This window comes from Orcinus orca, chromosome 6 (genome assembly GCF_937001465.1).
Source record: "Orcinus orca chromosome 6, mOrcOrc1.1, whole genome shotgun sequence".
Lineage (NCBI taxonomy): Eukaryota > Metazoa > Chordata > Mammalia > Artiodactyla > Delphinidae > Orcinus > Orcinus orca.
Window position 1 is genome coordinate 43,153,161 of NC_064564.1, and position 144,179 is coordinate 43,297,339.

Consider the following 144,179-nt stretch of genomic DNA (forward strand, 5'->3'; position numbering starts at 1 on the left):
ATGTAGGACATACACCTACTTAGATCTCATAATCTACATCAGAGATTCAGTTGCCCTTTTCTACTTTTTTGTGTTGTTAGTATATCTCATTGTCCACCATTGTACCATCCCTTATTGACACTTCATGAGCTCTGTAGGAAAGACATATAATGTAAGTTTCAATTTGCCACATGTACGTTTCCACTGTAAAATAACAAGTGCATTCTGATTCATTTCTTAGCATATGACTGTGGTTTTAGAAGTTTGAGGGGATGCAATACTCAATTCACATCAAGCCTTTAATTTGTCATTATTACTCATCAGTTGTGATACCATTTGACGTGTAATGTTTTTATTCAATTGAGTTTCTGCTGCAACATGTTATTTTTTGACTGCTGGAAATTCATTTTCTGAATGAATATTCCCTGATACAGAGAAATACAAAGAATTTTCACTAAACTATGCTGAAATCACACAGTTCTCTGGACATACAGCCTAGTATATTTATCATAGAGGATATACTTAGGTAAATAAACTAGGATGTTTATCCAGAATTCTCCAGTTATTTCAGTTGCCTTAATCCAGTCCTTTTTTTCTCCTCATCTAATTAACAAATCAAAACATAAAATGCTGATAATAAAGTCACACAATATAATTAAACTATTGATAGGTCCAAGGTCCCAGAAAGTCAGAATAGCAAGGCATGTAAAAATATGATTAATATAGTACTGGCATTACCAAAATAGAAAAAAAATTTGAACAAGTCCTTTCATCATTTAAAAATATGAAATATAAGGGAAACGTTTTATATTGTAGTCTGAGACCTGAGACCATATGCTCAGAGCTATTACAGTCAGTCACCTCTAATTATTTCCAGATATATTCTGACAGTGATAAACTTTCTTTGTTCCCCATGTTGGCATTTCATAGACTGGGAAGCAGTGGCCAAATAAAATTGATCCCAGTGGTTATGCAAATGAAAATAAAAATTACAAGAAAATAAATTATTTTTATAGAACACAAACATAGTTTTTGCTGGTTTGCCTAATTTCTATGTTTTCTAAAACAAAAATACTATAATAGTATTTTCAATTAATTTTAAATTACATTTTTCAAAGTTTAAGAAGATTAGACATCTGAAGGATCGCATGTAGTCATCTCAAATCAATTAAAATTAATTTAACATGCAGTATGACCAGTTTCTCCATTTTCTTGTATTCATTATAAATGTAACTGTAATTTTTGTTAGAATAAGAGTTTAAGAGCACAAATTTATGATAGATCTAGAAATGTCAACTTGAAAAATTTGAAATTAATGAAAAATAGGTAGAGGGAAATTTAAAAGATATAAGAGATATATAAAAATAATGAGAAAATATCAGAGAAAGTTAAGGGGAAAATAAATATTTTCTATTAAAATTTCAAAGAGAATATTCTGACGTAACTCAGAAAACACACATTTGGAGATAAAGAGTATATTAAAATACTAATAATCATCATAATCAACATCTATTTAACACTTACTAAGTGCCAGAAACTGCTCTGTCCTTTCCATTATCTCATTTACTCTTCAAATAACCCTATGAGTTATTTTGATGACGATTCTTTTTTCATATGATTGCAGATGAAATAACTGAACACTAGAAAAGTTAATTAATACCCTTAGAATCTATGACAGAATTGACATTTAAAATCACATCTGATTAGGTTGAAGAATGAGTAGGGATGGGAGAGTCAATCAAAATGGCAACATAGGCTCCTGAACTTTGCTCCTCTCAGGACTGCACCAAAAGTACAGCTACACTTGGAGCAATTTCCTCATGGAAATCCAGAAACTAGATCAACTACTACAGATGGGGCAAATAAAAAATATACTCACATTGAAATGGTATGAAAGGCTGAGATACACTCTCACCTTAAACCCCACCCCATAACAGTGCCATACAATAAAAAGGGAACCCGCAATATCCAGCTTCTCCCTGAAGAGCAAAGGGTTTGGACCACGATCTAGTGCTCCAGCTTTTTAGACTCCAACCCAGGAGATGGAGATATAAAACATATAACTCTGAAAGCCACCAACTGTAAAAAGAAGAAACTCCTAACAGCCTGATAGCACTCACCATGGTTATTTTCCACGAGCTCAGCACAGAGGGAGCAGGCAAAAATGCCCATTTCTCATTCTTTCCTTGAAAGTGGCCTAACTGCATACATTACAAGCTGCTGCCTGAAGGTCCAGCTTCTAATTTCAGCACACAGCTAGAGCCTGCCTGTGATACTCCCCAGAGATCAAGAAAGCTGGTGGGTACTTCCACCACCTTCTCTTTCTGACCCATTTCAGCAAGTCACCATTATTTCCCAGGAAGGAGCTTTTCACATGTCTGGCACCCCAGCTTTTGCTGTTGTCCACCCCTCTGCCCCTGAGGAACAGGTCCTCTGATAACCAATGGGGCAAACATTCACAAGTCCCCCAGGATTTCAGCAAACAAAAAAGTTTCTAATCAGGTGCCCCATATATGCAGGATCAGTGCAGGGGAAGCAGACAAAAACACCATCTTCCAGCATCTCCCTGGAAGTATATAACTATATACTTTATCAGTTGCTATCAAAATTCCAACAGCATTTTTCAAGGTTAAAAAAAAAAATTTATATGGAACCACAAAAAAACCTTGAAAAGCCAAAACAATCTTGAGAAGGAACAAAGCTGGAGGCTTTTTCCTGATTTCAAACTATATTACAAAGCTACAGTAATCAAAACAGTATGTTATTGGCATAAAAATAGATCGGTGGAACAGAATAGAGAAGCCAGAAATAAACCCATGCATATATGGTCAATTAATTTTTGACAAAGGAGCCAGGAATATATAATGGAGAAAGGACAGTCTCTTCAGTAAATGGCACATGCAAAAGAATGAAACTGGACCACTATCTTACATCGTATACAAAGATCAACTCAAAATGGAATAAAGAGTTGAAGGTAAGACCTGAAATCATACAACCCCTAGAAGAAAACATAAAGGGCAAGCTCCTTGACATCAGCCTTGGCAATGACTTTTTCAAAAAAATTTCACACCAAAAGCAAAGGCAACAAGAGCAAAAATGAATAAGTGGGGCAACATCAAACTTAAAGCTTTTACACAGTAAAGGAAATGATTAGCAAAGTGAAAAGGCAATCTAGAGAATGGGAGAAAATATTTGCATAAGGGGTTAATATTTAAAATATACAAGAAGCTCATACAACTCAAAAGCAAAAAAAGTAAATAACCCAATTAAAAAATGGGCATGAAATCTGAATAGACATTTTTCCAAAGAACACATAAAGAGGACCAAAAGGCACATGAAAAGATGCTCAACATATCAGGTAAATGCAAATCAAAACCACAATGTGATATCACCTTATACCTGTTAGAATGGCTATTTTCAAAAAAGACAATAGGTATCAAATGCTTGCAAGGATATGGGTAAAGGGACTCTTTGTACACTGTTGGTGGGAATGTAACCACATACAGCCACTATGGAAAACAGTACGGAGGTCCCTCAAGAAATTAAAAAAAAAAATGCAACAACCATATTATCCAACAATCCCTCTTCTGGGTATATACCCAAAGGAAACAAAACCATTCTCTTAAAGAGATATATGTCTTCCCATGTTCACTGCAGCATTATTCACAGCAGCTAAGGTGTGAAGACAACCTAAGTGTCTGTCGGCAGATGAGTGATAATAAAATGTGATATATATATATACAATGGAATATTGTTCAGCCTTGAGAAAGAAGGAAATCCTACCGTTTAAGACAGCATGGTTGAATCTGGAGAGCATTATGCTAAACAAAATAAGCCAGAGAAAAATAAATACTGCATGATATCACTTATACGTGGAATATTTTTTTAAAAGTCAAACTTGTTTCCAGGGTCTGGGAAGTGGAGAAATAGGGAGAGAGTGGTAAAACAGTACAAACTGTCAGTTATAAGATGAATAAGGTCTTAGGATCTAATGTATAACATGGTGACTATAGTTGGTAACAGTTGAAAATTTCTAAGAAAGTAGAACTTATATGATCTCACCAAAGAGGGGATAAAATGTAGATATGTGAGATGATTAATGTGTCAATGAATTAACTGAGGGGAATGCTTTCATGATGTGTGTGTGTGTGTATATATATATATATATATATATATATATCAAATTATATAGTATGCCTTAAATATCTTAGATTTTGTTAATTAAACTGTATAACGCTGAAAAAAATCATGTCTGTTTAATCCTGGGGGCTTTAACTTTCACCATGCCAATTTCCATGACTTATTTTTGTGCAATGTCTTTTAATTGTTCTGGCATCTTTGCTACATACAGATTTTAATGGGAAAATGCTATGAAATTACAAGGAAGGGAAATGTCCTATCCATGAAATGTGATACTTCACCTAACATCTTTGCTTTGCCCCAAATAGCAGTGTTCTTAGTCAAGTCACATCTTATTCTATCATGCATACTCTTAATTCTTCTTGAAATCCTCAGGTCTAGGACTCTTGCCTTTTCCTATCTTGCTTTATTGATTAATAAATATCAAGTTTATATATTAATGCTATGACTGGGTTTGGATACTTGACAAGAAAATTGATTTGAAGCTTTGATAATAACAAAGTAATATGATCGTATTTCTCCCAGTCAATGAGAAAATGAGTTGAGGAAAAATGCAAGGGATAAAGGAAGAATCATGACTGCTAACATTTGACACAAGGACCTACCTGTGCCCTAATCTTGGATGAAGGGGCTGGATATCTAGGATTTTGCTTTTCAGACCTGTAATTTTGGACCAGATTCTATAATTTGGAGGCCATTACTTATTCTCCATGAGTCTCATTTCCAGCTCTTACTGCACATGAATATTGCAATTCATTGGTAACCATGTAATCTCATGTTTCTTTACTTGCTTCCTTCTTGGAATGTTTTATATGGTGTATTTTTTTTTTTTTTCCTTCAACTTTTTTTTTTTTTTTTTTTTTTTTTTCCTGGTACGCGGGCCTCTCACTGCTGTGGCCTCTTCCGTTGTGGAGCACAGGCTCCAGACGCGCAGGCTCAGCGGCCATGGCTCACGGGCCCAGCCGCTCCGCGTCATGTGGGATCTTCCCGGACCAGGGCATGAACCCATGTCCCCTGCATCGGCAGGCGGACTCTCAACCATTGCGCCACCAGGGAAGCCCTATCGTCAGCTTTTGATTCAAGTCAGGCATCAACCCCTATGATCCCAAGACTTAGTAAAAACACTTTTTGTCTGTGCACACACAATTTATCAGTACAAATCAGCATCTTATTTTATTGGTATTATTAATTTAATTTTGCTTTCACTCGCTTGTCAGAATGAAATCCTTGAAAGTATATGGCCTGTTAAAATCACATCTGTAGCTTTTCTGCCTTGTTCAGGTCCTGGATCCAAATACACCTCCCATCAATGTGAATTGAATTGTTGCGAAGCAGCAATATTTACTAAATCATAATTTTAGAGATATTCATTGAACCAATAAGTATATAGTCATGATATTCAAGCTGTCATCGTAGATGTGATATCCTCAGTTTCAATCTGTAAGGAACCTGTAAGGAATTTACAACATAGTCTCTATCCTGAAGGAATTTATGACACAGGGAGAAAAGATATAAACTCAAATAACTATAAGAAAAGAAGTGTGTAGTAGATGTTATGTCAATAGTTGTAAGAGTTCAGAGATTAAAGAAGGGAAAGAAATCATTTTCACCTAGAGTGATAATAAGAGGCTTCATAGAGAAGGTGCCAGTCTTTTAATATGACCCAGCCTATAAAAAAAAAAAATGTACAGAATTTGAAGGTGGAACTTGGGATAACAGGGCTATAAAAGCAAGATAGGGATTGGCAAGGGCAAATGTATGGAGGTATAAATGTATAAAAGTTAATGACACAGCAGTGTGACTGGTGGTTTTGCTAGATTGGTCTACAACAAGGAGAGTTAGAGCAGTTAATGTCACAACAGAGAACTGAAAATCTTCATTCTAAAGGCAATAGATTTTGAAAGTGGAAGTGATGAAATTAAAGAGGTGTTATAAAACAAGTAATGTTTGGAATAGGTTGAAGGAAGAAGAGGCAGGCAGCTAGAATAATTTAGTTGCAAAGTGTGAACAAATAAATTCTTTACAAGAGAAGCAGCAATGGAAATGTAACCAGAGGGATAAGCACACAGTTATCAGTTTCTTCTTAGAGGTGGTGGTAATTCACAGTAAACCTATACAAATTCTCAGTTGTAACTGGGCTGAACTAAAATAAGAACAGTTTATCTCCCTTCTGAAGGAAAAACATATTTCCAAGTCAGATGTTATTTGCATTTTGAAACATTTTTATTGACTTTGTTTTTTTTCAGAGCTGTTTAAAGTTCACAGGAAGATTGAGGGGAAAGCACAGAGATTAACCAAATAATCCCAGTCCCTACACTTTCAAAACTTCCCTAATTATCAATGTCCCCCACCAGAATGAAACATTTGTTACAATCGGTAACCCTACATGGACAAATCATAATCAACCAAAGTCCATAGTTTACATTATGGTTCACTCTTGATGTTGTACATTCTGTGAGTTTTAACAAATGCATTATTACATCAGTATGGTATCATCCTGAGTATTTTTACTGCTCTAAAAATCCTCTGTGCTTTGTCTATTCATCCCTTGCCCCACCCCAACCCTGGGAAACAAACCATAGATCTTTTTTATTATTTCTGTAGTTTTGCCTTTTCTAAAATGTCGTATAATTGGAATCAAACAGTATGTAGCCTTTTCAAACAGCCTGCTTTCATTTAGTAATGTGAGTTTAAAGTTCCCCCATGTTGCTTCATGGCTTGACAGCTCATCTTATTTTCAGCATTGAATACTTTTCCAGTGTCTGAATGTACCACAGTTTATTTATTTACTTACTGGAGGGAATCTTGGTTGCTTCCAAGTTTTGGTTATTATAAATGAATGTTGAATTATTAGGACCACTCTAAACATCCTTGTGCAGGTTTCTGTGTGGACATGTTTTCAATTACTTTGGGTAAATACTAATGAGTTGGATTGCTAGATCCTATGTTAAGAGTACCTAGATTTGCAAGAAACTGCCAAACTGCCTTTCAAAGTGACTGTATCATTTTGAATTTCCACAGCAATGAGTGAGTTCCTGTTGCTCCATGTGCAGCATTGGGGTGTTGTCAGTGTTCTGGATTTTGGCCATTCTAATAGGTGAGTAGTTGTATCTCATTGATGTTTTATTTTGAAATGCCTTGATGACATATGATGTGTATCATCTTTTCATATGCTTATTTGCCATCTGTAGATCTTCTTTGGTGAGGTGTCTGTTAAGGTCTTTGGCCCATTTTTTAATTGGGTTGTTTCCTTGTTGAGTTTTAAGAGTTCTTTGTATATTTTGGATAACTGTCCTTTATCAGCTGTGTCTTTGCAATTTTATTTTACTCCAGTCTATGACTTATTTATTCTCTTTTTCTTGTTTTACACAGGGCAGTGTTTTTAATTTTAATGAAGTTTGACTTATCAGTTATTTCTTTTGTGGATTGTGCTTTGGTGCTGTATCTAAAAAATCATTGCCATACCCAAATTTATCTAGATTTTCTTCTATGTAATCTTACAGAAGTTTTATATTTTTGTGTTTTTCAATTACATCTGTGATCCATTTTTAGTTAATTTTTGTGAAGGGTGTAAGAAGGTCTCTGTCCAGATTTATTTATTTTTTTGCATGCTGATGTCCAATTAAGTTTCAAGAATATTCTTATCTAGGCTTAAGGAGGCTGAATATATAGCAGTTTTTACTATGACATAATCTCAACTAGTTTGCTCAAGTAGAATGTCTTTATAATGACAAAATTTCAGTTTTAATCAATAAAGATTCATAGAAGATTGAGCATTCCCCTCAGTCTCCCAATACAAAGAGGGCCCAAGTTATACCAGAATTCATATACCTGAACTCAAAATGTTAATTCTTGTTAAGTATGTTGTTTTCCAGGAGTGGAAAGGTTTTTAAATTCCATTTTTACATCTGGACAATCATATCACAATGGCAATGCTGCAGTCTTTTGTAGCTTTGCCCATTTTTTACTGATCATTCAGGGGTGGTTACACCAAATATAATAACTGGAAGCAGTTTGTTAATAACTAAACATAAGAGTTAGAGTTGTGTGCTATACTTAGCTATAAAATACTTTTTTCATTGAAGCTTTTATTAAGATAATTGTAGTTTTTAAAGCAGTTTTAAGAAATAGTAGAGCTATCATGGATATCCTTAACTTAGTTTCCCCCAGTGGTGATATCTTGGAAAACTATAGTACAATATCACAACCTAGATATTAACATGATACAACCCACCAATATTATTATTCAGGTTTCCCCAATTTTACTAGTACTTATGAGTGTGTGTGTGTTCTATATAATTTTATAAAGTGTATGGGTTTATATACCTTCCCCCACAGTCCATCACCACTAGGACCTCTGGTGTTGCCCTTTTATAATCACACCTACCTCTCTCCTATCCAGTCCTCCTCCCTCACCCACAGTTCTACCCTCTACCAACCATTAATCTGTTCTCCATTTCTAAAATTTTGTCATTTCAAGGATGACATTATTGGAATCATAGATTAATATTTCAGGGGTTACTCTTTTCATTTAGTTTAATTCCCTTGAGATTCATCCACATTGTTATATGTATCAGAAGTTCATTCCTTTTAATTGATGAGTAATATTAAATTGTATGGATATATCACAGTTTGTTTAAATATTTATCCCTTAAAAGACAACTGGGTTGTTTCCAGTTTTTGCCTCTTATAAATAAAGCTACTATAAACACTCACGTCCACATCTTTGTATGAACATAAGTCTTCATCTCTCTGGAATAAATGCCTAGAAGTGCAATTGCTATGTCGTATGGTACTTATATGTTGAGATTTTTAAGAAACAACTAAGTTGTTTTCCAGATTGGCTATACCATTTTACATTCCCAACACCAATTTTAAGTGATCTAGTTTCTTCACATCCTTACCAAGCATATATAACTTATATGTATAGTATCTTAAATAGGTAAATATATTTTCCAACTTAATAACTAGAAGATAACCCAATTTATAATTGGCAGAAACGTTTTTACAGATAATTTACTAAAGAAGATACGTGGATGCCAAACAAGAACACAAAATGATCAACCTTGTTAGCTATTAGGGAAATATACATTTAAACAACAATGAGATACCACTACACACCCACTAAGAATGCTGAAAAAAAACTCTCTTGTGTTGCTAGGGATTTGGTAAAACTGGAACTCTGATACCTTGCTGATGGAATGGAAAATGGTACCTATTTTGAAAAATAGGCTGATAGTTTATTAAAAAGGTAAATATACGCTACCTAGCTATTCCACTCCTAGACATTTACCCAAGAGAAAAATTACATGTCCAATCAAAGACTTGTACACAAATATTCATTGAAGCTTTTGGTAATAGTCACAAAACTTAAAACAGTCCATTGATAAGTAAATAGATAAACAAAGTATGGTGTCTGCACACAATTCAGTACTACTCAGTAAAAAAAAGAATCAAACTACTGATACATATCACAACATGGATAGGTCTCCATCTTGATGTTGAATGCAAGAAGTTCAAGTACATAACATATGATTCCAGGTATATTAATATCTCTAAAATTCACCTAATCTCTAATGAACAGAAAACAGTTTAATTGTTGCCTAGGAAACTAGGGGTAGGGAGAGGTGGGAGTAAGAAATTACAAAGGATTGTGATGAAACTGCTTGTGATGGATTTGTTAATTGTTGTGATTGTGCTGATGGTGTCATTAACATGTACATATGCCATCAAATTGTGACTTAAATGTATACAGTTTATTGTATTCTAATTAGACTTCTAATGCTGACAAAAGAAAAAAAACTAAAATGTAAAATATTTCACATGGCATTTGGTCTATAGCTATGTAACCAAAACCTGTTATTTCATCTTACTCCTCCTATCCCTCTCTCACCAACACTTTTTCAAATACCCATCCAAAATCCTATTTCTGGTTTGAGGCTGATTTTGGATCCCCTCCTCTAAACTCACTGTTGTTTAGAATTTATTTGTTGATAAAATCCAGTAATATAAATTATGAAAATATTTTGTTCTAAGAAGTGGATTTGTCTACCCCAAATCAAGGATTTACCAAGTATCATGTGTGCACAAGAAACTGCTACACAAAAAATTTGAACATTAATCTAATAAAATTGTTATCCTTTATTCAGTTGATGCCATGTATCACAGTAACAGATTTGCATATATTGAACCATCCTTGTATCCCAGGGATTAAATCTCAGTTATGGTGTATTAGCCTTTAAGTATGCGGTTTAATTTGGTTTACTCACATTTTGCTAAGGATTTTTGCATCTATATTCATCAGAGTTATTGGTCTGTAATTTTTCTTTTCTTGAATATATTTGTCTGGTTTTGATATCAGGATAATGCTGGCTTATAAAAATGAGTTTGGAGATGTCTATTCTTCAACTTTTTTTGGGAACAGTTGATAAGGATTTATGTTAATTATCCTTTAAATGCTTTGTAGTATTCACTAGTGAAGCGATCTGGTCCTGGATTTTTCTTTGTTGGTGGGGGTGTTCAGGTTCAATAAATTTGCAAGATACAAAATCAGTATATAAATGTCATTGTTTGTATACACTAACAACAAATTATCCAAAAAAGAAATTAATAAATAATCCCATTTACAATAGTATCAAAAAGAATAAAATGTCTGGGGATAAACATAGCCAAGAAAGTGAAAGGCTCCGGACACGCAGGCTCAGCGTCCATGGCTCATGGGCCCAGCCGCTCCGCGGAATGTGGGATCTTCCCGGACCGCAGCACGAACCTGTGTCCCCTGCATCGGCAGGTGGACTCTCAACCACTGCACCACCAGGGAAGCCCCTTTCTTGTTTCTTGAGGTATGCCTGTATAGCTATAAACTTCCCTCTTTGAACTGCTTTTGCTGCATCCCATAGGTTTTGGATTGTCATTTTTCCATTTTCATTTGTCTCTAGGGATTTTTTGCTTTCCTCTTTGATTCCTTCAGTGATCTCTTGGTTATTTAGTGACATATTGTTCAGCCTCCATGTGTTTGTGTTTTTTACATTTTTTCCCTGTAATTCATTTCTAATCCTCTAGCATTGTGGTCAGAAAAGATGCTTTATATGATTTCAGTTTTCTTAAATTTACTTAGGCTTGATTTGTGACCGAAGATGTGATCTATCCCAGAGAATGTTCCATGCGCACTTGCGAAGAAAGTGTAATCTGCTGTTTTTTGGATGGAATGTCCTATAAATTTCAAGTAAATCCATCTGGTCTATTGTGTCATTTAAAGCTTCTGTTTCCTTATTTATTTTCATTTTGGATGATCTGTTCATTGGTGTAAGTGAGGTGTTATAGTCCCCCACTATTTTTGTGTTACTGTCGATTTCCTGTTTTATAGCTGCTAGCAGTTGCCTTATGTATTGTGGTGCTCAATGTTGGGTGAATATATATTTATAATTGTTATATCTTCTTCTTGGATTGATCCCTTGATCATTATGTACTGTCCTTCCTTGTCTCTTGTAACATTCTTTACTTTAAAGTCTATTTTATCTGAGTATTGCTACTCCAGCTTTCTTTTGATTTCCATTTGCATGGAATATCTTTTTCCATCCCTTCACTTTCAGTCTGTATGTGTCCCTAGGTCTGAAGTAGGTCTCTTGTAGACAGCATATATATGGGTCTTGTTTTTGTATCCATTCAACCAGTCTTTGTCTTTTGGTTGGAGTATTTAATCCATTTACATTTAAGGTAATTATCGATATGTATGTTCTTATTACCATTTTATTAATTGTTTTGGGTCTGTTATTGGAGGTCTTCTCCTTTTCTTGTGTTTCCTGCCTAGAGAAGTTTCTTTAGCATTTGTTGTAAAGCTTGTGTGGTCGTGCTTAATTCTCTTAGCTTTTGCTTGTCTGTAAAGTTTTTAATTTCTTCATTGAATCTGAATGAGATCCTTGCTGGGTAGAGCAATCTTGGTTGTAGGTTTTTCCCTTTCATCACTTAAATGTGTCCTGCCACTCATTTCTGGCTTGCAGAGTTTCTGCTGAAAGATCAAATATTAAACTTATGAGGGTTCCTTTGTATGTAATTTGTTGTTTTTCCTTGCTGTTTTCAATAATCTTTCTTTGTCTTTAATTTTTAACAGTTTGATAACTGTGTGTCTTGGCGTGTTTCTCCTTGGGTTTATCCTGTATGGGACTCTCTGCACTTCCTGGACTTGTGTGGCTATTTCCTTTCCCATGTTAAGGAAGTTTTCGATTATAATCCCTTCAGATATTTTCTCTGGTCCTTTCTCTCTCTCTTCTCCTTCTGGGACCCTTACAATGCGAATGTTATTGAGTTTAATGTTGTCCCAGAGGTCTCTTAGGCTGTCTTCATTTCTTTTCATTCTTTTTTCTTTATTCTGTTCTGCAGCAGTGAATTCCACCATTCTGTCTTCCAGGTCACTTATCCGTTCTTCTGCCTCAGTTAGTCTGCTATTGATTCCTTCTAGTGTAGTTTTCATTTCAGTTATTGTATTGTTCATCTCTGTTTCTTTGTTCTTTAATTCTTCTAGGTCTTTGTTAAACATTTCTTGCCTCTTCTCAATCTTTGCCTCCATTCTTTTTCCAAGGTCCTGGATCATCTTCACTATCATTACTCTGAAATCTTTTTCTGGAAGGTTGCCTAACTCCACTTCATTTAGTTTTTTTTCTGGGGTTGTATCTTGTTCCTTCATCTGGTACATAACCCTTTGCCTTTTCATCTTGTCTATCTTTCTGTGAATGTGGTTTTTGTTCCACAGGCTGCAGGATTATAGTTCTTCTTGCTTCTGCTGTCTGCCTTCAGTTGGATGAGGCTATCTAAGAGGCTTGTGCAAGTTTCCTGATTGGAGGGACTGGTGGTGTGTAGAGCTGACTGTTGCTTTGGTGGGCAGAGCTCAGTAATACTTTAATCTGCTTGACTGCTGATGGGTGTGGCTGGGTTCCCTCCCTGTTGGTTTTTGGCCTGAGGCAACCCAACACTGGTGCCTACCTGGGTCTTTGGTGGGGCTAATTGCAGACTCTGGGAGGGCTCACGCCAAGGAGTACTTCCCAGAACTTCTACTGCCAGTGTCCTTGTCCCCACAGTGAGCCACGGCAACCTCTCCCTCTGCAGGAGACCCTCCAACACTAGCAGATAGGTCTGGTTCAGTCTCCCCTGCGGTCACTGCTCCTTCCCTTGGGTCCCGATTTACACACTACTTTGTGTGTGCCCTCCAAGAGTGGAGTCTCTGTTTCCCCCAGTCCTTCAACGTCCTGCAGTCAAATCCCACTAGCCTTCAAAATCTGATTCTCTAGGAATTCCTTCTACCATTGTCGGACCCCCAGTTTGGGAACCCTGACGTGGGGCCAGAACCTTCACTCCAGTGGATGGACTTCTCTGGTATAAGTGTTCTCCCATCTGTGATCACCCACCCAGCAGTTATGGGATTTGATTTTACTGTGATTGCACCCCTCCTACCGTCGCATTGTGGCTTCTCCTTTGTCTTTGGACGTGGGGTATCTTTTTTGGTGAGTTCCAGTGTCTTTCTGTCAATGATTGTCCAGCAGCTAGTTGTGATTTTGATGTTCTCATAAGAGGGAGTGAGAGCACGTCCTTCTACTCTGCCATCTTGGTTCAAGCTCCAATATTGAACTTTTAAGTAACAAAATGTTAACCATAGTTATAATTAACTCATACACATTTTAGTTTGAGCAGTACAGTAAAAATTAAAGTGATTACTAGAATTTATGAAGTAAGCAATTAGGATCTGACTAGTTCTCTGCTACACAAATTAATTGGCAAGCAGAGGAACTGGAGACTCATCAGAAAAGAGCTCAGAAGTAATTAATGGACTGAAAGATAACATATATCAGGGAAAGTTGAAGGATGTAAAACTGTTTTAAATAAAGTAGAAAACTATAAAATGACTAAATAGTCATCAATAAGAATGTAAATATTCAGTGATAATTAGAAACTTAAATCTCCATTATGAAAGTCATTTATTTTTTTACCTTGTGTTTTTAAGAAAAACATTTTTCCTTAAAAGAACTTTGAAATATTGAATAAGTGTATTTAAAGTGGGAAGTTATAGCAGTGCTTTCTCTGGAGAATTATAATAAGAAATAGAATACATTCTCATTTTTCTGGGGGCAGTTTATAGATAGCAAGGGAATGAATGACATCTCCAGTGATCTTTCCACTCTTGAGTTTCTGTGATGTTCAGTTTATTCAATCATGCTGAATTGGAAAGTTCATTTCACTTCTGTGTCATCTACTGGGGAAATCACTGTATTAACTGATAGATTTTTTTTCCCTTCAAACTTGTTGTTTCCCAAGTGATTCTCCAGTTTTATCTGTTATTATTCTCTGAACCATTGCAACGATTTGGCAGATATAAGATCAATTGATTACATTACATTTTGACTCTCATATGTCAGAACAATTTTTTAAGAAGAAAAATCAAAATGTACATTTCAGTCTGCTTCTCTCAAATCCCTTATTAATGTATATTTTAACATTATAATGTGCAAATTATTTTGATGATAACTTTTTATACTTGAAATTTTGCACATATATTTTTATGCTATAAAAACTTCTTCTGGATATCATTTGATTGTTAAATAATATTTGTTTGATGGATATAGCATATTTTAAACCAATTCTCTTATATAGGATATTTAAACTTTTTAACATAAACTCTTTTGCAATGCATATTTTTATACATTAATCTTTTTTCTGCCTTGCTCCACTATTTTGAATTATGTTCCTTAGCAGAATTTATAAGAGAAATTGTTGGGTCAAAATCCTTTAACACTTTTCGGATTCTTAGGGACTTTGCCAAACTGCTTTCTAGAAATTTGAGTCAATTGCCTAGCAGTATGTTTCCCATGTGTATAACCTCCTTCAAATGTATACAATATTCTCACAAAACAGTGAAAAACTTTGCTAATTTGAAAGCAAATTATTATATTGTTATGTTTTAGAGTGTTAGTGGAAGACAACCTATTGGCAATTAACTGTTTTTTTAAAATGAGATTACCACTGTGAAATACCACAGTTTCCAAACTAATCGATAAAGTATTTGTACATATATATGTTAGTATTAGATGGTACCTGGAAATCACCAAATGAATTTATAAGATTTATGAGAAAGTCTTCCTCAAAACTGTTAGGTATGTATCAAGATTCATGATGTAAGATAATGACATGAAGTAATGTGACAGTTGTCATAATCATATTGAAAAGATAAGTACTTCAATGTAAAAGGAAGGAAAGACCTAAATAAAACACAACAAAACAAAAATAGTCTTTCATTTGAAATGCAAGAGAATGGAACATCCAATAAAGAATGCCATTCTTCTACACTCTTCAGACATACGTGAACATCTCTTCATATTCACAGGTTTTCTTTTATGTTTTATCTCAAGCCTTTAATTTCTGCTAGATACCCTTCTTAGCTTCCTTTACCTTTAAAGAAATTTTGCAGAACAGATCTTATTCCCCAGATTTCTAATATGAAAATCTGGAAGTGTGTTAGCACTCAATTCAAGGGGCAGAAACCTAATTTGAATTAGATCAAGCAAAAATGGATAATATATTGAAGAAAATAGACAAACTACAGAAAGGTAAAGGTAGAGATGGGTTTAGTGATAACTAAACCTTTGACAGGTACATCAACAAAATCATTCTTCATCATTTTTCTCTGCCCTGTCTTGGTACTTTCCTGCTAAAAAAAAAGATGAGGGTGAAAAGGAGGTAGAAACCATTCAATTGATTCTTGCATTTTCACACTTTTGCAAAGAGCTAAGTAAAAGGGTTTTTTTGGTCCAATCCCTGTTTGGAAAACATGGTTAATATTATTAACCTTCTTTTGTAAGGGAAATAATACAATTTCATTCTGATTCCAGAAAATTTGAATAGCAATAGACTGACAGGCATAAAGCAATTGATCATATCAACAAATATCTTAATTTGAGTTGAGAACTCTCTAACTACTATGAATCACGTCCAAACAAATTCAGCAATTTGTATAGTATAGGAAGAAAATGCAGTTGCTTCTGTGGTGCCATCACTCTGCTCTAAAGTATCTTCTGGAGTCCACCAAAGTCCTCCTTATTACCAAATCTAATGTCCACATGCATTTTTCATCTATATTAAGTCTGTGCATCATTAATACTTGTGTCCAGTATTAAAATTGTATCCTTCCTTGATTTGATAGGTAATATTGTGAATGTCTCTCAGCTCTCTGACTATTCTTTTATTTTCTTTTTTGTTTCCTGATACAGCTGTCTGAATTGTACGGCTTTCTAAGGCTATAATATTGTGTATTCCTTTGCAGTCAGTTCTCTGGTAGCTTTCTTTCTAGCATCTTTAATCTCAGTCTATGCAAATGCCACTGCAGCAAAGACACTACTGTGTCAAATAGGTTATTTTTTTCTCCTAGGCACAGAGCTAAACTGCATTTCCCAGCCTCCTGAAGGAAGTTGAGTCAAAATCCATGGAGCTATGTTGGAAGTGATGGACACCAATTCCAATCTTATCCCCCCAAACATCCAATACACTTTTAATAGGCTCTTTCTTCCCTGACTGCTAAACTTATGTTGTTTTAAGTGGATGGTTTCATAGCCCTAGAAGAGGATGGAACTGCAAGGCGAAAATAGCCTAGGTCTCTGAAGGAGTGTTCAGAGCAGATTCTACCTTAAACCTACCCACCTCCCATCCTTCTAACATTATAGTTCAAACTCTAAAGTCATCCATGAGAAAGAAACAGATAGTTAGCATTTGAAGCCACTAAATGTGGGGCTTGTTTATTGTAACAGTTAGCCTATACTGTCTGTATCCCAGACTTTATTTTTAACTCTGACCTCTTTCTCTCTTATAGATCCATATTTCCAGTCTTTTTCTGGATATCTTTAACTTCTTGTTTTCTTGGTTCTGAACATTAAATGATAATTTTTTTTTCCTCAAAAACTAGCTCTTTTTCTTAACTCTTCTACTTATATTGGGAACATAATTATTATTATATTTTAATAACACTAAAATTATTTCTTTAAATGTGTCCCCTTTTTCACTTCAGGGCTTTTGTACTTTCATCAATGGATCTTTAATAACTGGAAAAGTGTATGATACACACTAGGTGCTTGATAAATATTTTCAAATGATTGAACACATTTTTTAAAAATTAATTCTCCAAATGATGCAACCGTAAGAAATCAAGCATCTGTAGATTTTTCTTAACTCTTGATGGAAAATTCATAAATCTGACAGATTTTATAGAATCTAAATTATTCAAATTTCTTTCATCTCCCTGTCCCTTTCCTTTTCCACTAATTCTCATTAATTCGTATAAATGGTGATTTATCTGGAGTCATGCAAAATGCTTCACTTTGTCCCTGCATACTATCAAGTATTCTAGGCTATCTATATGTCCTTGTGAGATCAAACTTTGAAAAGCCAATTGAATCAGATTATTCCTGTAGTTAGGCTTCCCATTGTTTACCAAATTTAAGGCAGATATGGCACCTCATCAAGGTGTTCCATAACACGTTCTTGATCTGCCTTCTTAGCCTAATTTCTCCTACAGGGAAACGTATTCCAGATGCTCCAGACAAACAAGTATATTTGCTGTTTCTCATAGAGAAACCAAGTTTCCCTGTCTCTGTAAATCATCCAGTGCTATTCTCTCTACTTGGAATACTTCTTACTCTGGATTATATGTCTGAATATAAATGACACCAACCTAAAGAAGTCTTTCTAATAATCTCAATGAAATGTAAATTTTTCCTTCCATTATTTTCCATAAAACTTTGTTTTAATAAAGGTACTATTCCTTAATGATTAAGGTAGCTGAATCTGAAACCAACTGCCTGGGCTTCATTCATGCACCCCTAGTTAGAAGTTATGACATATTGGGCAAATTATTTAACCAATTTGTTTTCCAGTATATTCATTAGTAAATGATGGATATTAATAATGTCTACCTCATTATATTGTTTCAAACATCAGATGAGTTAATAAAAGTAAAATACTTAGAATACCACTTTGCATATTAGTAATATGTAATATTTGAAATTATTTTTATATTATTGCATAAAACTCAAAATTTTTATTATTTGCTTTATCAACCACCAAATTTCTCTGCAATACACACATATATATGCCTGCAAACACAAATAAATATATTAAAACATGGATATTGTTTTTCCTTTTTTCCTGTCAATCCTTAATACTTAAAATGACTTGCTTTTACACACATTTTTTCATTAAATATTGTTGATATTATTGTTGTTGTATACACTATAGTTTGTTTTTTTTTTTACAGTAGGTCCTTGTTGGTTATCTATTTTAAACACAGCAGTGTGTACATGTCAGTCCCAAACTCCCAATCTATACACATAATATTCGATATATGAAGAATTATCTTGTATACATAATGTCTCTTTAGGGTATTTTGTAAGCATAAGAAGGTCTTCAAAACAAATTTATTCCAATAAGTTGTTCTTTCATTCACCAAAATCTAAGGAGCACTCACTCTATGCCAGAATTTCTTTCTAGGTCCTGAGAATACATTGCATGATAAGTGTGGTATGTTGAATCATGAACTCCAAAAGTATCCACTCCTTAACCTCTGGAATTTGTGAGTCTGTTACTTTATATGGCAAAAGGAACTTTGCAGATATGATTGCATTAAGCATCTTAAGGTAACGCAAATGTTCTGAATTATCTGGATAGGCACAAAGGGTGCTCATAAGAGAGAGGAAGGAGGGTCATAGAAGACAAGACATGATGATAGAACAAGAGGTTGGAGTGACGTGTTTTGAACATGAAGGAAGGATTCACAAGCCAATGAAAGTTAGCAGCTTCTAGAAGCTGGAAAAGACAAGAGACAGAGTCTTCCCTGGAAAGATTCTTCCTACAGAAGGAGCACAGACCTCTGATATCCTGAATTTTAGCCCTCTAAGACTCCTTTTGGATCTCTAGAACTATAGGATAATAACTTTCGTGTTGTTTTAAATCACTAAGTTTGTGGTAACATTACAGCAGAAATAGGAAACTAATGAAATAGTTACAGTAATGTCACCATTAAATTCTATATCCACACCATTATTGGGCTTGATCATGGAATTTACTTTGGTCAATGATACATTAACAAACATAATACAACCAGAAACTTGTATATAATATATTAAAAGTCATACCCCCTTGTTGCTGGAAAACTCTCTGCTACCCTGTGAAGGATGCCAAGCTAGCCTCTTTGAGGATAAAAATATAGCTGGATAGAGGTCTCAGTTATCCCAGATCTCCCAGCCCTGCCAGCCATAACAGTCATGTCCCAAATTCATGAAAAAACACAGAAATGCCAAAAGCCTTGAGATGGGATCTTGTGCAATTTGAACTATTTAGATGAAACTGAGTAAGGAAAGGACAGTAGCAGGGAATGAGGTCACAGGCATAGCAGGTCCAGGGAAGCCATGATGTGTACTTGGATTATACTTTGAAAGATAAGAGAAGCCACTAAGTGGCATCAACTGATTCATATTCAATATTTTAAATAATGACTGTTGCTGCTAAACAGAGAATAGACTGCAGCTGGCAAGGATTAAAACAGGAACCCCAATTAGAAGGCTACTGTAACTGAGTTAACATGAATTTTATGCTAACCAAAACATCCTCTTTGTGACTCATCAAACATACATTGTACACCTGCTTTAATTATTAAAGAAAAGGATGCATTGACCAGAAGTAAAGAAGGTCCATGTTAAAAATAAAGTTTAAATGCCTCCTTTCCTGGAAGCCAATGCTGGTACTTCTTTGATAAGACTGTGTTCCCAGTCTTATCAAAGCCATACTGTCTGGCTGTGTATGTGCTGGTCTTTTTCTTGAAACCTTGAAGGACTGTATCCCTGACTTGTTTCATGTTTTTTGTTCTGACAAGATATAAAACTGTGCTGAACACCATGCTTCTTCAGAGCAGTTCCTCGGAGTTATATGAGAAGGTGTCTCCTGGGATATAGTCCTCAGTTTGTCTCAAATAAACCCTTTTCTATTCTTAAAAGACTATTGTAACAATCCAGGTGAAAGATGATGGTTATTTGGACCATGATGAAAACAGTGAAGATAGTGCAACTTTGTGAGGTTCAGGGATGTTTTGAAAGTTGAGTTGACAGTATTGTTAATGGATTGAACATGAGTTGAAGAGAATAGGGTTTGTCTTATTTGCTGATGTAGCGTCAACCAGGGCAACAGTAGATTAGTGGTTTGGGGAACAGGCAAATTAGATCTCAGTTTTGAATATGTGAAGCTGGTGATGCTCATCAGATATCTAAAAGGAGTTGGTGAGAAGGCAGTGGCCGTTGTTACATAAGCAAAGCCAGAGTTCAAGGAAGAAAAAAGTCTAGGTTGGAAAAGAGCTTTTCTAGGGAGAAATTGAAGAAAGGAAGTAGGAAAGCCCTCACCTGAGTCCTGGGGCTCTCCAAAGCCAAGACTGTGGGAAGAAGGAAAGGAAACAGTACTTTTGGAGGATCCTGTAACTAAATTCTATCTACCACTATGTTCTGTGTGATTTCTGCCCAAAAATCTCATTCAATTTCCTATTTTATAGATGGGAATAATCAAAGTTTTGGGAAGTTAAACAACTTGCCCAGTATAAGCAAAGTAACTAGGATTAATCCCCTAAGTTATTAAATTCCTAAGACTCAAGTTTTAAACACGTATCCAATTATATGTAAAGAATTGAACCACATACCCATCATTTCCTGTTCTTCTTGTGTAGAATTATTCACTGCAAATTACTAAAGTTTCAGTTGTCATACACAATGTTTGAGATTGGAACTTCCTGATAGCTCCCTATTTTACTAACCACAAAACTGCTCACAGGGCTTCCCTGGTGGCACAGTGGTTAAGAATCCACCTGCCGGGCTTCCCTGGTGGTGCAGTGTTTGAGAGTCCGCCTGCCGATGCAGGGAACACGGGTTCGTGCCCCGGTCCCGGAAGATCCCACATGCCGCAGAGTGGCTGGGCCCGTGAGCCATGGCCGCTGAGCCTGCGCGTCCGGAGCCTGTGCTCCGCAATGGGAGAGGCCACAACAGTGAGAGGCCCACGTTCCACAAAAAAAAAAAAAAAAAAAAAGAATCCACCTGCCAATACAGGGGACACAGGTTCAAGACCTGGTCTGGGAAGATCCCACATGCCCTGAAGCAACTAAGCACATGCGCCACAACTACTGAGCCTGCGCTCTAGAGCCCTCGAGCCACAACTACTGAAGCCCAAGTGCCTAGAGTCTGTGCTGCGCAACAGGAGAAGCCACCGCAATGAGAAGGCCACACACCGCAAAGAAGAGTAGCTCCCGCTCGCCGCAGCTAGAGAAAGCCCGCACAGAGCAACGAAGACCCAACACTACCAAAAATAAAAATAAATAAATAAACAAAATGTATAAAAAAAGAAAACAACAGCAAGAAAAAACTGCTCACAGCTGGGATATGATCCATTATTACTTATTCACTACTATGTAAGATAGTTTATCCAGAGCATAAAAAGAAGTATAAGGCTTTTGGAAGAGAACAGTCACATTACAACAATTCAGCTTGGTTATTACTGCATCACTTCTCCCCTGTTGGTTATATCCTCTCAATTGTTGAGCATTATCCTACACTTTAAACATCCTTTATATTTGGAGGGGCTGGAGAACATTTCATTAAAATTATCATAAACCAACAACTAATGTCAGCTATAAATAAGTTCTTTGTGTAAGCCAATAGGACATAAGCGGTTCCTACTCTAATATAAAAAGGTGAATAGGATGTGAGGGGGAGTATTATTGAATCCAGAAGCTCAATTTTATTCTCTGTCTCTTTTCCTATTTCAGCTGTTGAAAGAGAGAGAGAGGGAGGGAGGGAGCACACACACACAAAATGTTGCTTCTAAAACAGCTTTGAGCACCTTTGGCTTACCTAAATTTAAGCTCCACAGAAACTAGGAGTTAGGATGTAGAGAATGCTTATATTGACAAAAAATTTTCAAATCATTTAGAAGCAATCAGTGCATCAACATCATTTAAAACCAGAGACAAAAAGTGGCTCACTATTGGGCCACTCATAAGACATGTCCAGGGCTTCTATCAGGTAGAGTTGTGTTTTAAAATGAACTAGTATACGCATATGACTATATTTGCATATAAACAATGGCACATACATGGGAGATGTGCTCAATTTTTTTTCTAATAAGAACAAACCATTGAAAAAAGTCTGGATACTATTTTGAAAAATAAAGTACAACTGGTGGGCAAGGCACAGAATCCTCTTCTCCACTTGGCGCTAAGCTGTGTTGAAGGGTATCCTCAGAACCGTGCAGTCCGCCCTCCATATCCACAGGTTCACATCTGAGAATTCAACCAATCACCATGGATGGGAGGGCCAAATGTACTCTATACCATTATTTATAAGGGACTTGAGCACCTGCGGATTTTGTTATGGAGGTCCTGGAATCATCCCCCCCCAGGGCTACCAAGGGATGACTGTATTTCCTTACCTCCTACAGCCATACAGTCCTGTAGCCTAGGGTTACAACACTAGCTGAGGGTTATCAAACTTGAGGGGCAGCAAAAGAGGAGTTGAGAATTACTTGAGGGAGAGTCCTGTGCCCTTAGTCTCAGAAACTCTAAATCATTGTTTCTGAGTTTTGTTCTAAGAATCTGCTTTTTTAACAAGTGCATTTTGAAAGTCACTGGTCTAACCACACTTATTGTTGGTCATTACTCTTCCCTTCTGAACCCTTACTTATTCCATTCCCATTGCTAAGAATATTCTTAGCAAAATTATCCTTTTAGGCAGTTAACTCCTAGTGATATTTGAAGTCCAAAATCTACATCCTTTTTCTCTGTAATAATCTTTCCTCATTTGTGTCCCATTAGCATTTTTAATTATTATTATTAGCATTTTGCATGTCTCTATTTTATTTCTTATCAGTTTCCTACTCAAAGCATAGATCACAATCTAGAAGCATCATCACCTGGGAGCTTGTTAGAAATAAAGAATCTCAGGCTCCACCCTAAATTTACTGAATCAGAATCGATTTTTAACAAGATCCCAAGTTGATTCTTATACATCTTAAAGTTTGAGAAATGCTTCTTTTCACATTTCACAGTAGCTACTTTTTTGAGGTTCTATGTTTCTCTTTCTCTTTTGGTAAAACACGAATTTCTCCTAAACTGAGATTGAGTCTTAGAGGACATTATTTCCTCAGCTTTTAGCACAAAATCAAATACATAATAAGTATCACTATGAATGTCTTAAGTTGGAGATACACTTGTAAAAGATTTCTTGCTACTGCAAAGAAAGCAGAAGAGAAATGTAAACACATAAATAAAAGAGAATAAAGATTAATACAAAACACTAACAAAGAGATGTGTTAAAAATTATAATAGAAATAAATCTATTATAAGATACTTCATTTTCAGATGAAATCAATTTCAGAGGATTTGTTGCCTTTTGTACCATAGCAACCTCATACAAGCAATACTTAATGTTACTTGGCTAACTTAAAATATTTTAGTTTATTTTACTGCAACTTTCAGTGTGAAAAATGTGTTCTAATAGCACAAACCATTACCATAGAAACATTAGTAATCTGTCTACAATAGTGATTTTAAAACAAGTTTGTAAAGTTTCTTAAAAAATCCCCAGTGTAGGTTCAACTGCCTTGAAAATGTTGATTCAGGAGTACTGGGGTGTGGCTAGGAATAGACATCATTATCTTGCTCCCCAGAAGATTCTGATTCATGTGATCGTAAGAAAGCATTTGGCTGAATATGTTATTTGTTATGGGTTGAATTATGTTCCCCCCAAAATATGTTGAATCCCCAGGACCTCAGAATGTGACCTTAATTGGAAGTAAGGTTGTTATAGATGTAAGGAGTTAAAATGAGGTGATATTGGAGTCACGTGAGCCCTCAAGCCAATATAGTTGGTCCTTATAAGACGAAGAAAGCGAGAGACACGGGGAGAATGCCAAGTGAAGATGGAGGCAGAGATTGAATGAGGCGTCAACAAAGCAAAAAACACTAAGGATTGCTGTATGTTCCAAGAAGCTAGGAGAGACGCATCGAACAGATTCTCCCTCGGAGTCCTCCAAAGGTACCCAACTCTGCTGACACCTTTGGATTTCAAGGCTCCAGAAATGTGAGAAAGTAAGTTTTCTGTTATTTTAAGCTACCAGGTTTGCAGTACTTTTTACAGCAGCCTTAAGAAACATACATTATTCGTGTTTGTCTTGAATGAGCTTGAGTACCACACTTGTTCTTACTGTCACAGAGAACAAAATTCTCAAACAGCAGCATAAGTACCATGATCTCATGAGCTTGTTTGAAATTATTGAACTCTGTATCAACAGAATCTGTAAGGCTTGTTACTGGGCCTGTGCTCCCTTCTGATCCAGCTCACCTCCTGATTACTCTTTAAGGTTTGAGTTTGCTATGCTTAATGTATTTCCGTGAAGGTTAGTGGATGATACAAAAAATAGTATAACATTAAATTGCATCTCTCCTTTAAAATACCGTAGAAGGAAATGAAGTAAGGCTTTGTATCCAGATCTTACTAATTTCAAAGTCTATGTACTTTCTTCACTGTGGTTGAACTTTACCTTGAAGGCTATTTGTGGGGGAGGGGTTGTGGGGAGGTGGGGGAATATTAGTTTCTCAGGTTTGTATGCAGAGAATCTGAACTACATGGAAACCTTTCCTGTGGAGATAATTTATTTTTGTTGTTGAAGTTTTGGAAAATGTCTGCAGGAGATAATAAGTAGAGGAGAACAGCTGAAGTAAAGGGCCTCATTTGTGAAGCCTTGCTGTGTTTGGAGGCATACGTGGCAGGGGGCAAGGGAGAAGCCTGTCTCCACTCCTGTGCACAGAACCCAGCACCACTATGGAAAGCTGTAGGGTCGGTAGCATTTAAAAATGTCTGGATGTTGTATCCCCTGGAGTATTCAAGGGCTCAAAAGTATTTGTGGAATAATTGAATAAATAACCCAGGGAGATGGATCAAAAGTGGATAAATGTGGAAGTGGTATGAAATAAATCAGTGGATAGGATGGTTGGGAATTTTTGTATGACACCCATTTTGAAGCTACCAGAAATCATTTGGAGTATTTGGGGTTCTCAGAATGTTTCATGTCTGGTAATCAAGGTGAAAAAGTCTCAAATATATAATTTAATTAGAATATATGTGACAAAATCATGTACTTACATGTGTAAACCTATATTATTTGAATCTCTCTTTCTCAGATAAACACAGAAACACACACATTTTAAATTAATGAAAGCAAAGAAAAAATAAGGAATTTTAATCCCCAAAATAATTGATACCATAAGTGGAAAATAACTTTTTCATATTTTCAACCTACTAGAATCAGCACAAATTTATTTTAAGAGCATTTAGCGTTCAGCCCATTCTGCTTTGAGGATACACTAATAGGTGAGATAAATAGTTACTGATTTCATGAGCTCCTGTTTGGGAATTCAAACCAGAATCAAAGTCCATTTGACATATGGAATAGTTCAGTGCTCTGATAGGAGAAATAGAAAATGTTGTAGGAAGTACATAGGTGTGTAACTAAACCTGATACGGAAGGAATGGGGGGAAAAATCCTTGCAAGAGATGGTGATGTTTACTCTGTCACAAGATGAGTAAAAACCGTGAGTGAAGAGTGTGTGTGTGTATGTGTGTGTGTACCTGTGTATATTTGCATGAGTGCATTTTGTGGTTACATCAAGGATGGGGAAGAGGCAAAGCTGGAGCTAATAATATGGGATGTTCTACCTCATTAGTGATCATAAAAATGAAGATTAAGTTAAAAATAATATTTTTCATCCATTTAGTTGGCAAAGATTAAAAAGTTTGACACTATCAAGTCTGGCAGAAAATGTGAATCAATAGGATTGCTTATATATTGCTGGTAGGGATATGAATTAGTACAGCCATTACTCAGAAAACTGAGATTACTTTGTAATCTAACATACTCATACACTGTAACCCAGGAATTTTAATTTTAGTTACATACCCTCGACCAGCAAAAAATTTTATAGCAACACTGTTCATATGGAAAACGAATGTGTGTTAATAAGAGGATTATTATTCATTTAATTCTGTATAATAGAGGTCCAGTGAAAGGGGAAAATTATGCAGGGACTTGCAGTCATGATAAGTAGATTGAGTCAGCTGTGCTAATAATCTTGACTAAAACTGAAGCAGTAGGAGTGGAGACAAGGGAAGGACACAGGTGTAGTTATCAGGTACCATTGATAGGATTTGTTGACTGGTTGGAAGGAGTGAGAAGGGAGGAATCTGTAGAACTTAAGGGGTTGACTCACTTCATGGTAGTGCCAATTATTCAGATACTAAATACAGGGAAGGAAGCAAATGCAGGAGATGAGAAGAGGAGAGAGAGTGATTGCAACATAAAAGTTAGCTTTTCTTGTGTATCTCACAGTCATTTGCAGAGGACTGGGTGTTGAGCAGTTTCTTTAGATGTTTAATAGTTACTTTTATTGAAAAAAACATACTGCAATGTTTGGAGGTTTTGTTTCTACATTCTGTTAAAAATGAGACGTCGATAATTATCATGATGTCCCTTGCATCATGCCTCAGTATTTTTTATACATAAAAATGGATTGTCTATGTGTTTACTTCAAAATAAGAGAAGGATGTTTTCTGTTGTTTGTACCATTGTATATTCATAGATCACTTTCTAAAGCTCTGTTATCATGCCTGACACTTCAAAGGAGGATATTATCCCAAGCTGGCACTTAGTTTAATCTGCGTATGGGGTGGTTTGTTTTCCTCTTGTTGATCCTTGAAGGCTTTCATTTGTCTCTCCCATATGGCAAAAATGGTTACATATTTTTTGAGCATCTGCAAGGCAATATTTAATACCCTCACATTCCTAAGAAATTATGTTCAAGCTGACACATGTTTTCACAACCAATGTAGTTAAAATGTATAATGTCACACTGTCTGAACAGAATAAGGATCTATTGTCAGTTTTACTGAACATTAGGAATGTTATCTGATGCTCTGCAATTTGCTTTGGACAAAACTGAATATTTAATTTATTTGACCATTCAAAGAGTTTCTTTTTTGATAACTATGTTTTTTCTATTTGATCCAAATGTTCATCAAAAAAAAAAAAGAATCAGGATGAAGATTGATACACAAAAGAGAAGGATATTGCAGATGACACCATGAACTTCATGTTTACATGCCTCGTTCATACTAGATGTGACTATAAATTCTTTGGTGTTGCAACTTAGAGATTTTTTAACCTTGGAAACAAAAATTCAATCCCCTGATGCTTCTTTTGGCGTTCTCTTCAGATTCAGATTACAGGCCACATGATGAAATAACTATCATTGCTTCAAGTTTTCAAACCAAAATTGTATTGCCAATTGTCAAGCTCATTATTCAGTCATTTTACCTCTGAAAAAACTTCAGATGCTTCCAAAATTCAAATCCAGCATTAAAGGGCAAATTTGTTTTTTCACCACTGAGAGGATATAAGTAGACATGCCACAGGAGACAGCACTCAGATGCATAACTTCTTCAGTGCTTTTTACAAAATCTGTTGCATTGCTTTAACTTCATATTTTCTATACTAAGCCAAGTATGATACACATATTTTCCCCAGGAAGTTTTCTAAATAGTTAGGAGATCACTAAACACCGCCATTAAAATCTGTATTTTGTTCCTCTAAATTAAGGGACAGCAGATCTTTTCTGTAAAGAGCCAGATAGTACTGATCAATATTTTAGGTTCTTCAGGCCATAGTGTCTCTATAGCAACTACTCAACCCTACTGTGGTACTCAGAAAACATGCCTAGACAATAAGTAAACAAATACGTATGATTGTGTTCCAATAAAACTTTATTTATAAAAAACAGGCAGCAGGGTTCATGGACCATAGTTTGCCACCCCACCCCACCCCGAATCAGTCTTATTCTTCTACTGAGTAGACAACACATGCTTTTACCCCCTTTAAGAAATAATTATTAAGTTATAGAAAGATATGTAGTGAGCATTGTGTAGCATTTGCACAAAATTGAATATCACTGGTGGAATTAAGGAAGCGTCCTCTGTGTATTGGAAAGATTTTAATTCACCTCTTTTTTCATCCCACCAATACTTAATACTAAATATCACCTTTATGTTAGGAACAGGAGAAATAATGATGGAAAAAGCAAATGCAGTCCCAGTCTAAGGAAGCCTGCATTAAATTATTTGAGGAACACACTTGTGTGCTTCTGAATAGTATCCTCTGCTTTAAGAGGTAAAAGAGTTAAATAAAAATCACTTCGATTTTTTCCCTTTCTTTTTTTCCATTTTGGATCTCCAAATCTTTCCATATCCTAAGTAGTAGAGTTGGCTATTTATGACAGGAATAAGTGAGACACAGATGAAAGAGAACAAAATACTGTTATATAGATAATGGAATTGCTGTATAGAGAGCTTATAGAATTTGATCAAAGTCATGTCTCAAGAGATGATGGAAATGGTGGAAATTCATATGGTGGCATCACTTCCCAATCTCAATTTATTTTTTCCTAGAAGAAGTCAGAAATAATATAGGCAAAATTAATAATTTGGGGACATCTATAATTAACTAAGGACGCTATATAGGTTACCTCTTCAATCCTAAATAACAACCATCTTAGGAGTCTAAAATTATTTTCCACATCTGCCACATATTAAAACTAAAACTTAGAAAAATGAAGCCAAATCACATTAGAATTCAGGTCTTCTTACCTCAAAAAATCTATGCTTCTTACTATATAACTCAATTATGCACAAGAAATAATAAGCACATTTAAATCATTATAAGTGCTATTAAAAACGTAGCAAACTTTCTCACTTATTAAAATCTTAAGATTTATTGAGTTACAATAAACAGTAAACATCATGCTTCTTCTCTCATGGTTTTGAATTTGTTTTCAGGACAATGACTCTAGGTGTGACTTATTATTGTCCTTTGCAAATAGCTTTAATAACTGCTCAATCACAGTAGTAAAATACACAATATAAAATATTAACAATATGAGCTAGTGTTTAATGATCTATTTTTCATATAAAACAAGTCAACTTCTATTCCTGGCACTCAAGACATGACAATCTGCCTTCTACCAGAGCAAAACCCAGCTATAAGGATTTGTGGAGAAATTTTGTATTAATCTCTGACATGTCACCTATAATGCATTTTGCAGAGAAACTTTGACTTTGTGCAATTTTCACCTAATTGCAAACTAATCACTGTGGAAGAAATAATTTCACTCTGTCCACTATGCCAACCTCACAGAATACTGATTAGAATTCAAAGAGAAAATGCTTTTACTATATACTCAGCACAGTGTCTAAGCTTTAGTGTGCTCTAACTCTCACTTCTGTTGCTAAGTTAAATACATTTTTTTGTTATCTATAAGAAAATTAGGATAAACTTAAGAGTCTTCATGTTGCCTTCATCTTAAAAATTTAACAGTTTGATAATTCTATTGTAGTTATATAAGCTGCAATATTTAATACTTAGTTTCAGCTCTAGCCCCATACTCATATAGCATAAGATTATTTTGAGTGAATTACGTCAATTTTTATCTTTGAGTTATCTAAGATATATTATTATATAGATGGTTATCTTATTAAAATATTATTTACTTAGAATAAATGTATTTTTATTATTTTAGTGTAGATTACATATAACATAGTTCACTTTGGATTATGAAGTGTATGGCTCTCATGTATACAAGCTGGTTATCTTGGTCTGGAGTCAAGAATAGTACATCATTCTAATATCCTTGTCTCCTTAGTGCTTATGACAACTCATTATATGTACTATTTTCATTTATTTTAATATGTGAACTACTTACAAGCTATTTTTGTTGAGTTTTCAAACACAAGTCTGAGCCTCATGTTTGCATGAGAATACTATACTTGAACTAGTATTTCAAGTTCCTATTCCAAGAATAATGAATATTTTCCCACTCCAAAGTATTTTTCAATATATAACCCAAAGAAAATGGTTTATCTCCAATGCTCCTATCAGTTTTAACTCAGTGTGTCTGTGAAAGACAATGATATATTTTCAAGGTTTGAAATATAGCTTTCAAGCACCACTATCTGGCTCTGTGTAAAATATCTATTATTCGACTATTCTCTCTAAGCGACTATTTGGTTCCTGGGAATTTGGTTCAAAAAGTGTTTAACCATCTCGATATGTAAAAATATGATAATAATATAACCAAAGGTTTAATACCCTTGTAGGAAGATTTCCAGTATAGAAAGTTCTGATATTCTTCTAGGCTAGATGTTTAAGGATGACTAAAGGAAGCAGGTCTGTCTGATTTGTCATGACTTGATGATGGATAATTGTAGACAATTTAAGTAAGGCCATCTTACAGTAATGCATTTGATAAGAGATTTTTTGATTTTGGAAAGATAGAAAAAGATTACCACATCTATCTTTTAGGGAAGTGGATTATAAACCCATTTGTAGGAGAGTTCATTCATTTTCTCTCTTGCTCTATTATTTTTTTCCGTCTCTACGTTAGCATAAGAATAACCTCAGACTTGCACGGCAAATGGGATAGGTATAATTTGTCAAGGTAAGTCAGGATCAATCTGCCTTCTGTCTTTCTGTTTTGTAGCTTACCTTATATAGAGTGTAAAGAAATCTTTAAAATTACCAGTGTACCTATAGTACTCCCAGATAGCTCTTGTTTTCTTCTTACAAGCCTTCAAGTTTATAACACCACCCTCTTCTCCCCAAAAATTCCCAGGTATTTTCTGAGCTGCATATTTTTTCCTGAAAAAACAAAGTATAGATTACAATCTAATGCACATTACTCTATGTATTTTTATATTTGTAGGTAATATACTCCATCCAAGTATGGCACAAGGTGTCCATCTGTAATGCATGCCCCTTTTCAGTGGAAGTCTGAGGCATTTTCTTATTGTATAAACTAGTGATCTAGAAAATTGCTATTATTTCAGAAAAGTGCAATTTTTTCAAATTATGTAGGGATTATGTGCTCTTAAGGGTACTTTGAAAATAACAGGTTTTCCAAAGAAAGTCTTAAAAGCATTTATGGGAGTCCAAAAAAAACAGTGCTTTCAGTAAGAGGAAAAAACACTTTGATTCTGTTAAATAGATCACCAAAATTATTTGCTATATAGCTTCTCTTGGAAAGTCATGTATTTCCTAGTTCTTTTCATTTCCATTCCCGTAATTGTCTTTCCTAAGATTATTATATGTAATGCAGTTCTGATTACATTAATGAACTAGTCTATGGGAAATATTCAAAAACAGAAAAGTAATAGAAAAAAAAGGGAGACCAACTGGAAAATTCGCCCTATTAGCAGGTTTTCAAGTAGGAGTCTAGCTCTAGAATTTGCATTTACGATTAAATCATCATTGCAGTTTACTCACCAGCAGCGTCTTGAAAATGAAGTCATAGCTCAAAGCTGACTGTTGGTCTTCATATTTTTAAAATGTTCTATAAGTTATAGAAATACTAACTAATACATTTTGTTTAGCTTTCTGTTATAATCCTGGAGACATTAAAGTAGGCCATAAAATCCACAGTTTCAGTTTTTCAAAGGTAATCAATGGGTTTCAGAAGTCCTTGGAATCAATAGTACGTTTTGTCTATGAGAGAGCATCTGAGTATCAATCCTTTGGCCTACATTCTGTGGGTTGTCTTTTCGTTTTGTTTATGATTTCCTTTGCTGTGCAAAAGGTTTTAAGTTTAATTAGGTCCCATTTGTTTATTTTTGTTTTTATGTTCATTACCCTAAGAGGTGGATCAAAAAAGATATTGTTGCAATTTATATCAAAGAGTGTTCTGCCTATGTTTTCTTCTAAGAGTTTTATAGTATCTGGCCTTACATTTAGGTCTTTAATTCATTTTGAGTTTATTTTTGTGTGTGGTATTAGGTAGTGTTCTAATTTCATTATTTTACATGTAGCTGTCCCAGTTTTCCCAGCACCACTTATTGAAGAGACTTTTTCTCCATTTTATATCCTTGCCTCCTTTGTCATTGATTAGTTGTCCATAGGTGCGTGGGTTTATCAATAGGCTTAATTTTTAATATAAAATCTAAGAAGACTAGCATGAAGCAAAGATTCATAAAGAAGACTCTTTTCCATTTTGTACAAAATAAATTCCAATTTTGTAATATATATATATATGTATATGTGTGTGTGTATATATATATATATATGTATTCCTTATTACTGCCTTATTTTTCCCCCCTTGAACCAGATCAATAAATTATTAGGATAGTGTGCTATATCTAAATATCAATACTTTATATATTAGTGAAGTTAAATTTCTTGGAAAATCTACCAATAAATCTCCTTTTAGGAAGTGATGAAATGCAATAGTGTAGAATAGCTTTGTAGTAGGTAATAGCTGGGTTCATATGCTGGCTCAACCATTCTAAATGAATATGAAATGTGTTAAAGTTGGCCCTTTAGTCAAGGCTAGCAACATACTTAAATAACCTTCTTTCCCTTCCCCCCAAAGTCCACACCCAAGTTCTTACCCTCCATACATTATACCACAGATACCAGGAAAGGCAAAAATTTAAAAAAAAAAAAAGTTGAAAAAATAAATAGTGCTTCTTCTAAATATTTAGAGAAAAGCACAATTAAATGATCTAGTCATGTTTTCATAAGATGGTAAACCTCTCAAACCTGACCAAGCAGATACTGCCAGTGTTCAAAGTAACAAACAGTATCTATTAATATATGCTGTTAGCAGTGAATGTTGTTTGAAAACTCTCTAAATAATGCTTATTAACAATTCTATTGTCTTTTAAAATTTTTAAATATTGCTATTAAAATCCATGAGTAAATGATTGTGTATTTTAATTTCCACAAATGATTATTAATTACATACTTGTATTTACATCAAGGAAATGAATGTATACCAATGCAATGTCTAATATTTTATTTAAAATAACAATAACACTTTCCATTATATAGGGCTTAAAAAAAGCCTTTCAAAGTACATTTTATCCTCTCAAAATACTGCAAAAAACTGATGCTATCCTTATAGTAAAAACAACCAAACAAACAAAGTGCTTATAGTGGTTAAGTGACATGAAAAATAGTGTATAATCAATGAGGGAGTTGGAATTTGAAGATGAGAGAAGTTTTGAGTCCAATCTAATCCCTTTTTTAGAACAGTAATTTACAAAATTTTAAATTTTCTCTGTATTCTTAAGATGTGATTATATTATATAAACATACTAAATGAGATTCTCTGAAGTAATTTCAGACCATTGTTAATAAGTGTAAAGCTGTTGATTCATTTATTTGTTTACATCAAAAACTTTTAATTGTCGCTGCCTTTCAACCACCTTCTTATTACATGCCTACTCATAACAAAGAAGTAAATGAAAACTTAGAGTGATATAATTTATCAGATTGGCTAATATTTTACTATACCCACTGCCTTTCTTTAATATTTAAGTTCTGTGCTTATTACTAAATAGTTAAATCACCTTTCCAAGCCTGAAAGTGTTTCTTTGGTCTACTTTCTTGGCTAATAATATTCAAGAAACTTTTAGATTTCTACCATTTATAAATTAATGACAAAATATATTTTTCATTTGTCAAAGTACTAGAAAGTTCTGAGGGAGGTATAATGGTCAGAAGAAAAGAACATAGACCTTAGAGTTAGCACAGATACTAAAAAGGTGGATTAAAAACCCTCAAAACCTCAGTTTCTTCCTGTAAAGTGAAAGCTATAATGCCTAACATACAATGGTAAATGTGAGGATCAAATGAGATTTACATGGTAAAAAGGGTAGATGTGTTAGAGATGTATCCTTGGACTTTCCCATTTCACACACTGAAACACTGGGATTTTCCAGCAGGCAGAAGTCAAAATGTTTTTATTCTTCTGCTCTATTTAAGCCAAAAAATGATTATCTGAAAAGGCAGAGAGCAAGTTACATGAACTTGAGATAACAGACTGCATAGGCTAAACACTAATCCTTGATCCATGATCTTAAGGGTCAATCTCAAGAGAGGTTCCTTTGCCCTTTCAAGGTAGTAAAAGACTCAGACTCATTTTTTAAAAAAAGAATTGCCATATGTGTGTGTGTGTGTGTATGTATAAATATATATACATACATACACACACACACACACACATTTCAAAAGCATAGTCACTTGGCTTTCATCCAAAACCTGGATTTTTTCAAAAGGTATCTTTGGAAACATTGATAAGGGTAATTCAATTCCATTAATAAAATCATCATAATGCTATTTGTAGCCAGGATAGCGTAGTCATTTGACCTACTCTAGAGTTTACAATAGTCATACTTGTTTGGTCACAGTTGCCAAAACTGAGACGTGTCCAAATAGTGAGACACAAGTCAACCTCTTGGAACTTAATGAAAATGGGTTACTTAGTAGCAGTTTTTTTTTTTTTTAAAGGTTAATCATAGTTGAAATAGGAACTACATATATATACATGTTTCTGAGTAGTTGGAAAAAGTGACTTCTCTTTATTAGGAATAAAATCAACTGTAATAATAATTTATTAATTTGAAGGAGTGATGTATATTCTTCCTGTATGAGATTGTGAGTTACAGCAAATTGGTGCAGAGAGAGCCATCTGAAATTGGATGGATCAAATGTGCATAGGTGTCACTCATAATAGATTTTCCAAGTGAATAGATGTCCTAAATGTGTGCTGTTTGTATATTCCTACCCAGCTTGGGTCAAGTGGTACAGCACACTGTGTCCTCCTAGGGTTTCTTGGGAAAAAATTGAACATAAGCAAATGTGAGATTTGAGTTACACTGAAAATGTTTCCTAATATGTCAGTATTGTTGGAACAAATTCATGTTTCAAAACAAACATTATAGCAGAACTGATTGTAGTTGGACTATGTAACAACATAAGAATTTTTTTCTACTTTATCACTTGCTCCCTTCTAAAACGTAGCAAAAATTGATGTCAATAGTAGTTGGAAAGATTTGGTCATGTGACTCAAAACAAAAGAACCAGTAGAAAGTCCTTTGGGATATAAATGTAGAGGGAATATGCTAAAAAGGAATCAAGATTTTTCTTGTCTTGCAAGTTCTATCCCAGCTAAGAGAATAGGAAATGCATATATGGTGGAACTTATTAAAACAATGAAGCAGTTCATCCAGCCAGAGTCTGTGGAGAAGAAATGCTTGCATCCTGAAGTTGTAAATTTAAAAAAGAGTATCCAAAGAATGCTGGATGCTTTTGTGTTCTTGAAAAAACATAAACCTGGAATTACACAAATCTGTGTGATTGTGTAATTCTTCTGTTAATTCAATGGCTATTAAACATTTATGGCCCTCTTGAGGATCTGATTAATGAAATTAAATATAGGGCATTAATGCTCATCTTGGTTCAGCCAGTTGTGAGAAATGAAGCATGTGACTGTTATGGCACAGAAAAGATTCACATTTCTAAAGGGCTTGCTTTCTAAGATGTATACAATGGATTACAGGGTCATCCTAAAATTTTTATATTCTTTGATAGGCTGAGAAACCATTGGTTGTTAAAAAGGAGCTTCTGTATTTTTAATTCAAAACCGACCCCTATGTCTATTATAATTTGAGTTATAAACAGTTTTCCCTCTTCCTCTTTTTTTCTGGGAACTTAATTTTTATGAACTTTTGACTTTCTCCATTATGATTTATTTGTTATTGAAAGTTACCAGGACTCCAAGCCAAAAAGTTGGTCCATATCACATCCTACAAAACTGCCAGTATTTTAATTTGGCTGTAGAAGGAATCTTTAATTGTCTTGTCTGTTTATGACTACCACACAGGAGATGTTGAAATATACATTTGCTTTTAACCTATGACTTAAGATACAGAATTGAAGCTGTATAATCTCTGCATATTTTTTAAAACAAGAAAGCCTTTATTCCTTCCTGAAGCAAAATAATTGCCAATCACAATTATCCGTTTTAAAATTTTTATTGGGTAGTTGATTTACACTGTGTGTTAGCTTCTGCTGTACAGCAAAGTGAATCAGTTATACTTACATCCACTGTTTTTTAGATTCTTTTCCCATATAGGTCATTTCACAGTACTAGGTAGAGTTCCCTGTGCTAGGAACTAGCAGTGGGTCCTTATTAGTTATCTATGTTATATATAGTAGTGTGTATATGTCAATCCCAAGCTCCCATTTTATCCCTCCCCCCCTTTCCCCCCTGGTAACCATAAGTTTGTTTTCTACATTTGTGACTCTATTTCTGTTTTGTAAATAAATTCATTTGTACCATTTTTTTAGATTCTACAAATAAGTGATATCATATGACATTTGCCTTTCTCTGTCTGACTTACTTATATCCAAGTTACTGCAAATGGCATTACTTTTTTATTTTTTATGGCTGAGTAATATTCCATTGTATATATGTACCACATCTTCTTTATCCACTCCTCTGTCAAAGGACATTTGCTTCCATGTCCAAAGGAAACCATAAACAAATTGAAAAGACAACCCACAGAATGGGAGATAATATTTGCAAACGAAGCAACCGACAAGGGATTAATCTCCAAAATATACAAACAACTTATGCAGCTCAATATCAAAAAAACAACCCAATCAAAAATGGGCAGACGATCTAAATAGAAATTTCTTCAAAGACATACAGATGGCCAAAAAGCAAATGAAAAGATGCTCAACGTCACTAATCATTAGAGAAATGCAAATCAAAACTACTATGAGGTATCATCTCACACGGGTCAGAATGGCCATCATCAAAAAATATACAAACAATAAATGCTGGAGAGGGTGTGGAGGAAAGGGAACCCTCCTACACTGTTGGTGGGAATATAAATTGGTACAACCATTATGCAGAACAGTAAGGAAGTTCCTTAAAAAAATAAAAATAGAGCCACCATATGATCCAGCAATCCCACTCCTGGGCATATATTTGGAGAAAACCATAATTTGAAAAGATATATGCACCCCAATGTTCATTGAAGCACTAATTATAGCTACCTTTTTATAAAGGATGGCATATTGGGGACACTCTTGGAGATTAATCTATATTTGCTTCTACACTGGGAATAGCTGAATCACACAGACAATTCTAACATCAAAGAGGGAAAACATAAGCAAATATTTAAATTGAAACTAGTTTTGCACGATGTAGAGATCAAGGCATTCTTCTGTCTCAATGTTAGCTGCTTCTGTGACATCTGTGGGAATGTACTTGAATGTGTGATTGAAATAATGGACTGTAGATGCTAGAAGAGACATGCCTATCAGTGTCTGCCTTGTCTAGTGTCTCATAACCTCACACTACTTACATCTGAGGTCATGACTTTTTAACTTTTTCTCTTGTAAGTAGCGGTAGAGTCTTATATACAAATGAGCCCACTCAAGATGTGAAGTAAAGCTTTATGTGCCAGTAACAAGGCATTGAAATTTTGATTTAAGCCTCTAGCTCAACTCACCATCTGACCACATATTCTTTGTTAGGGTTCTCTAGATTATAATTTTGCACATGCACTAAGATCTCTAATTAATCTCCTCACCAAGGAAATGGCTTGTATCATACAGAGAAGGGCAACCTCAAAATTCCCAGGTTTTTCTGGGAGTTTGATGAGATTCTTTCATCACGAGGGTGTGGAATATCTTCTAAGGAAACATGTCATAAGTGTCCCACTTCACAGCAAGGGGAGAAAGTAGGGGGTGGGGGGGTGGGATGAATTGGGACATTGGGATTGACATGTATACACTAATATGTATAAAATAGATAACTAATAAGAACCTGCTGTATAAAAAATAAATTAATTAAATTTAAAAAAAGACATCAACAAAGTATAGGATATGGGTTTTCCTAGGTCCTAATTCAAATAAATCAACAATAAAAAGACATTTTTGAGTGAATCAGGGAAGATCACATTCAGACTGGGTATTAAGATATATCAATAAATAATTTTAAATTTTGTTTGTAAAAAAAAGTGTCCCACTTCAACAAAGAATAAATTAGGTGAAATATCCTAAGTGTGAGGTGACTCTTTTTCTGATAAATAAGTGCTCAGTAGTATTTATTATTCTAAATCTCATATGGAAGTTCTGAAGTCCTGGAGGATTCTAAGAAAAGGAAGAACTTTAAATTGCAGTGCTTAAAGTTCAAAAACCATGAAGTTAGATAACAATATCTAATTGTTAGATGAAAAAGAAACTAATGCAAATGGCTATTAATCCAATAGTCATAAAAGTGTAGAAATTTCTGAAACATTTTAAATAGTCGACACATAGACAATTTTTAAGAATCTATTATTTAGTAATCCTAGTGAAAGCAAATTCTTGGACAAATTTATACTGCTTGATAGCTTGGCTTAAAAATAGCTATATATCTTCTCTCTGATCTTTTCACAGTGTGAAATATAATGGGAGTGTAACAGTCAATTTTATGTAAGATCATGGAAATGCGAACATATTTTAAACTAAAATGACTTTTTAAAAGATTTATCTCTTGTAATCCTGAGGTGATGCTGCATGCAGACTTAGTTATTCCGTATAAACTATTTCAAAATGTTTATGACACCTCTCAAATTTTTGCTGTGATTTTGTTGCTCTGTAATTATAAGCACCAAATGATTTTAGAACTTCAGACTAATAACTGAGTAAAGACAATAAATGAGTCATTTTGGTTACCTGAAGTCTTGAATTAACTATACAATTTCTTTGATAATAATCAGGAAAAAAATTTAAAAGTAACCAAATCTAGTTTTCTATGTACATATTTATGTAATGAACAGTGTTGTCTCACAACTTATTGCCCTTATTAAATTCAGGCTCCAAGTTCAGAATAGTAAAACTGTTGAGTTGGCTTTTATATGAAAACCAGGTTTAGTATTTCCCAGATGGCCACTAAGTAGCTCCAAGGATTATTCCCTCACTTATAAAAGGAGAATCAGTAGAAATAAGTATGTACAGGTATTCTTAATATATTAATTAACTTAATGCTTTTGTAAAAGTTATCCTGTTTAGCAAGCTCACAAGAAGGAAAGAGTTGACAATTAAAAAAAGTAGAAGCCAAACCTCTCCAAGCTGAGTTGTGTACAAATAAAATATTATTGATGTGAGTAGGTTTCAGAAGAATGTTTCTTTCCACCTGTTTCATTATAGAGAGAAGCATACTCATTTTAATGTGTAATGTTCTAATTTTCAATAAATTAATATTTAATAAGGTTTTCATCCTAGATTAAGCTATCCTCATCATTTTTGACAGTTAACACATACTTTGCTGGGTGAATGAAGGACCCTGGAGTTTTGACAGTGTCCTACTTACTGACCATAATGTGTTTTTTTCCTAAGGGTAATCTTGACTTAATCCTTATGAAATAGTTATATGTCATATATCAAAAAGAGGATTCCATTTGCCTCCATTCTGACACTGATTGCTGTAGTAAATTATTTACAACCACTCAATCTTATCAAACAGTAGTTTTTCTTTTTCCCTCATGCTAGCCTAAAGCCCTCTTCTAAAAGCTACAGGATAGAGGAGGAAGCAGTAAAAGAACAATAATTTCAATTAAGTATTTTTCTTCCTCTTGACTATTGGTATTGCAAGAAATAGAATTCATGAGTAGATCATTCCCAACGAAAGCTGGCCTCAATATCATAGACACCTTCAGAATATTTAACTGAACTGAGTCAGGATTTTCAGGGCTCTTTTAGTCCACAGCTGATGGTAGAGTGAAAAGAGCTGCTAGGCAAAATATTATTGAAATGAGTATAATCATATAGAATTGAATGAAACTTACAAAAGAAAATATAATTGTGACTGTTCAATTAAAATATTTTTGATATTATTTCTGACATTTTAAGTGGAGAAGTGAGCAAAAATGTTTTTTTGAAATATGGACCAAATTAATTGGGTTAAAATCTACATGTTAGAGCTTTAAGTTGATCAAAAGGTAGTTCTAAAAAAAATGAAAACTGATTTTAATTTTTAGCTTAGCCTAGTTGCTCAGTCTGAAATGGAACATGTCACATATCACATATCAAGGCCAGATCTCAAAGATAAATTACAAATGCCATTTGCTACACTTTCAAAAGCTAAGTATTGTGATTTCTAGGAGAAGCAGAGAGTCTCCCCAGATACAAACAACATAACAGGGAAGACGGAAGACTGCACATAAGCAGTAAAAGTCAAATCACCATTTAAAGACTCATAAATATAGCTCTAGGGAAAGTACAACTAATAGTGAAGAAGGACTACTGAGATATCATCTCACACCAGTCAGAATGGCCATCATCAAAAAATCTAGAAACAATAAATGCTGGAGAGGGTGTGGAGAAAATGGAACCCTCTTTCACTGTTGGTGGGAATGTAAATTGATACAGCCACTGTGGAGAACAGTATGGAGGTTCCTTAAAAAACTACAAATAGAACTACCATATGACCCAGCAATCCCACTACTGGGCATATACCCTGAGAAAACCATAATTCAAAAAGAGTCATGTACCAAAATGTTCATTGCAGCTCTATTTACAATAGCCCAGAGATGGAAACAACCTAAGTGTCCATCATCAGATGAATGGATAAAGAAGATGTGGCACATATATACAATGGAATATTACTCTGCCATAAAAAGAAACGAAATTGAGCTATTTGTAATGAGGTGGATAGACTTAGAGTCTGTCATACAGAGTGAAGTAAGTCAGAAAGAGAAAGACAAATACCGTATGCTAACACATATATATGGAATTTAAGGAAAAAAATATCATGAAGAACCTAAGACAGGAATAAGACAGGGGTAAGACAGGAATAAAGACACAGACCTACTAGAGAATGGACTTGAGGATATGGGGAGGGGGTAAGCTGTGACAAAGCAAGAGAGGGGCATTGACATATATACACTACCAAACGTAAGGTAGATAGCTAGTGGGAAGCAGCCGCGCATAGCACAGGGAGATCAGCTTGGTGCTTTGTGACAGCCTGGAGGGGTGGGATAGGGAGGGTGGGAGGGAGGGAGATGCAAGAGGGAAGAGATATGGGAACATATGTATATGTATAACTGATTCACTTTGTTATAAAGCAGAAACTAACACACCATTGTAAAGCAATTATACTACAATAAAGATGTAAAAAAAAAAGGACTACCTTTAAGGAGAAGTTACTAGAAAAGGAAACTATACTGTGTAAATAGCAGAAGTCCAGAGCATTGTACTGGGTACACTAAGCAGACCTAGATCTAGACTGTCAGAGGAATGCTGAGTTCATCAGATGCACTAGAACTGTGAGTCCTGGAGAAGGGTAACTAACAACAAATTCAGTCTGGTGACTAGTGCAATAGCATGGCAATGATACAATGTCACAAGTTATCAGGATTTTCAGGGAAGAATGTCTCAAAGATAATCATACGTACAAGCTTAAATTTCTTGGTTTCTTGGAAGATTCCCCTTACAAATATATTTTCCCTATCAAATGTTCTACTAGCTAAATTTGTAAAATCTATTTGTCTCTTTTGAAAATGCAAATGATGAAGTCATCTTACACAAAATATTGCTCATCAGTAATGAATACATGCAACCATTGAGTGGATTTTATTAAGTGCTTACTATGTACCAGACACTATGGTAGCCTAATGGATTCAAAGACAAAAACAAACATAAAAAGGAACAACTCAAAGCCTAGAGGTAATAAGTGCTAAAAATGAAAAACAGTATACTCAAGGTACTAAACATAGATACAAGCACCTCTTTGTGCTTGAATCAGGGACACAGGCCACAAAGAAGTTTGAGCTAACACAGGAAGGATGAGTTTAGTTTTTCCTGGTACATAAGACAAGGGTGAACACATTAGAAAAATAATGGAACTATGCATGCAAAGTATAGGAAAATGAAAGGTCATGATATCACCGTATATTACTGCCTATTGATATTACAGTGTGAATGAATTTACTTTCCCTCTTCCAGATCATTTCTTTTGGGGCAGGATTACAACATTAACATCTGTAAAATAAAGGAAACATAGAAGGAAGACAAGACATAAAAAGGCATATTTATTCCTCTTCCAATTGTTATTTGAGCTATCCTTGCTTACAGACTAGAAAGATTTAGTTTAGACATTGTTGGCACATAATGATACCATAAACACTTAACTCTTAGACTCAGAAATACATTTTACTTTTAAATTTCCAAAGTATTTTCTCATGAACTGAACGGATAAGAAAAAATAAGAGTTTAAGAAGCTATTAGAACAATTTAGCAACATATCTACCATCAACTGACTTTTTTCTCTTACTCTAAGTAGAGGCACTTTCTTCCTATCTTATATAATTCAACCTGGGCTCCTCTTGATTTTGTAAGGGCAAAAGAAAGAAAAGATATAGACTGCTCATTAACAGCCTCTATGGCTTTTTGATCAGGATGGATCTTGGTAATTCCATTTTCCGCTGAAGGTGTTGCATGGCAGACTAATTGCTGGCTATAAAGGTTGTACTCATTATGCTACATTTATCAACCCCTAGGGAAGAATGTTATTTTCCCAGCCACCATGCTGCCTATTATTGATTTTTTTAAGAAACTGTACCACTGATTTGTACAGGTTTTGTAATTTGTGCCTTTCCTTTTCATACTCTCCACCTCACTAGACTCTTAATGTGTGTTTTATGCCCTATTGTTTAATCAAGTCACGAGCCTGTGGACTACCAGATAAGTTCAGCATGTTTAATTATGACCTTGCTGAATCCTACTGCATGAAGCCTAGTTGTCTTACTGAAGGAAGTCACAACAGTGGAAAAGAGAGTACAGATTATATATAACTGTATTCAATTGCTTCCAGAGGAAAGACATCTGAACTCTTAGGGCCCATAACATTGATCTAGACCTTCCTCCTACAGAGGTGGTGTTGTACCCATAAAAAACAGAAGATGAGTTACATAAGTTATCAGCCCTTGAGAGGGGAAAAAGATGAATGATTTCATTGTTGAGTGAAGAGAGTGTACATTCAGTTTTCATGTTACCTGAGAAAAACTTCTTAGAATTGACTGTGTGAAAATTATAGAAAATATTAATTACAATGATGCATAGCAACATTAATTTTTATTGCACAATTAATGTTTATTAAAGAATATCAAGTGAGCATAATTTCTAATATTTAGTAGCAATATAGCACTTTTCATCCCATGTTTTTAAGCCATAGGAGAGAGCTGAGAAGCCTGGCTTAATATATGCAGGTTTTTGAAAGAAACTATGATGTAAGCTCTCTTCCTCAGAAAAAAACTTCCTCAGTATACACTCTCAGAGAGGAGAGAAAATGATAATTCTCTCCCTTCCTAAACAGTGATAAAAACCTGGGTAAATGGTGAGTCCATTCATTGGGAAGCTGGTGCTCCTCACAGCCTCCAGCTAGACAGCTTTCTGTTCTGCTCTGACATGTAGCCTAGAAAGCCAGACTTGCAGAATGCTCCACCACCACATGGAAAAAATAGCAAGCTGGGAAAACTCAATGCCGTCATTCATTCTTCTGTCCATTTAATAAATATATATGGTGCTGTGTTCCAAGAGTGAAGAAAAGAAAGTATCCTGCCTTCAAGAAACTTGGTCTACTCTGGGATAAAGCAAATACAAAATAAATACCTTAAATCGACACATGTCATAATGAAGCATGAAAGCAAAGGAAGGAGAAATGGCTTCGAGGGGGCATCTACTAAACAGGGTCCAGTCAGGAGACAGGTACCACTTCAGTTATTTAACAAGGTATTTCAAGAAAAGCAGTTGTTAATATTGTTGGAGAACTGTTGTGACAAACAGAGGAACATTAAAATATTATAGTGATAGTAACTGTAATTAACACCCCTTAGGCTGAACTAACAGAGAAGGTGTTGAAATTATTAAAGTTTAAAAGCCCAGAGGAGGGACTTTGTAGGGCTGGAACTCTGACTTATAAGGAGGAGGCACTGCATGCATGAGACAGACATCCCAGGACCTCAGAGTAAGGACCTCATGGAGAAGGGACTCGGACTTTGAAGGAGGGCTGCCAGAGGATGGTTTTGGTACCTCCAAGGGTCACAGTGAGAGTAGTTATGGGAGTGTTGAAAAACTGGACACTAAAATCAAATGCTATTGTTAGGTGAATTGCCACCACCCGAATCAAGGTGTACTGCTATGGTGATGCTGACAGGAACAAAAAGCAAGCCTGAAGCTGAAGGCAAAACAAAAAGGTCTAAAACCTCTCTCTCTCCTCTGACTTTCTAGCATCCCTCTAATGCTTTCAGTGGCAGAAGCTTATAGGGATCCAGCTAGCAAAGGAGAAATACAGCTTACAGGGTCCTTGCTGGGCATAGGAGAGTGAGTTTTAATCTGAGAAGCAATAGCCCATCAGCTGGCACAGCAGGTAAATGTAGGGAAGTGAAGGGCAGTGAAACCAGCAAAAAGTTCACGAAAGAGGGAACCCTGAGCCGAAGATGAGAGAGTGGGCAAGAGTTTTCCAGGGTCAGGTAAGAAATTTCATATGAGCCAGGATAGCAAATCATGAACAGGTGTGGTTCGCTAGAAGGGAAAACTAAGATGACTGATTTACCAGGAATAACGATGGGAATGTTTATTTGAAAGATGATGAAGATAAAACTGTTTGGATTAATAAAGAGCATCAGATGAAGAAAACCTGAGAACATGAGAAAGTAATCTGGATAGACATTCACTGTGTAGCCATTAATGCTTTAAGCGAGACTAGTACTATGAGGTAGATGATTTTGCTTAAAAAAGCCTGAAGTGGTTACAGGTTTTAGGATAACTGGATGGAAGAGGGGGAGAATGGAGTCCAGTATAGGAATTATTCTTATAGTATATAATTATGGTGATGAACGTGGCCATAAGGGAGTCAGTGTTGACAAATCTCAAACAAATTATACAAGAAAAATTAGCCTGACATTCAAATTTTTTTAATATGAGCAGAGAGAAAGAAGAACTTCTTGATACAGTGAATCATAGTGCCACTAACTCAATATTTTAAATATAAGGTGAATGAACAAATTGTTATTTGGATACTGAAAATGTAGATTATAATCTTCAATAATGAAGTGATCACTTAGATAATGAGAATTAATAAATCCCACAAATGTATATCTTGAAACAGAGAGCACATAAAATTAATCAGACCCTTGAGAGACATCATCCCAAAGTTAGGAGAAGAAGAAGGATCAGTAAAATGGTAGAAGAATAAATCAAAGACATGAGAGCATTTCAAAGAGTTGCATGATACAGAAGCAGAATGAGGACTGCATTTCAAACGAGGAAATGTTGTTCAGTCTCTACAGCTGTGAACAACACATCAAAGAACCTGAGGTTTAAGAAGATACAATCAATTTTTCTAGAAGAGAATGACACAACCTTTGAGAGGTCAGTTTCTGTAGAATGGAAGGACCAGAATCCAAAGTAGTAAGGAAGTAGAAGGGTTATTGAAAAAAATGGAAGATTTTAGCAATCAAAAGAAAATATGGCAATGCTCACTAAAGTTATTTTCAAAGTTAGAAGGCATTATAACTAATCCTGAGGTTTTAGAGTGGACTTTTCTTTTTTATACGTTGGGTATTTTAAATTTAAAGAAACATTAGTATCAACTCTTTACAGAAACCTTTTTATGGGCCATATAGAACTGTGCTAAACACTTCACATGTATTATCCCATTTAAACTTCATATTTTAAGACAGAAATTATACTTATTTAACAGACCAGGAGACTAGCTTTAAGAGAAAAAGTAACTTCATTCAAGTCACAGTGCAGTATGTATTAAAATCTCCAACTATACTCATGGATTTGCCTATTTCTCTATTTTTCACAGGTTTTTTTTTTATGACTTTGAAGCTCTTTCTTCAGGCACACACACACATTTATGATTGTTATGTATTCCTGATGAATTGACCTTTTTATGAATTGCCCTGTTTTTCTTCTGAGACTTACTATCTAGAGATCTACATTATGTTAATGTAGACAAAACAGCCTTCTTACGTTTACTTTTTGAATGGTTTATTTTTTTCATTATTTTATCAAGCCTAACATGTCTTTATATTTCTAATTAATCTCTTTCAGACTATGTAGTTGGGACTGCCTATTTTACCTAGTCTGATGTCTATTTGTAATGGGAATAGTCAATTTACATTTAGTGAAATTACAGATGCGATTGGATTTGAAGCTACCATTGTTTATTTTTATTTTCATCTGAACTGTCACTCTGGATTAATTAAAAATATTTCCTGCTTCCTTTTGGATTAATCAAAAATGTTTATTAATTTAATTACTCTATTGGTATTATTAGTTATATCTATATATTTATAGGAAATTGTAATACTCTGTCTCTCATCAGAATCTACGTATAGGTAATATCATGCTTTATGTAAAATACAAGAACCTTACACACTTCACTTCTCTTTACCACATTCTTGGTAATATTATTTTCATATATTTTACATCTCAAAATAGATAATTTTTTTGCATTTAAATTGTCAACTGACTTTTAGATTTATATAAAAAGGAAAAAATATATGTTCTTTAAAGTTACTCAAGGAGATCTTCCTTCTGGTGTTATTCTTTCTTTCCTATAGATTCATGTTTCCTATCACTTAGGCTGCTATCATTTCCCATCAGCCTGAAGAAGTTCCTCTGTATTTCTATTGGTTCAGATATGGTGGTTAAAATTCTCTCAGCCTTTGTTGATCTGAAAAAGTATTTTGCCTTTATATTTGAATGATATTTTCACTGGATATTGAATGAAAGTAGTCCTCACGTTATATGATTCTGATATGTACGAGTTTCATTTACCACAGTTAGTTAAATAATACCAATCCCCCACAACATGGTTCAAATTTCAGTTACCACTGTGTATTAGGTGTGAGTAATTGAATAAAGTACAAACTTCGCTGCTGTCTCTTCAGTCCACAAATCTTCATATAAGTAACAGATGCATATTAGGATTAGCAATCAATCACATCATTTCTTCCAAAGTCATTCAGTGATTGATCACTGCACATTTGTTACTCAGTTCAAGTACAGGGAGCAAAGCATGTCAATGTCTCACATTCTTGTGTCTTGGTGATAAACTTCTGACATTTTACAAATATGGATACTCAAGAAAGGGACTGTTTCAGCAAAGATGAAAGTGCAGCAAAGAAACAAAACGGTATAATGCTTGAAGTGAAATTTAAATTGAACATAAATGGAGTTATAGACAAAATAGGTAATTGTCAGAACGTTGACACTGCTGTCATTCAAGAGACTCTAGTTATGTATCCAGTAAACAAGCACGTTCTCAATTTACAGATACTTTACCATCAAAATTGATCCATCACTGTGAAAAGGAAAGATGACTCTAAAGGTTATTTATATTTGGGGATCAAAAACCTATTTAGTAACTTGATGAAAACTATAGAAATATTTTCAGAAATGTGACATACATATAATCTACATACAACTTTAGAAATTCACACAGTGACGCTCACTTAAAAAATAAAACATAAAACAAAAGCCCAGTTCAGAAACTGTAATTCTTTTCATTTCTCATACACACTATTTATGTTCTATTTTAAAAGTTGGACCCACTTCAAAGAAACCATGCACACAAACAGTAAAAGGTAAAGGTAATTTAAAAAATTCTGAAGCAGTGTGGAAAATTCACACTCAAATGTGTTATTAAATCTATAATTGGCATGAATGTAGTATTTAAGCTGCTAAACATAGAGCTTTCTAGAAGTACAAATTTTCAGCTGCTTCACAGAGCCCTAGGTTTACTTTGAAGGTGCTTTTCACTCAGGAATCCAGGGCAAATGTTGCTGAAAATACTGGTCCTCTAAACCTTTTAAACCAGAGTATCTCATGTGTTTTAAAGAGCTGAATTCCTAATTCCATTTTTCATTGAATAATGGCTGTCACTTACAAAAAATAAAATAAAAACTGAATTGCAAATATTGTACAGGTTCTAAGCAACCAGTTCCTACTTTTAACATGAGACACCATCACAACATGATGTGTTTGACTGTGATTTTGAAATGACCCACTTAAATTCCACCCCTACACTACCACCCACTGGCATTGTGAAGAGTACATGGATGAGGATGATTTATGCTGCTGCTTCAACTGATAAACTCTGAGAGCTCATTCATTTCCAATTAGTCTGCTTAAAGAAATCAGTGAGGTTCTCCTTAAATAACCAGCAAGTAACAAGAATGCTCAGCAATCAAGAGCCTCACGACTGCACTGTTGTGTCACTTCTTAACCTACCTGATCAAACAAAATATGCTCTGTTTCCAGGACATGCATATCATTAACCACTGACTACAATGCTGTTGAAAATGATCATGAAGCATAGTATCTGTACGCTAATATGATTTGAAAGTCTTATTTCATTACATGCCTTCCGTCATACTGACTTAGCATCATACCACAAGTAGCTGTTGTTTACCCTAATAAGAAAGGATTTGTGTAATTAGATCACTGTCTCATATTTATAAAAAATAGATGTAATTTGGAATAGATTAACCACTGTAAAATGACAAAAATGACTAAAGCAGAGGAAGGTTCACAGGGTAATTTCCCCTAATCACGTTTTTCTCTTTCTGTGTGTTTGTGTGCACGTATGTGTGTAACATATATACATTCCCTTATATTTTTATATCACATCCATACTAGATGCAAGATAGATATATAGATAGATTACAGTTATCTGTGTTGATCTATGTAAATAGATACACATACATTTATATACTTATTGCATGTGAATACAGATATTTGTATGAAAACACATATATACATATATGTTTATATATAATTTAAACCCTTCATTTATGATTTAAGTATGTAGGAATTATGCCATATTTGGGATACAATATGCATATGGAATAGACAATTATCAAATTATATATACATATATATATATATTTTTGTGTGTGTGTGTGGTACGCGGGCCTCTCACTGTTGTGGCCTCTCCCGTTGCGGAGCACAGGCTCCGGACGCGCAGGCTCAGCGGCCATGGCTCACGGGCCCAGCCGCTCCGTGGCATGTGGGATCTTCCCAGACCGGGGCACGAACCGGTGTCCCCTGCATCGGCAGGCGGACTCTCAACCACTGCGCCACCAGGGAAGCCCCAAATTATATATTTTAGGTTTTCCTTTTTATCTTAGAGAATTTCATATTTTAAAAATAATGTACCTTATTCATAAAGTGTATATATATATATATATATTTTTTACATCTTTATTGGAGTATATTACAATGGTGTGTTAGTTTCTGCTTTACAGCAAAATGAATCAGTTATACATATACATATATTGCAATATCTCTTCCCTCTTGCATCTCCCTCCCTCCCACCCTCCATATCCCACACCTCCAGGCAGTCACAAAGCACCGAGCTGATCTCCCTGTGCTATGTGGCTGCTTTCCACCAGCTATCTACCCTACGCTTGGCTAGTGTATATATGTCCATGCCTCTCTCTCGCTTTGTCACAGCTTAACTTTTCCCCTCCCCATATCCTCAAGTCCATTCCCTAGTAGGTCTGTGTCTTTATTCCTGTTTTACCCCTAGGCTTTTCATGACATTTTTTTTTTCTTAAATTCCATATATATGTGTTAGCATACAGTACTTGTCTCTCTCTCTCTGACTCACTTCACTCTGTATGACAGACTCCAGGTCTATCCACCTCACCACAAACAGCTCAATTTCGTTTCTTTTTATGGCGGAGTAATATTGCATTGTATATATGTGCCACATCTTCTTTATCCATTCATCCAATGATGGACACTTAGGTTGTTTCCATCTCCGGGCTATTGTAAATAGAGCTGCAATGAACATTTTGGTACATGACTCTTTTTGAATTATGGTTTTCTCTGGGTATATGCCCAGTAGTGGGATTCCTGGGTCATATGGTAGTTCTATTTGTAGTTTTTTAAGGAACCTCCATACTTTTCTCCACAGTGGCTGTATCAATTTACATTCCCACCAACAGTGCAAAAGGGTTCCCTTTTCTCCACACCGTCTCCAGCATTTATTGTTTCTAGATTTTTTGATGGCCATTCTGACTGGTGTGAGATGATATCTCATTGTAGTTTTGATTTGCATTTCTCTAATGATTAATGATGTTGAGCATCCTTTCATGTGTTTGTTGGCAGTCTGTATATCTTCTTTGGAGAAATGTCTATTTAGGTCTTCTGCCCATTTTTGGATTGAGTAGTTTGTTTTTTTGTTATTAAGCTGCATGAGCTGCTTATAAATTTTGGAGATTAATCCTTTGTCAGTTGTTCCATTTGAAAATATTTTCTCCCATTCCGAGAGTTGTCTTTTGGTCTTGTTTATGGTTTCCTTTGCTGTGCAAAAGCTTTGAAGTTTCATTAGGTCCCATTTATTTATTTTTGTTTTTATTTCCATTTCTCTAGAAGGTGGGTCAAAAAGGATATTGCTGTGATTTATGTCATAGAGTGTCCTGCCTATGTTTTCCTCTAAGAGTTTGATAGTGTCTGGCCTTACATTTAGGTCTTTAATCTATTCTGAGTTTATTTTTGTGAATGGTGTTAGGGAGTGTTCTAATTTCATACTTTTACATGTACCAGTCCAGTTTTCCCAGCACCAATTATTGAAGAGGCTGTCTTTTCTCCACTGTATATTCTTGCCTTCTTTATCAAAGATAAGGTGACCATATGTGCGTCGGTTTATCTCTGGGCTTTCTATCCTGTTCCATTGATCTATCTTTCTGTTTCTGTGCCAGTACCATACTGTCTTGATTACTGTAGCTTTGTAGTATAGTCTAAAGTCAGGGAGCCTGATTCCTCCAGCTCCGTTTTTCGTTCTCAAGATTGCTTCGGCTATTCGGGGTCTTTTGTGTTTTCATACAAATTGTGAAATTTTTTGTTTTAGTTCTGTGAAAACTGCCAGTGTTAGTTTGATAGGGATTGCATTGAATCTGTAGATTGCTTTGGGTAGTAGAGTCATTTTCACAATGTTGATTCTTCCAATGCAAGAACATGGTATATCTCTCCATCTATTTGTATCATCTTTAATTTCTTTCATTAGTGTCTTATAATTTTCTGCATACAGGTCTTTTGTCTCCTTAGGTAAGTTTATTCCTGGATATTTTATTCTTTTTGTTGCAATGGTAAATGGGAGTGTTTTCTTGATTTCACTTTCAGATTTTTCATCATTAGTGTATAGGAATGCCAGAGATTTCTGTGCATTAATTTTGTATCCTGCTACTTTCCCAAATTCATTGATTAGCTCTAGTAGTTTTCTGGTAGCATCTTTAGGATTCTCTATGTATAGTATCATGTCATCTGCAAATAGTGACAGCTTTACTTCTTCCTTTCTGATTTGGATTCCTTTTATTTTCTTTCCTTCTCTGATTGCTGTGGCTAAAACTTCCAAAACTATGTTGAATAAGAGTGGTGAGAGTGGGCAACCTTGTCTTTTTCCTGATCTCAGTGGAAATGCTTTCAGTTTTTCACCATTGAGGGCGATGTTGGCTGAGGGTTGGTCATATATGGCCTTTATTATGTTGAGGAAAGTTCCCTCTATGCCTACATTCTGCAGGGTTTTTATCATAAATGGGTGTTGAATTTTGTCAAAAGCTTGCTCTGCATCTATGTGGATGATCATATGGTTTTTCTCCTTCAATTTGTTAATATGGTGTATCACGTTGATTGATTTGCGTGTATTGAAGAATCCTTGCATTCCTGGAATAAACCCCACTTGATTATAGTGTATGATCTGTTTAATGTGCTGTTGGATTCTGTTTGCTAGTATTTTGTCGAGGATTTTTGCATCTATGTGCATCAGTGATATTGGCCTGTAGTTTTCTTTCTTTGTGACTTCCTTGTCTGGTTTTGGTATCAGGGTGATGGTGGCCTCATAGAATAAGTTTGGGAGTGTTCCTCCCTCTGCTATATTTTGGAAGAGTTTGAGAAGGATAGGTGTTAGCTCTTCTCTAAATGTTTGATAGAATTCACCCGTGAAGCCATCTGGTCCTGGGCTTTTGTTTGTTGGAAGATTTTTAATCACAGTTTCAATTTCAGTGCTTGTGATTGGTCTGTTCATATTTTCTATTTCTTCCTGATTCAGTCTTGGCAGGTTGTGCCTTTCTAAGAATTTTTCCATTTCTTCCAGGTTGTCCATCTTATTGGCATAGAGTTGCTTGTAGTAATCTCTCATGATCTTTTGTATTTCTGCAGTGTCAGTTGTTACTTCCCCTTTTTCATTTCTAATTGTGTTGATTTGAGTCCTCCCTTTTTTTCTTGATGAGTCTGGCTAATGGTTTATCAATTTTGTTTATCTTCTCAAAGAACCAGCTTTTAGTTTTATTGATCTTTGCTATCATTTCCTTCATTTCTTTTTCATTTATTTCTGATCTGATTTTTATGATTTCTTTCCTTCTCCTAACTTTGGGGGTTTTTTTGTTCTTCTTTCTCTAATTGCTTTAGGTACAAGGTTAGGTTGTTTATTCGAGATGTTTCCTGTTTCTTAAGGTAGGATTGTATTGCTATAAACTTCCCCCTTAGAACTGCTTTTGCTGCATCCCATAGATTTGGGTCGTCATGTCTCCATTGTCATTTGTTTCTAGGTATTTTTTTATTTCCTCTTTGATTTCTTCAGTGATCACTTCGTTATTAAGTAGTGTATTGTTTAGCCTCCATCTGTTTGTATTTTTTACAGATCTTTTCCTGTAATTGATATCCAGTCTCATAGTGTTGTGGTCGGAAAAGATACTTGATACAATTTCAATTTTCTTAAATTTACCAGGGCTTGATTTGTGACCCAGGATATGATCTATCCTGGAGAATGTTCCATGAGCACTTGAGAAGAATGTGTATTCTGTTGTTTTTGGATGGAATGTCCTATAGATATCAATGTAGTCCATCTTGTTTAATGTATCATTTAAAGCTTGTGTTTCCTTATTTATTTTCATTTTGGATGATCTGTCCATTGGTGAAAGTGGGGTGTTAAAGTCCCCTACTATGAATGTGTTACTGTCAATTTCCCCTTTTATGGCTGTTAGTATTTGCGTTATGTATTGAGGTGCTCCTATGTTGGGTGCATAAATATTTACAATTGTTATATCTTCTTCTTGGATCTATCCTTTGATCATTATGTAGTGTCCTTCTTTGTCTCTTCTAATAGTTTTTATTTTAAAATCTATTTTGTCTGATATGAGAATTGCTACTCCAGCTTTCTTTTGGTTTCCATTTGCATGAAATATCTTTTTCCATCCCCTTACTTTCAGTCTGTATGTGTCTCTAGGTCTGAAGTGGGTCTCTTGCAGACAGCGAATATATGGGTCTTGTTTTTTTATCCATTCAGCCAATCTGTGTCTTTTGGTGGGAGCATTTAGTCCATTTACATTTAAGGTAATTATCGATATGTATGTTCCTATTCCCATTTTCTTAATTGTTTTGGGTTCGTTATTGTAGGTCTTTTCCTTCTCTTGTGTTTCTTGCCTGGAGAAGTTCCTTTAGCAGTTGTTGTAAAGCTGGTTTGGTGGTGCTGAACTCTCTCAGCTTTTGCTTGTCTGTATAGATTTTAATTTGTCCATCAAATCTGAATGAGATCCTTGCTGGGTAGAGTAATCTTGGTTGCAGGTTTTTCTCCTTCATCACTTTAAATATGTCCTGCCACTCCCTTCTGGCTTGTAGGGTTTCTGCTGAGAGATCAGCTGTTAACCTTATGGGGATTCCCTTGTGTGTTATTTGTTGTTTTTCCCTTGCTGCTTTTAATATGCTTTCTTTGTATTTAATTTTTGACAGTTTGATTAATATGTGTCTTGGCATATTTCTCCTTGGATTTATCGTGTATGAGACTCTCTGTGCCTCCTGGACTTGATTAACTATTTCCTTTCCCATATTAGGGAAGTTTTCAACTATAATCTCTTCACATTTTTTCTCAGTCCCTTTCTTTTTGTCTTCTTCTTCTGGAACCCCTATAATTCGAATGTTGGTGTGTTTAATGTTGTCCCAGAGGTCTCTGAGACTGTCCTCAGTTCTTATCATTCTGTTTTCTTTATTCTGCTCTGCAGTTATTATTTCCACTATTTTATCTTCCAGGTCACTTATCCGTTCTTCTTCCTCAGTTATTCTGCTATTGATCCCATCTAGAGTATTTTTCATTTCATTTGTTGTGTTGTTCATCATTGTTTGTTTCATCTTTAGTACTTCTAGGTCCTTGTTAAATGTTTCTTGCATTTTGTCTATTCTATTAACAAGATTTTGGATCATCTTTACTATCATTATTCTGAGTTCTTTTTTAGGTAGACTGCCTATTTCCTCTTCATTTGTTAGGTCTGGTGGGTTTTTATCTTTCTCCTTCATCTGCTGTGTGTTTTCCTCTCTTCTCATGTTCTGGTGGATGAGGCTGGATCTTGTCTTTCTGGTGGGCAGGTCCACGTCTGGTGGTGTGTTTTTGGGTGTCTCTGGACTTATTATGATTTTAGGCAGCCTCTCTGCTAATGGGTGGGGTTGTGTTCCTGTCTTGCTAGTTGTTTGGCATAGGATGTCCAGCACTGTAGCTTGCTGGTCGTTGAGTGAAGCTGGGTGCTGGTTTTGAGATAGAGATCTCTAGGAGATTTTCGGCTCTTGATATTATGTGGAGCTGGGAGGTCTCTTGTGAACCAGTGTCCTGAAGTTGGCTCTCCCACCTCAGAGGCACAGCACTAACTCCTGGCTGCTGCACCAAGAGCCTTTCATCCACACGGCTCAGAAGAAAAGGGAGAAAAAGTAGAAAGAAAGAATTAGTAGAAGTAGAAAGAAAGAAAGAGAGGAGGGAGGGAAGGAGGGAGGAAGGAGGGAAGGAAGGAAAAAAGAAAGAAAAGATAAAGTAAAATAAAGTAAGATAAAATATAATAAAGTTATTAAAATAAAACAATAATTATTAAGAGAAAAAACAAAAAAACGGCCGGATAGAACCCTGGGACAAATGGTGGAAGCAAAGCTATACAGACAAAATCTCACACAGAAGCATATACATACACACTCACAAAAAGAGCAAAAGGGGAAAAAATCATAAATCTTGCTCTCAAAGTCCACCTCCTTAATTCCGGATGATTGGTCGTCTATTCATGTATTCCACAGAAGCAGGGTACATCAAGTTGAATGTGGAGCTTTAATCCGCTGCTTCTGAAGCTGCTGGTAGAGATTTCCCTTTTTCTTCTTTGTTCTCACAGCTCCCAGTGGCTCAGCTTTGGATTTGGCCCCGCCTCTGCGTGTAGGTTGCCGGAGGGCGTCTGTTCTTCGCTCAGACAGGACGGGGTTAACGGAGCCGCTGATTCGGGGGCTCTGGCTCACTCAGGCCGGGGTTAGGGAGGGGCAAGGAGTGCGGGGCGGGCCTGCGGCGGCAGAGGCCGGTGTGACGTTGCACCAGCCTGAGGCGCGCCATGCATTCTCCCGGGGTAGTTGTCCTTGGATCACAGGACCCTGGCAGTGAGGGGCTGCACAGGTTCCCCAGAAGCAGGGTGTGGATAGTGACTTGTGCTCGCACACAGGCTTCTTGGTGGCAGCAGCGGCAGCCTTAGCGTCTCATGCCTGTCTCGGGTCCGCGCTTTTAGCCGCAGCTCGCGCCTGTCTCTGGAGCTCCTTTAAGCAGTGTTCTTAATCCCCTCCAGGTACGTGGGGGGTTTCTTGCCTTTTGGGAGGTCTGAGGTCTTCTGCGTGCATTCAGTAGGTGTTCTGTAGGAGTTGTTCTATGTGTAGATGTATTTCTGGTGTATCTGTGGGGCGAAAGGTGATCCCCGCATCTTACTCTTCCGCCATCTTCCCGGAAGTCTCATAAAGTATATTTGAGACATATCTTTGTCATCTTCAAAGACCATTCCAGGTATGAGTTTTGCTTATCATTTAATCTACCACCCAGTATTATTTGAGAAGCACAACTTGATTGTTATATTGTTATGATTTTCATATTTTACTTTTTTGAATGTTTTAGACTTGAGTATCATGTAATTATATTTTCTTTTATTCTGATAATCAGAGAGTTCCTTATTGCATATAGTTAACTGAGAAACCTACATGCTTTGTAGGATATCTTAGTTTTATATGGTATTTTCTTCACCCATGTTAAGTTGTAACTTTGTCACATCTCTTAACATAAATTATTGTTTTTTGCTTGTTAAAACTGTACCCGTGGACTGTGTATGATACAAGCTAAGCACAGAGAAAAAAATAAATGTAGTAATTGGACAGAGAATGAGGAAAAAGTTGAAGGTGGTAATTACCAATCATTGCATCTATTCCCCTCAGATGAATAGGCTTCAGGAAACACATGGCATCAATGGATTAAAAAAATACGTAAGTAACAGCCAGCAAATATTAATTTGCTACTCACTGGCTAGAGAAATGTCCACATGCCCATGATATTCAAGAACTGTTTTGTGACTCATGAAATGTTGACCGTTATTTTATTTATGTCACCTGTTAACATGAGCAACACAACTAAATTCATCTCTTTAAGTAGGCTTGATGTTTCTGAACTGTCTTGAGTTCCATCTTGGCTTCTCCTGGTGCAGTTGCAGCTAGATTTAATCTCCTCTTTTTTCACTAACTTCTGAAATTGGGAGAGGATATATTTCCACTAGTCCTTTAATTTTCTAGAAAAAGATGTTAACTTCTCAGGATCACCTGTACATAGAAGTTCCATCTCATTTTGGGTAAATAAAAAGCTACATAGATTATTCATTATATCAATTATCCCAATATTCATTGCTAATGATTATACTGCAGTGAACAGAAAATCTATAGCAATGGAACCAAATAGACAAGAAGTTACAATATAAAGCATTGCCTCCTAAAAAAGAGAAAAAGGATAACACAGAATGGCAAGTGTAAGGAACACTAAGAGAAAGTGGTATTATGAATAAAAAGAATTATGCCCTACCTTCCCTGCTTGCTTATTTATTTTGTTCTTTACTGGCAAGTGGAATATTCAAGGAATATGTTCCACAAAAAAATAAGGCTTATAGTATTAAAAAACCTCTGTTTCCACATTATTCCTTCCAGTGATTGATACTTGATATTCTATGAGACTCTTTTATGTATAAATTATTGTACTAAGGTTTTCTGCCTTGTGTGTGTGTTATTATATAAATATAATAACCTTAAATATCTCTGATATACTCTCTGTTAAATATCTTATGTCTGTGTAAAAATATATTACTTTATATACTATTCTTAAAGGATTATTTTCTGTTATATATAGTTGTATTTTATACAGTTATACTTAAAAGTAGGTATACATACAGAATAATAGTTCACTAAATCCTTATAATCAATATATCTTAGTCTCATATATAGATATGAAAATTGAAGTTCAGAGAAAGTGCCTTGCCCAAAATAATGCAACACCTGACACGTGAAGATGAAATTCAAACATAGACCTACATGGCTTGGTTTTCCATGTTTTTAACCATTATTCATGTTAGCCTCTTTAAAGTGGCCTTCACTGAATGGTGTTTTTTTTTTTTTTTTCTTCTCTCCAACCTAATTCTGAATGCACTGAGATAGAAAATAAAGAATAGATGATAATGATGGTTAGCATATTACCTTTACCACAGAAAAGCAAGGTTGGAAGATGCCATTTATCATGAGAGTCACTGAAGCTGCTAGTTGAATCCCAGCATCAGGTTGACTGAAATGCCTAGTCCGGGCAAGGCAGAACCTCCCCACACAGCACTGGCAAAGCAGAGCTCTCCCCTGGAGGGACAGAGGACACACTAGTTAATGCCAAGATGAATAAAAAATTTACCTGAAATAAGCCCCTCCTCAGGGACAGAGTATGTTGGGAACAGCCCTGGGGGTGCATGCAAAAAATCTCTCTTGACTGAAATCGGCAATGAGGAAAAGCAGTCTTATCTAACATTCTACTAAGGGCATTTGACATATAAGAAATCTAGTTTTTATCAAGGAAATATTCCTAAAAACTCTGAGAGAGGATATACTCTTTGAAAGGAATATTAACCCTAAAGAGTTAAGCCTTCTTAAATGATGGTCCTCACACATCACTGAAGAAAAACAATCTTTTTTTCATTCTCTGAAAATATATAAAATAAGAGCAATAAAAAGAAGGTGAACCAAATTATTTGCTTATAGAACTGTGACAGTTTTATCAGCCATGTGTTACATTTTTATATTCGTTTAGATAAAATGAAGTTACTTTCTTTTTAAAAGTCGTAAAAACCTTAAAACTAATGAACCTCTGCCACCTTTCTCAGAGGAAATATAAATTTCTTACTTATTATAGCCTTAAAAGTTATATCAATATGAATTTATACAAATATTAAGAAATATAAAAGAATCTATGCCTAAATTTATTGGTTTCAGTATTGCTATTATCTTCCCTTCCTTACTTCAGTACCAACTATTTGACTATTTCCAAGTAACTATTTGGGTATTTGTCATGTTTAACATTTTCTTGTAGACATTTTTAAATTTTTCTCTTTGATCAAATCTTCAACTTTGGTTCTACGGTCTTCATTTCAACAACAGCAAGAGAAAAAATATAGAACATAAAGGCAAAAAGATTATAAAACAAAGCATATAGTCAGCATCATCACCCCAAAATTATGCTCAGAGCTCATCATAATTATCCTTTGGAGCCATCAAAATACTGTTTTCTGGAAAGCTATTTGCATTTTTCCTTTCATGTCTATGTATTTTGAAGAAAATCAGTTTTTTTTCCAGTAAGTTATGCATTATTGAACGTCTATCAATAATTTTAATGTAATTTTTGCTTGCTAAAAATATTTTCTTCAAGTACATATTCCAAATCAACGCAAAATGATAAATCCAGTGTTATTTTCAATTTAATTTCTTTTTAAAAATAAAAACACTCAATTTATACATTTCTTCATTCCATTTAGCTTTATATATGTATTATAGTATAATTTATTTATTACACCTAATAAAATAATGTAAAAATCATTGTACAAGACAAAAGCATATTTTGAAAACACTTTTTAAATAACTCAATTGGTAAAAAGTTTACCAATGTAAAATTATTTATTATTATTGTGGAGTATAGCGATTATGTTGACTTTTGCTTTTAGCCATGATGTAGTCGTAGCAACTGGATTTACTCACCTTAAACAGCTGGATAAATGAAAAATATATGGAACAATCATTTTCACCTATTTGACAACACAAGGAGCAGCACTAGACAGCAATCTGTAAGACAAGGGCAAGGAAGGCATAGCTTTGCTGTCTGAAGTCACATTCCAACCATAGAACAGGGGCCAGGATTCCACAGCAGTCTTGCCGAGTTGTGGAAACAGATGCACAAAAGAAGCTCAGAAAGTCTGAGGGGACTAGCTATTGTGGAGTAGAGTTGCAGGAAGGAAAGAAGTCTGTAGAAAAAAAACAAATGCCAGAAATCTGCATAGAGATCGCCTTGAATCTTTGCTGAAAGTGTGGTTCTACCAGAACCTCTAAGCAGGCAGTCTCTGGCATAGGAGATTGATTTAATCTCAACCTTATTTCCCCCTAATTAGCCTTAGTCACAAAAATTCCACCCCAGAGGTTTTGCTCATGTGGATTGACACCCAAAAGGCGGACCTTTGTCAGGTAGGTGCCTAGAAGACAGTTGGTTAAGCTGTCTTTGAGAGCCACTTTAACCATAGGAAACTTTTATATCTTAGTCATGTGAATAGTTGGAATAGATACTACCTCTATAACGTCTTCTATCTACTCAGCCATCACTCATTCCTCTATCTCTGTGTCATAATAGCAATGGGCAGTTTCATGAGTCAAAATTCAGTAAATTTAAGAAAAGAGATGGCGGCACTTCCTTACCTCTTTTGGGGGCATAAAATGCACAATCTTAGATAAATGAAGTGAGTGAGACCTAACCTGTCAAATCTAAGAGGAGAAAAGAGGAAAGGATAGTACTAACTCCTTCTCGTATTCTTATTCACCAGGTAAAATATCTGTAGATTCATCCAGACACAAATGATTTTCAAGAGAGGTGGAGTTGAAGGTCCACTATACAGGTCAATGAAATATAACTTTATGAAGGGGTGAGTGGCCAGGATTGAACCCTTGCTCTCTACTGCCAGGGCTTCCCCACCAATACAAGAATACCTCAAGAAATGCAATGACATCATTTTTCCCCATTTTCCTAGATACTCAGATTTTTACCATGTTAATAGTCACTAGACTTGAATTCTAATTTATTTGTATTGCAGGTTGATTCAACCCAACCCAAGATCTGTCTTTGTATAATTAGCATTGCCCTTCCCATAGAGACAATGAAACACTTTTGAACACAAAGATGAAGTCAGTTGCATCATGAACACACAGTCATTCTATTGTGACTAATTTGATGAATATCAGTTGACTTTGCTTAGCCAGTATGTACCTCATACCTTAATTAGAACAAAATCTTTATTTCACCTATATTTGGTAATGTGATAAATATCAGTTTTACTAGACTTCCTTATTGCTACCGTCCTCAGTATCAACAAAGATCCAGCAAGATGTGGAATAAAATAGGTTCATTGGATTTGGCAGTAAGCTCTTGATTTCTGACAAACCAATAGTTCTTTGCACAAATAAGAACATTGAAATGGTTTATTTCTTTTTTCCCCACCTACTAGCAATGCTTCTATTATATAGGCAGCAAAAGCAATTAAATATTTATTAGAAGACAATTTGAAATTTTTCCCTCATAAATTTCTTCTTCAGAATAATGATGTAGTGGGCTTCCATTTCTAGTACCAAAATGGCCAATTGATTTTAGTTAAAACGATACAATACCCAAGTCTGTCAGAAACAAAGACACAGATTCTTTCTAGATAACTGGAGGAAGAATGGTTAAGTCAATTATTTTAGTGAAGAATGAAAGTGTTTTCAGAAATTTAATGAACATTAAATACAGATACAGACATAAGAACTAGCCTGAATAGATGTCTCAAATTGATATATGATGGAAGAGTCTGATAATTGTAAATCATAGTGTAAATTCTCCTATAAATTATGGCATCTAGCTATATATTTACCTATTTATTTATGTCACATGTAGAATATTTCAAATAGATACTAAAGCAGCGGTCCCCAACCTTTTTGGCACCAGGGGCAGGTTTTCTGGAAGACAGTTTTTCCATAGACCAGGATGGGGGTGGTTCAGACGGTAATGTGAGTGATGGGGAGCAATGGGGAACATCATGTGAAGTTTCCCTCGCTTGCCCGTGTGTCACCTCCTGCTGTGCGGCCCAGTGCCTAACAGACCGGCCCGCAGCCCAGGGGTTGGGGACCCCTGTACTAAAGGATAGATAATAGGGCTTCCCTGGTGGCACAGTGGTTGAGAGTCCGCCTGCCAATGCAGGGGACACGGGTTCCTGCCCCGGTCCGGGAGAATCCTACATGCCGTGGAGCGGCTGGGCCTGTGAGCCATGGCCGCTGAGCCTGCGCGTCCGGAGCCTGTGCTCCGCAACGGGAGAGGCCACAACAGTGAGAGACCCGCGTACCGCAAAAAAAAAAAAAAAGGGATAATATAACAGACATACATACATGCACTCACACATATATATAAAACAAACATATATGTATGTTTTTATATATTGCTTAATTAGGTTATCTAATATTTTGTGAGAATTTTCACATATGTGTGTATTTCTCACAGTGTTACAAATACCATAATATTAAGCCACTACTTTTGACACTTTTGTTTAAAGGCCAGGGGATAGAATGTGTAAAGAAAAAAAGAAAAACAAAAGTCATCCTTCCCGAGTCTCATTTTTCTTTTCCCCTAGTAGCAGTTGTTTCCATGCATGTTTAACACATATTTATGTGCCTCTAAATGTTAAATGGAAATTATTTTCTGATATTTAAAATTTGGATAAGTGGCACAATTGCTTTTATGATTGCCATTATATTATGAGATGTATCCATGTTTGTAGACGGTTGCCGTAATTCATTAACTTAAAATTATGTACTTTTTATATTTTTCATTTTTATTAACAGACATAGAGATTATTCCCAGTATTTATTCTTGAAAACAATATTTTAATACGTATTTTGGAAATTTATGAACCAACCTTGCATTCTTGTGATATGCTCAACTCATTCATGATGTTTTTATATGTTGCTGAATTAGGTTTTCTAAAGTTTTGTTGAGAATTTTTGCTTCTGTGTTCATGAGTAATATTGGCCTATAATTTCCTTTTTACTGATTTTGGTATCAAATTTATGTTGGCCTCAGAAAACAAGTTGGAAAATGTTTCCTTTTTATATTTTCTCTGGAGGATTTTGTGTAAGATTGATGTTACTAGAATACTCTCATGAATATATCTAGGTCTGTTATTATGTTATCAGAATATTTATCAATGGATTTTACTTTTAAAGTAAAGATTTAGAACCATTTAGAGGTCATTTTCTTCTTGTATTTAGATAATTTACATTTTTCTAGTAATTCATCTATTTTATTTAAGTTTTCTATTTTATAAGTATAAAGTTTCTCATAATATTCTTATATCCTTTTGAATGACATTGTGGTTTGTAATGCTGTATTCCCTTTTATATTCTTGAAATTTGTTATTTGTGCTTTTTCTTCCCTTTTTCTGCCTTAAGAAGCCTCCACATATTATTGTTATTATGTTAGTCTTTTCAAAGACCTGCTTTTGGTTTGTCTGTTTTCTTTATTGTAGACTTCTCTTCTTTTTCATTGAGTTTGATTTCTCCATTTGCTATATTTGTCTGACTTAGGAGGAGTTGACATGCATTCTATTTCAAATTTTATTTAATAAAATCTTGGCTTCCTGGTTTTTAGCATTTCTTATTCTCTAGTATGTGCATTATGGCTAAAACTTTCCCTGTAAGCAATGTTTAGCTGCAACACATTTATTTTAATATTTTACTTTTATTAGAGTGTATATGTGTTTGAAATAGTTTCTAAAATCCCTTGTTATTTCACCTTGGACCTGTGTGTTATTTAGGAGTCTATTTAATTTCAAAGTACAATATTTTCTAATTATCTGACTGTTACTGCTACCTTAAATATATCGAGGGCTGTAGTTATGCATACGTGTTCTGCATGATTTTATTTTATATTTGTTGAGATTTGCTTATGGTCCAGCTTATGGTCAATTTTTATAAAAGTTGCACTTGGAAATAACGTATGTTCTCCAATCAGGGGATGTAGCAGTCTGTACATATCAGCTTGGCAAATTTGTTATTTATTATGTTCAAATCTTACGCTTAGTATTTTATTTTCCTGCTTACTTTATCTGTTACCTATAGAGGTTTATTAAAATCTTCAACTCTAATTTTAGATTTTCCTACTTCTTTTTTGAGTCCTCTGGATATTTGCTTTATGTATTTAGATGATATACAACTGCTCTTTTCAGTATAGTAACTGCTAGCCTCATGTATCTATTTACATTTAAATTAATTTAAATTTAATTAAATAAAAACTTAGTTCCCCATTCACAAAAAGCCATATTTCAAATACTCAATAGTTACATATTGGATAGTGGCTTTTATATTGGCCAGTGAAGATATAGAAAATTTCTATCATCCCAGAAAGTCCTGTTGGACAACACTGCTATGTAATTACATTTATACAAATTTAGATTTATTATATCTCCCAGGAACTTAAAGGTTTTTATGATGGTGAAAGGTCTTTCTATATCTAGAAATCCTTCTTTGTTTTTTTAATTTCCCTTAGTCTGATGTTAATTTTACAGAATTTCTTCTGGATAGTTTTGCATGTTGTATCTTTTTCCATTTATTAATTTTCATTCTTTATGTGTACATACATTTTAAATTTATCTCTTTTAGATAAAGACTACTACAGAGTAGTTAATCTTCTTAAACTCACTTTAATACTAACATATTTGAGTTCAAATCTAACATCTTATTACGTGCTTTCTACATATCGTCTCTGTTCTATTTTTTTCCTCATTTCTTTTAGTTGTATTTTTGTCAATCCCTGTTGGTCTTAATCAACTCAGAACATATACAGTTTATTATTGTTATTATTTCAATGGTTCCCTTCCAAATTACAACATGTATCCTTAAATTAGCTAAAATTAGTAAATATCTGGTCCTCTCATCAGACAACTAAAGAACCTAGAGCACATTGATTTCATTTTCAACTTCTCAATTTGTATATGATATTATTGTTAATAATTTATTTATACACATAAAAATTCCTTTTTTTCCTCTGTAATTTTCCATTAAGGAATTTTTCTTTTTGACTAAAGTACATTCTTCAGATTTTCTTTACTGTGCATCACTCAGTAGCATCTGATTGATTTTTGTTCACCTGAATTTTGCCTTCATTCTTAAAATATATTTTTGGGGCTTCCCTGGTGGCACAGTGGTTGAGAGTCTGCCTGCTGATGCAGGGGACACGGGTTCGTGCCCCGGTACGGGAAGATCCCACATGCCGCGGAACGGCTGGGCCCGTGAGCCATGGCTGCTGAGCCTGCGCGTCCGGAGTGAGAGGCCCGCGTACCACACACACACACACACACACACACACACACACACACACACACACACGCTATATATATATATATATATATATATATATATATATATATATATATATATATTTGGCTGAGATTAGACTTGTATAAAGCAGTTATTTTCTTTCATCAGACTGAAGATATACCTCCTGTTGTTTTCTGCCTTGAATCTTATATGGAGAGGTCTGTGTGATGTGATTGTCACATCTATAATGATAATTTGTGTCCCCCTCCTCTCCTGTTTGAACATTTCTTTTTATCCTTGGTTTTCTTTAGTTTATCCCTGCAATGTCTTGGTATGGTTTTTTTAAAAATCTATTCTTTTAAGAATCTGTCAGGATTCTTGAATCTGTGATTTGGGATATTTTGTTTTACAAAATTGCAGCCATTCTCTCCTCCAATATAGCTTCTGCCCTTTTTCTGTCTTCCCTCCCTCTTTCTCTTTTCCCTCTGGCAGTCTTGTATTAAGACTTTCTCACTGGGGCCTGTATGTCTCTTATCAACTATGTACTTCTGTGGTTTTTAGTCTCTAGATAATCATTTTCTTACCTACATCTCAGTACACTAATTCTCTCTTCTGATATATCTAATCCTGTGTTAAACTCATTCGCCAAGTTCTTAATTTTTGTATTTGACTTTTTTTTTTGCTTCATTTTAAAATCTGCTCTGCTACATTTCATACTTTTAGTTCCGTCTGGACATTTTCACCTATCTTTTGTCATCTCAAACATAGTTGCTATGGTTATTCAGTCTGTTTTTGAAAATTGTGGTATCAGGGTCCCTGTGAGTCTGTTTCTGTTGTCTGATTCTGGTCTTTCTCACTAACATATTTTTTTAACTTTGCATGCCTGACAATTCTTGCCTGTGTACTGGATACTGGATGTTGTTTAAATGGAGGGAATATTCAGGGCCTAAAATGATATTACCTTTCTTTTCTTCAGAGAACATTTATAAGTCAGAAACCACTTTACTCCAAGTTCAAGTCCTGAGGTACTTAGGACCACCAAGCTGATACTGACTTCAACTGCAGTCTCATACAAGAACTGTTTTACTTCTGGTTCACATTACTCTATGAGGTCAATCTATATTTCAAATTTAAAGTATTTTTATTGAGATATAATTGGCATATAAAATTGCATAAGCTTAAGGTGTACAACATATTGGTTTGATACATTTATATATTGTGATATGATTACTACAGTAACTTTAGCTAACACATTTATCATGTCACATATTTATCATTTATTTTTTGTGTTGAGAACAAATATTTAGTCTCTTAGCAAGTTTGAAGTTTATAAGACAGTATTATTGACTATAATCATTCCACTGTGCATTAGATCTCCAGGACTTTTTTATCTACTAGTTGCAAGTTTGTGTCCTTAAGCAACATCTCCCCAGTTCCTCTGTCCCCCAGCCCCTGGTAACTACCATTCTGCTCTCTGTTTTTACAAGTTCAGCATTTTTTAGATTCCACATATAAGTGATATTATACAGTGTTGGTCTTTCTCTGTCTGACTGATCTCTTTTAGCATAAGGCCTTCAGGGTCCACGCATGTTGTAGCAAATAGCAGGATTTCCTTCTTTCTCATGACTGAATAATATTCCATTGTATTTGTGTTTTTTAAAGTATCGGTTTTAAATGTTGGGGATTTATCAAACTCCATTACTCTGGGTTGGTTTTTTGCCCTGTACTTCCTCTACCTGCCATTCTACCAAAATTACAGCATATTTTAGTAGCTTTTTGTTTTGAATGGGAAAGACAGGAATGTTTGGTACTAATGAACTAGCTTATGTTGAAGCAGAACCTGTGCTATGAAGTCACTCAACTTTAATATCTAGCTGGTCATTTCATACCCTCAGGAGCTCATGGCCATCTACCTTTCTCTGGTGCTGCTGTGTATTATCACTATCAGTTACTTATTACTTAATAACCAGTCTCAAAGATCAGGCACAGATGCCTCGTCTTGTATATAGTCCTTGTCCATATTTGTACTTTTTTGGATCTGCTTCTAAGAATTATTCCTTGATTTAATGATGCAAGGAGCTTAAAGTGCAAATCTTTAAGCATCGCTGGTCTACTATGTCTATAAACATTCAGTATTTATATATTTCTCCTGATTATGACAAGGGCCTCAGTTAAATGCCCATTGAACATTTACCTACTGCACTACTATTTCATTAAAATAGCCTTTAATTCTTTTATTTTTGATACAATAATATAGTTAATATTTTTAAAACCATTGTTAATATACTTTATTTACCTGTTTAATTTTTATGGATTTACTCCTGTTTCTTTTATCTCATGTTCTCATTTTCTCATATCTCTCAGTTTATTTCTTTTTGCCAAACATTGTCCTTTAAGAGTCATTTTAGTGAGGGTCTTTTGGTCTTAAGACTTATCCACTAATAGTCCAATATTCACTAGTACTTTCTAATAGTTAGCTTAGTTTTCGTTTTCTGAATATATCTTTCTATTAAATGTGTGTTTAGCTGACTATAAACTTGTGAGTTGTTAATTGTATTTCAAGAGCATTCTGAAAATATCATAACACTGTTTTCTGACATTTACTGTTATATATAAGACATCTAAGGTCAGTTTAATAACTTTTCATTCATAAATATTTCATTTTCTAGCTTTATATAGTGTTTATTTTTCCTTGATGCTTTGCTGTTTCACCAAAATGTCAATGGATTTAGATTTTCTTTTACTTATATTATTAATTAATCTTAGTGACTTTTAGAATAAGTATGTAAAACTTACTTCAATTCCAAAAAAATTTTTCTAACAGTTATTACGGGAGATATTACTTTTCTGCTGTTACCTGTTTTCTTTTCTTCTTTAACAACTATTATTCGGAACTAGAATTTTGCACTATATTCCCAACTTTCTTAACTATTTGTTAATTTTTATGTTTAAATTGCCTGTTTTTCTCTCTGCTGCCTTCTGTGTGATTCCCTCAATACTATCTAACCATTCACTCTTCCATTCATCAAATGTATTGTCTAGATTTTTTTCTCATATTGCATTTCGGTAATTTTTCATTTTAAAATCTCTTATTTCATATTTGTTTCTCTTTCATTTTTGTGTGCTTTCCTTTAAAAATACTTCTTTTTCAAACTGGGATTTATCACCCATATTTCTGTTTAAATATTTTCATATAATTAAAGTCTTTGTAAGAATCTGCTATAAAATTCAAGTAGAAAGTTTTTATATTCCAATGAATAGGGATTTTTTGGCTATCAATGCATTAGATTATTTTCAGGTGTTTTATTATCTTGTGTGGGTAGCTAGGAATTTGGGGGATTTTGACTCTCCCTCCCCACCATTCTTGGATCACTTCTTGCTTTGTAGTGTTATTTCAGTTGCCTCCATTCAACCCTACAGGCCCACAATAAAGAACCAAATCTTTAACAGAGTTTATGATTCTCCATCCTATGGTTATGTTAGAAGTTTAGCAGATGCAGACACACACACAGCTAATGATTTGGCTCAACTCTTGGTTCAGAGATTTTTCTGTCTTCTCATCTCCCTATGTTTGAAGCATCCCAGGATTTACAGACCCAGGCAGTGATTGATAGTATTTTATTTTATTTTATTATTTTATTTTTTTGTCTCCATTTACAAAGTTTTTGATAGAAGGGACCAAATTTCATTCCCTGGCTTTATGTAGTCCATATGGTTTAGAGTCACCATTTTACATGAAGCAGTTGTGGTGCCATTTACACTAGAGAAACTTATCCCCTGCCCATACTGCCTTCTTTAGGTACCTAGAGCTCAGTAAGCCTGCAGCTTCAGCGTGGCTCATTACTGCATGTTTTTATTCTATTTCTGGCACAGAGCTTTTTATCTTGTATTTGAGCCCAGCAGTGTCTTTTAGGTTTTCTTCTTCAATATTTCATCATTCATTACTATATGTTTAGAACAGAGAGTGTGCTCAAAGCATGGACTCCATGCTCCACCCTGATGTGAATGCCAGTAGCACTGAGTTTTTACAAAACTGTGTAGCTGCTCTATGGAATATTAGACCTACCAGTCCTTTAAGCAGATCATATTGACTACAAACATAAAGGTGTAATTATAAATTATGCAGCATGCAGAGAAGATAACAGAAACAAAATGCCTCTATCAATGAAAATACTTTATGTGGTACTGAGTTTGATTTTTCCAAGATATTCGACTTAATTTCCAGATGCAACTTAGCTGTACCTACAGATTTAGAAAGGCACTGGTTTTATTTTTCATAAAGGCATATCTATGCTAACATTTCAAAGCATAACTCTTTGACTTCTGGCATACTAAAACAGATTTTTCACACTACCACTTGTTAAGTAAAAACATCTCATATTCTTTTTTTTAATCCTGGACACTGTGCCTGTATTTAATAATTGAAAGGAACGGCTCAAGGCACAAAACCTTAGGTCTATCAAAAAGGTTAGGTTTTTTTTTTTTTTTTTTACTTTCTTGTTGGGCTTTGAAGTTTTTCTTCATGTATTATTTTTTTGCCTTGCAGTATTTGTCAGGTTCACATTGATGAACATTGGTTAAAGCAGAACCACTTTGATTAAACAGAGGAATATAGTATCAATATTGGCTTTTTCCTTTAAAATGATTTTGGTCATTGATTCTCCAATAATTTTGGGGAAAAATTAATATTTTGACTCCTTAGAATTTATATTGGGCTGTCATTGAATAAAATTCCCCATACCAGTAGCCACACTTGACAGTTTATGTATCTTTTGTGCATAGATACATTAACAGAGTGCTATCATACTGTAATGTCATCATAACACTGTGTCCATTTACTAAGTCTTGGGATTGAACATACTGTTGAACACTATTCATCACAGCTTTGCAATGGACCCGAGAAGAGTGATTTAACTGTACATTTAGGTTACATTTTAAAGCTGTGATTACAGACGTAGAGCACAAGGAATCAAAGTATGAAACCTTAAGGGAAGGTTAAACTTCAGGAGATATTATATCAAGCTGCTCAAATCTCCAATGTTTAACCTGTTTTTGTAAGAGATCACTGAAATAGGACAATAAATTATATAAATTTTATGATAAAATGTATTTGTCCAGACACTGTCCACGGTAATTTAAAAAAAGTGATATTCACTTAATGTCTATACAGTGATACTCAAAATTAAACCTGTGGGTTAGAGGGCAGTTCATTCGAGGCAGCTTTCCCAAATATGAACAAAAAATAAAATAATGAAAAATAAAATCACTTAAAAGGAAATGAAAACTACATACCAAACCAACCAGCAAAAATTCAGAATGAATTTGCCTTTTTTAAAAAATGCATGCCTTTTTATCCTATTCAGGTGATAGAAGTGGCATATAATATTGTGATTAAGGCAAAAACCAAGGAGAGAAACACTATGTTATCTGTTACTTTATTTAGAGTCCACAGCTTTAAAAAAAAACAGTATTCAGATAAATACAAGTCTCCATGCTACTGATACCCAAGAAAGATTTACTCCATAAATGCTCATAAACTGGACCCTTTCTGATGAAGTGAACAGCAATTTAAACAAAATTACTCCTTGTCAGGAAATGTTTTCTGTAAATGACCAAAATAAATATTTACATTTACAGCATTCTAATCATCTGGGTTGTTACTGAATAAGCTAACTCTATCTGGATAAAAGGTTACGTGTTTTTTTTTTTTTCTTTCCCCATGAAATATACTGAAGCAATGCTTTTTAGTGAATAAGATAGCAGAGGAAATAATAATGGAATATCTGAGGTTATATTGATTCTAATCTTCCCCTTAGTGAGATATTTTTTCTCAAAGTGAAGAATCATAGGTATCTTGAGATCTGCCTGCTTGGATTCTTCTGCTTGGAAGTGGGCTGAGGAAATTACCTGTGAACATGGCCAGGATTCTCCTCATGAATGTAATCTGGATATATACTAATACATAGAAATACAGTTTTACAAGGATATAAATAATATGATGAAAATAATTTTAGCCTAAATAATTTTAATCTGGATGATACTAACCAACTAACAGTTACAGTTAGTTTTAACTTTGTAACCTAATGGTAAATTTTCTAAGCCCATTAGGTTACAATGTTAACTAAGAAATAAAAACAGTAAATTAAAATATCAACTTATGCCCTCATTTTATTAAACTAATGAGTCATTCTTAAAACAAAATAAATATTATTTCACTTGAAAATTTCATCAAATATTGACTTGGAAAAAATTCTGAAAATGTTTCAATTTACATATTTAGCTCTTCCTCTTAAATTTGTTTATATACATTATTCTAATAATAGCTGTAGTTGAATTTGTAAAAAGATAAGCTTTTTGAGAAAGTAAGTGATAAATGAAAAAGTTAAAAATTAAAGTTTAAAGTAAATTAAAATTTAATTACAGATTAAATTTAAATGTAAACATAAAAATAATAAATAATTTGAAACATTACTTTAAAAGGTCAAGTCGAACATAATCTGTTTTTAAGTCATTAATCATTCACTAAGCACCTATTATGAGCTAGGCATAGGAGTGGGTTATGTTATACTCTTTTTATTCTCTCCTCAATTTTTATTTATTTATTTTTGTGTCTTCTAATAGTATCTCTCCTCGACTTTACATTTTAGTATTACTATAATAATATGTTAAATATGTATATATATTATTTTTTAACCTCTCTCAAGATAAGCTGAGATGGTAAATATGTATTAAAATAAGAAAACAAATGATTAGAACTACAGAAACAATTTTTCTAAAGACCTCAAAACAAAACAGTATTTTCCATTGATTATATACAGTCTAATACACATCAATTATTTTGCATAATTACTTAATATAGATTATGTTAAGATAGATCAATGCCACTAATTAAATTTGTGGAAGCAAAGGGAAATGCTATCCAAAATTAGACAAAAGGATAGTCTGAAGGTAAACACAGTTATATTTTAAGAAGCAGATTTTAAAACTGGAGTCGTATTTTAAAGAATCTCCATAATTCTTTAATCCTGCACATTGATATGTCCCTTGTAATTGACCTTTATCTTTGCTATAACCTCAGGTTTTGTATAATATCTCTCTCTATTCCTATTTGTATTCCATGATACCATGAGCTCTACTAGGTCAGGGGCCATGTCCTAATTGCTTTGTTTTTCCAAAATATAACAGAGGGTTGGCACTTGAATTATTAGATATAAATCTCATGTAAAGAAGTCTGAATTAATCATTGTGGTAAATAATCAACATTTCAACATCTGAAGTAGACGAGTGAGTTTGAGAAGGTAGAACCTCAGTTTCTCTTCCTGCCCAGATACTATAATATTTACTTTCCTAACCAGTCTTTTGCCCTTCTTCTTCTCCAAGTGTCCCTCTTCCTGGCTTCCAAATTTAATACCCTAAACTTCACTAGCATTAGTTTTATTAAAATAATCCCCTGTTTGTCAATCCTGTGTTCAAAAGCTTTTGCAATAAACTGATATCTTCTTAGCATAGTGCTTTCTATATTTTCAGTAAATCTTTCTTTCTCAACTACTCCTCCAAATCCTCTAGTACACCAAGCTGCTTGCTTTTCCAGCGACTGTCCATGTTTTCATGCCTTTATATTTGCTCCTTAATGGTGGAATATTGCCATCCTTCTTTCTCCTTCCCTTCCTTCAAATGACACTGCCTTGTTAGATGATGCCTTAGCTGTATGCCTCTGGCAGTTAGCTCTACCTCTTCTTGTTCCATTTACACCTTGTACAAGTTGCTGTTATAATACTTACCTCCAATTTCAACTAAAACTACTTTTGAGTAAGGTTTTTGTCTGTCTCTTTTGTTAAGCTCAACAGTGTAGAACTGCTAGTGACTTAGAGACAAATGCACGTTGAAGGCAGAATGCCAAGGAAAAAAATGATAAAGTTTAAAGTAAAAAAAATAACAAATTTTAAATAAAGATAAAATAAGAGGAAGTACACAGCTTTATCATAATACGACAGTGAAAACCATGAAGAAAAAAAAGTCTGTGGCTTCTCATCTCTGCTGTTTTCCACATTGAATCACAGGTGCCATCCTGATTTTGTCCTTGCAGCTATAAATAGACAGGACTGTAACTTTTCAAAAATAGCCTCAGGAAACCCAGTCATTGAAGCAATAATTTTTCGATATTTACCTCCCAGTGCCCTTTAAAGTCTTTGAAATTAAGCATCTTATTCAACTTCCATTTGTGATTATTCATATAATTTACTGTTATATCAACCATCACCTCATTTCTGTTAGGGGTACTTTCATGAAGATTTGACTAATAAAATTCAAGGATAGACGATATAAAGAAGAGTGCTTAAATAACATACTAGTTTATGTTGGTTTCAAAACAGGTCAATCTTTTCATGGCTTGAATATATTGAAGTTTGGATTTTCATGATATGGAATTCAAGGGATTGTCTTTTCAGCTATGATGCTATATACAGTAAATTTTTGTGGATTTTAGATGTTTACCTCTTTTCTAATACAATATTTATAAATGTCTTCCAAATATAAAGTTGTTTTAAACATTTCAACTTTATAGAGAATCAGTTTGCCATGATCACCCTGGCCTTGAATGTGGCGCTCAAGACATACAACCATGTATGTTACTACCAAGAAAAAAATTAAATACTTAGGTATAAAATCAACAAAATATGTGTAAGATCTACATGAGGAAAACTATAAAACTCTGATGAAATAAATGAAAGAAAATCTAAATAAGTAGAAAGAGATTCCATGCTTATGGACTTAAGGGCTCAATATTGTTAAGATGTCAGTTCTTCCCAACTTGGTCTATATCAGACCCAATCTCACTCAAAATCCTGGCAAGGTTCATTATGGAGATCAACAAACTGATTCTAAGCTTAAAGGTATAGAAACATTTAAAAAATATCAGTGGTTGCCAGAGGTTTGGTGGGGGAGGGGAAAATGAATATGTGGCACACAGGGCATTTTTAGGATTGTGAAACAGTTCTGTATTGTGGTGTAATGCTGGATTGATGACATTACTCATTTGTTGAAACCCATACAACTGTACCATACAAAGTGAAACCTAATGGAAACTATGAACTTCAGTTAATAATAATGTAACAGAATCATTTGATCAACTGTAATACATGTACCACACTAATGCAGGGTCTTAATAATAGGGGAAAATGTACATGTAGGCATGTGGGTATATGGAAACTCTCTATACTTTCTGAGCAATTTTCTGCCCTAAATGCTCTTAAAAAGTCTATTGAAAAATATACCTTTATTAAACTGAATACACAAGTAGTGAATGGGATGAAATATTCATAATACATATATCCAACAAAATGTTTCATCCATATTATATAAACAACTCTTAGAAATGAATATCAAGGGGACAAATTACACAATAAAATGGGCAAAATAATTGAATAAGCATTTCACACAGAAAAATATACAAATGGCTAATAATTTCATGATTACTTATCATTACTCATCAAGGAAATTAAAACTGAAATCACAATGAGATACCACTACATACCTAATAGAGTGGTTAAAATCAAAAAGACTGACAATACCAAATATTGGCAAAGACACGAAACAATCTACATGTTGCCCCGGGGAGTATAAAGTGATAAAATAACATCCGAAATTTGTTTGACAATTTCTAATAAGAGTTAAGAACGCATCTATCCTATGCATCAGTAATTTTCCTGTTTTGCCCAAGAGATATGAAAATTTTAAGTCTATAAAAAGAAGTACTGGAAAAACCTAAAATGTCTATCAACAACAACATGGATTAAAACATTGTAACTTATTCATATATTGGAATACTATTCATTAATAAAAAGAAACCTTCTGTAGATACAAACAGTAAGGATTAACCTCAAAAACATAGCTCTAAGCAAGAGAAACTAGTCGAAAAATAGTACATACTTTTTTTTTTTTTTTTTTCCCGGTACGTGGGCCTCTCACTGTTGTGGCCTGTCCCACTGCGGAGCCCAGGCTCTGGACGCGCAGGCTCCGCGGCCATGGCTCACGGACCCAGCCGCTCTGCGGCATGTGGGATCTTCCCGGACCGGGGCACGAACCCGTGTCCCCTGCATCATCGGCAGGCGGACTCTCAACCACTGCTCCACCAGGGAAGCCCCCAGTACATACTTTTTAATCTCATTTAAATCAAGCTCTAAAACAGGCAACAATTTCTCTATTAGAGAAAGATGTAAGAACAATGGTTGACTCATGGACTTGGCAGTGGAGGGTAAGAAGGAATTGTCTGAGGAGTGGAAAGAACATTTCTTGAGTGATGGAAATATTATGTCTTGACAGGAGTGTAGGTACATTTTTTGTGTGGTTTAGATGTACTAGCAATAGCTGTACATTTTATTACATGTAATTTATCCTTCAGTGAAGAATATTTTTTAAAAGTGCAAGAGAAGAATTAAAATTTGTGAATAGTGGCAGTAACGAGTAATTCTGCATAATAAACAAGGCTGAGGATTATAGAGGTAGGATCTCCGTAGAGTTTTGCTTACTGAGAAATGTCATAAGCAGGATACAGCTCCTAGCCCTTACCTAGGGATATAGATTGAGACAGAATACATTCTCAGCAATTTGCCACTTACTAATTATGGGACCTTGGGGAAATAACATAATCTCTCTAATCACAAATTTCCTAGTTTATAAAATAGAAATAAGTGCCAAGATTTTGAGTATTTATTAAGATTATATAGTTAATGAGCTTAGCATAGGATTTGTACATAGTAAATGCTCAGGAAAAGTGTCAACTACTCTGACTACTACTCTTCAGGCATAGCACTGTGGTAACCTAGTTATAAAGGTGATGTTAAAGTAAGTACCTCCCATGCACTAATTTGCAACTATAAGTGTCATATAGAGTATTAATGCAATAGAAATTACAAATTGTTTTATCCTCTAAGTATTACTATTAGGTGACAGCATCATTAAAATAGAAAAGAGAGAGAAAAGTTATTTTCCTCTTTTCAAACAAATCTGCTGTCACAACAATGATAAAGTAGAACATGTTAAACAGTCTCCATCATTCAGACTAAACATGAGAAAAACAAAACCAAGACATTTATTATTTGAGTCATAAAATTTTTAAATGAAGAATGTATTTGTAACTTTGGCAAATTAGGTATTTACAAGTTTAAGTCATTAGAGATGACACCTTAACGAATGGATAAATTTGCTGGCAATTACCACATTAGCCTTTTGACTAAATGGTTATATGAGATTTCACATAAGATGATTTAAGCATAGCCTCATTGACCCTATGTTTCTGTTTTGTTTTTGGTGTTTCCTTAGAATTCATCTTTAAAATCAGCTTAAGAGTAAACTTCAGTTACTCCTAGACCTTACTCCAATTATATAAATTGACAAAAAATTATTATCTGCTAAGTGTCAGGTGTTAAAAGACTCATAATCAGCAGAAAAGAGATTTAACTCCCACACTGTCCCAAATTTTATATTCCGGAGAAAGCAGTGCTGATGTTTCTTGTCTTCAGATTTGTTATGGCTAAAGAAAGTTTAAGAGGTCAGCCATGATTTCTATGCAAGGTACACACACACACACACACGTTTACATACACACTGGTAGCAATTCCATTTCCTATATTTGGCAGATATTTGAAGGAAGTATGTAGAAATCTCCATCCAGGTATAACCACAACAAACACTGTCTTATTCTACCAAGAACTTTGTTGCATTTGTGCCATAGTGATGGTCTTCACTTTGTCTGCATTAAGTTTTCTTTCCACGCCATCTAATCCACTCTTCAGCTCAGCCTAACTTCTCCTTCCATGAATTCTTAAATTCTCTCATCCTTCACCAAATAATGTATATTTCTTATCTCTGTCTTCCTGTTTCACTTACTTTGTGTCTTTCCTGTTTCATTTGCTTTGTATCTCACATACCACTTTTCAAATACTACCTTACACTATGGTCGTTTCCTACGTATTTTTAAGAGGTGCGTTCTCATTAAATCTCTCTTGATTAAATTGTAGACTCATGCACATCAAACTGCTGTTATTGCTATTTCCAAATAAAGTGCCACTATGCTTCATCACTTGAAACCTACTTTAGTTTATCCTTAATATGTTTCTTTTATGTTCCCTACTTAAACCACTTTTAATGTAAACTATATTAAAAACAAAACACCATGTACCTTATACTCACAAAATTCCATTTATTTATAAGTTCAAATAATCACAGAAAGAAAAGAAAATTTGAAATGTTAAAAGTTAATGTTCTTTTATCCTTGAACTAGAGGTCTCAACCCTGTTCTCCAAGTGTAAAAGCATTTTACAAAATTAATTTATACTAAGAGCTAAAGGTCATTTTCAAGAAACCTCAGAGAATTAGTACCAAATAAGTTATATGGATTTCAGTGATTGCCACAAGAAAAGTCAATTTCCAGTGCTAATATCTAGGAATTTAATTTGATCACTCTTACTAGTATAATTAGAAGTAATATTGCTTGGAGGCAAGTAGCTTAATCTATGAAGGAAAAAGAGAAATTTAAATCCACATAAATTTACTTACCAGTATTCTACATAAATGTCATACTTTGTATTTTTTCCTGAGGTTACAGATAATCATGAAAATATTAGTCAGATATCTATGCCTCTAAACTCAAGAAATGATAGAAAGAAGTGGGGGGCTTCCCTGGTGGCGCAGTGGTTGAGAGTCCGCCTGCCGATGCAGGGGACGCGGGTTCGTGCCCCGGTCCGGGAAGATGCCACATGCCGCGGAGCGGCTGGGCCCGTGAGCCATGGCCACTGAGCCTGCACGTCCAGAGCCTGTGCTCCGCAATGAGAGAGGCCACAGCAGTGAGAGGCCCGCAAACCGCAAAAAAAAAAAAAAAAAAAAAGAAGTGGGCAGGGGTTTGGGACTTGCTAGGTGGTCCAACATTATAAGAGTGTTTTAATTGGTTTGTATGCCCAGATGATAGACATATGATATAAGAGAAGGAACAATGCAATTTAAAGAAAAATCTACCTACCAACAGGTGACATGTAGCAAATTGTTCATCCCCTCTAAGCCTTATTTCCTTATGTATAAAATGGGGACATCTGTGGCTTTTCTCACAGGATTATTGTGGTAAGGATCTCACTGTAGATGTGGGGCATGTTTTGGCTACTGCCTACTGCCTTCAAAACCTGAAAATGAGTCAGAGGAATGTCTAACTTTTGGCAAATAACTTTTTGGCTAGCTTTACTCAAATTTTCAGAGGTCAAACTGGGAGACGGAAACCTATATCAGGCTCCGTTGCTCTTAGCTCTCAATTTAAGGAATCAAATAATTATTGCTTGAGCTCACCTGCTATTTGAGCCTTAATAAATAATTCCCAGCTCAGTCCATCATGCAGGGAAGAGGACCTTAGGTATCCATATGAAGAGAACAGATTGCCAGGGTTTGAGTCCCTTCTCTACCACTTACCCTCTAGTGATCTTGAGACCTTTCTTTGTCTCGGTTTTATGATACAAAATATCAGTACCTGCTTCATTGAGTTGGTATGAAGCTTCAAGAGCTAATGCTGTATGTTTAAAGCACTTAGAGCAGGGTCTGACAAGTCCCTTTCATTTAGTCACAATTTTATGGGTTAACTTGGAAGCTCTTCCATACTGAACTGGACTAGCTCCTCACCACAGTCAGTTAGTGAAATGACTGGGGCTGTTGTCTAGAATGTCCTCACTTAAACTCTGAGTCTTGTTGATCTCTGGGGCCTCAGGTGGTTAGGCTTGTTCCATGTGGTCTCATCCTCCAGTAGGCTAGCTCAGGCTTCTTCATGTGTTGGTAGGAAGATTTCCAGCACATGAAGGAATCTTAAAGTGAAAGTGCTTTTTGAAACTCCTTGCATCATGCTTGCTACTATCCTCTTGGCTTAAGCAAGGCTTAAGAATATTCCAGATCCAAGTGGGTAGAGAAAGGCTCTACTTCTTGGGAGGAGGCAAAGCAATGTGTCTGATTTTACAGTCTACCACACTATATGCATACACACACACATGCACACATATATGTTTTATATATCCTATGCGTATGTCAACCCCATCCACTATATTTATGCATGTATGTTTGCATATATATGTGTGTATATATAAATATATTTATTTATAAACATACATAAGTTATGACTAAAATATAAACAAACAAATGCCCTTCCTGGGCAACAGAAAAAGCATCTTTGTATATATATCAGAAATCAAATGAATATAAGTATAAACAGAAATAAATCAAGACATGGTGTGCTACTGCATAACTTATATCAACAAGTCACATCACTATTTTCCATTGGTGAGATTTAAAAGCTCCACTGTATGGTAGTGTTTTATATTCGGTTGCATAATAAATTATCACCAATATAATGTGTTGCCAGCCTGCTCTGTGTATACAGGGTCCTAGTCTAGGCACTAAAGATTCGAAAAAAAAAGTTTAAGTAATTTAAGATCTAGTGGAGGTAAACCTGCAGATACATATTTGAAATTTACCTAAACAAATTCTAAATAAGCATAGATCTTGAACAGAAATAGAAGAGCAAAATTAGCTGGAGAGATTCAGGGAAGAAGATACCTGGGGAAATTGTGTGATGAGTTTCTTATGTCAGTTGAGCAGAAGGACTGAGTGTGGAAGTAGTGTGAGGTAAGTTTGTTGAAGAAAATAGGAAGAATATAGAAAAAGAGCAACTGTGACCCTGAACTAGGGAGTTTACATTTAATGTCCTAAGCAAAGGGAAGTTATTGAATGTCTTTAGGAAAGACATAGTCCAATGTGATATTCACACTGCAGGTGACTTCACTAATTAGTAAGCCTCTTAAACAGTTCAGGAATATAAACTTGAACTTTAATCCACCTATTTTAGGGGGCTTAAATTAACCTACCTTTTTTTTTTTTAAATATTAATGTATTTTTTTTATGAATTTCTATTTATTTATTTATTTTTGGCCGCGTTGGGTCTTCGTTTCTGTGCGAGGGCTTTCTCCAGTTGGGGCAAGCAGCGACCACTCTTCATCGCGGTGCGCGGGCCTCTCTTGTTGCGGAGCACAGGCTCCAGACGCACAGGCTCAGTAGTTGTGGCTCACGGGCCTAGTTGCTCCGCGGCATATGGGATCTTCCCAGACCAGGGCTCGAACCTGTGTCCCCTGCATTGGCAGGCAGATTCTCAACCACTGTGCCACCAGGGAAGCCCTAACCTACTTTTAATAGTTTTAAACTTTTACAAAACATATCACCAGATATTTAAGTACAAATAAGTCTAATTTCCTTTCCCAGTAATATATACTGTAAGTAGATTAAGAAATAATTAATGTAGACAAGATTCCTGAAAAGTATTTCATCAAACATAAATGTGTAAAAATTATCATCAAAGTAATTAAAATTGGGCATTAATATTTTCTTGAGTTTTTCCATGATTCCTTGGAGGTATAGAATTAGTATTACAAGGCCCAGTGCCTCGTTTTTTGGGTTTTTTTGAATTTTATTTTATTTATTTTTTTATACAGCAGGTCCTTATTAGTCATCAATTTTATACACATCAGTATATACATGTTAATCCCAATCACCCAATTCATCTCACTACCACCACCACCACCCCCCGCTGCTTTCCCCCCTTGGTGTCCATACATTTCTTCTCTACATCTGTGTCTCAATTGCTGCCCTGCAAATGGTTCATCTGTACCATTTTTCTAGGTTCCACATATGTGCGTTAATATACGATATTTGTTTTTCTCTTTCTGACTTACTTCACTCTGTATGACAGTCTATAGATCCATCCACATCTCAACAAATGACTCAATTTCATTCCTTTTTATGGCTGAGTAATATTCCATCGTGTATATGTACCACAACTTCTTTATCCGTTCGTCTGTCGATGGGCATTTAAGTTGCTTTCATGACCTGGCTATTGTAAATAGTGCTGCAATGAACACTGGGGTGCATGTGTCTTTTCGAATTATGGTTTTCTCTGGGTATATGCCCAGTAGTGGGATTGCTGGATCATATGGTAATTCTATTTTTAGTTTTTTAAGGAACCTCCATACTGTTCTCCATAGTGGGTGTATCAATTTACATTCTCACCAACAGTGCAAGAGGGTTCCCTTTTCTCCACACCCTCTCCAGCATTTGTTGTTTGTAGATTTTCTGATGATGCCCATTTTAACTGGTGTGAGGTGATACCTCATTGTAGTTTTGATTTGCATTTCTCTAATAATTAGTGATGTTGAGCAGCTTTTCATGTGCTTCTTGGCCATCCATATGTCTTCTTTGGAGAAATGTCTATTTAGGTCTTCTGCCCATTTTTGGATTGGGTTGTTTGTTTGTTTAATATTGAGCTGCATGATCTGTTTATATATTTTGGAGATTAATCCTTTGTCCGTTGATTCGTTTGCAAATATTTTCTCCCATGCTGAGTAGTTTGTTTATGGTTTCCTTTGCTGTGCAAAAGCTTTGAAGTGTCATTAGGTCCCATTTGTTTATTTTTGTTTTTATTTCCATTACTCTAGGAGGTGGATCAAAAAAGATCTTGCTGTGATTTATGTCAAAGAATGTTTTTCCTTTGTCTCTTAAGAGCTGTCTCTTGGTAACACAATGTTAAATGTAATTTTTCCTATTGTCTTAGAGTTTCTATGCCTTTGGGAGTGGTTCCAGTGAGCCAGAAGACTCACTTGGGCACTAGATGGTAAGCAGAACATGGTAAGACCCTGTAGAACTAGTTACTTATCCAACTCTAGCCTAAATGAGGAGAGAAGGGAATGATGGTAAAAAGAACTACAAATTGGGAATTTATTTGGAGAGAGAGCTGCTAATTCTCTCTGCCACCAAACCATGTGAAGTAAAAATCAGAGACCCACTTAGAGATGTTAGGTGTGTTTTTTGGATTTTTAAGGCTACAAGAAGTACTTTCTGATCCAAGCCTGAAAGAGTCTATAGGTTTGAATGGTCTGTGGCAGCAGAGTGAAGCAAACGGCATGGGGAATGGACAGAACTTAAATTCCACGAAGCAGTTTCCTGTGGGCCAGATTTTGACCTTGTGGAAGGGAGCATGGACTCTCTTCGAGAAAGAGTGTGCATGGAGTAGACAGCCAGAAGCTAGACATTGAGAGGGCAAGTCTCAAAAGTCTACTTGGAAGATGCCTCATCTTCATCAGGGAAATACAGGAAAAGTGGTCTCCAATCATGGTTATTATTTTGGAAGAAATCTGAAAATATCCTTTGGTAGACAGAACTGCCATTACTTCGGCATTTGACATAAAGGTGGTCCTGATGTTAAATTACAATTATGTTGGCCACATAACATCATGCTTGTTTCCTAGAACTAATCACCATTTCCCTAAGTCTGGGAATAGATATAAACATCAACTAGACTGTAGAAGAGGAGGTAAAGCAAACAGAAGAAGGAAGCTGAATGTGAAGTACATGAAAGCTTATTTGATAGTTTCAGGTCAAAGCTGCCTGGAAATGAAATAGCTTTGATTCAAATGAGAGAATAAAGTTTTGTCATTAGACCAAACAGGACTTGCAAATACTAGAATGTGATTATGAAACCTTTGGGATTTACTCAGTGTTTTATACAATGATAGGGAAAAACAATTCAACACAGCAGTTCGAAGGCATACAGGTAAGAGTGGGTGAAATTGTTTTACACGTGAACTCACTAAATCTAGCTCATTTAATAAATAAATTACACCCTAGTTCATTTAATTTTAGGTATGTAAACTTTAATCTTCTCAAGGTACAGGAACTATTTTAATGGATTGGGATGGAATATATTGATATGATATGACCTAAACACATTAAAAAAAAAAACCCTGATATCCAGTAAAATGTAGTGATATTAGAGCTGAAACAATATGTGAATGAAAGATTTTGCCTGCCATATCAGTAAACAAAGCATATTGTAGCCATCCAGCCACTTCCCCTGTGCCTGACAATGAGCCCTGACAGTGAGCCCTGAGAGAACTCAGGGTGGAGACAAACAGGCTGCCTGCTTCCAAGCCCTCAGTCACTGCAGCCACCCTTCAGTGGTACACCCGGAGGGGACGCAGGATGGGAAAGCACAGAATACTGGCCCTAGATAGCTGAGGCACATATCAAAGGAATGATTTCAACGAGCCCAGAGTTTTGCATCTTCCCATACAGAGAAAAGTGCTAAGTTCATTAACTTGAGATGTCTGATTTTCTTTAATTAACAGTAATCGGTTGACGTTCCGACTACCTGGTCTTTGTTGCAAAAACTCCTATATATGCTGGCTCCTCCTTGCCTCTTTGGAGCAGTCCCTCAGGGTTACCTGAGAGGCTGTCTTCTGGGACTATGTCCTCAGTTTTGTCCACCAAATAAAACATCGTTCTCAACTTTTAGGTTCTGTACTTTTTTTTCAGTCTACAAATAAAATATTTCAACATGGATTGAATTTGAATTCTGCCAAGATACAGATTAAGAAGACAACTGTTAGGTTTATTATTTTAAATGCAAACAATTTTTTTTTTGGCAAGGAAGATTGTCTTTAGATATGATCCTAACATGTTTGGAATCTGTTAAAGTACATCAGCCAAGCCGTACTCAATGGACAGTTATTATTATCAGGAAAACCAACCTCCTCTGACAAATACAGCTTAAAATTTGGGATGAACAAGTTTTTTTGAAACATTACGACAAGTATTCCTGTTCCAAACATTCATAGATTAGAAGTCAGCAGTTCTAACAATATTTAAACTTTTTTTTTTTTTGTGGTACATGGGCCTCTCACTGTTGTGGCCTCTCCCGTTGTGGAGCACAGGCTCCGGACGCGCAGGCTCAGCGGCCATGGCTCACGGGCCCAGCTGCTCCGCGGCACGTGGGATCCTCCCGGACTGGGGCACAAACCCCTGCCCCCTGCATCGGCAGGCAGACTCTCAACCGCTGCACCACCAGGGAAGCCCCAAACTTTTTTTAATTTGTAGGAAGAAAATTCTTTGCCTCCCTTGGTATGCAAATTTAGGCAGAACCTGAACTTGTCACAGAACCTGTGACAAATTACAGAACATGTGAAGCTTTAACTAAAATATGTTGGCAATAGATATGTGACTATTCACTCATTTCCTTCTTTATCTTTCTAAACAAAAGCTAATAGCTAGTTCAGAGTTTTTAATCAGGTCAAAATGAAACCTCAGGACACAATTTTTTAAAAATTTTTATTTATTTATTTTTATATAGCAGGTTCTTATTAGTTATCTGTTTCATACATATTAGTGTATATATGTCAATCCCAGCAGGACACACAATTTTATTTCACAAATTTTCTGTGTTTTTCTCCAGCAATATTAAACTGATCAGTGGCAGAGACAGAACAGGAGGATAGTTGTTTTTCACCATAATTGAGGTGTTTCCAGGCTAGTGTCACAGAGGTGGGGGGAAATCATAAAGACTAAGGGAGTTTGTAAAGGTGTTGTTATAATGAAGACCCATGAAACAGTAGCTGTGTAGGCAAGAAATGAACAGATTACAGTGAATGACAGTTTATGGATTAGGGCTATCAGCCAATTTTATAAAAGGTTTTAACAGAAGTATTAAGGTAGATGAACTGGAAGAGTAGGGGTTATATGACTGGGTTTTGGTCACATGGTGTTCTGAACATTTAGGGCTTTTGGATCCCATAGATTTCTTGGTCAAATAGGTGTTTTGGCCACATTCGGGAAGTAAACATATAATGGGGCTGGTTATATGAAATTATGCTTTGCACCATGAGGCTAAATATCCCACATGACCCAAAACAGGATGATAATTGTTTCCGTCACTCTTACCTTTACCTTTCACAATGTATCCAGTTTACCTTATGTAGTAGCAGAAATCTTGGCAAGACTGTCACCTAGGGTAACGTGGAAAATGAAAACTGTATTTAAGAAACTAGTGGAATTTGCTAAGGATATTTCCATGTTGAGTTTTTAAAGGTTCAACAGGTTTCTTTTAGCTCTGTATGATAAGATACAACTAGACATCAGCTAAAAAGGTGTTGTTCAATTTTAAAGGAAACTTTAGAAAAAAGTATTTAGGAGACAAGACTTACTAAAGTTTTGAAAAATAAAACCAAAAAACTATTCACAATCTCTTCGGAATGCAAAAGATTTCAAAATAGTAAAGGGGCTCAGGGCAAATGTCAAATCTACAATATTGTCAGGAAAATGTGGCTTCAGAGTAAAAATGAAGCAAGGGTGTAATTGAAAATCTCTTTGTTAGACCCCCCAGAAAATTTAAAGTGATTCCTTTTGGACTCTTTCAGAAGGCAAAAGGTCTTTTAAGTTTATTTGATGTGTGCTTCAGAGACACTCTTTGTTAAAAAATAGCCTTCTGTTAATTCTTAAGGGTGTTGTTCCACAACTGTCTCATAGGAAGCCCAAGATTGAGAGAATTTATCATAAAGTGATTTGTGGATCTGGTTTTCTTTTAATGGAGTGGATTTATAAATTGATACATAAGAAACCCAGAATTTTTTAAAAGAATTTTGTCAGCTTGGACTAAAAGTGACAAAGGCAATATGAAACGTGGAGGTCTTTAGAACCTGCAACATATATCCAGTTAGACACCAGAGTTGCTGTGGAGTCATGACTGCTCTGTACCTTTCATTTCCCCCTTTTCTATGTCAATGTGTATTGTAATATTTCCAAGTTGGGGGTTACCTCAAAGTCACCTGCACACCTTTTGATGACAGGTCAGAAGAAACCTTTAAGCTTCTGCCTTGTGTTTTTCTGAATGCTCTCTGCATGTTCCATTAAGAACTCAGGTGTCAGTCTCTAAGGAATCCAAGCCACATGGAGAGACCACTGGTCAGCTGAGGTCTTTGAGTTATCCCAGCCTGAGCACAGATATATTAGTTAAGAAGCTTCCACATTATGTCAGGCCCCATTCATTTGTGTCATCCCAGTTGTTTATTTCTCCCAAGTGAGGCTTCAGTCATCATGGAGCAGAGGTAAGCCAGCCTATTATACCCTTTCTAAATTTCTCACTCATGGAATTCGTAAACTGAATGAGTGTTGTGTTTTACCACAAAGTTTGGAAACATTCATAACATAGCATCTGATAACTAAAGCACTGGAAAGTTACGATTGATTTTTAAATTTTTTCAACATTTTAACAATTCCTATTTGATATTATGTTCATTCGTTGGAGTATTATTCCAAGAGAAGAGGGTCTTGAAACGAATCACTGACAAACTGAAGCTAAAGTGTGACAGAAAATAACCACATAGGAAGCCAAGAAAGAAAAACTAGAATTGGCAAAAAAAAAAAAATAGTTGAACTGCAAGAATATATAGATTAAGGACTTAGAGGAGCAGTGCAAGCTGTCTTCAAATATGTGAAGGGCTGTCATGTGGAAGGCGGATTAGACTTGTACTGTAGAGCTCTAGAGAGCAGAACTAATACCTCACATTGGTAGGTCCAGGGAAGCAGATTTTATACTTAATAAGAGGAAGCAATTTTCAGTAATCAGAACAATAAATTTGTGAGCTAGTTTTTGAGGTAGTAAACTTCTATAATTTTCTTTGAGGAAAGCCTAGATATGTCAGTGATGGTGTATAATTTTCTAGAGAAAATTCTTGTTTTGTGGAGAACATTGAAGTAGTTGTTCTAAGATATTCCAGCCATAAGGTTTTACCGGAGTCTATGATATACCCTAGATTTTTATAGTAATCTATATCAAAATTTAGGTTTGTGGGACAGTTAGAAGACAAAGGAAACTGGTATATACAGGTTTTCAGTGATTTGCACTTTCAAGGCCAACAAATACCTAGTAATTACACAGTACTCAATAACAAGTTTAGGAAAAAAATGTATTGACTATATTAGGGAAATATCTAAGGTACCTATGCATAAAGGCATAGGTGACCCTAAGGTTGATGCTATTTTATTTTACATATAATTCCATTTTACATATTCATATAAGTATTCATATAAATATTTTGTATGTACTGCCTCGTTCTTCCAAAGATTTGATGGAGCCTCCATCAAACATTATAAAACAGAAAAGAAAGTAAAAGCAGAATCTGAGTAATTTAGGTGAGACAGAGGATAAGAACTATAGGAAAGTTAATATGCAGATATTCAGGATATAACATCTTACACTAATTATAGGTAAATAGGAATGTAAGGTAATAGGAAGCGATCAAAAGAAAAAGTACATCATAATTATAATCATCATCACATTATTATTTCTATTATCATTTTCTTTGAAGTGGCAGTCATTTATTCTTGTATCACAATCCTAAGCATATGATATCCATTATCTCATTGAACCTTCAACTGATTTTATAAAGAAGGGAACTAAGGTCTAGAGAAAAGTATGGCATACTTAAGGCTACCCGGTTAAGTGGATTAATTGGGAATTGAACCCAGATCTTTTATAATGACAGAGCTCAGTTTATTATGCTATGCAGTCTGTTGGTATAGATGAGATCTGTACTTTTTATGGTAGACATTTTAGCCATGAAAAGCAGGCCTCCAAATAATAGGCCCCTTTGGAGTCCTCTATCATAAGGCCTCCAAAGACCTTCACTATTCTAGTTCACATTTTCTGAAATTTCACAGTTAGGTACTTCCTTTAGTTCTTGATTCACCAGAGAATGCAAGTATTCTTCATTTATCTGCAAATAACATTGAGAGGGATTAGCTAATACATTTGGCTAATAGATTAGATACAGTATAGACTTAACAATTCAGGGAGTGGCAAAAATGTGGTTATTGTGGAGTTGTCAAAAAGGAAGAAAAGTCGGGACTTCCCTGGTGGTGCAGTGGTTAAGAATCCGCCTGCCAATGCAGGGGACACGGGTTCAACCCCTGATCTCAGAAGATCCCACATGGCACAGAGCAACTAAGCCCGTGCACCACAGCTACCAAGCCTATGCTCTGGAGCCTGCGAGCCACAACTACTGAGCCTGTGAGCCACAACTACTGAAGCCCGCAGGCCTAGAGCCCGTGCTCTGCAACAAGAGAAGCCACTGCAATGAGAAGCCGGTGCACCACAACAAAGAGTAGCCCCCGCTCATCTCAACTAGAGAAAGCCCTCACGCAGCAACGAAGACCCAACACAGCCAAATTTATTTATTTTATAATAAATAAATAAATTTATAAAAAGAAAATGAAGAAAAGTCATGAAATCCAAGAGGAAAGAAAGGCTGCCTAGGACAGATATCACCTATTTAATATTATTTCCCACATAAAAGACACGCAATTCATCTTTTAAGGAGGTGAGGAATATAGGATTGTTTACTTTAATATGGAAAACATTAATCTTTGGGGCTAACAAGTTGGCCACAAATGTTACCTACACAGTAGGCAGGTGAATTTGCACCTTAGTGAAAGGTGGATATTGCTGGAAAAAAAGACAAATATAGCTGATATTGAGATAGATAAATATTTTTGAACTTATAGAAAGAGTCAAGGTAAGTAGAAGTTTTCTGAATTTAAGATGGGAATTGATCAAGTCTTCATCACAATATTTTAGGGAGGACTGAAGAGCATGTGAAGAAATTTAGGCAGGAGGTAAGAAAGTCAGATGGGGATGCTGGAGCTGGAGCGAGAAATCATTTGTAATATTTTGGTTTTGCTTGAAAGTTTTCTGAAATAGTTTATATTGTTCACAACAAAATTCTCTTAGTTGGAAAGAAATGAGAGTAAATCATATGCTTTTGTTAGTTTGGTATGACACTGCTGATACCAGAAATTTTATGTGAGGATGCTGACAGCTTATATAAAGGCCAGGAGTCATGAGGTTCAGGCTATTAGATTTAGTCAGAAATGATATGTGGAAGGTCTTTATGTGATTCACCTAGTACATTGAGTTCAAATTCAACTCTATTTGAAGTTCAAATATTATAACTTAAATTATAATTTGGATATTTTTCATAGTCTAGACAAATAATCCCCCTTATGCAAATTAATTTTTAAATCCATAATAGTTTAAAATTTAAAGAGCTAAATGTTCTAAGTAGCTTTATCTAAGAAAGGAACTAAGATTCAAAAGTATTTAGTCAGATATTTTTCTACCTTGTTTCTCTTGTTAGCCCCCTCATTGCTGCTGTTGTTGTTGTTGTTGTTGTTTTACCAAAGCAATTATAGAATGCATATATATTTATAGAACTGGTCTACTTTGGTAGATATAATTTTTAGGATCTCACAACTTTATACCAATACCTCCACCAGTAAGAATAACTCAGATTTACTTAAGTTATTTTCAGGCACTGTGATATCTGCTTTACGTTAATTCTCTCTTTAGTTCTCACAACAGTTCTGTAAGGTATTTTCTATTGACATATACCATATTGGAGATGAGATAATTAAAGAAATGAAACTGTAAATAATAAAAACTTTTAATAATTAAATTGGCTTTGGAAAGATTGTTTCTCTTAAATGAATTGACAGATAGGCCTAAATCACCATATTCAGCTACATTTTTCTCAATATAGAAAAATGTGAAAATACACTTACTTAATGAGACCTTTAATTTTTATATATTGATAGAGTGGTTTAAGATTGATCATCTATTTCTTTGATCCAAGGTAGTTTGTAAATCTCATTTTTAGAGAATATGTACAGGTCCTGAGGTCTTTTGTCAGAAGATAATTATAAACATTATCTTTGGTATCTAGCTCATATAGCACACATCACTCAATTATTTGACATCCTTAAACCTTCACAAAAACTTTTGACTGAAGTGCATTTAATTAAATGAATTAGAAAAATACAGTTAGTGCATCAATTATTCAGTGGGTAAGCTAAAAATAAGCAGTGAAAATTCCAGGTATAATTTAGTCTAAACTTTCATTCACCACAACAGTGACTACTAAGGCTTTATCCAAGTCCTTGGATGGATGTAAGATGTAGATGTACTCACTCCTAGGTCTTCCCAAGTTTCTAGAGATCCCACAGGTGAGTGTAGAATATTTGAAGTACTCAATAGGGTGGCCGGTTAGCTCAGTTGGTTAGAGCGTGAAGTACTCAATAAATCTTTCTTTCTTTCTTGCCCTGGTTCCAGAATCCATTTATCTGCTTTGAAGGCTTACTATAGACAATAAAAGTAACTGATATTTATTGTTAATAATGTATCAGGTAAAATACAAAACATTTTATTTGTAATTATTATTTAATAATTCACAATAAGCCAGAAAATATTACAAAGCAGCATTACAATGCCATCTTCTCTTTACAGAAGTTATGTAATTTGCTAGCAGCCAGTGACAGAACAAGCTCATCAAGCTTTCTTTGATTCTAGGGCCCAGACAACCATTTAATGCAGCTTCCCAGTCATGGTATTGTCACAGTTGCTCATTTTTCTGATTTCCATTTAGTCCACTTGAGAATAAATTTCTGTCATATTAGTAGTGGCTTCTGTGGCCTCTCCTTGCCTCAGTTTCCCAATAGTACTGTCTAGTGTATTCCTGTAAAAATCTTGAAGCATTTAGTTTACTAAGCAAAAAATGAATTAACTATACTCCAAAAAATCTTAGAACCAAGATAAGTCAGTTGGTAGAGTGCTCCATTTTCAGATAATATTCAACTTAACTTTAAGCCTGATACTGTTATTCAAAATCTGCAAGCTGTGTTTTTAGATAAAATTAATGTTTCCCAAACTGACAGTGGCTTTAATGGAAATAATAATAAATGCACCATTTCCAAATGTGCTGGCACTGTACCAGTGGAAGACGAGGCGGAGTAAAACTGTTTCTTGTCACATCCTTTATGAAGAAAAATGCTCACAACTTCAAAACAGTCTTCATAGTCTATATTTTGTAAATGTGACCAAAATATATCTTTTTTCTTTAAGAAGTAGAGAAATGTGAAATGAAGAAAACCTTTTTGAAAGGGGATTATATTTCTTGCTTAGATTGTGATGGAAAAATAGACACTAATAAATAAGCACCTAGTAATTCTTTTTAGTATGTTAAATTACGTTTGGGAATAAAAATTGTTCCTAGGCCGAGTAGACCATGGGAATTTTGGTCAATTAGCTTTGCAAAGAGTTTTCTAAAACTATATATCCTACATAGCTTTCAATAGGCTTGAAAAAAATAGCTATTGTAATTTACCTTCTATATTTTCATTCTTTGCCTCCTTCAAGCAAATAAATGTAATATGTAAAAAAAGAATTTTGTAAAAAGCTAGAGTAAACAAAAACCATAACATTATATTAGTACATGTACAATCTACCTTTAAATGTTCCCTTATGTTTTTAAAAACCATGTTCTGATTAGTATTGCTTTGATTTTTACCTAGAGACAAAGTAATTACATTTACATTATATTAATTTTATATGCATATGTTATATAAGGTAATTGTCTATATTACTTCTTGAGTGTGTGTTTAGAATATTCAAATCTAGGATTAAATCTTGGGAATCATCCTAGTGTTATTACATTTCTACATTACAACAAAATGGAATTTTGTTGTATTTTAAAAGAGTGGCCCAATTCTCTTATAACAGCTCTTACTGTTGCTCCCTTGTCTCATTGTCACCTGGTTTCTTCTCCTAGACCTCTGTTGAATTGATTATTTTAAGTTAATTTTTTTATTGGCTGGATCTAATTGCCTCTCGTCCTTTTTGAAATCATCTGATCAAGTCCCCTCTTGAAATTGACCTCCAGTACCTTCCACACCACTACAGATTTCTATTTCCCTTTCTATATTTTTCTTCCCTGGTTGCCTTCTCCTACTGCTTCAATGATGCTATTTCCAATATTTTAATTTTAGCCACTTTTTAAAAAATTTGCACGTTTGGGGGGTTGTCGGGCTCTTTCATGACTTCAAGAAATATTTGTATGCTACTGATTCTCACATAGCCATACTAACCACCCTCCTATGTCCTTATCTACATGTCTATTGCCCTCAGTCTACTTGGGCATTAACTGGACCTCAAAACACCTATGGCCATTCAGTGCATCCTACACGACAGAAAGTATAGAAAAATTGGAGTTCCAAAAGATAGTGTTCTTAAATGGCACTGGTTAAACATTTTAGCACTGGTAATTTTATAAAAGCATATTATCCTGTGCATACATGTGCCATACTCCTGGTGTAGGAAGAGGCCTATGGAAATAAAAATCCAGAAACTTAAGCTTAATTTGCTTCATCATATATCTGCCTCTGCCTCTCCTTTTCTTTTCTTTTCTTAAAATTTATTTTATTGAAGTATAGTTGATTTACAATGTTGTATTAATTTCTGCTGTACAGCAAAGTGATTCAGATATATATATATATGTTCTTTTTCATATTATTTTCCATTATGTTTATTACAGTATATTGAATATAGTTCCCTGTGCTATAGAGTAGGACCTGGTTGTTTATCCATTCTATATGTAATAGTTTGCATCTGCTAATCCCAAACTCCCAATACATCCCTCCCCCACCCCCTTCCCCCTTGCCCACCACAAGTCTGTCCTCTATATCTGAGAGTCTGTTTCTCTTTCGTAGATAAGTTCATTTGTGTCATATATTAGATTCCACATATAAGTGGTATCATATGGTATTTGTCTCTTTCTGACTTACTTCACTTAACATAATAATCTCTATATCCATCTATGTTCTGCAAGTGGCATTATTTCATTCTTTTTATGGCTGAGTAGTATTCCATTGTGTATGTGTGTGAGTAGATATATATATATCACATCTTCTTTATCCATTCATCTGTCAGTGGATATTTAAGTTCTTTCCACGTCTTGGCTATTGTAAGTAGTGCTGCTATGAATATTGGAGTGCATGTATCTTTTCTAACTATGTTTTTCTCCAGCTATATGCCCAGGAGTGGGATTGCAGGATCATACTGCAGCTCTATTTTTATTTTTAAAAGAACCTCCATACTGTTCTCCATAGTGGGTGTATCAATTTCCATTGCAACCAACAGTGTAGGAGGGTTCTCTTTTCTCTACACCCTCTCCAGCATTTGTTATTTGTAGACTTTTTAATGATAGTCATTCTGACTTGTGTGAGATGGTACCTCATTGTAGTTTTGATTAGCATTTCTCTAATAATTAGAGATGATGAGCATCTTTTCATGTGCCTGTTGACCATCTGTATGTCTTTGCAGAAATGTCTGTTCAGGTCTTCTGCCCATTTATTGATTGGGTTGTTTGGGTTTTTTTTGTTATTGAGCTGTATGAGCGGTTTGTATATTTTGGAAATTTGCCTCTCCTTTTCTAATCCATGTTCCATACTTCATACACAATATACTGCACAAATAAATCCCTCTTTACTCTTACAATTCAAATAATGTGCAAACAATGAAGCATGGCAGGCAAAGACCTTAAAACTATTTCAATTACTTTTTCAAATTTTGTCACATTCCAGACAAAAATATCCCACTTAACTATTAAAATTAAGGAGGTTATTCATGGCACAGCTACAACTTAGCCTCATTGTTGGGCTGGAGTGGTTCACACTGCTTTTTTACAGGTGATTTTGTGGATCTCTTTCTCACGCCATGTTAAATGGTAGTAGCAGCAAATATTACAAATCAAGACGTTATTTTGGAGATCTGGCTATTATATATACACCAGCATAGCACTGTATAATCTCATTTGGGAAAATACATAAATTTTGAAATTATTAGCATGTAAAGGGCAATACAGGCCACATGTTGCTTAAGCAAAATAGAATTTTCTTGCAACATATCAATATGCATTTCCAGAGCCCATTGTCAGGTACAGTTTAATGCAGCAATCATTTGATACAACCAGGTTATGAGTTGTCTTTTTTCATTTCGTTTTTCGGTTTTCCATATATTGGCTCTTTTATCAGGTAGGCTCTCTCCTTTTCACCTGAAGGTGATTATTAATTTATTTCAAGAGGAAAAGGAGAACTTCTGTGGGGATTATTTCTTGAGCTTCACTCAAGTTTTAATTCATTTAGTTCAGGTGTACATTATTGAATTAATTGCTCTGGCCATGAGGTTGGGATTTCATGGATGAGATTATGTTTGAGTCCTCTTGCCTACCTCTAGGTGTAGTAGAGATCAGCTTCTATCAAAAAACAGACCTTTTAGAAAGAGGTGGTTTCCAAATGAATAAATTCAACTACATTGAATATAATTATATTCACGTGGTTTCTACTCTAGTGAGGGAGTCAAGTAATAAAAAATAAATTTAACAAAACTAAAAACAAAGAAGTACTAAGCAAAAGGAAATAAATTGATCTTACAGAGGTAGCGATTAGGTGAGAACTAAAAGGAAAAATAAAACCGAACTGACCATCTCAAAATTAAGAACATTCTAGGAGACTTCATATAATGTATTGTCCAATAGCTCTGTTAAGCTAAGTTTCCAGCAGGGAAATAAGTCAAGAACAAGTGACTTATAACACATACATATAAAATGTAGTGAGAGTTTAGATACAAGTGTATATTCTAAGATCATATTGTTATCTGTGTTTCAATTCTATGCTATTATTAAGACTTTATTGGGTGCAGCTTGAACATCTCCCTCATATACAGCGTGGAAGATTTTTGCTTGCAAGTATTAAAAGTCACGTAGACACTGCTACTCAGAAGGAAAAATCAATAAAAGTACATAATGTCGTTTGCCTTATCTTAAATTGCGTAGCCCTCTACCTAGATCTGAGGTTAGGGAAACGGCTGAGACAATTTCATCAGTCTGCATTAGAATGAGGTAAAGAATGAAGGAAAGAGTCAGGTTCAAGACACATAGAGAAATCATTCCAAATTGTAATTTCATTGGGAGTTACAGACGTGATAAAATTCATTGTGCAATTTTTAAAACGTCAAAGAGCTTTATAACATTTTGGACTATCGGGTCAGCAAAAATATCTTCTACAAAATGGCCTCACAGTCCCACATTTATACTGTGTGTTGCACAGCATTTGGAGATGAATCTATTTAAATGCAAATGTAAAATCACAAAGCAGTGAAACCAAATTTTATGCAAACAAAGCTAGTTGAAGAAATTGAGTAGTTAAGCATTTTCAATCAAATTTAAAGGCAGATTTGTTTCCTTTCAAAAACACTACTTAGCAAAGTTTAAACATGCCTTTTCCAGATTTGTTATTGCATTACACCATCAAATATGCCTATAGCATTATAGCCATATTTTGAACAAGTCCTTATGCATTTGTCAAGTTTGTGTTCCAGATTCCTTCTCTAGCAGTAGAAAGAATTTATTAGCATAATTTTTAAATGATGCTAAATAGTGAAACAGAAGGAATTCTGGGAGCTAAAAGATATACCAATTGGCATATGTAGATATGTCAGTCTACAGAGAAGGTGCATTATTTTGCCCAATGGCATTAGATGAAATAAAAATCATGTCACTGAAAAAAAAAAGGCAAGACCAATATTTATAATTTTGAGGAGATAATGATATGGTGTAAAAAAAGAGCTCTAATATTGCCAATAATTGCAATAAATATTACCTAAAGCATATTAAATGAATAAGAATACCATTATTGTCTTTAAGCCAACAAAGTTAGGGAAGATATTGGGTAAAGTCATGATGGTCTTAAAAAAATAATGACTAACAGTTAGGTAGAGTCTAGTTGTCTCTGAATTAAAGTCTACTACATAAATATTTATGGAATAATTCAATGGAAAGTTAATAATAAAAAGTGATGACCACTAATATTTATTATGAAATATGTGCAACTGGGAGCTTTGTAGGAAATTTTTTAGTATGGATTTCTTGGATATGGGGCTATTCAGGCTAATTATTTCTCCTTGAATGAGTTTTACAGTTGCTGTCTTTCAAAGAATCTGTCCATTTCTTCTAAGTTGTAGAACATATTGGCACAGAGTACATCCTAATACTATATATTTTTTTAATTAATTTATCTATTTTTATTTTGGCTGCATTGGGTCTTCGTTGCTGCACACGGGCTTTTCTCTAGTTCCGGTGAGTGGGGGCTACTCTTCATCGTAGTGTGCAGGCTTCTCATTGCGGTGGCTTCTCTCTTGTTGTGGAGCACGGGCTCTAGGCGCATGGGCTTCAGTAGTTGTGGCTGGCGGGCTCCAGTAGTTGTGGCTCATGGGCTCAGTAGTTGTGGCATGCAGGCTCTAGAGCACAGACTCAGTAGTTGTGGCGCCTGGGCTTAGTTGCTCCACAGCATGTGGGATCTTTCCGGACCGGGGATGGAACCCATGTCCCCTGCATTGGTAGGCAAATTCTTAACCACTGAGCCACCAGGAAAGTCCCAGAGTACATCCTAATACTATCTTAATATGCTTTTAATGCGTATGGAAACTGTTGCAATGTCCCCTCATTTATTCTGGATACTAGTAATTTGTGTCTTCTCTCTCTACCTTTTTTTTTTTTTAATACTATTTTCTTGACCTTTCAAAACACTAGCTTTTGGTCTCCTTTATTTTCTTTACTGTGGTTCTGTTTTCAGTTTCATTTATTTCTGAACTTGCCTTTATTTCTCTCTTTCTACTAGCGGTGGGTTTAATTTAGTTTTGTTAGGTTTTTTTTCTTTTTGGTTGCTTTAGTTTCTTCAGGCAGAAGCTTATATCATTTGAGACTTACTGCCTGATATAATTGTTTAATAGGATAAATTTCCTTTTGATCAGTGTGTAAGCCCCATTCCATAAACATTGATATGTTGTGTTTTCATTCTATTAATTTAAATATAGTTTCTCATATATTAAACTTGTGATTTCATCTTTGATCGTTATCTTATTCAGAGGTCTGTTGTTTAATTTCCAAATATTCAGGGATTTTTCAGATTTCTTTCTGTTATGGATATTTCCAATTTAATTTCACATAGTCAAATAATATGTATCATTTCACTCTTTTAAATTTATTGAAACTGATATTGTAGCCCAGAATATGGCCTATCTTGCTAGAGTTCTGTGAGCATTTGAAAATAATGTATCTTTTGTTATTGCTTGGTGGAGAGTTTTAAGACGTCAGGTCAAGATTGTTAATAAGGTTCAAGTCTTCTATACTCTTATTTCTACTTGTTCTCTCTATTACTGACAGAGGCTTAGTAAAATATAACTCTGCAATTACTGATTTGCCCATTTCTTCTTTAGATTTCTTTTTCAGTTTTTGCATCATTTCTTTTGAAGCTCAGTTGTTAGGTTCACACTCACATAGAATTTTTATTAACAGCAATTATTAGGGAAAAAATAGGAAAAGAACCCATACCGTTCAATATCCCATATGAACTCAGGCAAAATATCCTTAACAAAATTTTAGCAATTTGAATCCAGCAATATATAAAAAGCCAAATACTTCACGATCAAGTTGGATTTATCCCAGGGACACAAGGTTAACCTATAAAAGTTATTTTTGTTATCTGTAGTCTTCATTCTACAAAAACAAAATGATTTTATTATTATCTCAACATATAGAGAAAAAGGTATTGACAAAATTCAGTCTCCTTACATCATTGAACACTTTCAGCACACTAGGAATAAAACAGATATCTTAACCAGAAAGGACAGTTACAAAATATCTACTACTAATATTATACTTAATGCTGGGGTACTGAACATTTTCAGCATTATCTCAAAAAAAAGTAAGGATTTCCACTTTCACCACTTTTATTCAACATTGTACCAGATGTCCTACACTTCAGTAAGGCAAGGAAATAATTTAAAAAGTCATAGAGATTGGAAATGAGGAAGTCTTCATTGGTAGATGGTGTTTTTTCTATGAAGATAATCCTAAGGAATGTGAAAAAGCTATTGAAAGTAATAAGCAAGGTTTGAGGATACAGGCAAATTAAAAAATTAATTGTCCTTTTTTGTTTTCAGTAGCAATGAAAAGTGGGAATTTAAATTAAAAAATAATACCATTATAATAGCATCAAATACATGAAATATTTAGGAAAATATTTAATAGCATATGTGCAAGATCTGCACATGGAAAACTATAATACAATGATGAGAGACATTTTAAAAGACTTAAGTAAATGAGGTATATTCATGAATCAGAAGATTTAATGTTTTTCAGATGTCAGTCCTCCATAAATTAATCTGTGGACTCAGTTACAATCCTCACCAAATCATAGCTGGCATCTTTGTTAGAATTAACAAGATAATTCTAAAATTTATATAGAAATGCAAATGGCTTAGACGTTTTGAATAATGGCCTTTAAAAAAAATACAGACTTGAAGATATACTATTCAACTTCAAGTTTTACAATAAATCTATGTTTATCAAGACAGTGTGGTGTGGGTAAAAGAATAGAAAAGAACAGGGTCTAGAGATAGCCCCCCCACGTATATGGTCAGTTGATTTTCAGCAAAGACGTAAAGGGAATTCAATATAAAAGATACTATTTTTCATATTTGGAGCTGGAAAAATTAGACATCCCTACCTAAAAATTAAACTTTTACCCCATAAATCAGTATTAATTTGAAATGCATCATAGTCCTAAATGTAAGAGCTAAAACTTTAAAACTCCTAGTATATGTCGTAAGAGAAAATATTTGTGACACTTGTTAGGCAGATTTGTTCAGATGGTGAAAACCATAAACTGTAAAAGGAAAAATGACAACTTTTATTCTCTAAAAGACACTGTTAATTAAAAAAACACAAAAGCACACCGCAGTCTATGAGAAGATATTCAAAATACATTTATCTAATGAAAGACTTGTTTCCTGTATATTTAAAGAACAGTTACAACTCAGTAATAAGAAAACAGCCTTATAAAATGGACAGATGATTTATGGATGAAGCACATAAATATTATGCAAAATGAAAGAAGTCAGATACAAAAGAAAACTCTGTACTTCTAAAGAGTATATCACTAAAATGGCAAAAGTAGATCAGTGGTTATAAAAGATTTGAGGTGGGAGAGGGGAATGAATAAAAAGGGGTATGGAGGAACATTTTAGAGAGATGGAAACATTCCATATCATGATCACATGGTAATGATTATGTGGTAGTTACTCACCTTATATTTGTTAAAACTTAACATATTTTGCACTTAACATTTATTCTAAGAATTCATGAGAAAGAGTTCAGATTGGCTTGGTCAACCGAGTACAGATAGTAGACTGGGATTATATAAAAATATGTGAGTCCAAAGGTAGCTCTTTGCTTGTTATTGGGGCAGGAAAAGAGGGGACACTTGTCTCTACAAAGATGTAGGAATATTTTTATGAATAACTGCTATGAACTTTATACTGTTATACAACTATTGGGTCACCAGTGCTCAGGGAATTAAAGATAAGGAATTAATACAGTCCAGCAACAACTACCAAACCTCTGAGCCAATAGGCATTATTGATTACCAAGAGGTATTATTGATTACCTGTATAAAAGTGCCATGATTTCATGTAGATAGTCATCTCTCTGAGAACTTGACCCTCTCCCGGTTTTGAGAAAATCCTAATTAGTCTAAGGTCCCATAATAATCCTATATATCCTGTCAGTTTCTAGTCTGGTCTTGCCATGTAACCCAGGTATGTCTAATAACTTATGCTCTAAGGTAAAGGGGAAGATGGAGCTTTATACTTTAACAGGGGAAAAGTATTTTCTATGACCACTGCTATATTTGGATGTGACACTTGGAAATATTGTAGCCATCTTGCAAAGCATGGTTGGGCCATCAAAAGGATGGCGAGGTGATGAAATGGAAGGAGGATGGATTGCTGATAACCTCATTGAGTCACTAAATTAATCATTCTTAAAGCTAGAATACTTGGGTTTAATGTTATATGAGATGAAAATTTATTTACTGTTTAAGCATCTTTAAAATTTATTACCTGTTATTGATTAAATAAAGCATGCTACCTGATATAGCACCAAAAATAACAATGAGAGGATAACTACATATTAATTTTTCTATAGCATTTTACATTTGGCAAAGCAATTCACATACATACTTAACTTTAACCTCAAAATAAACCTGAGTATTACTGTTGTAAAAATAAAAGATGTTAGAAATATTAAAAATTGTATCATCTTGCTTAAGGTTCTGAGCAAGGAAAGCAATCAGGATTTGATGACCTAGCCTAGGGGATTTATTTTCCCCACTCCTATGTTGCACTAATTTTGCTTATTCAATCACTGAATTTTTTTAAAGGTAATCCTTCCGGTTTGTTGCATATGAGTAACATGGATTTTAATATGTCTAATTTGCATCTGTTACAATTGCTCTCTATACGACATAATATAACTGTTGTATAAAAGTAACCTGAAAAACATACAAAAATGCACACATACAAAAACTGAAACAGAAATTCTTTTCTTTCAAAATACCTATTTCAAGAGGATTTTAGACAATGTTCAGTATTCTAACAGTGCTTAAATTTTTTCGGTCTTCTTCCTTAGGAATTGCCATCAGTGCTAGTTTATAAGTCACAGACACACAAATCACTCATATTATCTTTTAGTCACACTTCAACTTGATCAAAAACAGTATTTTCCTTCTGGAATCTTTTACTTAATTTATCATACTTGGTGCTAAACTGGGTCTTACTGTTTCCCCAAACCAAACCTATCCTCAATTGATAAAATTTTTCCATCAGTTATATTATTTTTAAAGAAATGTTCAATGGACTCTGTAGGCAATTTTAACAAAAGGGTTTAAAAGTTTTGGGTCAAATTCAATATTTTTTGCTATTTACTTATAAGTAAATAAATAGAAGTGGACAGAATTAATAGTGTCTTAAATTTTCACATGCTTAATAAAGATTTGTGTCGTGGGTCTTATGTTGTAAACAGACTTTATTCAGCTAATCATATTGGTCATGTGAAAAATTTGACTCATTCTGTGTAGCTGACTTTAACAGTTTGTTTCTCTATTTCCTAGCATTGGTTTATACTCTGTGCAATTTAATAAACAAAGAAATCAAAGACGATTTTCACCAGGAATCAGTAATTCTATACCGGAGTGACAAGTCTAGGAATACTCAAAGAAACTATTTCATATGTCTTAGGTGGCTCCTGTTATGCTTTGAGACCCAACTCAATTTCTACCACATTCATGATACCATCCTTAAATGTGAATTTGACAGTGTAGTCTTTAGTGTGACAGGAGAGGAAAAAAGTACATCAAATCTTGGGATTCCTGGCCCAGGGGCTTTTAATGTGAACTAGTAGCAGCAAATCCCACTCAGGAATGATTTTGAACTTCATATATGATGAAACTTGTATCCACTCTTATATTTGGTCTTCTTTCTTTATATCATTGATTTAAGTTTTCCATTTGCCTAAGTTTTGCTAACTAGTTTCTTCTCCCAGCATTGAATGTTTGTCCATTACCATTCTTGACATATTCCTTACATAAAATTTGTTTTGTGTGGGGTTTTTTTCAGTAGTCACTAATCTAAACTTCCTAGCATTTAAACAAGTAATTCTATTTCCCTTTTGCACTCTGTGCAGGACCTACCATTAAGATGCGCCATAGACAGAACATATTATTTAATGATTCCAATCACTGTCTGCATCATCCAGCTAAAACATTTTCAGAATCTTACGGCAGTTGAATTAAAAGGGATTTGGGAATGCATCTAGTTCAACTCTTATTTGCATATAAGAAATAAATCTGAAAGAGTAGAAATGACTTGCTTATAGACTCCTAAATTGTAACTTGACATAAACTTCCTATATTACTGTAGTGGAATAAACATGGATTTTGAAGTCAAGAAAACATGGAATGTGAAACTTCACCCTGTTACTTAGCCAGTGGAACATGGATAAGCTCTTCTATTTCTCTACGACTCTTTCCTCACTTATGAATCTGAACTAATAATGACAACCCTCACATACTCTGTCAGTATTTAATGAGCTATTACTTTGAAGAAGCTTAAAGTTCCTGGAAAACAATGAAATAATAGGTACTCAATAAATGGTTGTCACTTGGCTTGTTTTTAAATTGGTGTGTGTGTGTGTGTGTGAGAGAGAGAGAGAGACAGAGACAGAGACAGAGAGACAGAGAGACAGAGAAAAAGAGAGAGAGAGAGAGAGAGGGATATCCCATTTAGAGAATTATGTCTTATTGACATTACTATTCAACTTTTACCATATATTTAGTAAACATTCACTTTTTTCAATACATATTTGTTTGTTTGATGGAATATCTGAGATTCTGATATAATTGGCTTTTCAGCTCTGGCAATATACCTGCCAAGTAGTTAGGAAAGGTCAGATATAGATAGCTGCAAAGTCTTTGTATTTAAAGTGTCTATTATTAGTACTATTTGAGTCAAAGAATTTTGCTGATCCTTTATAAGGTACATTCTGTTCCACTTCCAGAGCTGGTTGGATATCATCAGCATCATCTAGAAAAACAAATAATATTGATTAGTGGAACTAGCCAGATTATTATGTCATTGGTCTAAGAAAATTAAGAATTAGTTTCTGGGTAGAGTCTAAGTAACAATTATGGGTTTTGCTGATAGGTGTTTCCAATAATTAGGGGTTTTTAAAAAAACATTCTGAGAATGTGGAACAGTGTTAAAGATACACTAGATCAATGTTATAAATACACCTTTGTTGTTTAAAAATTCTGAGTACCAAAGAAACTTTTCAAAGAGGCTCTTGAAGAAAAACAAATTTCAGATTCTTTCCATGGTAACATTCTTAGAAACATACGTTTCCCCAGCCATGCTATCATTTGTCATATGTTCCAAAATCCAGTTTTCAATGCCAGTAGCCCTTGGTCTTCATAATAAAACCATCAACATGCATGTTAATTAATGCCAATTGGGATATGAATACCTATTCACTAGGAACTGGACAGAAACCACCAACTAATTTCACATAGGCCATGGAACAGTAATGACTTTCCATCACTTACAACCAGAGCTACTTTCAAACTGGCGACCCAGAAATGAAAGGTTCTGTATCCCATTATCATTTCCCTGGAAAACATTGTTCCCTTGAGATCACTTACTCCTAACAGTTCTAAAAGGCTTTATTGGCTTTAATATGTGTATTAGTGAGGCAGAGAAATCAGAATTTCATTTAAAATTGTTTTTAAAACCTTCAAAATGCAATAGCCTCAATTTCTATGGGTGATAATAGAAATGATTAAAAAGTAAAATTTCCTTTGACATACAAGAGACAGCAATACTGTCAACCTTAATTCTTAAATGCTCCTTTCTAATGAACATCTAACTCTTTGAGCAAAATATCCACTTAAAATAATTAGATAATGTGATATTATAAAATGGGAACAATCATAAGGAGGTAATTAATTGTTACTTATAATGATTGTGTATTTATGTATATACATATACATATATACATAAATGACTGCATTTTTAAAAATATTTTTTCTTGTGATGAGAACTTTTAAGATCTAAATATATATATTTTATTTTCTTATACTTACTATGACTTCTTGGAGAAAATATGAATTTATAGTGAATTCTAGTCTACTCAGAAACAGGAAAGAAAACCTAAGTTGCAGACTAATTTGGAATTATTATTACACTATTCCTGATTTCATAAGATTTGCTGATCAATTATATCTGGATTTATCCTCAAGTTTATTTGAAAGGTGTACTAATTTTAAACCAATGTGACAATAAGTATCTCTATGAGTATACGATCTGAGGCTCCATTCATCAATTCTATGGCTAAAATTAATTAATTGAGTCACATGGTTTTCTATTTTCCTAATAATAAGTTAATATTTGAATCAGTTAAATGTCAGAGTCATGAGATATTTGCCATAATTTATTGGGAAAATCCTGGGCTTTGGAGTCATAGAGACAAGGGTAAGAATTCTGGCTCCAACTTTCATTAGCTGTATGATCTGAAAAAATCTTACTTTGTCTGTATCTCAGTTTTCTTATATGGAAAACAAAGGATAATATCTATCTCTTCAAATTTTATAAGAATTAGAAATAATATGTGTGATTCTGGCAAACTGTAAGTAGTCAGTACAACATAGCTAGTATTGCAAAGTGGAAGAATAGCTTTGGGGAAATAAAATCTAGCTTTGTGATACCTGTCCTGAAACACTGAGAGTCAAAAAAATATTACTCCAGGGCTTCCCTGGTGGCGCAGTGGTTGAGAGTCCTCCTGCCGATGCAGGGGACACGGGTTCATGCCCCGGTCCGGGAAGATCCCACATGCCGTGGAGCGGCTGGGCCCGTGAGCCATGGCCGCTGAGCCTGCGCCTCCGGAGCCTGTGCTCTGCAACGGGAGAGGCCACAACAGTGAGAGGCCCGCGTACCGCAAAAAAAAAAAAAAATTACTCCAAATATGTCCTGAAACATTAGTTGGAGCAATGTTTTTTTGACTCTCAGTGGGGATGTGTTTAGCTTTAAATAACAGAGTATTACCCAAATAGTTGTATTAATATTATCAGCTTCACATAGGAGGTAAATCTAGTGGCTCAACAATGTCAAGAAATAGAGCCTCTTAATGCCAGCCCCAGTTCCTCAACTTGGTCTCCTTGTTAAGGTACATGCCGAAGCCCCAAGCTTCACACTCTTTGTCAAGAACATCCCAGCAGGAAGGAAGTGTGCCATGGCAAAAAACTTTAACCATGTAAGAGTATGGTTACGTTAAAGAGAAAGAAGGAATGGTGGCTCTTGGATAGGCAGCAATAGTGTTTCATTTTCTCCCCTTATACCATTTTTCTCTCTTTCAAATAGGTCTCAGAATTTAGAGTCATAAATGCATTTGTGTTATTGTCCAATTAATTTGTGTTTTCTCCACTAGACATTTAGCTTCTCCAGAAGCAGTTGTTGTCTATCGAATCCCCATTGCCAGAATGACTGCCACAGTTCAACAATTATTGGCTGAATGTATGCATGCATGAATGAAACTTCTATAAAAATGCTGAAGCTTGTATTTTATTGACTTCTCACAACTTAAGTGATGCCAATTCAAGAGAGTTTAATATTTTTTGTGTGTGCAAATATATGTTATCTTCCCATTTTTTTTTTGCAGTTTACGTCCTTGACTATGTCTCATACTCATTTCTAGTCTAATGTTGTACTAAATGTTTTACAGTTTCTAACTGGAACAGCTATATCAACCATTTCCATTACATTATCCTTTTTTGAATAGAGTAATGTTCCTAATCTGGAGTGGAAGAAAGAAGAATAAGAAGGTTGGTCAGTGTGATAGCCTAGTCTGATAGCCAGTGTTTGTTAGGTGTTTATTTTTGCACATTCCAGTACATTTAGTACTTATTTTTAAATTGTTGAGGTGAATATTTCTAATACTCTACTCATGCATTCACTGGTCCTTATTTATGACCTGAAAAGTTTCAAGACAGAAAAGTGATTAATTGTGTTAAAAATACATAGAATTCTTTATTTTATTTGCAAAAATTTTTAACTGCAAAATCTTATAGTGTCATCGTCAACCGTGTTTTTCTTTTAATGGTTTAATTGTCAGGAATGGCAAATACTCCATCCTGAAAGAAGCAGTAACAAATTGCATGCCTATAGTTCAGTTTGCTTGATTGAAATATCAAAATAATATCTATGTTTATTTTTTACTATGAAGAAGTAGTTTGCAGCACCGATCAATGATCTTACTGAAAGCAACTAGAAAAGATAGGTGAAATGTATACATACACAAAAACAAATTTGTATGAAGGTGGCAGGGAACTTCTGAATCAAAATGTCAGAAAGAAGGAGTGTATATTGAATTATGGCCAACATTCCATCTGTCATATTGCCTTTCAGTGAATTTGCTGTTTTCCTAAGTATCATAGGATAAGATACATAAAAGCTACAGAGGATGAAGAGATAGAGACACCAACAGGGTTTTTTATAATCTCATAGGGATTGGAAGGCAAAAATTGAAATTTGGGCCTACTGTGTTCTTGGGGGCTTAAGAAGCTGAGATCAAGAAGAGAAGCACCAAAAACTGAAAACATAACTGGTTCATTCTTTATTTTCATTAGTTTGAGTCTTTTAAATTTGTAACAATACACTTAGGAGTAATATTTGTTTTATAGTCTAAGAAAAAGTACCTTACTCTTTCAGTAAACTCTTATGGGGGCAATACAGGTGTGGGGGAATGGGAGGTACAAACCATTGGGTGTAAGATAGGCTCAAAGATGTATTGTACAATATGGGAAATAGAGCCAATATTTTGTAATAACTATAAATGGAAAGTAACGTTTAAAATTGTATAAAATTAAAAATTAAAAAAAATTATTATGAAGCCCTCATTATATGTTCATGGCTGTGAATGACATTGAAGAAACATGATGCAGTCCTTGCCTTTACAGAATCTATAGTTTATAGGACAAGACTGCAACTTACTTATATGTTCAGCAGCTATTTATCAAGAACCTATTGTGCTGCAGCAAATGTCCTGGGTAGTGAATGCCTTCAGTAAATAAAAAAAAAATGTCCTTCTCTCATGAAGTATACATTGTATTGGTTGGTGGGTAGACAACAGCATCAAAAAATAAGTATGTTTTAAAAATCAAGAGAGAAGTGCTCTGAAGAAAACAAAAAGATAGTAAACACAAAGAACTTGATGCAGTTGGGGATAGGTCTATTTTAGGTGAAGTCATCAGGAAGGACCTCTCTGATAAGACAATTTAAGGAGATAAAGAATGAATCAGTCATATATCTGAAGGAAAAAAAATTTAGTCAAAAGGATCAGTAACGCAAAGGTCCTGGAGTGTATGCCTACAAAAGCCTGTACAGGAGGAAAATGGAAAGAAATAAGGTCAGGAGGATAACATGGGGCCAGGCCATGCAGAGCCTTTGCATTTATGGTAAGGACTTTGAATTTTATCCTAAGTGAGATGGAAATGCTTTGGAAACAAGTAAACAGATATTATAAAACAATACCATCAATGTGATAATAGAAGTATGGTGCTGTTAACAAAAAATTAAACAATAGTCAGTGTAAGAAAGACATGGAAAACTTTACTTGAGCCAACCTGAGGATTATATCCTGGGAGACAGTCTTTTAGAAAACTTTGAGGACTGTTCCACCCATTAGAGGTCAAAGCACAGTCATGTAAGTTTTTGAGAGAAGTGGTTACACTTGAAAGTAACATATTGACAGTTTACATAGTCCACAGTGAGTAGTGGGTCATTGTGACCACTTATAGAATTGAGAAAGGAATGTTACATCCTGAGGAGTTATCTTCCTGGAGCCAGGTGGAAATATCTCTCTTTTTTTTTTTTTTTTGGTGAGTAGGAATTCCTGTGTCTAAGAGAATCTAGTTAATGTATAATTCAGATGCAAAATGCACACTAAAGGGGAGGGGGTAGTGGCTCAAATAGCAGAGAAAATTTTATGTTAAAATTTTCTTGTCCTGCCTTAAAAATAATTTTGTTTCATCAGTGCATTAGAATATTATAGAGCAGTAGAGCAGATAATTACTTCTGACAGGAGGTTTCAATAAGACTTCACAGTGGAGATGATCTTTTATTGATCTTAAAGGATACAATAGAACTTTCCAAATAATGAAATATAGGAGAAAAATGATAGAAAGGATCTTTCCTGTAAAAGGAAAGTCTCTTAAAAATGTTAGAAGTCTGGTTTGTTTTGGCTTCCTATTCTCTCTCTCTCTCATGCCTTGAGGGAGTTCAACATTTCTGGAAGGTTGCAGAGCAAGGAGTTTAAGGTATGCAGTTGGTAAGTACAGCTGCTCCAGTCTCATCCCAAATGACAAAGACATCTTGGAGAATGAGCTTCTGCTTAGTATCAGTCCTTGGATTTCCTGAGGTTCCCTCCAGGCAGCAATGTTGATAAGTGGAACAGGTGGTTCAACATAAATATGCATCTACACAACCTATTCCCTACATGGACTTAACTAAATTCAGCTGGAGAAGCATAGGTCTCCATAGCCTAGAAATACTGTGCAGTGGAAGATTCAAATTAAGCTCTTCATAGAAAACTGAAATTATTTTTTGTTGTCACTTACTTGAGACATCGTTCTCTTTCAAAGTTCTGCACAGATCATACCCCAAGCAATGCTAGATGATCATATTTAGCTTAGATTCTTATTATGATTTGCCTAATTCCTTGTGATTTTTCACCCTTATCCTAAGGAGGGGATACTATAAGGAATGATTGCTGTAGCCAGCACAACTGGAAGAGGAATAGGTGCTTGCAGTCTTTATTGATGACTTTTACCTTCTTAGTTATAACTTTCCATCTTTGGTGACTCTCACATTTATGGTGGCAAGAATAAAAGTATTTTATTGTTTCTCCTTTTTTTCCCCTCTTTTCTTGTCCTATTTCTTTTTCCACAAATTCTTTCCAACTATAACTATTTCTCCTGGTTCTCTAACGGAAATTAACAGGGTGACTACTAGTAAATTTCTTATCTTCCTATGGAATTAGAGTCTATGGAGACTCTGTGGAGATTGCTTATCATCCTAGTTGAGCCTGAACTTATGCACCAGGCAATGAGTGTAAATCAAATTTTGAAGTCAGAAAGTGGCAGAAATTATATAAATATAAAATACAATCCCTTTGGAAAACTGTGGATTGCTCATTGAATTTAATAGAAGCAAGGAGACAAATTAGGAGGGTATTGAAGCAATCCTGTCATGGGATGATAAGCACAATTAAAAATTAATGGAAGTAAAGCATAGAAAATAAATATATGCAGAATATGAAACTTTAGTATTAGGCCATAAGGAGAAAAGAAAAACAAACATGTGTAACAAAAAAAATACGTTAAGCAAGTAAATAATTAAATAGCTTCTCTTTACCAGAAGCATTTGTTCCTTGGGAATCTAACCTTAAATGACAAGGAACTTCATTAAGTGCTTGTCTCCAGAGGACACCTGGGAATCAGAAGTTCCACTAACTCCAACATTTACTCCCCATCACCTCCTCCCCACTTACCCCAGGCCACCACTAATCTGCCTTCTGTCTCTATGGTTTCGCCTATTCTGTTTATTTCATATAAATGGAATCATATAATACATGGCCTTTTGTGTCTGGCTTTTTCCCTGCTTTTGAATAAGAGACCTCCCATTTTTATTTTGCACTAGATCCCACAAATTATATAGCCAGCTTTGCCTTGGGGAGATAAGAAAGATCAAAAGTGGCTCGAAATGTATCTGCCTTTAAACAGAGATATCATTATTTATATGAGGGAGAGATTAAATCTCTGGACTGCACCCCTTCAATTAATGGAAGAAGAGGAAAAAAAAATCTCTGAAATTACTAAGGTCAGGAAGTTGTATGGGGCACTCACTGAAGGGGAATTCACAGAAGATGCCCTTTTTAAGGCAAAGTAAATCTTAAGTTGGAGAGGGCTAAGTAGGTAAATTTATGTAAATAAAGATGGGAAAAGAATGTAAGGTAAAATGAGCTGAATTTGGATGGACTCAGCGTGTCAAACAATAATAGAGCTTGTTAATTTGACTAAAGGGATTTTAAAGAGAGGAGTGTCTAATATTCAATTTTATTTTATGTTGATGTAATGCATTATTTAAAATCTTGCTTCACCTTGCTCTACGTATTAATATTTTGAGAAAATAAAACATCTGCCTACCACATAGAAGCTAAGAGTAAGATCAGGTTTTCAGAGAAAGCAGTGAGTCACAACAAGAAGAAAACAAATATCCCTTCTCTTTTATTCAGTGTCTCTTTATATTTTACTTAATTTTTTTATGTTAATGATTCTTGTGATGGTGGTAAATGTTTGCTTGTTTGTTTTGTAGGGGGGGGAAGACATTGACCATTTTCCCTTCTAGATTTTTTGCCTGGCCTAATAATTAAATTAACAGAAGACAGATTAACAGGAGAAAAACAAATTTAATTATGTATGCACTGTATCCCCAAAGACTGGAGAAGCTCCCTGACAGGGACCTGGGGTTTACATGTCATTCTGAGCTAAAGAGAAAGGGGTAAGCATCTGGGACTTCAGAGGGTAGGAAGACAGTTCACAGGAAGATGGAACAAAGCAGATGCTTGATAGACAAATGTTTGCGAGGCAACGGGGAGAAGTCTTTATGTTAAAAAAGTTATCTTTGGTACTAGCTCTCTTCCTGCTATAGGCTCCCTATCTAAATTAATTTAGACAGTTAAAAGGGAGGTAAAAACTCTTCTTGTGTATGTTGGGCCTTAATCATCTTCAGCTTGAAATAATCCACATGCTAAGGTGGTGCATTTTGGGGCCAAATGCCCTGAACCCCATCAGTTTTTATGCTTAGTTAAATTTAAACCAGAGAAGTATACAATATATCCTAATATATTTTCTTTTCTGATAGGATATTAGTTATTATATTAATGATTTATTATTACTAGCATACTATTTTATTTAATTATAGTGGTATTTAAGCATACACATTACATGTTGATAATATTAACTCGGGATTATTCTTTGGCTGGCACTGTAAATTCATTCCATGATATTTTTCATCAAATCTTCATACTGTATGAAATGCTTATAGAGTAATTGTTAAAACATGGAATTTGGAGTTAGACTACATGAATTTGAATCCTGGCTCTGACATTTCCCAACTATGAGACCTTGATGAAACTACTTAATGTACCCTTGTCTTAGTTCCTTCATTTGTAAAATCAGAATTTTTAGAATTGTTGCCTTAAAGAATTAATCCTTTTCAGCTGAGGAGAGTGCAAGGCATGTAGTAAAAGTTGTATAATGAGTTCTTAATATTGACCTCATTTGGCAGTTGAAGCAAGGTAAGCCTAGAGAAGCTAATTACACAAGTCATGCCTTCCAGTTACATGCTCTTCTGGCTTTACATTTATAAGTTGTTTGTGATTCAGTAGAATTTGTCATTCTGATTGCTGGGCAAAAAGAAAAATGTTTCAAATTATTGAATCATATTTCTTTTTCTTTCTCTTTTCTTCACATGACCTGTACTCATTTAGTGAATACTAACTTGAAGCTTGCCAACAGTTTTGAATTAAATGAAATAAAAAGGAATTATCTTTGCAAACATTCTCAACATTGAGCTCTCATTACAGTAATGATACTTTATTGGTTACATTCAGGAATCTAGTGGGCTCTGAAAAAGATACATTTCTTTAGCTGTAGGGATCTTAAGTGTTCAGGAAGATTGGTGTCATGTAATAAAAGAATTGTGAATTTAAAACTTTTAGATTAGAACTCTGCCCAAGTACCTGGGAGGTTGTTGATCTTAAGCAATTATAGTTTCCCAGATTCTGTTTATTTTCACTAGTAAAATGATTGTTTTAATTCATCTGCTGAAAATTTGCATAAGAATAATAAGGAACTGATGAGAAAATAGTTTATAAACCAAGAAGAAAGAATTGTGTTTGCTTTATTTAAGAGGAATGTGGTAGTTCTGTTGGCCCTCCATATCCTTGGATTCTCCGTCCACAGATTCAACCAAGCACTAATGAAAAATATTCCAAAAAAGTTCCACAATGTCCCAAAAAGCACAATTTGAATTTGTCACATGCTGGTAACTATTTACATACCATTTATATTGTACATTTTACCCTTGAACAACAAAGGGTTTAGGGGCACCAACCCCCATGGAGTTGAAAATCCAAGTAAAACTGTACAGTCAGCCCTCCGTATCTTTAGTTCCACATCTAGGGATTCAACCAGCTGCACATCGTGTAGTACTGTAGTATGTATTCATTGAAGAAAATGCTCCTATAAGTGCACCCATACAATGCAAACCTGTATTGTTCAAGGGTTAATTGTATCAGCTATTATTAGTAGTATAGACATGATTTAAAGTATATGGGAGAATGTGTAGGTTGTATGCAAACACTGCATCATTTTATATAAGGGGCCTAAGCATCCTCAGAGTTTGGTATCTACAGAAAGTCCTGGAACCAAGCTCCCTCCAGTACCAAGGAATGACTGTACTCCAAGGAACTGGGAACAGGAAGTAGTATATTGCGATTTGACTGTTGATGGAATTCTTTTGTCATCTTTCAAATCACATTATTTGGAGAAATAACTATCCTGTCCATTCCATGGCTGCCTCTATAAGCAATGTTTTTATATAAAAAATGACTGGAAAAGGGAGCTTTTACTTTGTAATTAATTGTAGGATTTAATACATGCTTCTCTGCTTAGGACTCCCTAAGTGAGATTAATAAAATGCATGGTGCTTGAATTGGTACTTTAAAATAATTGACTCCCTAAGTTTTATAGCAAGATTAGAAAAATATACATGTTAACACCTGCAAAATCTGGTGTCACTTTGTATAAGTGCCCTTAGTTATAACTGATAGTTAAAATCTAGAACTTTACTGTTTTTATATGAAAATACAGAAAGCACATTAGAGGAAAGGGGTACGTTCCTTTCCTCCTTCCTTTTTCTCACAAAGGAACCTGTGTATCTGAAATGGGAATATCCCTGATGTTCATAGAATTATCTTCCTGAGCCTATGTCCTGCTTCAAGACCTCTGCCCTCTGCTTTGGAAATTTCTCTACATATGTTAAGACTAAATTAACCAATATTTTATCATTTCCCTCATCTTTAACCCTAAATCTGGATTGTCTTCATTTTAACACTAAGGTCTAAAATGAAATCACCAATAAAGAATTCCTTGATAAAAAATATAAAAGTATATAAATATATATATGTATATGTGTATGTATATATGTATAAATATATTTAATACAACAGTTATATACACACATATGCATATCTATCTTTCTAATACCTCTAATAATGTTGCTATATCTCTTAATCCTTGTGAAAAATCTACCATCTCTGTATTTTAATATTTTTAAAAGGACAGTATATACCATTCTTCTTTCCCATTTGTCAAGATCAATATGCACAAATGGGGCTTCCCTGGTGGCACAGTGGTTGAGGGTCTGCCTGCCGATGCAGGGGACACGGGTTCCTGCCCCGGTCCGGGAAGATCCCACGTGCCGCGGAGCGGCTGGGCCTGTGGGCCATGGCTGCTGGGCCTGCGCGTCCCGAGCCTGTGCTGCGCAACAGGAGAGGCCGCAGCGGTGAGAGGCCCACATACCGCAAAAAAAGAAAAAAATGCACAAATGAAATGACATTAGCCACATGGTAAAGAGATATTCAAAAAACAAACTTAATTTTATCAATTTCTATTTTTAGAGGAATATTTTCTTCATTTAACTTGCTCTTTCAAAATCAGTAAGAAAAATTGCCTGGCATCTGCTGGTAACAGTGCAGTTACTAGCTAGAGTGGTTTTTGTTTCATTGGTTTCCTAATGGTACTCTGATACTTCTGCTTCATGACACCCAGAAAGTAGCAGAATCACACATAGAATGTATAAAATCTTCCATCGTCTCAGCAACGGGACTTTTTTGTTATTGAACACAGCACCACTACTACCATGTCCACATCTCCCTAAACTATTTATGATTCTCAAATTCTACACAATTTGTTACAGTGATTCAGCATAAGCTGAGTGTATTTATCAAGGTAACTGTAACTGATGTAATACCTCAATCTCTAAATTTCAGTGGTTTAATAGAGTAGATGTTTATTTCCTGTTCATATAAAGTTGAATACTAGTGATCCTTATCTGTAAGTGGCCTTCTACAAGGACATTTAGGGATCCAGACTTTTTCCATGAGAAGGGGATGTCCATTTCTAGGGTGTCTGATTTCTCTGCATGTATCAAGTACATCGGAAATGGGAAACCATAATGAATGTATATCTACTTCTTAATCACCTTGGTCTGGAACTGACACACATCTCTGTTCAAAATGCACTAGTAAGGATTATTTACATGATGTTACCTAGATGCAGAAGTAGGTGGAACTGAGACCAGAATGTCACTGCTAAGCATGTCTCACTCTGTGGTAGGAATTCACAAAATTCTGATGGACATCTGATCATCTCTCTCATATAAACAGCTGTATACATGCAATCAGTCATGTCTATGACTCAACACACACTTAAGTACGCTTATGCTTTAGTCCTTCATTGTCAGGTTAAGAAAACAAAGACATTCAAAGGCTGTGTCCAAGTCTTTCATCTTGTGAGGCACACACAGATACAGAATCTGGGACTCTCAAAAATTGTATAACAAAAGCACCTTTTTTATTGAAATATAGCTGATTTACAATATTGTATTAGTTTCAGGTGTACAGCAAAGTGATTTAGATTTTTTTTCAGATTCTTTTCATTATAGGTTATTACAAGATATTAAATATAGTTCCCTGTGCTATACAGTAAATACTTGTTTATCTATTTTACATATAATAATGTATATGTTTATCCCACACTTATAATTTATCCCTCCCCTTTCCCCTTTGGTAACCATAAATTTGTTTTAGAAGTCTGTGAGTCTGTTTCTGTTTTATAAATAAATTTGTATTATTTTTTAGATTCCACATATAATGATATCATATAATATTTGTTTTTGTCTGACTTTACTTAGTTTGATAATCTCTAGGTCTATTCTTCTTGTTGCAAATGGCAATATTTCATTCTTTTTCATAGATGAGAAATATTCCATTATATACCTCACATCTTCTTTATCCATTCATCTGTTGATGGACATTTAGGTTGACAAAAGCAGCTTTAAAAAAGGCATTTTACTAACAGCTTGATTACCCTAGATTATATATCAAGTGATTTGGCGAGAAATAATATTTAGAATTCAGGTTTCAGAAATAAAGTCCCTCTAACAGTCAATAGGGCTTCAGCAAAGTCACTGAGCCACAGATTCTTCATTTACAAACTTTGAGGAAATGTATGTATACTCTGCAGAATTTTTATGAGGAACCATCCATACCAATAAATTGCGTGCCTTCATATGCCTTTACTCATATACTTCTGACTCCAGCATGTGCTCCATTTCCCTGCCCCATGCACAACTCAACATTTCAAAAAAAAATATCTCTACCTTTTCATCTGACATATGTACCTCATTTGTCTACCGTTCGGCTTTTAATCCCACCACTCCGCTTTTAAAGCCTTTATAATCTACTTCTTGGGAAACACAATGGTTAATTCTCCATCTTCATCCTCCATGACTTTTGAGCAGCCTTTGACACAGTTCCCTGCTTCCTTCTTTGAAACACATTCTCAAAGACCTCTGAAAGTGTCTCTGGAGGAGTTTTCTGTCTTCGTAATGGGAATTCTTTTCCATTTTCCTTTTCTGGCTTCTACTTTGTTACATACTTCTAAATGTTGGAGTACCCTAGGGAGTAGTCCCTGGTGATCTTCCCTATTCTCCTTTCTCCTAAGGGATCTAACTTAATTGTAAAGTTTAAAGAAACCCATTCATAGCATCCAAATTTATGTCTCCTCTCAGTTCTCACTTCTGAGATCAAGGATTATGTGTCCAGCTGACTATTCCATGTCTCCCTGGGATGTATAATTGATAGCTTCAATTTCACGTGGCCAAAACATAACAATTGGTTTCCTTTTCCAAATCTGTAACTGTCAACAAAATTTACCTAGATTTTTAGTCTACAAATAAAGGAGTCGTAATTTACTCCTCTCTTTGAAAATCTACATCTAGTCTTTCCATAAGGTCTTTGGTGCTAGCTCCAGGATTGGACCATTTTATCCGCATGCATCTCCACTGCTATAATCCTGTTCAAAGGTGCTCCATACTCCATAGATTAAGTTTTAGTATTCATCAGAGATGTAATGTCCTTTCTTAAAATCCTCCATGTCTTTTTATTGCAGTTAAAATAAAAGTAAACTCCTTGCCATGGCCTCCAGGCTCTGCAGGTTCTACCTACCTGCCCAACCTCATCTCTCTCATGTTTCTCCCACTTTCACCATGTTCTAGGTGCAGTGACTTTCAATCTGAGATATGTAAAGGTCATTCCCTCCATGGTTACTTACTCTTCCTTCTTGTTTGAACTTTCCCTCAAATATTTGCATAGCTATCTCCTTCTCATGATTCAGAACCAAACTCAAATATCACATCTTTAGAGAAGCCTTTCTTGATGACCCTAGGTAAAACCACTCATAAAAAGTACCTAAAGCATTTTACATTGAAGAGGTTTTTATCCTTAAAGAAATGAAGGATTATTAGTGAGCAGCAGAAGTAATTAGAGAAATACAAGGGGAAAAAAATCCCCCACTAAATTGGATGTCTGGTGCCCCTTGACTACTAATTAGCTGTGTGACATTATGCAAAAAATAATACACTTAAAATCTCTGGGAATCAGTTTTCTAAAATGATTAGTAAATTCTGTAAATCACTAAGGAGTCTTATAGTTCAAATATTCTATCACTTATTCTATTTTACTTTTATAGGAAGTCTGGAATACAGTTTATAAAACTTAGCACTTGAAGTATCATGTTTAAGATAAACACATTATTTATCTTAGGGGCACTGTTTATCGTGAAGTAGCATAAGCTGGGAGGCACAACATCAAGGGAAAGTGCTAGAAGCTACTGTGAATCAAACATTTTTCTTGTAATAATTTCAGAATCTTTCCCAAGGGTATTGACTATCGATATTCTCATAATTTTAGAAGACATAAATAACATTTAAGTTACTGAACTAAGATTATAGATCATTAACCTGACTGAATAATTATCCTTCTCTTTATTTCATAAACCACAGATGTTATTTTATTTACTAAAAAGTATTTTGTTCTTTTTGTACAGTGGTTTTGGAAAAAACTTAAACAAGGCAGCACTCACTTTCTTTCTCTTAAGAGTGCTATGTGGCTATATTGGAATCATTTTGAAAAATTCTGAGTCACTATTCAAATTTCTCCCATTCGCCAGTAGCTCTCGAAGTAGATCACAGTTTGAGTCTTAGAAATTATTTATTTTACTTTTAGATAGAGATTACCTTTTAACTTTAAGTTAAGGGCAGAGATTAATTACAGTAGTCTTTCTTATATATTTAGTTTTTAGATAGAAGTGAGAAAAAATAGGTTACCATTTTCTTTTTACATTATTTTAATTGTGGTAAAATATAGGTGACATGAAATTTACCTTATCTGTTTTAAGAGTGCAGTTCAGGAGCATTAAGTACATTCACAAGGTAAAGCAACTCTTATCACTATCTAGTCCAGAACTTTTTCTTCCACCCAAAAGGAAACCCAGTACTCATTAAGCAGTTACTCTCTCCCTAGACCCTGGCAACCACAAACCTGTTTTCTGTCTTTCTGGATTTGTCTATTGTAGATAATTCATATAAATGGAATTATATAATATATAATTTTGTGGCCTTCTGTGTCCAGTTTCTTTAACTTAGCATAATGTTTTCATAGTTCATACATATTATAGCATATATTATATATTATTAGTACTTTATTTCTTTTTATGACTGAATAATTCTCTATTATATAGCTATAATATATTTTATTTCTCTGTTCTTTTCACCTTTTGGTTAATGTAAATTGTGCTGCTATGAACATTCACTTATAAGTATTTGTTTGGATGTCTGTTTTCAATCCTTTGGAATATATATACCTAGAAGTGGAACTGCTGGGTCAAATGAAAATTCAGCATTTAACTTACTGATGAACTTCCAAACTGTTTTTCAAAGTGACTGTACCATTTTAATATTAGGGGTGTTCCAATTTTTCCGCATTCTCATCAGCACTTGTTTTTATCTGTTTTTTGATTATGCCATCCTATTGGATGTGAAGTGCTATCTCATTGTGGTTTTGATTTACATTTTCCTAATAACTAATGACTTCAATCATCTGTTCATGTGCTTATTGGACATTGACATATTTACTTTGAGATAGGTTTATTCAGATCCTTTGCCCATTTTTTTAGTGGAGTTGCTTGTCTTTTTTGGTGGACTTGTAAGATTTCTTTATATTTTTTTGATATTAGATACTTATCAGATATGTGATTTGAAAATAATCTCTTCCATTCTGTGAGTTGTTTTTTCATTCTGTTGACAGTGTCCTTTGAGGCACAAAAGTTTGTAAGTTGGATGAAGTCTAACAGTAGTAGTTTTCTTTGTGGCTTGTGTTTCTCATATCATATTTTAGAAACCATTACCAAATTCAGAACCATGAAATTTTACTATGTTTTCTTCTAATAGTTTTATAGTTTTTGCTCTTACATTTAGGTCTTTGATATATTTGGGGTTCATTTTCATATGTTAGGGGTCAAAATGTACTCAAGGTGTGTGTGCGCATTCGTGTGTGCATGTGTTGACAAGTTGACCCAGCACCATTTGTTGAAAACACTTTTCTTTTCCCATTGAATTTTCTTTTCTTCCTTGTCAAAAATCAATTGTCCTTAAATGTGAGTGTTTGTTTCTGGACAGTTAATTCTATTCAGTTGGTCTGTATGTCTATCTTACGTTAATATTACAGTTTTTATTACTATAGCTTTGTAGTAAGTTTTCAGATCATGTTTGAGAAATGTGCATCCTCCTAATTTGTTCTTCATTTTCAAGATTATTTTGGCTATTCAGAGTCCTTTGCATTCCCTATGGATCTCAGGATTGGCTTTTCTATTTCTGGGGAAAAAAGACCACTGAGGTTTGATAAGAATTGCTTTGAATTTGTAGATCAATTTAGGTAGCCTTGCCATCTTAACAATATTAAGTCTTCCAATTCATAAACACAGAATATCTTTATATTTATTTTGGTCTTGCACCATGTTGGTTAAATTTATTACTAGTACTTTCCAGGTCTTTGCACATTGGGTGTGTGTTGGGAAATTCCTTCATTGCCTAGCCACACTGGTTTTTTTTTTCCCCAACTCTACCTTAGCTTTTACTTCCTGCTTATGCTGAGCATACAAATCAGGCAGAGTGAGGATGCATTCTGTCCAGGACATTTGCATGACTTTTTAGATTTCCCTCTATATGCAGGATCTTTTCAAAGACCTTTTTCCCCAAATTTTGTCACTTTCCAGTTCCTCCCTGGTTTTGGTTGTATCTACTGTTTGCCCTGACTGTTAACATTTTGCCCCAGGGGGCAGTGGCCTCTTTATTTATCTTTTAATGGTTTCAAGAGACACCATCCATATAGTGGCTTCTCCTCCCTGAGAGACTTCTGAGTTAGGCAAAGCAAAGGCAGGTCCCTTGTGTCAGTTGGTCATGGAACTCACACACAGATCAAAACAGACAAACACAATTCTTTGGAAATGAGATCTGCTCTGGGACCTGAAGAGCCAGGGACCGACACTGGGAATGCTGCCATCTTTATAACCACCTCAGGCCTGGAAGAGGGGAGGTAGGCAGAGCTAAGTTAAAATGCTACAAATCATTTCTGCTGTTTTAAGTTGTCTTTTTCCTGTTTAAGCATTTGCTCGCTTGCTGTAAACTTTTAACTATTTTCTAGAGTTATTATAAGGTAGATTCTGATCATTGTTGTCAGACTTTCGATGTTTCTGGTGTGAGACAAGCCATTAGAGGCCCCTCCTGTATCATTTTTGCCAACATCATTGCTGTCACTGGTTCTTGACCTGGAATGTAGAGTTAGTTGGAAATTAGATATTTTGTATGATATATATATTTGCTTTCCTAGAATGTCTGTGCTTCCTTATGCAGAACAAAAAGTGTTGCACACTAAGTTGTACAACAAATATATGTTTTAAAATATTATCCTTACATTTATTATTTATCAGGTGATTGTTATGCCTATACTTTGTACCTGGTGCTGTACTCAGCAGTGGAATTGAATATATTAAAGGCACTTTACCTGACCTTAGTATCCTCAGTGTAAGCAGGAGAGGTAGACCAGTAAACAGACAACTGCTTAGATGATATAAGCTAGGAATTGATGCTTGTTTATTCATTCATTTATTCAGTCGAAACAAATGCCAGTTGTTTAATAGTAATTATTAAACATCACTGGCTTTTTCTGAAGAATGTTACACAAAGTAAGCAACAAATATGGATAAAATGGCTAACATGAACAACTGTGCAAGTATTTCATAACTTAAAAGCAGACATCAATAGCTTAGAGCTAAAGATCTAGAAGCCACATTTCGCTCTTCTATTATCTATGAGTCAAAATAAAAAACATGATACCTTGTTTCCTTTTGTTGATTCACAGGAAAGAAAACCCACAAACTCATTTTTAGGTTGAGGTGAGCACATGAAAATATAATGTGAGTGCCACCTATTATTAGCACACCCTAGGTCAAGTTACTCAGCCAGACAAAAGAGAGAGAGAATATAGGGGGAAAAAAGCACAGATGGTTATAGAAGCCTTTAGGTAACTTGAAAATATAGCATAATTCAAGCCAATATTATACTATTTCTAGTAGTCCTTGGAACCATTAGAAAACATCTTTGAAATCCACTGAACTAGAGAATGAATAACTATCTTACTGCACATTTTTTGGCATCACTTACTATACCTCTTATAAAGTAGTATCATCTCAACACACATATGCACACACACACATACACATCCCTGATGAAATATTAGGAGAAATATTTCAGAAGAGTGGAGCACAATTTTGTTGAACCCCAAGACATCACTTCACTTCTGTGTTGTTATAAGGGTAGTTTACTTGGCACTCACCTATATCCATCACAGATGAGGTTGACTTTTACCATGAATAGGATCATTAAGGATTACTAACTGGAACATGAGGGTAATTAAAAATAAAGTAACTGTGTAAGCATGAGACAAGTTCTCACTACATCTGCTGCAGTGACATTAGTAACAGTATAATATGATGCACAGAAAGAGTATTATTATCCTCTGAGATGTGCAAGTGTCAAAAAGTACATAAAGTACAAAAAGCATGAAGATATAGTTAAAAATTGATTCAGTTTATACTAAATATCCAGAATAGGTAAACATGTAAAGACAGGAAGCAGACTGATATTTGCCAGGGGCTTGTAGAAGAGGGAAATGTGGGGTGACTGTGTAACTGGTACAAGGATTTTTTTAGGGGTAATGAAAATGTTTTGGAATTAGAAGGGGCAGTTGCACAACATTATGAATTTACTAGATGGCACTGATTACACAACTTAAACTGCTTAATTTTATGTTATGGAAATTTCACCTCTCGATAAGAGTAATTAAAAAATAAAACTTTTTTAAAGAGACTAGATTGCAGCAGAGGCTGCTTTTAGTTTATAAAAGTAATATTACTTTTGATGTCCTCTTAAATCTCAGACACATATATGTATGTCTCTAAAACCTTGGAGGCAGTCTATTAATCTTGTGATTGCTATACTTTATTCCTTATTAATTCTACTCAACCAGCAAGTTTCCAGCCTTGTTGAGCCTAATGAAATACCAGTGGTAGGATGTTTGTTCTTAAATTTAATATCCCCTAAGTCTGAATTCATTTACCCCAACCTAAGATAATTTGGTCAGTTAAGGAGTGAGCTTGAGGACCATCTTGCATGGCCTTACTGTCCTCGGGTATCCATCATCCTTATCTTTGTCTACACCTACCCCACACCTACCTGGAAACCCTATAATGACAATATGATGTTGTATTATATGACACAGAAAAGAGTTAAAACAAAGAAAATACTATCCTCAAAGTATATTTTTCTCATAATTGAACAATGGAAGAAAGAAAAATATATCACATTTAATGTCATCTAGCACAGTTTTTTACCTCATCTGTGTAAAATTCATATAGTAGCATCTTCAGAATGTTTTGAGCACTTATTAGATTAAAAAAAAGCCACAAACTTCTTTTCTCTTAAGAATATAAAAATGGAGGAGGAGATCAAGATGGTACAGTACAAGGACGTGGAGCTCAGTTCCCCCAGGGACACATCAAAAACACATTTATATGTGGAACACTTCAATCTGAAACTAACTGAAAACTGGCAGAAGGACTCCTGTACAACCAAGGCTATAAGAAATATACACATGTAATCAAGTAGAAAGAGTGGAAAAGCAATCAGGTCAGGACCTGTGCCCCTGGGAAAGAACTCAGGAAAAGGAAGATTGCACTGGCAGACACCTACTCTGGGGAGTGAGTGGTGTTAGCCATAGGCTAGGAATCCCAATCATGGGATCCTACGTGGAAGAGAGAAGACCTGTTGGGTGGTTGAAGGACTGCTGGGAGAGATAGAAAGGCTGGAAAAACTTAGATTCTGCTTGTGAGGAGCAAGTGTGTGCTGGTTTGCCCTTGAGAGAGGTCTGCTCTAGCGGTTCCTGGGTTTCCTGCAATCGCCTCATCGTGTGCCTGAGCCTGGAGTGAATGAATGCTCCAGCCTGCTCATTCTATGCCACAGCATGCTACTAAAAACACAATGGGTTAATGACGAAATCAAAGGAGAAACCAGAAGGCACCTCTAGATAAATGAAAATGAAAACGCAACACTCCACAATCTATGTGATGCAGGAAAAGCAGTTCTGAGGGGGAAGTTTATAGTGATACAGGCCTTCCTCAGGAAACAAGAAAAATCTCAAATAAATAACCTAACATACCAACTGAAAGAATTAGAAGAACAAACAAAGCCTAAAGTCAACAGACGGAAGGAAATAATAAAGATCAGGGAGGAAATAAATTAGAAAATAAAAAAAAAAGAAAGCAATAGAAAAGATCAGTGAAACCAAGATCTGTTTTTTTGGAAAAAGTAAAAAAAAATCATAAACTTTCAGCCAGACTCATCAAGAAGAAAAGAAAGAAGACCCAAATAAAATAAAACATGAAAGAGGAGAAATAAAAGTTGATATCACAGAGATACCAAGAATTCTAATAGAATACTGCAGTTATATGCCAACAAATTGGACAACCTAGAAGAAATGGACAAATTTCTAGAAACATACAACCTGCCAAGACTGAATCAAGAAGAAATAGACAAATTGAACAGACCAATCACAAGTAGTGAAATTAGATTTGTAGTTAAAAAAAAAAAACTCCCAGCAATCAAAAGTCCTGGGCCAGATGGCTTCATGGGGGAATTCTACCAAACACAGAAAGAACTAATAGCTATCCTTCTCAAACTATTCCAGAAAATTGAAGAAGACAGAACACTCTAAACTTAATTCTATGAGGCCACCATCAATACCAAATCACACAATGCCACTACCAAAAAAATTATAGGCCTATATCTTTGATGAATACAGATGCAAATATAATCCAACAAATATTAGCAAGCCAAACCCAACAATATATAAAAAAAAAATCATACACCATGATCAAGTTGGATTTATTCCAGGGTCACAAGGATGGTTCAACATATGCAAATCTATCAATGTGATATTCCACATTAACAAAAGGAAAAATAAAAATTATATGATTACCTCAATAGAAGCAGAAAAAGCATTTGAATAGTGTCTGTACTTCAATAAAAAATATACAAATGGATATACAGAGGAATTGAATGAATGAATCAATGAATCAATGCAATGATAAATTTTATAGAATGATAGTGCCAGTGGGACCTGAGAAACTATTGTAACCAAGACAAATTCTTAAAAGAAATCATCAAAGGCCTATAGCTCTCTGGTGGTAAAATAGACAAATAGAAACAATCTTATTCTTATTTTGGTAAAACTGCTCACTTAACAATAATTTATTACAACCTTGTAGGACTTTATGGCCTGCAGTGTAACACATTAACCTAGACATCTTTGGAGTATACAACTACTTCTGACTTGGTCATTACCTATATTGTAAAGATGAAGAAAGTGGAGCCAGTTAGTCTGATATCTCCATGCATGATTTTTGAGCATTAACAAATGAATGAATAAAGTTCAGAGAAGTTAAGTTGCTTGCCCAACAGTATACAACTAGTAAACAGTATAAATCTGAATTCAGGTTTTCTGCCTTCAGCTTGTATTACTTTCACAACACCACTGACACAGGGGGTAATATTTTCCTCCAATTCTTATGGTGTCAGATTATTTGATGTGAACATTTATGACAGTGGTGAGGCTGCTGTTGAATATTTTCTGTTTAATCTCATCACTTTAATAACAGACCTAAATCTGACTTTACCTTCAGCAGTACTGAATAATTAATTAAAAGTTAGAATTCACTAGACATTTTTTGCTTAATTACTTGTAATATGTAAATTTATTAGAACATGAATAATGCATCTCTGTATGGAAAAAAGTAACTAGCAGTAATTTCTTGCCAATAAGTTATGATATATTTTAATGATAAGAAACATGAGGGATATTTAATCCTCATTTTACAAATGAGGAAGCTGAGACTCATAGCTGTGTTGTGAGGACTGCATAAGACAGGAAAGCACTTATCATGTTATCTGGCACATGATAGAGCTTAGCTACTATTATGAACTTATACTTTAAATGGATGTTCTCATTATAAAAGCCATTATTGAGCAGAATTTGTATTGATTATATTCAAAATTCTTAAGCTATGTTTCACCAAAGGCAAAGGCCAAAATTCTTAGTTTTCATGATTGGAACCTTGAAAATGTAGTTAGTTTATAACATATCTTAATAAATGTATACTTAGATAATTAAATTCACCAATAAATATATGAAAGAGAAGTAAAGTAGAAAAACACAAAATAAGGAAAAACTAATTATACTAACCAATGTATTTTATTTCAGCTTGAAAATACTAAAAAAAGTGTGTTACTTTTTGAAAACATTGTTATATAAGATTCTTAGAATAAAAAGAAACGAAATTGAGTGATTTGTAGTGAGATGGATGGACCTAGAGTCTGTCATACAGAGTGAAGTAAGTCAGAAAGACAAAAACAAATACCGTATGCTAACACACATATATGGAATCTAAAAAACAAACCAAAAAAATGGTCATGAGGAACCTAGGGGCAGGACGGGAATAAAGATGCAGACCTATTAGAGAATGGACTTGGTGACACGGGGAGGGGAAAGTGTAAGCTGGGACGAAGTGAGAGAGTGGCTTGCACGTATATACACTACCAAATGTAAAATGGATGGCTGGTGGGAGGCGGCCACATAGCACAGGGAGATCAGCTCAGTGCTTTGTGACCACCTAGAAGGGTGGGATGTGGAGGGTGGGAGGGAGGGAGACGCAATAGGGAGGAGATATGGGGATATATGTATGTGTATAGCTGATTCACTTTGTTGTAAAGCAGAGGCTAACACACCATTGTAAAGCAATTATACTCCAATAAGGATGTTAAAAAAAAAAGATTCTTAGAAAAATGAAAAAATATATTTTCAACAGCAACAAACTTGAAATTTTTGCAATTCGGAAATAATAGTACAAAACTCTCCCCAAATCTAACATTTGAACTATGAAAGAATGTGACATAGTTAAAAACTTAAAATATGTAGTGCCAAAAAAAAGAAGCATTCTACAATTTTTCTTGAATTTCTACTTGACAATTCTTAAATTACTTGAGTCTTATAGATAGGATTATTTATAAAAATACACCATAAGCTACTTTGTAGACCTTGGTTTTTAATATTTTTAATATGTCAGAAAGGTAAAACCCAGCCAGGATCATAGAACTATTCTGTAATGCCTTCTAATTTTCCTTTATTAACCTCTTTATACGAGTTGTCACTATTCAAAATTGATACTTCTTTGTAATCTGTCGCTCATGGAATTAAACTGTACTAGGGGCTGGTGAAGGATAATTGAACACCAAGTATGTTATCAGAATGCAAGTCAAATAACTAAGTTAATAAAGTAAATGGTAAACTGCTCTGTTAGATGCCAGGTTAAAGTCTGCTAATAGAAAGCTTATTCTAATATAATAGTTTAGACTTGTGAAGAAACAAATGAGATTGACCTTCAAAAATTATATTTTTAAATAATATAATAGTGGTATAAAGATCAAGTGCATTGCTCTTTGAAGAGCTCAATCTTGCTGTTAGTGAAGACAATAAATAAGGGTCAACTCAAGAAACAAATTTTCCCTTCAATAAAATTTCTGTGATTGGAGCTCCAAATTACAAGTGCTAATTAGAAGTAGGTTTTTACTGATTTGAGGACTATCTTTCTTTTGTTTCCTTATTTCTTAATTTCTTTTTGTTTTCCTTTTTGTGGAGAAAGGCACACAAACTTGGATCCATGCTTTTGTTACTGACCTAGGTTCTTAGACTCTTTAATCAGTAGAAATTGATAAGAGGACAGATGAGAAATTCAGGCAAGGATTTGTTGGGACTCATGCTGTAGCATAGGGAGTAAAAACAAGTAACAGGTTCCCTTGCTTGCTACCTGGGGGGGCGGGGGTGGGGGTGGGTAGCTGGTCCCTTAAATGGGGTGAGGGTGAGGGCTGACCAGTGGGTGGACTGGAGGGGTGGCTTAGGTGGTCTGCCCACACCCTTGGTGGTGCTGTGTGCATGGGATCATGGGCAGGACACTGCTTTTGCTCCAGACACCTCAGAAGTAGCAGTTGGGTTTTGGTCTTTTTGTATCTTGTTCATAATTTGCCCCAACTGTTCATGCACCCAGTTATTTTTAATCCCTTATAGTTTCTTTATATTCTCTTGCTCAAGGAGACATTTGTCCAGGTGCAAACACTGCAGTAAAGGGTCCCAGGTCCCAACCTATTTCATTTTGATTATGACAGACTGATAGTGTCTGTCATCTACCTGCCCATAAGTTTGTCTATTTCTCGATCTACATGGCTGTCATCTATTTGTGCTTAAAAATTCAAAAAGCATCTATAAACCGACTATTTAACACAAAATCTAGAACACTAACAAAGACCTCCATCATCCAATTTTGGTCCTACCCCACCCAGATACCTGCCACCCTCAAACTGAAAAACAAAAACAACCAAACAAACAAAACACCGTCTATAGTTCTATGTTTATTATTTCCTTGTATATATTTTTATTTGTGTTCAGTCTATAAAAATTCCTGAAAAATTAATTTTTATTTTAATTGTGCTTAATTTAAAAATGGTATCATGAAATATAATCTCCTATAACTTGTTAAACTTTAAATCACATTGTTAATATTCATCCTTTTGTTTTTTACCGTAGTTTCAGCTTGTTCATATCCTTTCATGTTAAACACTTCCATTTTGTGATTACTTCAAAGTGTATTATCTACGCTCCTGTTCATGGCCAGTAAGTTGTATCTGACTTTTATTTTTGTATAGTGTGCTGCTGTTATCTTGTCTTCTGATATACATTATAAGAAATTCTTTTGGTAATACAGTTAGGATAGTATTTCTCAGTTTAACATAATTTTACTTTATAAAATAGTACCATTTTTCCGAAGTGATTTTCCAGCTTCTAAAATCTACAAAAAGATTAAAATATCTTACTGATCTGCATCCTCTCGAACTATTAGTATTTTAATTGATGCCAATCAGATGGACAAAAACAATGGCATGTTATTTTGATAATGATTTGAATTTAATTACAACTGAAAGCTAAAAAGTAATCCTTATATTTGCCTATTTTTTCTTTTATTAAAAATATATATAGTCGCACACATATATATACAAGAAGTATACAAATCATAAGTTTATAGCTGAGTACATTTTCAGAGTGAACATATACTTGTAACCACCAACCAGATTAAAAAAAAAAATAAGATTATTACAAGCAATACATAAGAAACCCCTGCCACTCCTTACCACAATCCACCAAAATATAACTATATCCTGACTTCAGACACCATACACTAATTTTGCTTATTTGAACACTATTTATAGAAAATATATTGCATGTATATTTTGTGTCTTTTTCTTTTGCTCGATGGCATGTTTGTGACTTTCACTATTTGTGAGTCATTCATACTGTTTCATGTAACAGTAGTCCTTTATGCTGTATGGTGTTTTATATGATGATTATCTCTTTGACTGTTAATGACATTTAGGATTTTTCAGTTTTCAGCTGCCATGTATGAATTTTTATTGGATATATAAGTAGGAAGTTAATTGCTGGGTCTTGGGAAATGGTCCTCCAGCTTTATAGATATTATCAAAAGTTTTCTAAGATACGTGAGTCATATATGGCATTTGGCATTCTCACCAGCAGTTTTAAAATTTCCAGTCAATACTGTTTCAGTGCTTGGTGTTGTCAATCTTTAATTTTTAGTCTCACTAAAACAGATGTATACTGGTATCTCATTGTGCCTTTAATTTGCATGGTCCTAATGATGAATTAATACCATCTTATGTGTTTACTGGTCATTTAGGCATACTTTTGGGTAATATTCCTATTCAACTTTTTTTTTCATTTTTCCCTTTTGTGTCATTTTTTTGTTAATTTAGAGAACTCATATTTATATTTAGGATATGAGTCCTTTGTCAGACATAGCATTGCAAATATCTACTTCCTTATTTCTTTCTGTTTAATATGTGTTTTCTTACAACTTTCTTATGTAACTCAATGTTATCTGTAGAAAGACCTTTTAAATGATATTTATGCTGCATTCCCAAGTATAATAGCTTTAGTACTGCAGGACCTTCCTTTTCATTCTCTATTTAACAAATAAGTAGAACTACTAAGAATTTTGCTTACTTTTCCTCCCAAGTTTAATCAAATGTTTGAATGTTAGTTATCTCACCTAGAGTATCCATCTAAAAATAAATAGGATGTAATTAAAGTAGCTAGAATGTGTATTTCACAAAATTTATGATTCAGAATTATAATAAGAGACATCAAATGATTTTTTGTTTTATATGTTCAATTTATTTCTGGTCCAGGTTTTGTAAAATATATCCAGCACACACATACACATATATTCACACATATTAAAAATAAAATACAGTTTTATTATCTGTGGCCTCAAGCCTCATTCCCCGCTGCTTTTCTTTCCTCATGCTCTATCATAGTGCCAGCATTTTTAAAACCTATCTTATTACATTACTTAGTTGTTTTATTCACTCAGTATATTCTCTTTTACTTTTACTCATGTAAAGCTATCCAGTCTTCAAGGATAGGCTCAAATGTAATTACCTTGTGAAACTTTTAATTAGTAACTTTCATCTTGGATTATATCCTACTTCAGTTTTTAAAATCTATCACATAATTTGTCTCTAGACCATATTTCATATTAATAACTATTGTTTAATGTTATTGTTTGTGTTTGTCAACTAAAGTGTAAATTTTTTAAAGGCAGTGGGATTTTCCTATGCTTCTTTATTTCATGTAGTGTGTAATAATCTTGAGTATGTAATAGGTCTCTAATTGATTGAATGTAGATTAATCTACCAGACCTATTGATAAAAATGAATACTTTTTAATCAGCATAGTAGTTGATAATAAATGATACTTCAAAAGGGGTGTGGTAGACAGAAAAATAGCCCCAAAACTTGAACAGAACATAATGCCCAGAATTAGCATGAGAAATGGGGACGGAAGTGTTGACCAAAGAAAAATACACAACCTAAAAAGTTGCAAGTTATGTTTTATTTGAGGACCTTACTGAGAACTATAGCCTGGGACAGACATAAGTTTCTGTGAAAAAAACAAAACAACAACAAAAGTAGTTGAACCTCAAAAAATTACTGCTAATCACAAAGAAGTGACTCAAAATTTCACTACCTTAGCAATACAAACAGATTACCCTTTCTGAACCAAATTGCTTGAGCTTTCAGAATCAGGGGGAAATGAACCACCTTGTCCTGCAGGATGTAAGTCACCATTCACACATAAAACACTTTGGAACATGGTTAGTTTAATAGACTCTAAATATTTAGTGCATATAAACTGTAGTGGTCTTGGCAGCAAGATTTATAAATTTTCCTCAGAAGTTTTAAAGAGTTAACATGCTTCACTAGGAAGCTAAATTATTATCAAATAGGAAAATGATAGGGCCCACAAATTAGAAATTCATCTTGCCACTAAACTGGTCCTTTTAAAGATTACAATATAATTTTCCCATTAAAGGCTCTTTGATATGCTTGAAAGAGGGTTTCTGTGAAGTTTCCTTTATGCTTAGGATGGAGAACTCTACTCTTTGCAGTATAGTCTTTGTTACAGGGTTTTGAAATGTAAAAGCAATTGCCTAAGCAATGGTGATGTATGTTGTTTGCATATGAATTGCTGCACTTCAACTATTCCTATTTCATCAGCAAAGTACCAATTAGCAACCAGTGCTATTGTCCTGTCAATTAGCAAAGAAAAATTTCAGACGCTTACCTTTATAATAGTGCTCCAAATAGAGATCCAGAGTCCAAGTTTAAAGAAAAAAGAAAAAGAAAAAAATATATATTCTGAAGCCCCCTTCTTAAACACCTGGCCTGTTATGTAGGAATATCAATGATAAATTATATAAGAAAAGCCAAGTCCTATAATCTGTAATTTTTGTAGTTCTATAGAAAGCAATCTTGAAGTATGAGGGTTGTTAGGGAAATAATATGTTTAATCAAATGAGAGATGTACATTTTATTTAAAATGTTTAGGGATACATAATGCCTGCTAATTTATCCAGCTGTATAATAAATTGAGAATTAATACTTGTTTTTGTGAACAAAGATTACAGGTTAAAATCTCAGAACTGATTTCAGCTTGTCCAAGATGATACACTGACATACCACAGTACACTACATCCTTATAAAACACACGAAGATGAATAAATCCCTGTGAATAAAACTTGTCTAAAGTTCACAAGCTGCTCAGAATTGTGAGAATTGCAGTTGTTTACAGGCCAAAAATAACATACCAAGAAGTTATCCTGTTTCTTAGACATTACCAGTTGGATAAAAATTTTAGACAAATGTTAAAGAGTTACTTTACTATCATTTATTATGCTAATGATAACTATCAATGAAAAGTCAACTCATAATCCAACTAATGAAGTCTTTACAATCTTAAGCTAATAGGTCAGCATTTGGCTAGATCAAAGTTCTTGGAACACATCAGAATCACCTGGGGAGATTAAAAATACAAAGTTGCCATTCCTGATAATTATGAGTTAACTAGTGCTGAACTAATCCTCTTGGCAAAAACAATTAGAAAGTCTAAATAGAAAAAAAGATTGTTTGGAAATACATTAGTGTGAGAGCTGAAGTGTTGCAGGAAAATGAGACATAGCAGGATGGTTAAGTCCCAGGTCTCCTGCGAGTCCCTGGGATGCGGGGGTGGGGTCGGGGGGGAGCAGGGGGCACCAAGTCAGGGTCCTTGGCTTCACATGGGAAAGATTGCAAAACAGAGCTGAAGTAGAGTGAAAGCAGATATTTATTCACAGAAATACACACTCCACACTCCATAAACAGAGTGTGAGCTGCCTCAGAAGGCAAGAGGCCCCAGGGTGTGGAGGTGGTTAGTTTTTATCAGCTGGGTAATTTCATAGGCTAATGAGTAGGAGGATTATTCCAGCTACTTTGGAGAAGCAGCAGGGATTTCCAGGAATTGGGCCACCACCCACTTTTTGTCCTCAGAACTGTCATGGCGCCTGTGGGTGTGTCATTTAGCATATGCTAATGTATTACAGTGAGCATATAATGAGGCTCAAGGTCCACTGGAAGTCTAATCTTCTGCCATCTTGGGCCCAGTAGGTTCTAATAACCAGTTTTTATCATATCTTCAACAGCTATGTCATTCTTTTAAAGGTTGGGCCCTGACCCCTTCCCTCCTGCCTCAGTAGCAGACCAAAAGTAGAAGGGAGCATAGGGGAGAATAACATTTAGGTCACATTTCCCATTCTTAGTGTTTCATTTTGCTCAGTTCTGCAAAATCTAGCCGTGCAGGGAGATGTTGCTTTCCTAGTCAGTGTTATTACCCAGAGGAACTTGGGTCCACTCACCCACTGCACAGCAAAGCCAATATACTGACACCAGTTTGTGGTGAAGGAAAGTAAGGCTTTTATTTGCATGGCACCAAGGAAGGAGTATGGGCAGCTCATGCTCAAAAGACCCAAACTCCCTGATGGCTTTAAAGGCAACACCTGAGGATGGGGGGGGGGTGCTGCAGGGTGCATGACTTTCTTCTGATTGGTTGATGGTGAGGTAATGGTGGTTTTTCAGGAATCTCAGTCATCAGCATTCTGGTTCCAGCCAGTCTGGGGTTTAGTGCTTGTGGTCAGCATGTAGTCACCATCCTCTACTGGAGTCGGAGGGTGGGTGAGGCTTAGTTCCTGAAGAACAACTCAAAGAGATCTGTCAGATGGTTATGTATATCCCTTGAGGAGGAACTAAGACTCTGTTTTCTCGCTGAACTATTGTCATTACTTTTCTTGTTTGACTGCTTTTCCTTTGTTTCTGCATTCCCTCACTTCCCTAATTAGTAACTGCTCTTTGGAACTCAGGAAAGGTCTAGGACACTAAAGCCTCTTTCTACAAATAGACAATGGGGGACACTGAGGGGATTTCATACTTGGGAGGATCCCATAGGGTCCTGTTCGTTTTCACTATATCTAGTATTTATTTTAATGGATGACACTGGTATGATGGTATGAGTGTAAAGATTGCATTTTATCCCTCTTTGTACCCTTAGCAAGTATCTTGTTGCATGGGATATATTAAATACAAAGTTATGTATCTGTATCTATTTAGTTATACACACATATTGTGTGTGTGTGTGTGTTTTAAACTGAAGCAGCTAGGAACTCTAAGGATGACTTTTTTTTTAATTAAAACATGAATTTATATTTTTCTTTTACTTCCACAGAAACGGTATTCCTTGATAAAACTCAATCTTGAAGCATTGCCTAACATTATTAATATGCCATATTTTAAAAGACAGTATAGTGCAGAACAAGAAACGGAAATAAACAGCACCAATTTCACTTGAGTATTTCTTTGTTAACTTTAACTGTTATCAGTCAGGGAGGGAAAGGCTTCAGTATACTTTATTTATTTATTTATTTTAGCACTTTTAAAATATTTATTTAATTTTATTTATTTATTTATTATTTTTGGTTGCATTGGGTCTTAATTGTGGCATGCTTCCCTGGTGGTCCAGTGGTAAATAATCCGCCTTCCAATGCAGGGGACTCAGGTTCGATCCCTGGTTGGAGAACTAAGATCCCACATACCGCAGGGCAACTAAGCCCATGCACCACAACTAATGAGCCCGAGCCCCTCAACTAGAGAGAGAAAACCTGCACACCACAACTAGAGAGAAGCTGCATGCTGCAATGAAAGATCCCACATGCCTCAGTAAACTTAATTTAGGTAGGCAAACATATCATGTTGTTATCTGCCTGAGACGTAAGTAGGAAACAGACATTTAACTCAGCCAGAATACTCTGCTAGAAGCAAAGGCCCTTGGGAGGAATAGATTCACCATGTCTGGGATTGAGAGCCCCATAGTGTCCAATACCCTTGCAGACTGCTTTTGTTCAGTATCTCCTTCCTCTAGAAGAGAGGACTTTAATTTCACATTTAGAACTTACTAAAGAGAAGCCATTGAAGAGCATATCCATGCACCTAATTAACACTGAGCATTCCATCTGACTTCCTAGCAGTTTCCCTGCCTGGTAGAAAAAAAAAAACAGAAAAACTGTGTCACAGTGACATGCTGCAGTTCTGCCTGATTTTTCCCACTCAGCAGGGAGTTCTACAGCTGCTCTGACTACTAACTTCACTTTGTTCACTCTCAGATCTGTAGAAATGTTAAGCATAATTGTCTTTTTGGTAATCTCTGCAGATTTCTTGGATGTAATAGTCAAGGATCAAAATTCTTCCCCATAAAACATAGATTATAAACCTCATTGGAAACAGAAAGAAACATGGATTAAAAATATACACAGTGCTTTTCTTAAGGTTTACTTGTTGAAGGAACAAAAGTTCTCTCTCTTAATTTTTTTTATAATTTCTATATATTCCTTAGTACATTTAAAAAAATAATTTTCTTCCTAGGAGTCTTGTATAATCCTTAAATTGTGACCCATCTTAACATGATATCTTGGGGACTTCCCTGGTGGCGCAGTGGTTAAGAATTTACCTGCCAATGCAGGGGACACAGGTTCGATCCCTGGTCTGGTAAGATCCCACATGCCGCAGAGCAACTAAGCCTGTGTGACACAACTACTGAGCCTGCACTCTAGAGCTTGCAAGCCACAACTACTGAAGCCCACGTGCCACAACTACTGAAGCCTGCAGGCCTAGAGCCCGTGCTCTGCAACAAGAGAAGCCACTGCAATGAGAAGCCCGCACACCACAACAAAGAGTAGCCCCCGCTTGTCACAACTAGAGAAAGCCCGTGCACAGCAATGAAGACCTAACGCAGCCAAAAATAAATTAATTAAAAAAAACCATGATATCATGGCGTAGTGTAATATAGGTTCATCTGTATATAACAGTGACTCAAAATAATATTGATTTCACAAGAGAGAGGATTTTTATTTCTTTTCTCTCAAAATCCATTCATGGATCATTTGAGGAAGGAAAATTAATCTGGAAAGCTGTCTGGAAACTTTCCATTGGTAACTTTTGATACAATGGAGCCAATACCAGCATAAAAGTTGTAAAATGAGTGTCTGTGGCTTGGAAGAAACTCCTGAAGATGGTGGTAAGGCATTCTTAAAAATGTCACCTCATTAATGTTCTTAATGGTACAGGTGGTAGAGTATAGCAATGCTGAGTGAAAGTGATTTTGAATAATCAGAGTGAATAGTGAAATTTTAAGAATTTCTCAGCTGACTTTTGCACATTTGTTTTTTGTTTTTTATTCTTTTTTTTGCGGTTCGCGGGCCTCTCACTGTTGTGGCCTCTCCTGTTGCGGAGCACAGGCTCCAGATGCGCAGGCTCAGCGGCCATGGCTCACGGGCCCATACGCTCCACGGCATGTGGGATCTTCCCGGACCCGGGCACGAACCCGTGTCCCCTGCATCGGGAGGCGGACTCTCAACCACTGCGCCATCAGGGAAACCCTGCACATATTTTTTTAATGTGGGCAAAGAGTGATATACAAAAAATAACTTTTTTTGGTCTAAATCTAAAAAATGTTAAATCAGTACAAAAATTTTTAAGTGTCAGATTAAAAAATACTGTGTTATAACTTAATTACCAGCATTTTTTATTTCTTAGTGGCACATAAAATGTCATCTTGCAATCAATTTAGCCTTTGATTCAATAAAAGGTAGCATATCTCCTGACCTTGGAGCTCATTTCAATCACGATACAATCCTCCCCACCCCCATATCTGTACACTAACCCTTTCTGCCCTGCCTGGAAGGCTCCTTTGCCCTCTGCCTTCCTGTGTTCGACCAGTAGAAAAAATATTGAGAAAGTCTTAGAGTGGAAGGAGAAGAGAAGGGGAGATGGTTATTCCTGCACCTCCTTTTTACTTTGCTGCAGATCTGGCAAAGGCTGCATGTCTTTATGGACCTAAGGTTTCTAATCTTTCTTTCCTTCATGCAGAGGGAAGATAAATAACTTTTGACAATAATCATTTCATATTTGTCTGAAACCAGCTCCTTCAGACTTCTTTTTATTTTTTTCTCTTCTACTTTATCCCCTCTCTTGGGAAATTTTGGAGACTAATTAATCAAAAATTTTTATCATGTGTTCACTCTAAAAATATATAGTCTAGATAAATTGTCTTTAAGAAAAGAAAGAAAAATTACTAAACTGAATTTATTTTGCTTAAATTATGTGAGCTTATGGAAAAAAAACTCTGCAACTTAGAAAAATAATTGAGTAATGGCCTTGCTCACAATGTTAAAGAGAAAAGATTATCTATAGTTCTACAAAATGAAGAAGAAAGCTTAAATATGATTTAAGGAGTCTTTAAAATTTAGCTTTATTAACACATAAGCTTGTAAATTGTCTTAAACTAAGTACATGTAATATTCCTGTCAAGCGAATAACACAAGTTAAGTAATGGACATGTCATTTTCCACGTTTTACTATGTAAATTAATACCAACAAAAGATTCCACTTTATACAAGATTATGTCTAAACATCTCATGATTTAAACTTTGAAAAATTTCCAACATTTGTTTTTGAGTCAAAGAAGCTAGCATTGTTCCCACAATAGTTTAAAATTTCAAATTATTAAATGGTTCATAAAGAAATTAGTTTGTGATATCTCTTAAAATGTTAAATCCCATAAATTCTAATAATGCTAGGAATAATAAGGGATTAATGTGTTGACTTTAATTACAATTTCCAAATTCTTAATTAAATTTAAACCCTTAGACTAATATTAAATTGTGTTAATAAATAATCTTTGGTTTCTCTGGTAATTTAAAAGCAAGAAAAAAATAGAAGCTTTGGTCATTAAACATAATATACTCTATTTTTACCATATAGAATGTGAAAACGCTTTTGCAAGAGGTTATCTATCTATCACCTTTTTTTTTTGCTACAATAGGATATTTGAAAGTTATAAGAAATATCTGCTCATAAAGATGAAGAGTTTATGGATTTGTCATTTAGTTTTCACTGTGTCTATATCTGTAGGAAACAAAAGTTGATTACTTTGGTTAAGATGAAAATTAATATAAATGATTGAGGTTACACCAAGTATAATAATAAGAATAATATGAGTATGGACTTTCCTGGAATGACCCAGTTAACACAAATTTTTTTCCATCTCCTTATAAAGAGAGATTAAAATGATTAACAAAAGAAATTAAGCTTTGACATTCTCTAAATTTTAATAAACTCAAAATTGTGAGAATTATTTGTTTTCCAAACATAGTTCAATTGTCATAATTTGTATGCATAAGTAGCCTTCTTATGTGAAAAGAAAAATATCCACGTTGAAATCCAAAGACTAGGTACTATTTACCAATTAATTCTTGTTTCCAGATTTTATTCTACTTGTTACTCAGGTATAAAAAGTGACAGTTGGTGATATATCAGTTTATGATATATGCTATATGATTTCATTGATTTTAATTTGATTCAAAAGCCTTAGAGATTTTTCAGTGTTCTTTGTTTATGTTTTTATTCAAGAATAATCAAGGACTACATTCTTATAAATTAATTGAATGGCATTCCTAAAATAAGGATTCTACCTTCTGTTTTATAAAATTTAAAGATTCTTTTGATGGTGGACACAACACACTGACACTCAAGATAGATGAAAGGCTGAACAAGAGAAGGCTGTCCCTTAGGGCCACACAGGCAGTCAACCTGGGAATAAGGTTAACAGCAACCTGGAAATGAGGGGACAACTTATATATGGCAAGTAGGGTGACATTAGTTAGATTTCATGGGCACCATATGGATTGACTGATTTAAATAATTTAAAGGGCTCTGGGGCAAAGGGGCTGTCCTGGTTTTCTGGTACCTGATCCAAGCAGGGTATATGGTGGCCTGTAGTATGAGAACCCAGTAAGGTGAGTAATCGGGGGTATGAAATTAATCAGTTGCTCAGAAAGAGAAACTGAGCCAAGGCCTCAAAACGGGGCCATAAGAGTGTTAAACAAACAAACTATATTATGCCCTCTTCCAATGTGATCAAGTCAGCCGACATAATTCATTGGCCCAAACTGTTCAGTTTTCCCCATAACAGAGAAATTTGGCTGTAATCTTAAATCGGTATCTGTTGGGCATTTTCACTCAAAATTCTTGAGGCTGTCTCTCTCGTACATGTCCCATCTGCCAACCTCATAATTCTGGCAAAAATCTATAAAAGTGGCACATGGGTGTTTGAACACTGGCAAATGAGGATTTTATACAATTTTATCATTCAAATGAACATGAACACATTCTTATTGTTTGTCTATTTTTGCTCAATCAAAAGACAGCTATCTCAATGTAACTTAAAACCTCAAACCTTTAAGACTGTTTCCAACGTGGGTTATCAAACTTAAATATCCAATACCAAAGGCACTCACTTTATATTTTTACATTTTAAAAAAGGCTTCACAAGACACCGGGAATGTAGTTCTCCCTGAATTTCTCAGGGTTCCCGCAGGTTTCTGGCCTGAGCAATGGAAAGAGACATGCTAAAAATAGAGACTGTCTCCTTTTGTCCTCTGGAAACATTTGCTCTTTCACATTTTAAGTGTGTTATAAACAGAGGTATGCTTTATATTTCACAGGGGGATGAATCCCAGGGCCATTATTTTTACATTCACATTAGAAATGGTTGTAAACTAGCGACCTTCCTCTTCTTGCCTCAGAGAAGATTTGTTTTCATTAGGGAGAAAAGGTTTCTCTCTCAAGTGGGGAGGAGTGTAACTATATATCATCAGTCCCCGTAAAAACTCATAATTTCAGATTCCTCTCCTGTAGTACAAGAAAACCACTTTTTGTACATGGGTGGATAACCATTTGCCTGTCTCATCACATCCTTCTGAGAGTGGGGTATGGCAAACTGATGTGGTTATTGCCGTAATTAATAATAGTCTCATTTTTATCTGGAGCTCTCATGTTTGCTTTCAGAATAATATAAATAACTATAGGTATTAATGTTTTATCCAATGCTGCTCATCATCTACAAACACCTTTGTTCTTATCATCCATAATCAACAATGAAAACTGAGAGAACAAAAGATACTTAAAAGCTTTTACATTTGGGCTTCCCTGGTGGCACAGTGGTTGAGAGTCCGCCTGCCGAGGCAGGGGACACGGGTGTCCAGGAAGATCCCACATGCCGCGGAGCGGCTGGGCCCGTGAGCCATGGCCGCTGAGCCTGCGCGTCCGGAGCCTGTGCTCCGCAACGGGCGAGACCACAACAGTGAGAGGCCCGCGTACCGCAAAAAAAAAAAAAAAAAAAAAGGTTTAACAGTTATCTAATGTATTATTATAAAGTTTTAAGGCACTGTAACCAAATTTATTACTAACAAGTACAGAAGTGTAAAGTATGGACTCCTTGTGTGACCTTTAGCCAAGAAATGGAAATAACTCTGATTTAAGACTCCTTTTTAATCATGTTGGAAGGAGCCTCAGCAGATTCTGTTAAGACAAACACTGCCCTGAAAACCTGAGGAACTGAGCTGAGGTTCATGTCTCTAGTTAAAAGGAATTGACCCTTGGGTTCATGTCTCTTAGTTTAGTAAGACTTTACGTTTGCATTTCCAGGACTTCAATGCTGACAAGACATCCCAGTAATAAAGATTCTCAAGAATCTTGAATCAAGTAGCATAATGTTAAATATTCTAGGACCAGCGCCTTCCAAATGTCAGGAGCCACTGATTACCACACCTTAAAAAACAAACAAACAAACTCATTCTCCTTTTTCTTCCCTAATTCCTTCCCCCTTTCTATTAATTTCAAATTCCATTTATTGTGAGTTGTTTTCATGTTGCAGCATTCAAATAGACAAGAAGGTTTGAGTTAATGGCCTTTGATTAGTTTCACTTCCATATTTGCAAATTCACTTTCAAACTAAAAGTCTCTTCCACACTGTTCTGGGGATCAAATAAGTGTGTTAGGAAGTAATACTTTATTTTTTTGGTCCTCCACATATTTCTAATGCATTTATTGCACGGGAACTCTACTTTTTATATTAGCACTGTAAGGATTGTATTAGATGTATTGCAAGGGAGCTCTTCTCCATTTCTTCATGCAGACTATATGTATTCTGGTTATTTTGAAAATAACCAGAAAATTATGATCTTTAAAGAATTTTAGTTTTCTCATTAAAGGTTAGTGTTAATTTGAAAACACTAAAGTTAGTGTTAGTGAAAACACTAACATTAAAGGTTAGTGTTAATTTGTACAAGTTTAATCTTTACTGCAGGGTGATTTACCAGGGGCATTATACTGATTAATATCTGTACCATTTACAGCAGAGACAGTTTTTAAAAAAGCAATACTCCCTGAAGAAAAGAACTCTGTGCAAATGCATGAAACCCCAAAGAGATCCATGGACAAGCTGTGTTATAGCACATTATTTTCTTTCACTTTCGTCAGTGCAAAACTAGGAAAAGCTGACAGAAAATGATCAATTCTTCCAGTTTGCGTATTTGTTGGTTTATTTGTTTTAGAGTTAGAATATAAATGTAATGCTGTTATTCTCAATTTCTTAATAGAGGATCAGAGTTAATTAATAGTATAACTAATTAAGACATCTAATTATGTTAATCGGTGGGGTCATAACCTGATTTAGCCTATTAATAACACAGTTATATCTCCATGTTGATAATGGAGCATCTATCATTTTCAAACCTCTCTTGACCCACACTCTGACATTCTTTGTTGGATTTTGCTCTCCTTTTAAATGATAATTCCACATGGATGTATATTTTTAGATTGTGAATATATTCATCATTTCTTTTACTATTTTCAGAAATTTTTATTTTTTTATATTATGAAAATCTAAAATAGTATGAACATGGTCAATCTGATTTGTTGATTCTTACTTGAGTAGACCTATACGATGTATACCAATTTTATTAAGAATAAATGTAAGTAGAATAATCAATAATGTTTGTTACTTTATTATTCAAACAGTTTTTATTAGATTCTTGTTGTATATTAGACACAAAGAGTATTTAAAAATGAATAGCGAATAGCATTTAGTTCCTGCCTGTTATCTTGTTCACTGCAATGTCCAATGAAATTATGAAATGGAAAAATGGATCAAGGATCAAACTTTGTTTACAAAATTTTACCTATGGGGAATATTGCTATATCTCAGCTACTTGTAGCAAACAAATTATATTTTGGATACTTTCCTTGGAATCTCTGAGTAATATTAATTTGGTTGAGAACTGACCTGGAACCTTCTTTGTAGAGTTATAAATATTTCATTGTTTTGCAGGATGGACCCAACCTCCAAACTTCATTCATATGTTGAACCTGAAGACAGTTTACACACCAAGAGAATCTGATAGAACGTCCTCACATGAAGGACTCCTGGTGAAATCAGTTTGTGGAAACAGGTAGGAGGTGGCTTGGGCAAAGCAGAGGAAGTGGGTTTATAGTTGTTAAGGTGTGTAACTAGGGGAAAGTTCTCACAACCAGGCAGGAGACATGAGATTTAAAATTCCCACCTGCTTCAAAGGAGGAAGTATGTGCAGGCTCTTTTATAAGCCTGTCCAGAGTGGGGCCAAAGGGGGGAAAAAACATTGAGGGTTAAAAAGAAGTCAACGGTCAAACATCAAAACTGTGGTGATCTGTAAAATATATGTGATATGTCATCTTTAGGCTAAATAATTATTAGCCTATTTTCAAAAAGTAGCATAGCATCTCAAAAAGAACATAAGCTTTGGAATAATACAGAACTAGGATTTAAATTATTCTCTGCTTTATGGAATCATGTGATTTTGACTAAGTCATTTTATACCTGTTCGATTCAGAAGTGTTTTTTTTTTTTCCTTCTTCTATGAAATGGAGTTAATGCTTAACCTACATTGTGACCTTAACCCTCATGGTGAGGGTAAGACAATATACATCAAGTTTTTGACAAATATCTTACTTTGTATTTTATTCTTTTGAAATAATACTAGTAATTATTATTCTTGATATTTATTTCCAAAGAAAATCCTTTGTAGGAATTCATTGTAGCTAAGTATTCCATGAGTTATGCTATGTGGGCTTCCAGCTCTGTAAGTCAATGGAACTTCCTGAATTAAACAGATCTCAGTCTTGGTAGATGGTACAGGAGCTTATCACTGTCTCATAAAATATGGCTAGGTAAGATTAAGAAGAAAGGCTGTGAAATGCAAGGGCTGCAGGAGAAAATGTTAATATCAGTTCTTAGACCCTAGAACCTCCGTGAATAGGTTTTGAAAATAACCAAGAAATATTAGATCTTAGATGTTGCAAGATCAACTCTTTTTAATTTTTAGTATAGGAATATATCTGAAGCAAAGAGTTTTAATATATGACTTTTAAATAAAATTTAAAGACATATTTAATATTCATTTTTGGTAAAAATATATTATTTATCATTATATAAACTTAAACATTTATTAAATTTTAATTCCTTCTAAGTTAGAAAAATATTATAGACCAGACACAATTGTCTTTGTGAAGAAATGAAGTGAAATGGTTCTAGGAAAAGAGGATTTTTCATTCCAAAATTTATTGAAATATTTTTCTCTACATATATTGTTTTAAAGGTTATTCTTACAGTTATTTCAAATACCTCTTTCTATTATCTGTCATAGACTAGGATATAAATAGTATGTAACAGACTAGCATAGGTAAAAGTACAAATATTTAATATCAGGGAGACCAAAGTTCAAAACATATATTTCAGCACATATTTAGGAAACATCTTATATTCAGATAATTTCATGTATAAAATTATTTACCATGGAAAATTAGGGGTATAGAGTAAATAGCTTTCTTCCTTTTTAATTATTTACAACCGGAATATTGTGTAAGCATTTCTTGAAAATGTTAAAGTTAATAAAGGCTTTTAAAAAATTTTAACGACTTCTTTCCATTTTATATTAAAAAATCGACTTCAGTATGTCGAAGATATATATTACTGAGTGAAATATGCATGTAAATTACTTAAAATTGGCCAGCTAGTGTGTGTAAAGTAATTAATGATTGCTAATGTTTGAGTTATAAAGACTTTTTAAATAATTGGCATGGTTGCAGTATAATTAACTGAAATTACTTTAATAAAACCAGTAATTGGTTTTGAAATAAGAGCAGTATATTTAAAAATCTACATGGTATTCAATGTATGTACTATTATTACGTTAAAATCAAGACCTTCCTGAAAAGGGTCTCGATAGGGGAAAAATAATGAAAAAATGTTTCTATGTGACAAATAAAATACTATCTTAATGGTTTACATGTAAGGACAATTAGATTTTCTTTCAGGATGGGAAACTCTTATTTTTAACTGATAATTGTACATTTACTTTTTGAGAAACTAAAATACCAAAGAGAAATATAAATACTTTTTTTGTGTGATTTAGCACATGCGAGTGTCCAATTACCTATATTTACTCAGGCTTTGATAATCTAACACTCCTCACCTGTGTTCAACATAGGCCAGCATCTAAGCCTCTAAGTGTCAGCCAGGCTTAGGATCAGGAACATAGTGAGGGCCTAGTAGCCAAGAATACAGTTCTTAATGCATGAAGAAGACAGCTAATCTGATCACCCAAGGATACCTCATCCCAGCCCATGCACACACAATATATAACACAAATTACTTTATAGAATTACTTTAGGTGGGGAAACATTTCTGGAAGAATTTTACTTCAACTTATTAGACTTAATTGTCTATAGAAGTAGGGAGCTCAAATGGGACTACTGATGACTTTTGCTTTCTGCTTTATATTCATTTTATGTTAAAATTGCAGTAGACATTATAATAATACAATAGTATATATTATTTCCATCATTCAAAAACAAAGAAGAATAGAAATATATTTTTTAAAGGTAAGAATAATTCCAATAAAATTTTATATGGGATGCCAATAGTGTCTCAAATAGAACTTCTGCACCATGTACATTGAAGTTACTGAGTTTCTCTGATATGATGACAAGGCTAAGTACAAAAGACTGTGAAAAACCCTGTTCTTGAAAAACTCACAGTATAAATTATAGGATGTACATATATGATACTTTTTTATGCCTCCAAGTAATGAGAGATTGAATATTCAAGTTAGGGTTTAAAGAAATATGGAGAGTAATTAAAATATACGAGGACAGGATAAGAATATGATAAAAGAATACATCCTGTGAATACAGACCACATGAGATGGTAGAATGATTCAAACCTATAAAGTAGTTATTATGTCAAAATGAACCAGAGGAGTAAAATGCACCTAGGAAACAGTAGAATAAGAGAAAGCAATAGCAACTCAAGTTTATTGTATTTAAAAAAAATAGAATTGAAGGTATTTGTAAACGTGGTTGTCTTCTTTGGTCATAGGAAAAAAATTTCATCTGTGGCTTTGCATGTATGTATTTGCACTTGCTAAACATGTATCTATATATCTTTCACAGTAGAATGTTTATCATAATCAAATAGGATAGTAAATATACAAATATATTAATGTGATAACAGCTACGAATTCTGTATTTGTGAACACAGCATGAAGGTGTCTAATCCTGATTTATAGTCTCTAATATTATGGTAAGATTCTGAAGTATAAAAGTATACTTTAGGGCTTCCCTGGTGGCGCAGTGGTTGAGAGTCTGCCTGCCGATGCAGGGGACATGGGTTCGTGCCCTGGTCCGGGAAGATCCCACATGCTGCGGAGCCGGCTCGCTGAGCCTGTGCTCTGCAATGGGAGAGGCCACAACAGTGAGAGGCCCACGTAGTGCAAAAAAAAAAAAAAAAAAAAGTATACTTTAGCATACTAGGTTATAAAAGAATGAAGGATAAAAGGGCAAAGTGTTAAAAGAAGCATGGCTAATAAAATTACTCCATCAGGTAATCATTTATAGAAAATAAAAGTAACATGTGTCTCTATAAGGAACTCACAGAAAAAATTTCTAGCCTGGCCATTTTTGAGTTTAAGACATTGAGGAGAAAATTGTGATGTTTGAAAAAGTTGAAAGAATTTACTCAGCTTTGTAGGACAGACAAATGGAATCTGTCACCTGGTTAAGCCTCAAATAAGTATTTTTACTAGAATCTATCATTAAGATGAGAATATTGAAAAAAAATCCCATTTGCTATTAGCTGAAGATATGTTTTACATTCATATATCCATTGTTAAAGATATATAGCTTAGAGAATGCATAGAGCACATGTAGCTGCTCAGCGAGCAAAAGTAAACCATTTGGAAATTAAAATATGCACATTATTTAGCAAATAAATATGTAGAGAGTATCAAGTATGATTTTCCCGCTAAAACTTTAATAGGTTTTTTTTTATGAACGCATTGGCTTTTTAATATCTGCATTCTGATGACAATAGCAATTTATCATGCCTGTGCCAGTTCTCTTTAGTAAAATACACGTTTACTGATTCTATTAATGTTTAATTATTACAAAATTTATATCTTACATCTTAATAACTAATTAGGTCACTCTTTCAACAGTATTTTCTAAGAACCTACTATATACAGGTACACTACTATAAACACAGCAGTGAATGAAATATAGGTGGTCCTTCCTCCCATTGTCTTCCTGTTTAACTAAAACAAAACGCAGTAGCCTCTAGTTGCATTTCAAGCACCATTCAATTTTATGTCATTCACAGTTTTTAAGTTAGAATTTCACCATTCACACAAATATTTGACATTGCAGAACATACAAAAATTGGAAATGATCATAAAATGTTCAAAAATAT